General features: G+C 43.3%; 4 protein-coding genes and 1 pseudogene across 9 annotated transcripts; 2 read left to right on the top strand and 3 right to left on the bottom strand.

The window, feature by feature from the left end:
- Positions 1–4,323: 4,323 nt before the first annotated feature.
- Positions 4,324–30,548, top strand: PMS2 (PMS1 homolog 2, mismatch repair system component; the record flags this gene model as incomplete). 2 transcript variants are annotated; one of them, XM_079720071.1, is made up of 15 exons in its annotated part: positions 4,324–4,435; positions 6,460–6,594; positions 7,728–7,814; positions 7,998–8,100; positions 8,798–8,981; positions 12,228–12,395; positions 12,993–13,090; positions 14,467–14,566; positions 16,153–16,237; positions 17,846–18,001; positions 20,448–21,318; positions 24,591–24,758; positions 27,050–27,150; positions 27,717–27,886; positions 30,405–30,548. In XM_079720071.1, the coding sequence occupies 15 exons, from the start codon at positions 4,324–4,326 to the stop codon at positions 30,546–30,548; spliced, it is 2,682 nt and encodes an 893-aa protein (XP_079576197.1). The 2 variants fall into 2 exon arrangements, with proteins under 2 accessions (XP_079576197.1, XP_079576198.1); XM_079720072.1 differs by having other exon boundaries at positions 4,413–4,435; positions 6,455–6,594.
- Positions 30,549–33,890: 3,342 nt separating this feature from the next.
- On the top strand, positions 33,891–76,037 carry RSPH10B (radial spoke head 10 homolog B; the record flags this gene model as incomplete). Of its 4 annotated transcripts, none has more annotated exons than XM_079719406.1 (19): positions 33,891–34,147; positions 36,851–36,926; positions 39,798–39,866; positions 41,708–41,881; positions 43,485–43,570; positions 44,273–44,393; positions 57,093–57,269; positions 58,607–58,766; positions 58,992–59,113; positions 59,725–59,914; positions 61,223–61,337; positions 62,293–62,372; positions 62,472–62,620; positions 68,863–68,970; positions 69,916–70,059; positions 71,471–71,587; positions 72,974–73,067; positions 74,198–74,396; positions 75,832–76,037. In XM_079719406.1, the coding sequence occupies 19 exons, from the start codon at positions 33,891–33,893 to the stop codon at positions 76,004–76,006; spliced, it is 2,613 nt and encodes an 870-aa protein (XP_079575532.1). In that variant the 3' UTR covers positions 76,007–76,037. The 4 variants fall into 4 exon arrangements, with proteins under 4 accessions (XP_079575532.1, XP_079575531.1, XP_079575530.1 ...); XM_079719405.1 differs by having other exon boundaries at positions 71,462–71,587; positions 72,980–73,067; XM_079719404.1 differs by having other exon boundaries at positions 71,462–71,587.
- LOC307062557 (peroxiredoxin-1-like) lies at positions 46,512–55,676 on the bottom strand (annotated as a pseudogene). The gene is made up of 2 exons: positions 55,516–55,676; positions 46,512–47,125 (listed from the first exon to the last, which is right to left on the bottom strand). The product of its transcript is annotated as a peroxiredoxin-1-like (transcript).
- A 2,204-nt stretch (positions 76,038–78,241) lies between the features above and the next one.
- Positions 78,242–101,840, bottom strand: CCZ1 (CCZ1 homolog, vacuolar protein trafficking and biogenesis associated). The gene is made up of 15 exons (XM_079718784.1): positions 101,715–101,840; positions 100,632–100,729; positions 100,447–100,540; positions 100,092–100,169; positions 99,612–99,659; positions 98,956–99,039; positions 97,505–97,680; positions 93,735–93,816; positions 91,464–91,525; positions 91,052–91,163; positions 87,031–87,064; positions 86,268–86,385; positions 80,063–80,221; positions 79,651–79,778; positions 78,242–78,578 (listed from the first exon to the last, which is right to left on the bottom strand). Exons 1-15 carry the CDS (start codon positions 101,826–101,828, stop codon positions 78,523–78,525), a joined length of 1,443 nt encoding a protein of 480 aa, XP_079574910.1. The 5' UTR covers positions 101,829–101,840; the 3' UTR covers positions 78,242–78,522.
- Positions 101,841–114,169: 12,329 nt separating this feature from the next.
- On the bottom strand, positions 114,170–115,527 carry LOC307063085 (oncomodulin; the record flags this gene model as incomplete). Its single annotated transcript, XM_079719068.1, has 3 exons — positions 114,170–114,320; positions 114,768–114,900; positions 115,467–115,527. The coding sequence occupies 3 exons, from the start codon at positions 115,525–115,527 to the stop codon at positions 114,170–114,172; spliced, it is 345 nt and encodes a 114-aa protein (XP_079575194.1).
- Positions 115,528–120,698: the final 5,171 nt, after the last annotated feature.

Genomic DNA, 120,698 nt, shown 5'->3' with positions numbered 1-120,698 from the left:
TTTTTCCGTAACAGAACTTTTTGGCCAACCCAATATTTGCTGAGAAATAAATCTCAAATCTCTACAGACTGACTTATTTATTTATTTATTTAATTTATTTATTTTTGGCTGCGTTGGGTCTTCGTTGCTGCGCATGGGCTTTCTCTAGTTGCGGTGAGCGGGGGCTACTCCTTACCATGGTACATGGGCTTCTCACTGTGGTGGCTTCTCTTGTTGTGGAGCAAGGGCTCCAGGTGCACAGGCTTCAGTAGTTGTGGCACACAGGCTCAGCAGTTGTGGCACACAGGCCTAGCTGCTCTGTGGCATGTGGGATCTTCCTGGACCAGGGCTCGAACCCGTGTCCCCTGCATTGGCAGGCGGATTCTTAACCACTGCTCCACCAGGGAAGTCCCGACCAACTTACTTTACAAAGCAATAACAAGAAACCTCCCAGCAGTCACACTGTGCAACCTATTTTCAGATTCACAAGCTCTCACAAAAGATAATCCATTTGAGGGCTTCCCTGGTGGTGCAGTGGTTGAGAGTCCGCCTGCCAATGCAGGGGACACGGGTTCGTGCCCCGGTCCGGGAAGATCCCACATGCCGCGGAGTGTCTGGGCCCGTGAGCCATGGCCGCTGAGCCTGCGCGTCCGGAGCCTGTGCTCCGCAACGGGAGAGGCCACAACAGTGAGAGGCCCGTGTACCGCAAAAAAAAAAAAAAAAAAAAAAAAAAGATAATCCATTTGAGTCAAGAGAACAAAGAACAGGTTAGGCATGAGTAAGACGCTCATGACTAGACAAAAGGGTCAATAGGCAATGACCTTGAGTTTATTATAAACACACACCCGTGGCCTCCCCTGGTGGCGCAGTGGTTAAGAATCCGCCTGCCAATGCAGGGGACATGGGTTCGAGCCCTGGTCCGGGAAGATCCCACATGGCACGGAGCAACTAAGCCTGTGTGCCACAACTACTGAGCCTGCGCTCTAGAGCCTGCGAGCCACAACTACTGAGCCCGCGTGCCACAACTTCTGAAGCCTGCATGCTCTAGGGCCTGTGCTCTGCAAGAAGAGAAGCCACTGCAATGAGAAGCCTGCGCACCGCAACGAAGAGCAGCCCCCGCGTGCTGCAACTAGAGAAAGCTCGCGTGCAGCAACGAAGACCCAATGCAGCCAAAAATAAATTTATTTTAAAAAATAATAAAAAATAAACATGCACTCATGATACAATGTGAGTGTTGGAAGAGTGCCTGCTCACATTTGTATGTTGGTGAGTTTAAGGAACATTTTGTTTCTCCCCTTGTCACTCACAACACTGCCCTCTTCGCAGAGCCAATTCATCACCAGCTGTTGTCAATTTTCTGGAATCCAATGACTTGTAAGTGTGCCTCCATGGTCAATGCCTGAGTCCAAGACACCATTTTTCACCTGGCCTACTTCCACTGGTCACCTTGCATCCATTCTGGTCCACCCCTCCACCCCACCCATCCCTACGATGGCAGCCAGAAATCAAAACAACCTCTTAGGCTAAAAAGCCTAAGATAAACAGCTTGATAAATAGCTTGTATGAATGGTTCTCTGGTTACCTCCTCTCCCATCATTCTCCCCATTGCTCTGGGCTCTGGCCATGCTGTTCTTTGGACCCTAAAACACACAGGCCCCCACCTGCCACAGGGCTTTTCCTCATCAGGTTCCCTCTGTCTGCAACACCCCTCCCCCTTCTCTCGGCTGGTTAATGCCGATTTACCCTAGAGCTGGATCTCCACGATCTCAGCTCCCCTCACCTGCTGCTCTTGTTTAAGATCAAACAGCAGAGAAATGCAAGATGACTACCATCTGGGTGGGATAAAGAAGGATAGAGTTCAGTGTGCCAATTAAATAATGTGGTGCTGACTGGAAATAAGTGTGCAAAATGTGTGACTGGTAAGGCTGCCACCTGTGTGATATCCTGATGTTACTCAGTATCAGTCCTCCTAATACTTCCAATCTTTTAATCCAGACTGTATGTGTGCATTCTTTGTGTACAACTTTGCTCATTTCTACAACTGGCAGTCGGGTCCCTGCCCAACCAGGGGCGAAGCACCTACTGTATTCAAAACCCGTCAACACTCACTGAAGACTGAACCCAGTACTGCGTGTGTAATGTGGCCTGTGATAAAAGCCCAGCATAGCTCGATCTGAGGAACGCAAGATGCTCAAGTTCTGCTTTACCTACTGCACCTTCTAATGCTGGCCTGTTGTTTTCCTTGTTCAGGAGAGACTGTGACTTGGCATGTTGTGTTTATCCATTTGTGTTATTTTACATGGATTTAGAAGCGTTTTATTCTTTGTGTTGCTCTCATTTCTCCTGGTGATGCTAGATTTCTAATGATCTATCCACATTGTTATCATTTGCTAAGTTATCATCTTCTAAGTTGCAAGTTCACAGTTAAATGCCCAAAGGAAGTTAGGCAGCAGACTTAAAAAAAAAAAAAAAGAAAGAAAGAAAGAAAGAAAGGGGGACTTGGTCTCAAAAGAGATGTTATGCTCCCCACTCGGGGGTTTTCTTTTTGATTCCATGGGACTGTCCAGTTGAGGGGCACCAGACCATGCCTGCATGGGAATCTCCAGGTGAAGAGATACTGGACCATGCCTGCGTTTTTGCCTTAGCTCTACAGTGAGACAACAGTTGTTATTTGGTTTCAAACTAAACTAACCACCGCCCTTCCAATCGAGGCAGAAAGGTCTTAAGACAAAGGATGACAGTGAAAACACGCCACGAACGTTATCTATTCACTCATCTTGAGTCAGAATGGACAGAAAGTCTCTCCAGTTGGAAAATTAAAATGTGTATTTGCAATTAATAAAAAAAAGTCAAAGTTGAGCAGGTACTTCACAAAAGAGGTGAAATCAAAATGCCCGATAAACATGAAAAGGGGCTCGACCGATTTAGCGGTCTCGGAGATACGAACTAAATTACATTAGGATGCCACTGTACACCCACCAGCTTTGGGGAGGGTGCCAGCATCAGAAATTCGTATACACTGCGGGTGAAGAGCATAAACCGGGATGACCGCTTTGGAAAACAATCTAATCCAGTTGAAGACAGACCAGCCCACTGAGCCAGCGATCCCATCCCTTAGTATATGCCCTATGCCTGCTCGTGTACAAGAATATTCTGCAGAATAATTCATAACAGCCTAAAATGCAAAATCAGCCGACGCCCGTGAGCAGCGGGATGGATAAAGCCGTGGGGGCACAGTCAAGCCAAGGAGCAGCAGGCCGCAGAGGACGAACGCTTTGCTTTCTCATGGCAGCAAAGGGATTCTTCAAATCATATCTAGAAGAGGCAGCCAGACATTGCAGGGCACACGCTGCATGCTTCCACTTACACCAGGACTACATGGTTTAGGGATGCATACTCAGGTGACAAAATAAGAGAGAAAAGCAGGACGTAATGACCGCGGAAGTTGGGAACTTTGTGGGTAGTTTTAAGTGGGGCGCTGACAACGTGTTAACTTGAGTGGTGGTGACACTGGGATTCGCTTTATAATTCCTCAAAACGAGCATTTACGTGCTATTCGCTTTTCTGTGGGTAAAATTTCGTCATATAAAAGTTTAGTCATAAGCGAAAAAGATACCAGATGGATAGCTATTTTAATAGTTAAGAGTTTACGGTCGTTCGGAGGCCGGCGGGCGCGTGAGGCTAGAGTGGGGTAGGCGATTGGGTCTGGTCCCCACGGTTTGTTCGCGACAGTTAGGGTCCCAAGGTCCGGGCCTGGAAGGACCCCTGCCTCGAGTCCTCCAAGGGAGGACCAGGGCGGCAGCGCGTGCGCACTGAACAAGAGGGCAGCGGGGCGGGGCCGCGGTGGAGCCAGGGCGCCTGAGCACTGGACGGGCGGGCGGTGGGACTAGAGCCTTGGCGCCTGACACTGGGCTGATGCGGGGCCGGGGCAAGGGCCGCGCGCTCCTACCTGCACGTGGCTCGCTGCTGGCGCGGGGCTGCCGATCCTACCGTGCACGTTGGGGAGCCGGTACATGCAGGTGGGAAGCTCTACACGGAGAGATCCACTGCCCTCGTGATAGGGCTTTACCTGGTACATCGGCATCGTGGAACCCAAGGGAGGGAAGGTGGCGGGTGAGAGACACGAACGCTCAGAAACCGTCCAAGTCCACGACAGGTTGCTGCCACCTCTTTTCCGACCCGGAGGCTGGCGTCCGGGAAAGCTCAGTTCTTGTGCTCTAATTGGCCCCTGCTAATTCAACGTCATGGACTCGACCTTTGACACAACCAATCAGCGAGAAGGAGAGGTGGGAAGCGTTCGTAGCCTTATCCGGAAGTGGCGGGACACAGTGTCGGAAGCAGCCAATGGGCGGCAGGGTGGCGGGATTCCCTCTCCCCCCACCGTGGGAGCGGCGGCGCAAACTGTTCCGATTCCAGAGTCAGGCTCTGCATCCATGGAGCGAGCCGAGGGGCCGAGGTGAGCCGAGCTTGCAGCCACTACTCGCGGTCGCCCTAAGGCCCACAACGTTCCAGACCCCTGAGGGGAAAGTGACCGCGGCGCTGGGCGAGCCGGCCGCACGGAGGCCCCAGGCCAGGCTCCTCGGCGCTCCCCCAACCCGCCGCCCTGTGGGTGCACTTTGAGGTCGGGGTCTGCGGGGGATTCGGCCCGCTGCCGGGTCGCCGCCATGCATCTGTGGACCTGAAGCCGGAGCTTGAAATCCCAGTAGACGGAATTAATTTCCTTTTTACCTGGTTGCTCTCTCTTATTTGTTAAAATTGAGGGTTATTTTCGGGGAGGCTTTAAGGCACATGCTAAATTGAGGCGCACAGTTTTAAAAAACGCATTGCTTCTGTATCTCGAGTATGCGATTACCGGCAGCTACACCGAATTAGGGGTAGCGAATCTTCGGGTAGCACTGTTGCACTGTGTCAGATTCCTGAATCCAGATTTGCTGTCTGTGTTTAAATGTTTTATCTCCACTCCTCCAAATAAATATCAGGAATGGACCTGTAGCCTATGGTGTCTTGCCGTATCAACAATTTTTTTAGAGATACTTTATTCCATTTTAAGTGGTGTCATCTGCAGTTTTTCCATTTAAGACAAATTTGAGTGGAATTCTTTGCGAGGTCGAATAAGAGTAAAGATGTTTGTTCTTTTTTTTTTTTTTTTAACAAGGGTTTACCGAGGGTCTATTATGTGTTATATGTTGTGGGAAATACCCAAAGATTTCCCTCCCAGGGATGCTCCTGTGTTCAGTTACACCCAAGTTATCAATAAAACCTTTTACTAGAAATTGCTAAATTAGTGAACATGTAGACGAGAGGTAGTTTACCAGGCAGAGGAGTAGGAGGCTACACACCTGTATGGGCAAGATGCAGTGTCTAAAAGAGCTTGTGATATTCAGGAAACAGTTGTTCGCTGTGACCAGAATGTAGAGGAATTGGCAATGGGAGGACTGGAGAGAGAGACAAAATAAGGTAGATTGGGGTTCAATTGTGACTAGATTTGAAACTTAATATAGCAGACAGTGGGATGCTAGTAAGTTTTTTTCTTTTTTAAATAATTATTTTTTGGCTGTGTTGGGTCTTTGTTGCTGTGTGCGCGCTTCTCATTGCTGTGGCTTTTCTTGTTGCGGAGCAGGGGCTCTAGGCGTGGTGGCTTCAGTAGTTGAAGCACGTGGGCTCAGTAGTTGTGGCTCGTGGGCTCTAGAGCGCAGGCTCAGTAGTTGTGGCACACGGGCTTAGTTGCTCCACAGCATGTGGGATCTTCCCGGACCAGGGCTCAAACCCGTGTCTCCTGCATTGACAGGTGGATTCTTAACCACCACGCCACAAGGGAAGTCTGCTAGTAAGCTTTTAAAGCAGAAAAATTATTTGACCAGATTTGTGATTTCTAAAGTAACTCTGGTGGTAGCATGGAGGATTGATTGAAGTAGAGAGAAAATGGAGACAAACCAGTTGGAAAATTCTAAAGGTAGGTACAGCCAGAACTGTGAGGGCCTTTGCTAAGGCAGGAGCTGGCAGCCTGGGTTTGGAGTGGGGATTTGTAGGCAACAATAGGAATAGTTACCCAACTGGTACCTGATTTCTGAGATGGTTTTGATTTTGACATGAACACTGGATTTCCCCGCAAAATTTTGGCTTTTCAAATTGTGTGGGAAACATTGCTTTCAATTTTCAAGAAAGAAGATCCTATTGTTGCAAAAGATTATTCACCCATAGCTTTAGGGGGATGTGTCTCCTCCACGTAGATCCCAGTTTAATTGGATTTTAAATGTCTGTTTCATTTGAAGTATCTATTCAGAAGACTTTTTGACAGATGTTTAAGGATTTTAGACCAACATTTGTATTTGTGCATATAATAAATGGATATGTTAATATAATGAATGGATTAGACACATTAACTATTAACGGAGATGAATCGTTTCCCACAGTTAAAACCAGGATGAAAATGCATAATTGCCTCCTTGCTGTTTCTTGTAACCTGTTTCTTTAGTTCAGAACTTGCTAAGGCCATCAAACCTATCGATCGGAAGTCAGTCCATCAGATTTGTTCTGGGCAAGTGATTCTTAGTCTAAGCACTGCTGTGAAGGAGTTGGTAGAAAATAGTGTGGATGCCAGTGCCACTAACATTGGTAAGTTTGGGAGAGTTTTAAACCACAAGAAATAATCAGTTTATGCTGTTTTATTCAAGAAATGTTTGTTACTGTAATAAGACAATCAGGTATTGATATACAGAGAAATTATTATTTTTTAAACATAAATTTAGCACTTATTATGTGCCTAGTATTTAGCTAGGTAGTAATAATAATAATAGTGGTTAACTTTTTTGTGTTCTTACTATGTGCCAAGCAGGCATTGTGCTAAGAACTATACAGATGGGTTACCTCATTTAATCTGTAGAATAACTTTATGAGATTGGAATTATTATTATTGTTATAATTATTACCTCCATTTTACAAATGAGGACATTAAGGCACAAGGAATTTACTTTTTTTTTTTTTTTTTTTTTTTTTTTTTTGCTGTACGCAGGCCTGTCACTGCTGTGGCCTCTCCCGTTGCGGAGCACAGGCTCCGGACGCGCAGGCTCAGCGGCCATGGCTCACGGGCCCAGCCGCTCCGCGGCATGTGGGATCTTCCCGGACCGGGGCACGAAGCCGTGTCCCCTGCAAAGGCAGGCGGACTCTCAACCACTGCGCCACCAGGGAAACCCAATAGTTTTGTTTTTATTTTCTTTCTTTTTTCTTTCCTTCAAGAGGATAATTTTAACACAGTCATTAAAGAGAACAAGTTCTGGAATCAGACTTCCTAGGATCATTTTTTTTCTTCCCTAGGATCATATTTTACTAGCTTTATAACCTCAAAAAAAGAGTAGGGCTTCCTTGGTGGCACAGTGGTTGAGAGTCCGCCTGCCGATGCAGGGGACACGGCTTCGTGCCCCGGTCCGGGAAGATCCCATATGCCACGGAGCGGCTAGACCCGTGAGCCATGGCCGCTGAGCCTGCACGTCCGGAGCCTGTGCTCCGCAACGGGAGAGGCCACAGCAGTGAGAGGCCTGCGTACTGCAAAACAAACAAACAAAACTATTTTATCTGGGCTAGTAAATAGCCAAGGAGGACTTTAAAAAGTAAAATATACAAAATGACAGTAGTACATTTAAATAAATATAGTTAGGACTCAAAGTTGCATTTTGTAAGTTATAAATACTGTCACTCTAAAGCCTTTTTGCATGGATCAATTTGAGAAATCAATATTTTAAACTTTCTAGAGCTCAGGCTTAAAGACTATGGAGTGGAGCTCATTGAAGTTTCAGACAATGGATGCGGGGTAGAAGAAGAAAACTTTGAAGGCTTAAGTAAGTTGAATTTTGCTAATCCTATTTTAAAATATTTGGGCCAAATGTCTGAGAGTTTGGGGTAACACTGTCTTAGGAAACACAAAACAGCTTTTTAAAACCAGTCACTTGGGTGGGTATTGTGTGTGTTCATTGTTGTATCACTTGCGATCTCTTCGGCCTTACTCTCCACCTCTCTTTCAGCTCTGAAGCATCACACTTCTAAGATTCAGGAGTTTGCTGACCTCACTCAGGTTGAAACTTTTGGCTTTCGGGGGGAAGCTCTGAGCTCACTCTGTGCACTGAGGTGATGCAATAATTTTATCCACTAACTTGACCCCTTATAAAAATCTCTCTGAAAATTAAAAAGTATGATTAGAATCATTATTGTTTACACTTTTCCATCTGAATGTCTCAACTACTAACTTCTGCATTCTGTTTTATCTTACTACCAACCTAAGTGGTAATACTTCTGAAATGTAAGCAATGAATGAACGAAATGAAGCAAATAGTGTTGTAAAAAAATTGTTACCCTTATTAAAGCAGTAACTTCTCAATTTAAAAGTAACGTATAGATAATACACTATAGATGCCATATGCTATTGGTTTTAATTTATTTTGATGTTGAGGAAAAAATTTAGCTGAAGCACTTATTTGATTACACAACAGCTTCTAAGATTTTGTTAGAACAGTAGTAGCCAAACTGAGAAATAAATCTTTATTGGTGAATACGTAAGTTTTGAGATCTTTTGTTTTGCAGTTTAACCAAAATAAGTATCAAAGCTTTTATCAAAACAAACATTTATAGAACTCTCTCGCTATCTATTGGGCCAAACCTTGGATTTTATGATGACTCCTCGCGCATTTAAACTCTCTTGATGATCTCGGAGGGATCATCATCTTTTTAGGGGAGTTTAGAGAGAACAGAAGTGAGAAAATGAGCACATGATGACCGGCACCTGGGAGTCTCTAGCTGACTGTGCTCTGCTGGCTTTTTCGTACAGTGATGTAACCATTTCTACCTGCCACACATCTGCGAAGGTTGGGACTCGACTGGTGTTTGATCACAATGGAAAAATCCTCCAGAAAACCCCCTACCCACGACCCAGAGGGACGACAGTCAGTGTGCAGCAGTTATTTTATACGCTACCTGTGCGCCATAAGGAGTTTCAAAGAAATATTAAAAAGGTACGGTAGAGGGCTTCCCTGGTGGCGCAGTGATTGGGAGTCCGCCTGCTGATGCAGGGGACATGGGTTCATGCCCCGGTCCAGGAAGATCCCACATGCTGCAGAGCGGCTAGGCCCGTGAGCCATGGCCGCTGAGCCTGCACGTCCGGAGCCTGTGCTCCGCAACGGGAGAGGCCACAACAGTGAGAGGCCCGCGTACCACAAAAAAAAAAACAAACAACATATGGTAGGGCTTCCCTGGTGGTGCAGTGGTTGAGAATCCGCCTGCCAATGCAGGGCACAGGGGTTCGAGCCCTGGTCCGGGAAGATCCCACATGCTGTGGAGCAGCTAAGCCCATGCACCACAACTACTAGCGTGTGCTCTAGAGCCCGCGAGCCACAACTACTGAGCCCACGTGCCACAACTGCTGAAGCCCGCACACCTAGAGCCCATGCTCTGCAACAAGAGAAGCCACTGCAATGAGAAGCCCACGCACCGCAACAAAGAGTAGCCCCTGCTCGCCGCAACTAGAGAAAGCCTGCGCGCAGCAACAAAGACCCAGTGCAGACAAAAAATAGATAAATTAATTAGTAAATTAATTAAAAAAAGAAAGGTACGGTAAATTCAGAATCCAAGAGTCTAGAGAGTGTGATGCCCAAATGTAGTCCAAGATCACTCAGGGTGGTTTGCACTCCCGTTCATTCTCTTCCCTTAATTTTTGGAGAAGTGCTTAGCTTGCTTCTTCCCCTCAAAGACCTAACTTCTGAGTGATTTACCCTTTTCTTTTTTTTCTTTAATCTGTTTATTTTATTTATCTATTTATTTTTTTGGATGCGTTGGGTCTTTGTTGCTGCACATGGGCTTTCTCTAATTGCGGCAAGCGGGGGCTACTCTTCATTGCGGTGCGTGGACTTCTCATTGCAGTAGTTTCTCTTGTTGCGGAGCACGGTCTCTAGGTGCGAGGGCTTCAGTAGTTGTGGCACACTGGCTCTAGAGCGCAGGCTCAGTAGTTGTGGCGCACGGGCTTAGTTGTTCTGCGGCATGTGGGATCTTGCCGGACCAGGGCTCGAACCTGTGTCCCCTCCATTGGCAGGTGGATTGTTAACCACTGCACCACCAGGGAAGCCGCCCTTTTCTTTTCTTAAAAAGAATCATCAAATTGTGTTTATGAGGTCTTCTAATATGGGAAATGAGTCTTTTAAGACAAGCATTATTTTTTTATTCTATCTTTATTTTTTAATAAGGTCATTTTTCTTGGCTCCCTGAGAAGTGAATCATTACAAGTTTTATGAATTGGAATGAAAATGAAAAAGATAAATATTATATAATTGTGTTTAAAAAGCAGTTATAAATTGTCTACGTGTATATGTACATGTGTATATACGTAATCATATATATACACATATAATCGTGTGTGTGTGTGTGTGTGTGTGTGTGTGTGTGTGTGTATGATTACAGTTTTGTAAAAACAAAGCAACTGGCCAAAATATGCATAGAAAAAAGCCTGGGAGAGTAGACGCATGAATGCTACCAGTGGTTATTCTTGGATGTGCGATCACTTGTGCTTTTTGCCATCTTCCTTGTACTTTTCTGTTTTGTACCTATATTCGTTATAATCAAAAACGTTACTTAAACATATGCTGCTAAAAACTTTCTTTACCTTTAAAGCAATTTGCGCTAGTTATAACTTCATTAATTTTGGAAAAATACAGGAAACTTTAAAAATGTTTTTTAATTTAAATATTAAAAATTTTTTGTACAGAGAAAATTTTTATTATTATTATTTTGTATCTTATGGTAAAAAAAAATTGGTGTCTCAGAAAATATAGGCATAAAGAACTTGTGCTTGCCAGGGATGACCATTGTTAACAGTTTGGTGAGTCTTTCCAGACTCTTTTTAGTTTCATGTATTTATAAACCTTGGAAAAATTTTCAAGATAAATATTAAAAAAATGAAATCAAGTGACAGAGGATATTAAACATTTAAGTCACATGGAATTGTGTGCAGTAGAAAGTTGGTATTGTCTCTGCCTATCTCCCAGAGTTTGGTTTATATCCCTTAGACTTTATTTTTTTATTTTTTATTTTTAGTATTTATTTATTTGGCTGCTCTGGGTCTTTGTTGCAGCATACGGGATCTTTAGTTGCGGTGTGCAGGGTCTTTAGTTGCAGCATGCAAACTCTTAGTTGCGGCATGCATGTGGGATCTAGTTCCCTGACCAGGGATCGAACCCGGGCCCCCTGCATTGGGAGTGTGGAGTCTTAACCACTGGACCACCAGGGAAGTCCCTATATCCCTTAGACTTTAAATGCATACATGTATATACAATCTTTATACATATGTTTCTATTTTTTTTAAACAATTGGGATCATATATATACTGTTCTATACCTTGACTTTTTAATATAGTATATTGTAGATACCTTTTTTTGGTCGATTGGTAACTACCTTATTTTTTATCATGGCACCATTATGTGGATATACTGTAATTAATTAGCCCCTGGTTGATGGTTGCTTAGGTTGTTTATAATTTTTCACAATTACAGATTGTTTCAATGAACATTTTCATAATATATCTTTAAAAAAATTTTTTTAAATTTATTATTTTTATGCTTGGCTGTGTTGGGTCTTTATTGCTATGTGCAGGCTTTTCTCTAGTTGTGGTGAGCGGGGTCTACTACTCTTCGTTGCAGTGTGCGGGCTTCTTACTGCGGTGGCTTCTCCTGTTGCAGAGCTCAGGCTCTAGGCACACGGGCTCTAGGCACGTGGGCTCAGTAGTTGTGGCTCACGGGCTGTAGAGCACAGGCTCAGTAGTTGTGGCACATGGGGTTAGTTGCTCTGTGGCATGTGGGATCTTCCTGGACCACGTCTCAAACCCGTGTGCCCTGCATTGGCAGGCGGATTCTTAACGACTGTGCCACCAGGGAAGCCCTTTCATAATAGATCTTTGATTGTTTATGTGAGTCTTTCTACAAGGATAAATTTCCAGAGGAGGGATTTCAAGGTTAAAGGGAACATACTTCTCGATTTTTAGAGCAGAAGGCCTGGACATTTTGGAAATGAGGGAAGTGTGGTCAAGAACCTTATCCTCTGATTTCCCTTTGATACCACGTAGGGAGATTCAACTCATGGATCATTCTGTCAGGAATAATTTGCCTTATTTGTGAGATGATATGAGAACCTTGAATTGACTGTATAACTTGAATCATGCGCTTCTTGTAAGATTGAAGTAACATTGAGTCCTTGCGTTTGTGTTTTTTAAACAGGAGTTCTCCAAAATGGTCCAGGTCTTACACGCCTACTGTATCATTTCAGCGGGCATCCGTGTAAGTTGCACCAATCAGGTTGGACAGGGTAAGAGGCAGCCTGTGGTGTGCACCAGTGGAGGCTCCAGCATGAAGGAAAATATCGGATCTGTATTTGGGCAGAAACAGGTAGTGGTGGCCTGTTTTTTTGTTTTTTGTTTTTTTCTTGATTCAGGTGCTCAAATCTCTCACCTGGAGCTCTCCGGCAGTCTTTTCACTGATCTCATAGCCTCTAGACCGAAGCTCACTCTTACCCATCCACCACCACACAATGAAAATAATCATTCTAAAACAAAAAACTGGGTGGCCAGTTGTTTAAAAACACTTTATTGCTCTAGTGATTATGGCGGGTTTCTACTGTCCTTTCCAATAGCATAAAGAATAAATTCTAAGAATTGATTTTTTTAGACTATGTCCCTATCACAAAAATTAATGTTAGGAGCTGCAAGTTTTAAAATAATACCTTTACTCTCTCCTTGAAAAAAAAATATTGTGGGCAATGTATTGTTTATGGATAAGTAGGAGCACAAGTTTTTCATCTTGCTAATAAATCAAAATTATTCATTATAGAACTGCAAAATGCAACTATTGAGATTCTTTGTCCTCTTAATGTGGATAGCTTGGCTAGGAAGGAAAACACACAAAACCTTCGTTATATCTTCCTTTCTGAAGTCAGGCCGGTTCATGCTTTATTAGGAAATAACTGTAAACCTTGATTCCTTTCAGGTGCAAAGCCTCATCCCTTTTGTGCAGCTGCCCCCTAGTGACACTGTCCGTGAAGAATACGGGCTGAGCTCTTCCCAGGCTCTGCATAACCTGTTTTGGTAAGTTAATTGGTGCCAGGAAAATTACGATCAGACAATTTTTTTGAGTTTTTTTTTCCTTTGGTTTTGTTTTTAAAGATTGTGATTTTAAAGCTTATAGTTTCTTATGTCCATTATAAACTGTAGGCAGTATTATTGCTGAGAAAGGATTTATATGGAGGAGTCAGGTTCTTAATGTAAGCAATATTCTGGGTAACTGGTGCATTTTAGGGGGTTTCTTATTAAATTAGCATTTGTAGAAGAGGCTCTGTTTAGTGAACAATTAGAATAACTCTTAAATTATGTATAATGTTTCACTTTGTCAGGGCCTGGCATAGAGGGGTAGAGGCGCTTTTCTTTTAACTCGTGCCTTACCCAGAATCCAATCCAGCATCATTACTTTTAGTGTAAGAAAAATAGACATCTTTCCATAAGCAGAATTGGGCCCATATTGCTTACCCTGCCTCCACTTGCCTTTGGCTTATCCCTGAAATTAAATATGGGGATTCTTTTTTTTTTTTTTTTTTTGCGGCACGCGGGCCTCTCACTGTTGTGGCCTCTCCCGTTGCGGAGCACAGGCTCCGGACGCGCAGGCTTAGCGGCTATGGCTCACGGGCCCAGCTGCTCCGTAGCATGTGGGATCTCCCCGGACCGGGGCATGAACCCGCATCCCCTGCATCGGCAGGTGGACTCTCAACCACTGCACCACCAGGGAAGCCCAGGGATTCATTTTTTATGCTAAGGTATCATTCTTATGGAAACTCAAATATCCCTGGGGTAAATCTCAGGTGAAGCCCTTAACCAACGCCATAGGAAATAGAAGTTTGCTAACTGAGAACAGATTTTATGTTTTATATTTATTTTTTGGCCGCACCGTACGGATCTTAATTTCCCGACTAGGGATTGAACCTGCGCCTCCTGCACTGGAAGTGCGGAGTCTTAGCCACTGGACCTCCAGGGAAATCCCAAGAGAACAGATTTTGAAAAGGCGGGGAATGTGGGCAAAGAGACTGGATACAGGTCCTTGGGCTTCCTGGACAGCTTGGTGGGGACTGCACGAAGGTTCTAGAATGTGACTGTGGGGTGAGACCCACTCCTTGTGTGGAGGCCAAGGATTTAATAGGGAAAGTGAGAGCTGAAACGAATCAGTTTTGAACCCGCTGGGTTGCCCATGGAGGATTTGTCAACGATGGGAGCTTTGGAACATTCCAGAGGGTCTGTGTTCCTTAATGATTCAGCAGAATGGAGCACAGATACACGTTATCTGAAATGTTAATACTTGTCAGCTCGTCACCAGGGGTTATGTTTTTATTTTTCACTTTGAGATTGTGCCGTTTGATGTGTATCTGATCCTTTCTGCTCTGGAATCCTGCCCTAATGGCATTAACATTGAACAGTATCTCAGGTTTTATTTCTCACTGTGCTCACGGTGTGGGAAGAAGTTCAACGGACAGACAGTTTTTCTTTATCAATCGGCGGCCTTGTGACCCAGCAAAGGTATTTCAAAATATGGGGGGATTAGTTTTTTCTTTTAGCTTTTAGTTTTAATTTTATTTTTTATTAAATAACATTTTCTGACACAGGCAATTTACATGGAACTTGGGACTTTGACTCAGAAACATTACTTTATCTTTTTTTTCATTCTTCTAATCAATTTTATTCTAAAAACATGTTTTTATGCAAATATATTGATATTATTTATTTTAACAGACAATGCTATATTGTCATTTTAAAATATTTTTTAAAATAGCTTTAAAATGTCTCGCTGTTAATTTCTTTTAAAAAATTTTTTATTTTATATTGGGGTATAGTTGATTTACAGTGCTGTGTTAATTTTAGGTGTACAGCAAAGTGATTCAGTTATACATACACATGTGTCTATTCTTTTTCAAATTCTTTTCCAATTTTGGTTATTACAGAATATTGAGTACAGTTCCCTGTGCTCTACAGTAGAACCTTGTTGGTTATCTATAAATCATCTTATTTTAGGCATTTAAAAACACCTACCATACAGTGGTTTCAATTATATATATGTGCACGTGCATACATATGGACACATATTAATAACCAATATATTTATTATCGTAAAAATTATCACTATTAGAAGAAAGTAAACATTTTAAAACAGTCACCATTATCTAGACAATTTGGTATAGACTGACACACGTGCATATGCTTTTGTATTTTCTCTTCGTTCTGTCCATTTTCCAGGAGAATAAGGGCCCAGATTACTCCTGCCTCAAACTTAAACTGATCATCTTGATATGGTTATAGCACTTTTAGTGGTCAGTTTTGACTTTGCATCTTCAGCAACATTATACCTAGCAGTGAAAGCACCAAGTCTTAATCACTGGACCACCAGGGGATTCCCCAAAATTACTTCTATCAACCAGATATTGTTCAGCTTCTATTATTTTTCTTTTCTTTTTCTTTTTTTAAAAATATTTTTTAGCGTATAGAGCATAGAAGGTTTTATTTTATTTTTTCCTTTTCTCGGCTGCTCCATGCAGCATGCGGGATCTTAGTTCCCCACCCAGGGATCCAACCCATGCCCCCTGCATTGGGAGCACAGAGTTTCAACCACTGGACCACCAGGGAAGTCCCTCAGCTTCTAAATTTTTAACCTGTATTGTAATTGGTGTGATTTTATGGCTTATCCCTAATGCCATTTAATAATCTCATTATAAATTCATATAAATACATTTCTGTGTACATTTGAATGTGTTTTATGAACATTTAAACCGCACCTCATTTTATTGACATTTCTTTAAGAGCATCTTGAGTATGGAAAAAGATTCAGTTTTATGAATCTATGATTAAAGATACCCCTTTGAGAGGAAAGAGGAGACTTTTTTTGGGTGATGGATATCTTCATTATCTTGATTGTGGGGATGGGTTCATGGGTGTTTATATATGTCAGAATTTATGAAATTGTATACTTTAAGTGCAGTTTGTTTTAGGCCAATTATACCTCAAGAAAGCTGTTCAAAATGTATCCTTTTAACGGTTGGTTAGAGTAGCATGTTATTAGAAACTGGGGGAAGGAAACATTTATTCTTTTCTAATCTTTGTTTTTTGTATAGGTTTCCAGACTTGTGAATGAGGTCTATCACATGTATAACCGGCATCAGTATCCATTTGTTGTTCTTAACATTTCTGTTGATTTGGGTAAGTTCCACTGACATTTCAGTAAAATTGGTGACTTTTTTTTTTTTTTTTCAGGCTGCACATGGGCTTTCTCTCGTTGCGGCGAGCGAGGGCTGCTCTTCGTTGCGGTGCGCGGGCTTCTCATTGTGGTGGCTTCTCTTGTTGCGGAGCATGGGCTCTAGGCACACGGGCTTCAGTAGTTGTGGCTCGCAGGCTCTAGAGCGCAGGCTCAGTAGTTGTGGCGCACGGGCTTAGTTGCTCCATGGCATGTGGGATCTTCCCGGACCAGGGATCGAACCGTGTCCCCTGCATTGGCAGGTGGATTCTTGACCAATGTGCCACCAGGGAAGTCCCTGGTGACTTACTCCTAAAAGAATAAAATGAGATTATAAAGGTCTGATATGACCAGAAAGAGACTTTTATAGCAACAATTAATGGTGATATATATTTTTATAGACTTAAAAAAATTTTTTTAATAAAAAAAAATCTTTTTAGACTTTTATTTTTTATACAGACTTTCCTGCTTTCTACTTGAAACTACGTTAATTGTATTTTTCGGAAAATGTGACTTTCATGTCAGCCAAGGGAGAAAGTAGACTAAATGTTCTCCCTGATTTTGAAAATAATTCATTTCATGTAGATACTTTTCTTCTGATTGCTAATATTATGGTTTATTGTTATCCAATATTTTTTTAGGTGCTTAGACATATATATGTGCACACCTTAAAAATATATATATATAATGATATATATCCATATTTTTTGGAGTGAGAAAATAATTGTGGGTAATTTTGTGCTCTTTATCCTTAGATGTGAACATTTTCTCTTCCATGTCATTAAAGTTTATTCAGAAACATGATTTTAATAGCTGTATTGTATTTCAATGTGTGGATATACCTTTTTTTTTTTTTTTTTTTGCCATATGCGGGCCTCTCACTGTTGTGGCCTCTCCCGTTGCGGAGCACAGGCTCTGGACGCGCAGGCTCAGCAGCCATGGCTCACGGGCCTAGCCGCTCCGCGGCATGTGGGATCTTCCCGGACCGGGGCACGAACCCGTGTCCCCTGCATCAGCAGGCAGACTCTCAACCACTGCGCCACCAGGCAAGCCCCTGTGTGGATATATCTTGATTGTAAACTTTTATGTTTGTGCCTATTTTAGTTGTTTTCAGTTTTTAGAACTTTAAATACTGTTCTTATAGATAAATCATTACCTATATTTTTGATTATTTCTTTAAGATAAATTTCTAGAAGTAGAATCATTGGGTCAGTGAATGGGATCCTGTTATACCGATTTACACACCTACCAACAATGTACTAGGTATTATAATTTTTAACCAGATTCAATAGATGATAAAAATGACATTTTAGTTTGCAATTTTATCGTACCTTTTCATGGGTTTATTTGCTTTTTTTCTTTTGCAATTTACCTACTCAAATGCTTGCATATTTCATCTGTTTAAAAAATTATTCATCTTTTCCTTGTTTATTTGAAAGGGCTAGTTATATAGTATGAATATGAATCTGGACACGGCTTTTGGCAAGTGCAAGTGAATCAAATAGTCGATGGGGAAATCTCTCTTGTTAAATGTGAACTTAAACACAATTGGCATCTTTTCTATTTTGCTTTAGAATGTGTCGACATCAACGTTACTCCAGATAAAAGGCAAATTTTACTACAGGAGGAGAAGCTTTTGTTGGCAGTTTTAAAGACGTCTTTGATAGGAATGTTCGATAGTGATGTTAACAAACTCACCGTCAGTCAGCAGCCGCTGTTTGATGTCGAAGGTAAGAAAAACACAAGTGTATAAACAGCTTCTGAAACTTGTAGCTGTTGTGATACTTTCCTTATTCTTTCGGAGGTAAAGTTTTTTTTGGCATGAAACAAAATCTATCAGATTTTGATGGGTACCTACCACCTCCATCTCTGCACAGTGCACAAATAGACATGGAGATGGGGGGCAGGCTGGCCTAGAGGAGTATCTGCCCCAAGAAGTGGATCTGGCTGTCAGAGGGGGTAATGGCCAACTCAGAGAGGACGTGTCACCCTAGAAGGTATGTAGCTGCAGATTTAAGGTAATCTGAACTAAAACGGATGCAAGCCACCTCCGTTATCACCCAGGGATACATTCTTACCAAGACTCACCCATTCTCCTTTCAATAAACACGCCCCCATTGGAATTCCCTGGCAGTCCATTGGTTAGGACTCAGCACTTTCACTGCCAGGGCCTGGGTTCAATCCCTGGTTTGGGAACTGAGATTCTGCGAGGCAAGCGGCACGGCCAAAACCAAAAACCAAACAAACAAAAACACTCCCCGATCGTGGCAAGCCTTTTGTTAATTTCCAGAGTTCTGAAAAAGTTGATTCTGCCCATTTTTACCCGTTTTCTCCTATCTTTTATGGAGTAGGGAATTTGGGGGGGCCTTACTCTGCCGTTTTCCCTCACGTCCCCCCTGTGCATTCATCACTGAGTGGCATGTTGAGATGAGACTTGGCCCAAAGCTGGTTTGATCTCTGTAAAAATATGCACAATCATTGTTTTACTTCCTGGTCCTGAGTGAGCAGCCTTTCGTTTAAATAGTTGGTTTTATTCTTTTGCATCCAAACTAAGTGCATCCGGGGCACCTTGCGGGGAGGAGTCCACAGCTGAGCCCCAGCAGCCTTCCGTAGCAGAGGCAGGAGCTGGCGGCTACCCCTTCTGACAGCCAGATGCACTCCTTAGGGTGGATACCCTTCTCTAGGCCAACCTGCCCCCGAGCTCCACGTCTGTTTGTGCAGGGATGGAGGTGGCGGGTCCCAATCACTGTGTCCTCCGGCGGGGGGAAAAGACCAGAGAGCTGCTCAGGAAGCTGAAAATATGTTTGGTGGAAAGCTCAGGTGACAATGGGAGGAAGTCGTTCTGGGATGAGGCTTCGTAACCCGAGGGTACCAGGAGCCATAAGCCAGGGGTTAAGAGGAGGGGCGGGACCCAGAGTGGCTCTGCCCTCACATTCCCTAACACCCCTGGGGTTGGGGGGCCGAGAGGCTGACTTGGAAGACAGTGAGGTGCGCTCTCATCCAGTGCCACGGTCAGCAGTTGTGACAGTCGGAGAGTATGGTGGGGACACAAGCTCCTAAGGGTGGGGCGGAGCTGCTGGGTGGTGGGAGAGGCGCACAGGACCACTGCCTTGAGTGCGGCCGAACTACTGACCTCACATCTCTGCCGCCCACTCTGCGTGGGATAGTATGGCTGTGTGCATGCGTGTGTGCGCGTGCACGCGCATGGGCGGGGGGGATGGGGCGGAGGATGGTAGGGAGCATCACATCTTTGTGGAATGGGCCGGTGGTGGCATGTCTGAGCGCACGCGTGCGCGCACGCACACACACGCGCACGTGGTCAGAGAGGCCACCCCATACAGAGAAACTGCTCAACTTACCTCTGCATCTTGAGGCACAGTGAAATCGACGCCCTCTTCTTAGCCCTTTCATGGAAGTACAGCATCCACACAGAAGCAAACGTGTCGTGAGTGCATCAGCTGTGAGATCAGGAAATAGCACCCACAGAACCACCCTTGTACCCCTTTTCAGACACTAACCCCTAGTGGGAACTGTTTTCCTGACTTCTAACACCATGGATTCGTTTTATCTGTTTTTAATTTGAAGGCATCCAGTATTTACATTTTTCCATTGTTGGTTTCTCTCTCAGTATTTTGTATGTGAGATTCATCCAAGTCCTGTGTTACAATTCATTTATTCATTCTCGTTGCTGTACAGTATTCTGTTGTATTTAAATACCACGACTTATTTGTGGTCAACTGGGTTGTTTCCAGGATTGGGCTGTCATGAATATAGCTGTCACGAATATCCCCATCCATGGTTTAGGCCAGCACAGGTAGACATTTCTGGTAGGATAGCAGTGCGGGGTCACAGGTGTGCATGTTCAGATTAGATGTTCCCAGAGAGTTTTACAAAGCAGTTGTACCAATTTCAACACCACCAGCAGTATTTAAGCATCCCATTTGATCTTCAGCCTTGTAAACATTTTTTAAAAAAATTTTAACTGTTCTGATGATATAGTGGCATCACATTGTGGTTTTAATTCATGTCTCCTTTATGGTTCACGTAGAACTGTGTTCACACATTGGATCAGCCATTCGGAGCTCCTCTTTTGTGAAGTGCCTGTTCACGTAAAAGTAGCCCCTTATTCTATTTCCGCGCAGCCCCTGATGCCCTTCTCTGTTCACATCTGCTTAGGTCACTTAATAAAAAGGCATTCGGCAGAGGTGGAGAAGCCCGTGCCAGAAAAGCAGGATGATCCCGCCCCGTTAAGGACTCGCGGGGAAGAGAAAAGGGCAGTGACCATTTCCAGACTGAGAGAGGCCTTTTCCCTTCGTCACACAGTGGAGAACAAGTCTCGGGGCCCAAAGGCCACCGACCCAAGACGGATTTCTCCACGACAGAAAAGCAGCACCCCATTTCCTAGCGCTTCAGGGCCCCTCTGCTCCTGGAAGCACATCTCTGAACCTCAGGAGGAAGGGATGACTTCCACTCAGGGGCCCTGTGACCCGATGGGCAGAGTGGACACGGAGGAGGGCTGGGGGCACAGCAGCGTATCTGCCAGCTCTGAGGAGGGGTCCAGCACCCCAAAAACGGGCAGCCACCCCAGAAGTGACCGTGTGGCAAGCTCCCCCAAAGATGGGTTTTCGCAAGAAAATGTGGAGTCTTCGGAGAAGTTACCTGAAACTGACTATTGTCTTTCGGGCACGAATTGCCACTTAGACCACGAAGAAAGCGGCTCCCGACCTGGAGTTTTGCTGCAGCCTACTCATCTCTCATCCCCAAACGCAAAGCGTTTTAAAAAAGAAGGGGTTCCTTTAAATCCCGATGTCCCTCCAGAGTCCATGAAAACTCAGAATGCTTCAGCGTCCGAGGTGGATGTAGCTGTTGAAATTAACAAGAAAATAGTGCCCCTTGACTTTTCTATGAGCTCTTTAGCCAATCGAATAAAGCAGTTATGTCAGCAAGAACAGCAACGAGAAGGTGGACAAAATTATAGGAAGTTTCGGGCAAAGATTTGCCCTGGAGAAAATCAAGCAGCAGAAGATGAACTAAGAAAAGAGATAAGGTAACACTTTTTCCACTCGCCAACTTCTTTTCCTTGCCTCTCACATCCATCACATTAATTTTCTTTAAAGAACTCTTTCACCAGGCAGTTCTGCAGCCTGAAATCTTGCAAGAATTTTTTTCCTTAGATTTTCTCTGCACATCTTTTCCATCGGTCCAAATCAATCAAGGCCGCCTTGACCCCAATTTTATTCCTTTTCCTGGAGGTTTTCAGCCCATGGTGACTTCTCCCTGCATTGAATTCAGGGCAGCTTTGGGGAACATTGCTATTTCCCATCTTTCCATTTTAACATGTATGAGGAAAAATCACATTATCAAAGCTATGATTTCAAGAAGATTGCATCAGATAAGGCTAAGTAAAAAAGTCAATTTAAAGAAAAATCTTCACAATACAGATAATAGAAAACACTGGTCACCAGCACTTTCTTGACAGTAGTCATGTCCAACATTGTGACTCTTAAAAATGATGAATTCTTTTGAAATAGTTTTTATTTTTTAAATTTTGTCTTTGTTTTGTGTCACCAGTTACTGAAATGTACTGTGTTCTGTGCACAGTGCAACTCAGCAAGTATGTTGCATTTTTATAGCACTTTTAGCCTGGACCACACAGGCTTTGCCTAATTTCAGTTATAAATTCTTCACCGTGGGCTTCCCTGGTGGCACAGTGGTTGAGAGTCCGCCTGCCGATGCAGGGCACACGGGTTCGTGCCCCGGTCCAGGAAGATCCCACATGCTGCGGAGCGGCTGGGCCCATGAGCCATGGCCGCTGAGCCTGCGCATCCGGAGCCTGTGCTCCGCAACGGGAGAGGCCACAACAGTGAGAGGCCCGTGTACTGCAGAAAAAAAAAAAAATTCTTCACCAAGTGTTATATAATTTCTTTGTTATTCATAGTGCCTAGCTTACACGGAGAAGGGTTTCCAGGAACGTTCTTTTAAAAGGTGTGTAATTAATGGAAATGAACCTCTCTGGTTGTGAACTCAGAGGGAGCCAGTGAAGAGAGCCAGGTTCCTTAAATATTTTTAAATAGAGATTTTAATTAAGTTTGCAAACATGTATTGTTCACCTGTTACCATGGTTTTTTTTTTTTGGTTTTTTTTTTTGCGGTACGCGGGCCTCTCACTGTTGTGGCCTCTCCCGTTGCGGAGCACAGGCTCCGGACGTGCAGGCTCAGGGGCCATGGCTCACAGGCCCAGCCGCTCTACGGCATGTGGGATCTTCCCGGACCGGGGCACGAACCCGTGTCCCCTGCACCGGCAGGCGGACTCCCAACCACTGTGCCACCAGGGAAGCCCCTACCATGGTTTTTGAATGTTGGCATGCCTAAGAATCACTTGGAGAGCTTGTTAAACAAGCAGGACCTATGTATGGCCAGATTCCAGTGTTTCTGCTTTAGTAGATCTGGCGGATCTTGGGTGTGGAGCCCAGGAATCAGCATTTTTGACAAGTACCCCAGAAGGTCACATTGAGAAGTTCATCCACAAGGGTCTGGCATTGGCTTCTGGCTTTCAGGGCACGGCTGTTGGATTGGCTGTACTTCTGTTCTGAGCTATTGGTCTAATGAGGTTTACTTTTTCCTGAGAAGCACAGGAAAAAGTATTGAGCTAAAGATTAGGCAGCAGTGAAGATATTGAGGTGGTGTTTACCAGCTCCTGTTTCTGCATTTTGAATTATAACTAAATATACCAAGCTGTAAAACTTTGTTTCTTTAAGCCAGGTGCTAGGTTCTAGTTTATGGTGGGAGATACACCTCCTGAAGACACAGAAGACCCGGCTCTTCGGGCCGGCACAGGTTCTTCCCGTGGGCAATCTGCCTGGGGAACCGGAGCCGTCTCAGGCAGTTCCTGGAAGAGCAATCAGAGCCAGGGAGTTGGTATTTGTGCCAGTTACCTGTTTATTGCCTCTCAGTTCCAAATCCACTCTTTGCCCTGCTTTGCAGTCCTGAAGGCTGAACCATGTAAGCATTTCTCCTCGTGCACTGTTAGACTTGATCAGCAGGGGGCGCTGGAGGGACACCGCAAGACAGCAGGAGCAGCGGTTTCTCTTGCTCCTGTGATGCCCTTGTCTTTTCCTCCTACGAGGCAGCTACTGGCAGCAGGCAGGAGGCCCAGCACTCTGCTACTCCAACCAACTTATTTTCATTCATGAATGAAATGCAGCCACGCCTGTTCCAACAAAGTCTAAAGCTCAGCCTGGGGTGGGCAGGGGGCAGGGGGTGCTCCCCATTAGAAGGATTGATATCCAGTATTGACAAAAAGGTACTCATATACAGGTAGTCCTCCGTATCTGCCGGTCCTGCAACTGCAGATCGAAAAATTTTTTTAAATTCCAGAAAGTTCCAAAAAGCAAAACTTGTATTTGCTGCGTGCTGGCAACTATTTTACATAGCATTGACATTGTAGTAGGTATTATGAGTAATCTAGAGATGATTTAAAGTATATGGGAAGGATGTGCATAGGTTATATGCAAGTACTGTGCCATTTTATGTAAGGGATGTGAGCATCTGTGCATTTTTGTATCCTGGGGGTCCTGGAACCAATCACCTGCATATACCCAGGGACAACTGTACATATTGGTGGGAGTGTAAACTTTTATAGATCTCCTATCAAAGTAAAGCATGCATATATAATAACACATCTAGGGATTTATCATACAGATACATCCACAGTAGAGAAGATCTATGTACAGGGATGTTGCACCTTTGTTTGTGTTTCTTAAAATGGATACAACTGAAGTGTCCTTTAGTAGAAAATTTGTCAGACAAATGGGTACATCCGTATAATGAATTCCTACATGGACATTAAAAAGAATGAAGTAGGTCTCTATATATGGGTCTGAAAAAATATCTGAGATTCATTATTAAGTGATGAGAGTGAAACGGTTTGAAGAATTGATTCCATTTTTGTTTTTTTTTTAAACAGTGTATAGTCAAAGGTCTGGAAGGATATGGACCAAATCATTAATAGTAGTAACTAATGTCACCTGGAGAGTTGGAGGAATGAATAATGTTATTCTTAGAAAGTGGGATTTTTTAGGGACTTTGTCTATTTTATGTTTTTGTACTTTTTTATTAGTGTTTTATAAGCAGAGAAGGAATCGTTTAAAATGTCTTCTAAAATGGGAATTCCCTGGCAGTCCAGTGGTTAGGACTCCATGCTTTCATTGCTAAGGGTGCGGGTTCAATCCCTGGTTAGGGAACTAAGACCCCACAAGCCGTGCAGTGCAGACAAAAAAAGAAATTAAAATGTCTTCTAATTAACATTTTCTACATGCAGCAAAACGATGTTTACAGAAATGGAAATCATTGGTCAGTTTAACTTGGGATTTATCATCACCAAACTGAATGCAGATATCTTCATAGTGGACCAGCATGCCACGGATGAGAAATACAACTTCGAGATGCTTCAACAGCACACTGTTCTCCAGGGTCAAAGGCTTATAGCGTAAGTTCATTTCGGTGTTCAGAATTTTCAGTGTTTTTTCATCCCCCAAGTTTAAGATCTGTTAGCTATAAGTGTGTCTATCTCTGTCTAAACCTATCTATACCTATCTATCTATCTATCTGTATTTTTTGGCTGTACATATCCTTACAGCAGATTTTTATACTTTTTGCATAATAATAGTCATACCTGCCATTTATGGTGTGCTTATTTGGTGCCAGGCGCTGTTGAAGCAATTTATATTTAATCCTCACAAATGTTTGAAGTAGTTACTATGTATTACCACCAACATCTCACAGGTGATAAAACTGAGAGATGTTTAATAACTTGCCCAAGGTCACACAGCTAATGGATTCTTTAAGTATCAAAAGATACTTAAAGTTCTTTTAAGCTGTTCAAAAATGCTGATCACTAGTTGGCCAGAAAATCCTTTTGATGAAGAGCAATTTATAGTACAGAGTATATCTACTTAGAGTACATGGAATTCACGCGTTCAGAAGGTCAGCAGTGCCTGTGTGTCTGTCCTCAGCTATGGTAGAGCAATTCCAGTGATTAGTCACTGCAGAATTTGGTATTTATCTCTCTTTTGCCAAATTGAATGTTTTACACTGACCATTTTACAAGGCGGTGTGATGGTGTAGCATATAAACCAGAAGTCTTTTCTTAAGCGAAGTCATAAGGAGAGGTCTTGGATTTTCATTTGGGAAATTAAACTACATAATTAACTCAGATCCCAAAAACAGCAGATCCCAGCATGAAGAAGTTACCACTAAAACAGCCACTCAGCTGGAAAACATACCTCGTTTATTTGCTGAGTACTCTGTATCCTACAGAATGGCTTAATTATATTTGTTTTCAGTAGGAGTAAGTAGTAATAGTAAAGACATTGAATGAGCCACTGTATAGTACTGAGCTATTCCTGCCCCTGTTACAGAGGTCGTTTATTTTTTAGCCATTTGGTGTAAGTACGGTCTCGTTTGTGGCATTTCAAGTTGACCTGGATAATCACAGGCCACTGTGGGTCCCACGTGGATCACACTTCAGGATGAAAGGATAAAGGCCACAGCTGCATCCTTTCCTACCGGCCCTGCATAGTTTGGCCCTGGTGACCTCTTCAGCTGTTCCTAAGCCCTCTTCTCCTGTTCTCTATACTCTGGCCATCCTTCCTTCTCCCTTGACAGGCCTGATGAATTCCTACAGAGCCATTAAGCAGAATGAAGCAGATCTTTGTGTGTGGCTCTGGGAACATCCGTGGTCCATCCTAGGGCCTTTTTACAGACTGTTGTCTCTGCCTAGAATACTTTGCCCTGCACCCACCCCTCACCCCCATCACCTGATAACTGCCACTCAGCCCCAGATCTCAGCTCAAAGGTCACTTCCTCAGAGAAGCCTTTCCTGATTCCCTCTCTCTCCAGGCCAAGTCTCACATGCTCTGTGCTCCTATGGCCCTGGGTGTCTCTTCTTCCTGATTCTCAGTGTAGTTTGTAATTACAATTTGTTTGTTTGACTGTTTGATCAATGTCTTTTTTCCCCCACTAGACTATTTGTTTCATGAGAGCAGAGAATGGGTCTGTGTTTGCTCAGCTTTATATCTCCTGCCTTTAGCGGTGTCTGTCTTACTAAGCACTCAGTAAATCCAAGAGGAGAGATGGATGGATAAAGAATGCAGGAAGGGGGGACTTCCCTGGCAGTCTAGTGGTCAAGACTTCGCCTTCCAGTGCAGGGCGTATGGGCTTGATCCCTGGAGCTAAGATCCCACATGCCTTGGGGCCAAAAAACCAAAACATAAAACAAAAGCAATATTGTAACAAATTCAATAAAGACGTTAAAAATGGTCCACATCAAAAAAAAAATCTTTTAAAAAAAAGAATGCAAGCAGAAGGAGCAGGATAGCAAAACAGATGCTGTTTCTTCTGTTTTCAAACGTCTGTAGTGACCGAACCCAACTTTTCAAATTGTCTTTATTGTGAGGAGGAAAAATAGCATTTTTAGGTCATATCGTTATCTTGGAGAAGAGAATTTTAAAAAAGATAGTCATTGGGGTGGTATGGCAGATTGAGGAAAGGCAGACTACTTTTGGAGTTACTCTAACTTCTAAAAAGAACTTAAAAAAAAAGAAATTAAAAGGAAATGCTCAGAGTTTTGTGACAGGAGAGGCTCATAGCTGAAAGCATGTTATTCGTGTTGCTTTTTGAAATGAATTCAAAGAATCACAGAATTTTTGTTTTAGTTTCATTTCTGCTTTAGAGCCAAATGTTTGACTTCAAGGTCTAGTTTGGGTCTCTGTTTTTCAGACCTCAGACTCTCAACTTAACGGCTGTCAATGAAGCAGTTCTAATAGAAAATCTGGAAATATTCAGAAAGAATGGCTTTGAGTTTGTTATCGATGAAGACGGTAAGTTATTACTTAGGACTGTAGCACTGTGTCCTTTTAGAGCTGAGAACGATCTTTTTTTTTTTGATAAATTTATTTATCTTATTTATTTATTTTTGGCTGTGTTGGGTCTTCATTGCTGCATGCGGGCTTTCTCCAGTTGCGGCGAGCGGGGGCTACTCTTCGTTGCGGTGCGCGGGCTTCTCATTGCGGTGGCTTCTCTTGTTGCGGAACACGGGCTCCAGGTGTGCGGGCTTCAGTAGTTGTGACTCTCGGGCTCTAGAGTGCAGGCTCAGTAGTTGTGGTGCACGGGCTTAGCTGCTCCGCGGCACGTGGGATCTTCCCGGACCAGGGCTCGAACCCGTGTCCCCTTAATTGGAAGGCGGATTCTTAACCACTGCACCACCAGGGAAGCCCGAGAACGATCTTTGAGGTCATACACTTCAGCGTATTTTATAAGAGATGAACATGGTTTCCCCCAAAAGCGTTTTGCTTCTGCCCTCTCTTTCAGATGTTCCTTACAAATAGCACCCAAATGAAACGGATTTTTCAAATGACGGCTTTTTCTCCAAATTTTCTTCTTTTAGCGCCGGTCACTGAAAGAGCTAAATTGATTTCCTTGCCAACTAGTAAAAGCTGGACCTTTGGACCCCAGGACATAGATGAACTGATCTTCATGCTGAGCGACAGCCCCGGTGTCATGTGCCGGCCTTCCCGGGTCAGGCAGATGTTTGCCTCCAGGGCCTGTCGGAAGTCTGTAAGTAAAGAAATCTTCTTTGCAGGAGCCTGGTGGGTCTGCTCCAGCTCATGGGCCTTGGAAGTTCTCAGTTTAGCCCTGACTTGTCAGCCTTATTAAATGTGGGTGATGGTCGCTCTGGGCTGTGTACGTAGAGTCCCATTGTCCTCAGCCATTGTAACACATAAGCCCTTCACGTCTGCCTTAGGTCAGACCTCCGACCCATAATTACTGCTCTTTCTCAGCGTCCCTGAAGCAGTGTCCTCAGAGCTTTCATCGCTCCCACGCAGTTAGCTGGGTATCCACGTTGTTCGTCTATGGACCTTATGGGCATTAATGACGCTGGTGGGTAAAGATTAGGTGCTGCCAGCCCTCAAGGGCCCTGCACGAGATTATCCAGAACCCTGCAGTCAGCTCGCTTTTCACAGGAGCCCCAAGGGCAGACACTACGTAGTGTCTGGCTGCTGCTGCTCAGACTGGTTCTAGAAAACGATAGTAGTGATTGGTGATGAGCCTGATGTCAAAGCAGAGCACGTGTGTTTGCATCACCAGGCCCACCCCTTCATTCACTCAGCAGAGACCCCTTGAGCCCCCGCTGGGTGGCCGGCCCTGGTCCGGGTGCTGGGGGCACAGGTCGGCAGATGAGGTCCTTGCCCTCGTGGAGCTTATAGTTTAGTGGGGGAAATGGACATAACATTAATAACGGCAGCCTCAGATACAAGTTCGGTAAAGAAAACAGTATGGGGGTGGGGAGTGAGCACCAGGAAGCGAGGCGGGTGGTCGGGGTGAGGCTGACTGAGAAGGTGACCTCCCAGCTGACGCTTGGAAGGTGAGCTGGAGCCCCTTGGGAAAGAACTTTCCAGATAGAAGAAATAGCAAGTGCAAAGGTTCGGGGTGTTTGGCGAAGCCAGAGGCTGACCCCTTGTGACTGGGGTGGGGGACCAGGATGGGAGTGGGGCCCCGTCCGGGGACCCACTTAGGGTCCTTGGGATCCTGGTCCGAACCTGGGCGTCTGCGCTGCACGTGTCAGGAGTTGCTGGAGGGTGACCATGGGGAAGAGACCACAGAGGGGGTGTCACAACGGAAATGAGGGAGGTGGGACAAGGGCTGCAGCATTTTCACCTTTGGCGGCGGTGGGGTTCAGCATTCTCTGTTAGACACGTTGTATTTGAGATCCTATTAGACGTGAGAGGAGGTGTCTGAGAACAGTCACGTCAGTGAATGCAGAGCCAGGGGAAGTATCAGTGCTGGAGAGAAAGGTTTAGGTTTTCTAAGTTACGGCCATGGCATTGGATGAAATTCCTCCAGGCAAGAGTTTGATGAGAGAATAGGGCCCAGGACCTGACTTCAGCCACAGATGGTTCTTTGATAAAGGCCTAACCTTGATCTTCCCATCCTGGAGTCGGGGGTAGGCGTCAGAGCTGGGCCCGGCCTGTGCTGATGGCCAGGTGTTCACAATGCCGTGTCCTCGTGTGATGCAGAGATCTTTGGGGCCATGGGCTGCTCCTCCGTCCCCACGCTGGCGGGTCCCTGGTGCTGCAGCACTATCTCCGCGCAGCACACGGGCTGACGGGGGCGGGCTGTCCTGCTGCACCCGTGGGCCCCGTGTCCTACACTCGGCTCTAGCCACGCCTGCCACACCATCTCCCCGCCTCAAGTCCTCGCCCGCTGTCCCTCTGCCTGGATGCCCCGCTCCGCACGCCTTCTTTGCCCACCTGGCCCCCTCCCATCCTCAGGCCTCCCTGAGCACCCAACTGAAGTAGCCTCTCCTGGGTGCTCAGGCACAGCCCGAGGGCTACAGAGGACAGACAGGGTGAGCTGTTTCATTGCGAGGAGGCAGGGACATTTGAGCGGCAGCCTGCGGGAGAGGGAACATGAGAGATGCAGATATATGAGGGAAGCATATCCTGGGTAGAGGGCACAGCCAGTGACAAGGTCCTGAGGCAGGTACTCGCTTTGTGGGCTTGTACTAGAGGCAAGGGGGTGCCGGTGTGGCTGCAGTGGGGGCGGAAGGGCTGCTTGCTCGCAGGTGTGGGCACTAAGGCCAGTGAGGGCCAAGTCAGGTGATGCACTTGGGCTTTTATCCAGGTGGGGGGTGGGGCTTCGAAGAGGAGCCACGTGATCTGACGCGCCTTTAAAAGGAATCACTGGCCGCGAGTGGAAGACGAGTTGAAGCGAGGAGGAGGAAAGTGGGGAGGCCCGTCAGGAGGCCGCTGCAGTCGCCATTGTGGGAGATCGGGGCGGCTGGGATGTGGATGCTGGTGGAGCTGGTGAGACTGGTTGGTCCTGGATGGGAGTGGTCGGCGTCTCTCCTGAGGATATGCTGCCACGACAGAGACACGGAGGGGCTGGATTTCACAAAGAGGCCGAGGGCTGAGATACTAGAGGGTATGGTTCTTCGGGGAGGACCTTTCAGGGAATTGTTGCTTTTGTTGTAATCTTGTCCAGCCTCTTTGTAGAGAACAGGGCTTCTGAAGAGTTGCTTTTCTAACCAAAAACCAGTAAAACTTTAATGTAAGCCATCATGTCTCACATGCAGGTGATGATTGGAACTGCTCTTAACACAAGTGAGATGAAGAAACTCATCACCCACATGGGGGAGATGGACCATCCCTGGAACTGTCCCCACGGAAGGCCCACCATGAGACACATTGCCAATCTGGACATCATTTCTCAAAACTGACAACATTTCTCTTTTTTTTTTTTTTTTTTTTTTGCGGTACGCGGGCCTCTCACTGTTGTGGCCTCTCCCGTTGCGGAGCACAGGCTCCGGACGCATAGGCTCAGCGGCCATGGCTCACGGGCCCAGCCGCTCCACGGCATGTGGGATCCTCCCGGACCGGGGCACGAACCCGTGTCCCCTGCATCAGCAGGTGGACTCTCAACCACTGCGCCACCAGGGAAGCCCTAACATTCCTCATTTTAAAGAGCTATTGATCTTATTGCAGATTTTTCTGTTTTGCAAGGCAGAGTTTTAAGTAACCATTTTTGGGGTTTGTTTCTAAATGAACCTGCCATTTAAAAATGCATCAGGTCCATTTAGAAGTGATCTTGAGAACTTTTTCAATCCATATGGAGCATTGCTTGCAACATTTTTTGTTTCACATTTGAACAGACGTGTGTGTGTGTGTGTGTGTGTGTGTGTGTGGTGTGTAGCAGCAAGAGCATGTTTTACAAAAAGAGAGCACTTTGGAAGTCACCTAGACTTCTGCTCTGGCCCGACGTATTTTAGCCTGCCACTTTCAGCTCTTAATGATGATTAAGCCCATAATGGTTTAACTTCATAAATTGAAAATTATGGTCCTTTTGAGTTAGTCATTTTCAACCCTGATGCATATTAAATTTAGAAGATAATCCAAAAAAACCCAAGGGATACTCTCTGTCCAGCTGGAAGAAATCGACCAGGTAGGGTGAGGTCTCTTTTGTTTTTTTTTTTGTTTTTGGCTGCGCCGCACTGCTTGCGGGATCTCAGTTCCCTGATCAGAGATTGAACCCAGACCACGGCAGCAAAAGCCCGGAATCCTAACCAGTAGGCCACCAGGGCACTCCTGGGGGTCTCTATTTTTTAATGTTCCCCGCTGCAGCCAGGGTGGTAAAGAGCGTTGTAGGCAAGGGGAAATAAAAGGCTTTGATTTTTCTGTAACTTTGATGCTGTGATTTGGTTTTCTGGGAGTGTGAACTGCAAGATGGTCTAGTTACTGACTGGTACTGGAGGTGGAAGAATCCCTGTGTGTTGTCAAATGGTTTTTCATGGAGTCTCGTCCCGTTTGAACTCTGCCAGAAATGGAAGTAAAAATGCCCTCTGCAGGGTCCAGATGGCAGTTGGGGTACAGTGGCCAGTGTGGACCTCCCACCCACACCCTGCTCTTGACCTCTTTGCCCAGACAGTGGGCTTCCTTCCATTTACAAACTTAGAATTCCTTAGGTGTAAGGAGACAGTCAAGTAATGATCATTGCCACTTGTGCAAGCACTGCACTGGTGGACCTGTCCGAAAGATTTAATATTTGCAAGAACTCTGCATATTGGGGTTTGTGGGAGGCAGGCCTTCCCCAGAGACCACCTGTCCTCATCCCAGAACCCTTGAAAACCTGCTCTACGTGGCCAAGGGGCGCCGCAGGTGTAAGGGAAGGGTGGTGAGATGGGGCGAGTACCCTGGGTGGGCTGGGTGGGCCCCGTCTAGCTCGTGGCTTCTGAAAAGTGGAGAATTTTCCCAGCTGGGCCAGAGAGAGGAACGTTGCTGATTTCGAAGATGGAGGAAGGCGGCCTCTAGAAACTGGAAAAGGCAAGGACATAGATTCTCCCCTGGAGCCGCCAAAGGAACCAGTCCTGTTGGTTTCCTAACTTGCAGAACTGTGAGATGATAAACTTGTGTTGCTTTAAGCCACTATTTTGGGGGTAATTCATTTAGGGCCATAACGAAAAAGTAACACCTGAGTTATTCTAGTGTTACAGCGAAGATAAAGGCTGAGAGAGGCCTCGCGCGCGGTAATTAGTAGAGCTGGGAAAACCCTGGTCAGGTGCTTCCAGCTTCAGAGCTCTGCTTTAAGGGCTGAGCACGCGCGGCGGCCCCTTTAAGAGCGGGGCGGGGCCCGCGCTTCCCTGGAGACCAGCAGGACCAGGACGCCGCGCCGCCTCCGTCCGGGATTGGCGGAGCCCCACGGCGTCCCCAGCGAGGTGAGCTCCCCCGCGGGGTCCCGGGGTCCCAGGCCGGTGGCCGTGGTTGCGCTGCGACGGACATGAGGGCCAGGTCCGGCTCTACCTCGGCCTCCGAGGACCCGAGCAGGTGCGCGGTAGGCCGGGAGGGCCCTGGGAAGGGGTAAGGACCGAGCTGGAACCCCCAGCTCAGAGAATGCGCGCCCCTCCTGTGCGGTCTGAGGAAGGTCAACGGTCGATGATAGAGTCTAAAGGCAGGGAGAACAGAAGATATACAAAAGTTAATAGGAAACACGCCACGAGAAAGTAAGTTTGCTCTATTAGCAGCTCAGGCTTCAATGATGGAGGACCAGAAAGCCTATGGTGAAGGAGAGCTTAGAAGCGAGAGCAGCTTGCTTCGATGACAGTCGTGGAGTGGGGTGTGCGGGGCAGGGAAGTGTCATGGAGTCTTGAGGAAGAGGGAAGCCGGACCATGGTGAGAGCAGAGCCTAGAGGTGGGGTGAGCGGGAGGATGTCAGAGGATGCCATGCAGGTAGAGGAGGGCATGGGGCGTCCACTGCACCCCGCGGGCACGTGAAGAGGGACCTTGCCTTGCACCCCGGGACTCACCTGTGCGTCCTGCTTGATGCACCGGGATGTCTTCAGTGGGGCCAGTTTGGGAAGGCTACAGAAACTGGCTTTGGAGCCCTGTGCCTCAGCTCTAAGACCTTGGGCAAATAATTAGCACAAGATTTTTTGCTTGACCCTGGCAGTGCTGTCCTAGGGAGTAGGTAGCCGATGATTTCAAGTTCAAAAACAGGAAAGTGAAAAAATAATCACTTCATTATTGATTGTGCACACTGATCCGTAGGGATTTTGTGCATCATCTCATCCTTATAACCAGACAAGGTGCTGTTATTCCTGTTTGACAACTGAAGCAGAAGGACATCAAGTAACAGCTGGGAAGGGGCAATGCAGCTCATGAGCACTTTGCCATGCTGACATACGAAGAGATGGGCTTTTAAAGTATGAACTGGTGGCCTGTAAGATTTTAGAGGTTAAATCGGTATTATTCACACACAGGATTGCTCTTCTTACTGGAGCACTATTTGAAAAGAAGTGGTAGATGGTGGTTCCAATTTAAAAAATTTTAGGAAACAACCAATGCAATATTGAAATAGTATTATTTTTATAAACTGGTGAGACTCGATACTTGTAATTAATTTTTCAGGCTGTAGGAAGAGAATGATAATGACATTGGCGTTGTAAAGCGAGACATAATTTTTATTTTTCAGATAAAACTCATCAACGCCTTGGAAACAAACAGCTTTCAGCCAAAGGAGTCATTTGATACTTACCTATGTAAAGCAAACCTTAGGTCTTCTAAAGGCAATGGTGAAAGAAAAGAAAAGAGCAGATAAAAAAGAGGATAAGTTGACCTGCTCTCCCTCATCTCTCTCCGATTATACAGAGTTTTCCAAACAAGATGGCAACGCTGCTAGGCAAGATATGTCCCCAGGTGCTGTGCCACCGTTGGACATGCAGCTCAAAGAACCAGGACTCAAGAGAGAGTGCAAAAATGATGATCTGCTGAATGAAGATACCACCCTGTATGAAGAGCCCATTCTGACTAAGCTCATAGTAGAAAGGTGATTTTTTTTTCTTTTGAAAGGTGATTTTAATGAGCTGCATCGTCCATGCTCCCTTTTCTATGACTTTCATGCTCTCTGTTCTCTGTCTCTTGATAATCTCTTACTGTAGCTTTACTTCCGTCTCCCTAGATGACGGTAAACATCTATGTCTTTAGCACTGTTCTCTCTCTGAGAGTTTTAGGTTCAGATTTTTACCTCCCTAGTGGACATCGTCCACTGGACTTCAAACTTTCTGTGTCCCAACGCAAAGACTGCAGGACTTGAAGAACCATGATCTGGATTTGAGTCTTAGCTCTAGGACATCAGCCCCATCGCCGAACCTTTCTGAGCCTCAGGTTCTTAATGGGGGGAAATAAATGAGTATTCGCACCTTAGAAGGTTCCTCTAAACGTTGCTGTTTCTCTCCCAGCCTTTGGCTCCTCCCTTGGTCCCTGTTTCTATCAGGGCATCCAGGCTCCAAGTCGCAGAACTAATCTCTTCCCTCCCCCTGCCTTTTGTGTTTCTTTTTCCTCCACGCTTCTCTCATTCGTCCTTTTCGCTATGCACAGACTTGTCTTCATACCTCTTGCTTGGGCCATTGGATTCACATCCTAAAGAGTCCCTGCTTCTAGCCTCTCTCCCCAGGCCTCGTAGATATACCTTCCTAATGCTGACTTGGTTTACATCACTCCCTGTATTAATTATCTATGTAACAAGTCACCCCAAAACATGACAATTAAAGCAATAAATATCACGTAGTTTATGGGGCTCAGGAGTCTGGCAGCAGCTTTGCTGGATGCTGGATGGCATTGGGTTAGGATCTCGGGAGGTTCAGCGAGGATGTCAGCCCGGGTTTGTCTAAAAGCTTGGCCGGCTGGGCAGTCTTCCGCAGTGGCTCCCTGGGGTGGCCGTCAGTCTCAGTTCCTCATCACGTGGACTGTCTCCGCAAGGCTGCTTGAGTGTCCTGCCAGCATGGCAGCTGGCTTCCCTGGAGAGTGATCAAGAGAGAGCAAGCTTTGGGAGCCTCTGTCTTTTACAACCTAGTCTCGGACATCACCTTCTGTCATTTCCACAACAGCCTAGTGGTCACACAGGTTGCTTCCCTGGCTTGACTATTGTATACAGTGCTGCTATGAACATTGGGGTACATGTATCTTTTTGAATTAGAATTTCTGTCTTTTCTGGATATATGCCCAAGAGTGGGGTTGCTGGATCACATGGTAACTGTATTTTTAGTTTTTTTAAGGAACCTCCCTACCGTTTTCCATAGTGACTGCCATTAATTAGAATTTTAAAAAAATGATTGCTGAATTTTATCAAATACTTTTCTGGCATCTTGATATAAACATGGTTTTTCTTCTTTGATTTGCTGATATCATTAATTATATTTATAGGTTTTCTAATGTTTACTCTTCCTTGGATTCTTGGAATAAGCCCAGTGTGGTCATAGCTATCACAGGTCCATTTGTTTTCCACCTCACTTACCTCAGAGCCTAGAGGCGAGCTAGGTGACACATCACACATTATCCATTTGGTGCTGAACTAAAAATCTGGGTGCTGTTCTCGGTACCTCCCTTCCGCAAAGGCAGCACGTAAGCAAGCCTTGTTGGTTCTATGTCCAGAATATATCTTTAAAAATCTTAAATATTATCATAGTAAAATACACAGAGCATAAAATGTACTATTTTAACCATTTTAAGTATAAATCCAGAGGCATTAAATACACTCACCATGTCATGCAACAATCCCCACTACCCATTTTCAGAATGTTTTCATCACCCCAGACAGAAAACTGTCCAGAATATTCCATATGCCTCCATCTCTCTCCCCTCGCATTACTCCCTCCTGGCAGTTAGCTCCCCCCCACACACAGTCCGTTCTCCACGGCAGCTGGAGTGATCTTTTTAAGACGTAAATCTGGTCTTGTCCAACCCACCTCTTAAAACCCTCTCATGATTCCTCCTAGAGCTTTTCAGTTTTATAGCAAGTCTTTATCGCAGCCCAGCCTCTTCTTCCCCTGGTCTCCCTCCCATCCATTGCTCGCCCACTCAGTGTGGTCCAGCTGTGCAGCTGAACTTGAGCCGGCAGGCTCTTTCCTGCCTCAGGGCCTTTGCACTTGCTGTTTCCTCTTCCTGGGGATCCTCTTCTCCAGGTTTTTTGTTATAAGTAGCCATCTCCTTACTCCTGATCACATTCCCCGATCATTTCTTTCACAAAAACTGAACGCGATCTAGAATTATCTTGTTCATTTGTTTCCTTTTTACTGTCTGTCTCTCCTCTTTTTTTTTTTTTTTTTTTTTTTTTGCGGTACGCGGGCCTCTCACTGTTGTGGCCTCTCCCGTTGCGGAGCACAGGCTCCGGACGCTCAGGGTCAGCAGCCATGGCTCATGGGCCCAGCCGCTCCGCGGCATGCGGGATCTTCCCGGACCGGGGCACAAACCTGTGTCCCCTGCATCAACAGGCGGACTCTCAACCACTGTGCCACCAGGGAAGCCCTGTCTCTCCTCTTTGAACCATAAACTCCCGAGGGCAGGAACTTGTTCACAGTTGCAGCCCTGGTACTTAGAAGGGGGCAGGCACACAGTGGTCCTCGGCGGGGAATGCTTGTTGAGTGAATGTGAGATATTTGTGCTTTTTCATTGATGTTCATTACGTATTTTAACACACAGTCACTGAGGTGTGCTCACATGATTCATTGCCTTGAGCTTTATTTCATTGTAGCTATGAAGGGGGAAAAGTCCGTGGACTGTATGAGGGAGAAGGCTTTGCCATCTTTCAAGGAGGCTGTACCTACCACGTGAGTTATACCTTTTGGGACTGGGCAGGGCAGACAGTGCAGGGTGATAATTTTAGATTTTCATCTTCAGAAAGTCCACTGATTCCTCAAAAGAAATTGGAAGTACTTGATGGTGATTTTATTTTGAACCCTGAGTACATATTTTAAGGTAAAAACATGACTACTTTAGTACAAAGTAGTCATTTTAGATTTTTTCCTTTTGCCAAGTTTTATTTTGTACAAACAACATTAAGGTCACTAAAGTAAAAAACAAAGAGTAAAAATCCCAGTATCCTTTTGCCATAAATGTTTTCAATTTGATGTGTCTCTTTTTTTTTTTTTTTTCCGGGGGGCGGCTGCCACGTGGCTTGCAAGATCTTAGTTCCCCGACCAGGGATCGAACCCGCACCCCTTGCAGTGGAAGTGCGGAGTCTTAACCATTGGACTGCCAGGGAAGTTCCTCTTTTATTTCTTGAATGGATGGATCAGTGTTTTTACATGGGTGTATTAATTTTGTAGATAACACCTTGAATCTTTTTTCAGTTATGAATACATTGCTGTATTAATGTATGGTTTCCATAACTTAAAAGTTTGTTTGTGGTAACATGTACATTAAACTTACCATTTTTAAGTGTTAGTTTCAGTGGCATTAAGTACATTTGCATTGTTGAACAACCATCACCACCATCATCTCCAGAACTTTTTCATCATCCCAAACTGAAACCCTGTTCCCATTAAGCACTAAATTCCCATTCCCTCTTCCATAATTATTTAAAATATTGCATAGTGCTCTAATTTACCATTCAGAACTATGCCATAATTATTAGATACTTTTGGGGTGTTTTCATTTTTTGTCTTTATCAATGATGCTACAGTGGCAGTAGTCATTCATTCGTTCAGATTATCCAGGGAACGTGTGCTGATTATAGGAGAACAGATTTTTGTAGTTGAGGTCAAAAGGCACAGGTTTCAGTATCCTGATTTTTCCCATTAACATATAACATGTTCATTTTCCTGTGTTATGAAAACTCTTAAAAATGCCATTTATGGGAATTCCCTGGTGGTCCAGTGGTTAGGACTCTGCACTTTCACTGCTGAGGGCCCGGGTTCAGTCCCTGGTCAGGGAGCTAAGATACCACAAGCCATGCAGCTGGCCAAAAACAAAACAAAAGAAAACAAAACAAAAAAACCCCACACCATTTATTATGGCTGGATGATACTCATTAAAATGACTGTCCCGTCTGGCCTCTGCCAGTTCTGGCCTTTATAGTGTTTCTTTATCCTGATGAGAATCTTCCTTCACCGCTGTGGTGCTTCTACAAGGCACCAGTGTGTATACCATTCAAAGATACCTAGTGCTTGACCACACGGCATAAACCCCGCCCGGGCTGCTGAGGATGTGATCACAGCTCCTGCTAACCCTGGGTGTCCTCAGGTATGCAGTCACCTGGTAGCTCAAGCCCGGCCAGGCAGCCTTGCCCTTCCCACTAATGAGAGGCAAACACCCCTTTATTTCTGGAGGAGCCCCCTTCCTCGCTGCCAGCTACCTACTTTGTAAACTTTGCATATTTTCCTTAGACTCAGATTCTTCTGACTGAAAGTAATCATCAGTTGGATCTCCTTTAAATGGTGAAGGAGGCAGACCCAGTGGAACGACCCAGTAGCCCCACGACCCACAGGGGTCAGACCTGTGTTGGTCACATGTTTAGATCACAATTTCCTAAAGAGAAAACTTGAAAACAAACATTTCACGAAACACTTGCCCTTCCCATGTAGATGAAGCGTGATCCTTTCTGTTCTATCAATACTCTGTTAAATAAAACAAAACTCTGCTTCTTGCTACCACGATTGATTCCATAATCCAAACAAGAGCCTCAGCCTGCAGTTGGAAGATCTCTGGCTGCCCCCAGTTTCCCTGAGTGCCAGCCCTGCCTGATGTGTGGCCAGGTTCACCTGGATGGATGATATAACGGACCTTCTCGCTAGTGAAGTTAAGGCAGTTGTTCTTAAAGTGTGTTCCCAGGACCAGCAGCAGCACCTGGGAATTTGTACAGAGTACAAATTCTTGGGCCCCAGCCCAGAACTTGTGATGAATCATAATCTCCAGCATGCAGGGTGGGCCCAGTAATCTGTGCTTTCACCTCCCCCTACCCCGGTGGCTCTGATGCACAGTCGAGTCTAGAACCACTGCGTCAGGGCACTGTTTACATAGATTCTCGGTTCTCTCCAGTCATCAACCCCTGACCTCACCACCTCCTCTAAAGAAGTGATTCCCAGGAAGAACTGGGTGTAATGTTATATGCGTTTTCTCTGATTGCACTGCGACATTCAGGTGTGTGAAGTTTTTAACAACTAGTTCCTATACATTAACAATAGACACTCTAAATGAACCATATGGACAACTGTACATTATGTATACCTGTGTTTGTGTCAATACACACACACACTCACACGTACTGATAATTCCCAGTAAGGGAAAACAAAGTGTGACGTTGACAAATGTCATAATTTCTGATATCCAGATAATGGTTTTAATCTAGTCTAAATAATTTTCAAAAGACCCTTAAACTTTGAAATGCAAAGCCCAAAGCATATGAGTTCTTTTGAACTCTAGAGTTTTCCAACAGCTTAATTAGGTGAGGAAGGCTGAATTTACAGCTCAGTGTAACAACTGCGCAGCACTGCCTAGTGTCAGTTTCAGGGAACTGGGTTTTTTTGGACTCCTCCTCAGATCCTTTTTAGAACAGGATGGACGCCAGTGTGGTGCCAGCTCCCAGCTGAACACTGGACAAGCATATTTGTGGAAGATGTTTCCATTTTAAAAGCTGAATCCCTGGGTGGCAGTTGTGTAAATCAAGATTGGGCCTAACGCTTTGTTGCTCTGTTTCAAAGGGTACGTTTTCAGAAGGACTCATGCATGGACGGGGGACTTACGTCTGGGCTGATGGATTGAAATACGAGGTAAAGCGTATAGTGTGTTATAGTTCTAAATGAATTATGTGATTTAATGGTCAGGTTCCCACAATTAAACATACTAGTTTCATAAAAGTAACTCAGCACATGGGTTAAAAAATATCCATAGAACCAAAGAACAGAGGTGACAAGTTAGTTGGTACCGCAGGGGACCCTCTGTAAATTGTCACCAGTTTCCAGTTTCTTTTGTATATTCTAGAGGTATTCTTCAGTCTCTCCCATTTTTTTTGCAAACACAAATAGTTTTTTTTTTTTTTTAAGATTTAATTTTATTTATTTTTGGCTGCGTTGGGTCTTCGTTGCTGTGCGTGGGCTTTGTCTAGTTGCGGCGAGCGGGGGCTACTCTTTGTTGCGGTATGTGGGCCTGTAATTGCAGTGGCTCCTCTTGTTGTGGAGCGTGGGCTCTAGGCGTGCGGGCTTCAGTAGTTGCGGCACGTGGGCTCAGTAGTTGTAGCTCGTGGGCTCTAGAGTGCAGGCTGAGTAGTTGTGGCGCACGGGCTTAGTTGCTCCACGGCATGTGGGATCTTCCTGGACCAGGGCTCGAACCCGTGTTCTCTGCACTGGCAGGCGGATTCTTAACCCCTGTGTCACCAGGGAAGCCCCATAAATAGTTTGTTATACACTCTCTTCTGTACCTTTTTTCTCTAGAGACCAAACCATACCCACTCACTCAGATCTAGCTATCTCTACTGGCTGCTTGTGCTGCGTTTGGGCCTCACTTAACGGTCTTGCCAGGTCGGGGAATGTGTATTTTTAGACCGGTGCCTCTACAGTGCGTATGGGCCTGAAACGCTGCCCTGAAAATCACAGTTGCAGAGCTGCTAACGCGATGGTGTTCATAAGTCGTAATGAAAGTATTTAAAGCAGGGGATATAAGGCTCACATGCAAACAACAGCCAGGTGAGGGAAAGAGGCACGTTTGGGCCAGGTGGGCAGCTAAGTGGACTGGGCAGTGGGAGATGAGGCTGGGGAAGAGTGAGGGGAGGGTCCACCTTCATTGTCACGGAGGGGAGAGAACAGCCGAGGTCCAGGGAGGCCAGAGGATTGGGTCCCAACTGCCGTTTCAGGCCAGTCTTTCCCGGGAAACTCCCCCCTGCCCCCAAGCCCCGCCTCCTGGTCTGAACCTCTGGTTCATCAGCTCTGGAAGGTCAGGTGGGGCTCATTCTTGCAGACACAGACCCACCCCCATCACAGACACACAAACACTCAGTCAGGGGAGGGTTTATGTGCAGGATTCAGGCTCTCACAGAAGCATCCTCCGGGAGGTTGGCTGGCCCCTTGGGACCTCTGCTGGGACCTCGCCTCCAGGAATTCATGTTCCCGGAAAAGAACCCGATGACTCTGGGCTGAGGTGTCGGAGGACCGCATGCTGGCCGCTCATCTTGGGGCAGGTGGTTGGCTGGTGTGTCTGCAGTATATTAGGGTTTCCACCAGTGATCCCTGAGCCTGGCTAATCGTCAGCATCTCCTGGGGGTAACACTGGAACCCAGTGAATTAGCCGCCTTCGAGGCAGGTTCCAGAATCCAAAATTCTCAAGGCCAGGCTTGGAAGCCACCACTGTACCACGTCACCTGCTGGCTTCTTCGAGCTTAGTCTGCACACAGCTTTCCCGATAGCTCATTCCACCTGGGCTTCTGCCTGGTGGAGGGACCAGGTGTGGGAGGATGGGATGTGTAGAGATGGGAGGAGGGGGGTGGGAGCTGGAGGGGGTATTCAGCCGTTTCCAAGGGAGGAGAGACCGGTGTGGTATCCGCATCTCCAGCAGCCCACAAGATGAGGGATCTCTCCACTGCCTTCTTTCTGCCACACTGATGACCATTTTGCCCTAGGGGGACTTTGTGAAAAACATCCCCATGAACCATGGCATCTACACGTGGCTGGACGGCAGCACCTACGAAGGAGAAGTGGTCAATGGCATAAGACACGGATTCGGCCTGTTCAAGTGCAGCACGCAGCCCGTGTCCTACATCGGCCATTGGTGCCACGGCAAGAGACACGGCAAGGTGGGTGAGGCAGCCACGCGACCCCCGGCTATGAATAGGATGTGCAAACACAGAGAGCAGGAGGTGGGGGGCTGTGGAGGGTATATTCACTTTTTTTTTTATGAGGTGAAATTCATATCACGTGAAATTAATCATTTTACAGTGAACAATTCAGTGGCATTTGCTACATTCACAATATTGTGCCCCCACCACCTCTATCTAGTCCCAAAACATTTTCATCATCCCAAAATAAAACCCCATACCCATTAGGCAGTTACTCCCCACCTCCCCAGCCCTGGGCAACCACCGATCGGGTTTCTCACTCTATGGGTTTACCTATTCTGGATATTTTGTATAAATGGAATCATACAATATGTGACCTTTTGTGTCTGGCTTCTTTCACTACATATCATGTTTTTGAGGTTCATCCGTGTTGTAGGTAGTTCATTCCTTTTTTACAGCTGAGTAATATTCCACTGTATGGATGGACCACATTTTGTTTATCCATTCATCCAGTGATGGACATTTGGGCTGTTGCCATCTTTTGGCTACTGTGAATAGTACTGCTAAGACTATGAGTGCAAAGGTTTACTTGAGTACTTGTTTTTAGTTCTTTTGGTTATATACCTAGGGGTGGAATTGCTGGGTCCTACGGTAACTTGATGTTTAACATTTTGAAGGACCACCAAACTGTTTTCCATGGTGGCTAAACCAGTTTACACTCTCACCAGCAATGTTGGTTATAGGTACTTTGAAGCGAGGTTGCTGTTTTTGGTACTGTTGTCTCACTTTTATATAGGATGATAAAATACTGTAGCACTGTTTTTAGAAAATGTCAAAAGAAAAAGAAAGTCTATCTTCATAATTATCACCTTACTCAGATTTAGACTGTTCCCTTGTGTTCTACATTCTGTTTTTTTGTTTTTTAGCTCAAAGCAGATCAGTTCAGATATTTGGGGGAGTTGGGGATGGTGACTTCTAGATGGAGGCACCAGGATGGCTGCAAGAAGGAACAAGTTAGCATGATAATGAGGAAGAAGATGGAAAAATCACACACACACAGAAATAAACCAGTGAATAAACAAGCAATTTTAGGCCATTTAGTGTAGATCCAAATGCTTTGCACAGTGGCTACTCCCACTCCCTTAAAGGAATCATCAAAGAAAAATTACACCGTGTTCACTTATGCTCGGAGGCAGTAAAATAAGATGTCAAAATGGATAAAACAAACTGGTTTTGGTACATAAAAGAGAGTGACCTTCAGTTATAAGGAAGGTACTACTCTTCACGTTAGGTGACAACAAAAATAGGATTTCTTTAGGTACTTATTTGACAAATAATTACTGAATATACTAAATGTAATGGATGTAGTCATTTCATCCCATATGTGACACTTTGTTATTCGGGGGTAACTGATTTGTGATCTCATTCTCACTTGGTGGGCACTTTACAGTATTCTTCATCACAAACCAGAAACATAACACGGATTATATGTCTTACCTAAGGATGACATTTTCTGCAACATTTAGACTCCTTAAAATCATTCATTTTAATCTTTACCTTTAAAAAAGCATTTGTTTTATGAGGCTCGATGATTTTATAAAAATGATATTCTTTGTTCTAGGGCTCCATTTATTACAATCAAGAGGGCACCTCTTGGTACGAGGGAGACTGGGTGCACAACATCAAAAAGGGCTGGGGGATAAGGTGGTAGGTATCCCCCCACCATGTTTGGGGTGTTGGCGAAAAGCGTTTGTGGGCCCAGATAACTTTCACATAGGCTATTTAAAGATAAGGCGCAGAACTTACAGAGAACACGTTTTCTATATAAGCAGGGTGGAATATTTAAATTAACCCCAATATAATCTCAACAGGGATGAAGTATTCTTCGGAAAATTTAGAAAAACACCTTATTAAATATGATGGCTAATCATACTGTTTCACTTTATTATATGTAGAGACTGCCTCCCTTTGTTTTCTATATTAATCATGGGTATCCATTGTTAGTTTCATATTTTCTGAGGGATATTGACATATCAACTTGATTTTAGATTGAGCTGATGGAGCCAAGTATTTTAAGGATTCAAATATTTGGGGGCAAAATATTAACCAATCATAATACGATAGGGAGTTACTTAAAAAGATTAAAAACACTATTGTTACCCACTGTCACCTTATTAAGTAATCAGAAGTTTTTACAAAGTGATTTATTCTGCCCACCCCCCCGCCACCCACCCAGATGATTGTTTTTATGGACCACATGCCTATTCATTGAACTTAAATGCAGGGAAGATTGTATGGGCACAAGGATTGGATTTCTTCAAAGGTATTTAGGGAGAAAGTTTAAGAAAGTCTTAAAGGTAAATGTTGTACATGAGATAACTGATTGTTTTTAATTTTTGTTTGTCCTAGTTACAAATCTGGAAATGTATATGAAGGTCAGTGGGAGAACAGTATGCGTCATGGGGAAGGCAGGATGAGGTGGCTGACAGCTAATGAAGAGTACACCGGTCAGTGGGAAAAGGGGGTCCAGGTACTGTGCTAGCTGGTTTTAGCAGAATACACCCAGAGGTGGGTGCTCTGCTGATCCTCAGCCCATGAATTATTTGGTGTAGGGTATTGCATGGTAATCTGAAATTCAAGCTGTGTTAAATTTAGAAACTCACAAACTCACATTATGATTACTTGTCTAAATCAGCCTTTTTTAAAAAATATATATTTTGTTGACATATAGTTGATTTATACTGTTAATTTCTGCTCTACAGCAAAGTGATGCAGTTATACATGTATATATGTTCTTTTTCATATTCTTTTCCATATGGTTTCTCACAGGATATTGAATACAGTTCCCTGTGCTATACAGTAGGACCTTGTTGTTTATCCATTCTATATATAATAGTTCACATCTGCTCATCCCAAACTCCCAATCCATCCCTCTCCACCCTCACCTCCCCCTTGGCAGCCATAAGTCTGTTCTCTATGTCTGTGAGTCTGTTTTTGTTTTGTAGGTATGTTCATTTGTGTCGTATTTTAGATTCCACATATAAGTGATATCATATAGTATTTGTCTTTCTCTTTCTGACTTACTTCACTTAGTATGATAATCTCCAGATCTATCCATGTTGCTGCAAATGGCATTATTTCATTCTTTTTTATGGCTAAATTGACCTGCTTTTTTTTAAGTGCTGTTTTATTAGTATTTAGTTTTCTCTAGAGGTCTCACAAGCGAGGTTCTTCCATTGGCAAATTCATAAGTCACATGACTCTTGGGAGGACTGAGACTATTATTTACATTTTATTTATTTATTTATTTATTTGGACTTATTTGGCTAGACAAGATTTTATTGGGTACAAGGTGATCATTTTTGATAAAGAATTATAGTAGACATCTTAAATGAAGATAACAAGGCTCAAATTTGAAGTTTGGTCAGAAGACCAAAGCAGATCCAGACTTGCCAGCTGCCTTGGAATATGGGATTATTACCTGTTACCGTTTCTCTGCAGTGCTTCAAGATGCTACTTGTTACAGGGCTTATAAGAAGCAACTATCCCCTAAATAACTACCTGCCTCAGAGGGCTATTGTGGAGACTGAATAAATACGGAATAGTGCCTGGCATATAATAAGCTATTATTGAAGGCCCCGGGAATCCTATACCACTGCTCATAGTTCTTGCTTGTCTGAATACTGGAGGGGGTAGGTAGGCTGGGGTGGCCGTGTCTGGATGGTGTCTAGAAGGGCACCACATGATATACAGAAGGATTCTCAGTCCTGAATCTTCCCTAGCCTCAAGAGCTCAGGAGGAATCCACCTTTGCCCCACTGACAACCCTCCCTCAGGACAATGATGTGAGGACAAGAACTACCCTTAAATCAAGGATAGAAACCCAGGGAAGCCAAGAGGTGCTCAGCACTGTGCTTCTGACACAGACAGCTTACCCTATGAACACCAGCGCTGTGTGTCTCCCCCTCCCCCTTTTAGCTCCAAAGGTACTGAAGCCTCTTAACTCTGATCTTTTTACAGAACCAGTGCCAGGCATTTCTCAGAAGAGGCCAAGCTTCAGGTCTTCATACAGTCCTCCCAGTAGTGAAAAGTAAATGTCAGTAATCTCATTGGGCTCTTAACTTGCAAGCCAGCCTATAGCATAAATTGCAGTGCCTTGGCCAGTACTGTAGTAGGCCTTGCTCTTCTCCAGATATGGTAAAATGAAACACCTTGCTTCAAGGCCCATTCCCTGTATCTACTTGCATTTCCCCTCAATATAATTTCCTGATTCTGGGGCACTCTCACACCTCATTTTCCCCTAAAGAGAGAAAGCAAAAAAGTAAATTCCTCTTACACTCAAAGGCTAATGTCCCCCCAAAATGAAGAATCAACAAGGTCTCAGCTCAAGTTTAATAAAACTACAAAAGACCAAAAGTGATACCCTACTACTATACACATCAATTTGCCTGCCCCATAATACAGCTCAGGCCATTCCCTCCAGAGGAAGAAAGGTTGGCCTCCCCAATGCCTGCAGGAAAAGACCTGTCCTCTCCCACACCACATCTGGGCTGAGTGTAAAGTCTTGTGTTTTAAGCATGACAGTAGTACAAAAGAGCTTTTGTTCTCATGGCCACCTACTGCAGCCTGGCCCTAAAGTGGCCCAGTGCTCATTTCTGCTTAGAGAAGTATTCTTTGCTCTTCTGGACATCAGGCTCAATGGTATCACTGCCAGGCTTCCAGCCAGCTGGGCACACTTCCCCATGTTTGTCAGTAAACTGGAAGGCCTGAACTAGTCTCAGTGTCTCCTCCACAGAATGGCCAACAGGAAGGTCATTTATGGTGATCTGTCAAAGGATACCTTTATCATCAATAATAAAAAGGCCCCTGAATGAGATGCCTTCATCGGCCTTTAAGACCCCATCGTCCTGAGCAGTGGTGCGCTTGGGGTCTGATATCAAGGGAATGTTCATGGGTCCCAGTCCTCTTTGTTTCTTGGGTGTGTTGATCCATGCCACGTGACAGAAGTGAGAATCCACAGAAGCACCAATCACTTGGCATTTGAGTTTCTTAAATTCTTCTGCCCTATCACTGAAAGCAATGATCTCCGTGGGGCACACAAAGGTGAAGTCAAGAGGGTAAAAGAAGAACACAACATATTTTCCTTTGTAGTCAGATAGGCTGATATCTTTGAACTGACCATCTGGCATTACAGCAGTTGCTTTGAAGTGGGGGGGCATGGTGCCCAATTTTGGCTTTTCCTGAAGACGTATTGCAATCAGCACTTCTCACAAACCACGAAGGACAGTCAGGAAGCACACACACTATTTACATTTTAAAAGCTATGTATTGGGCTTCCCTGGTGGCGCAGTGGTTAGGAATCCACCTGCTGATGCAGGGGACACAGGTTCGAGCCCTGGTCCAGGAAGATCCCACGTGCCGCAGAGCAACTAAACCCGTGTGCCACAACTACAGAGCCTGCGAGCCACAACTACTGAAGCCCACGTGCCTAGAGCTGTGCTCTGCAACAAGAGAAGCCACCGCAATGAGAAGCCTGCACACCACAAGGAAGAGTAGCCCCTGCTCACTGCAACTAGAGAAAGCCCACGCACAGCAATGAAGACCCAATGCAGCCAAAAATAAATTTAAAAAAAAAAAAGCTATGTATTTCCTGCACAGAAAAGGAAAGCTTTCTATGGTTAATTTTATATAGTTTATATAGCTAGGATTTTCTGATGACATCTTATATATTAACCTACTAATTGGGGACCTTGCTAAGCTCACGTAATAGTTCTAGTCGCTTTTTTGTAGACTCTTTAGGACTTTTTAATCTAGATAACCATGCCTGCAAATACAGTCAACTTTATGTTTCTTTCTAATCTGTATGCCATTTTTTTTCTTGCTTTATTGCACTGGCTAAGACCTCCAGGATATTTTGTGATATTGACTAGGACTGGAGGGAGTGGACATCCTCACATTGTTCCTGATCTTAGTGTGAAAGAATTCAGTCTCTCATCAAGCATGATGTTAGCTGTAGGTTTTTTGTAGCTACCCTTTATCAGGTTGAGGAAGCACTTTTTTTTTAAAATTAATTTATTTATTTCTTTTTGGCTGTGTTGGGTCTTCGTTTCTGTGCGACGGCTTTCTATAGTTGCGACAAGTGGGGGCCACTCTTCATCGTGGTGCGTGGGCCTCTCACTATCGCGGCCTCTCTTGTTGCAGAGCACAAGCTCCAGACGCGCAGGCTCAGTAGTTGTAGCTCACGGGCCCAGTTGCTCCATGGCATGTGGGATCTTCCCAGACCAGGGCTTGAACCTGTGTCCCCTGCATTGGCAGGCAGATTCTCAACCACTGCGCCACGAGGGAAGCCCCGAGGAAGCACTTTGTAATTCTTAATTTGCTTAACAGTTTTCATCATGAATAGGTATTGAATTTTGTCTAGTGCTTTTTCTGCCTCCAGTCAGATGACCATGTGGTTTTTCTTCTCCAGTCTGTTGATTGATTGAGTTAGATTAATTGATTTTCAAATGTTGAGCCAATCTTGCATTCCTGGGACAAACCCAACTTGATCATGATGATATTATCCTTTTTATATCTTGCTGGGTTTAATTTCCTAATATTTTGTTGAGAATTTTTGTGTCCATGTTCACGAGGAATATTGATCTATAGTATTATTTCCTTATAACATCTTGTCATCTTGTAGTAATCAGGGTAATGTCAGCTTCATAAAATGAATTGGGAAGTGTTCTCTTCAATTTTTTGGAAGTTTGTAGCATTGGCATTATCTCTTCCTTAGCCATATAGTTGAATATGCCAGTGAAGCCTTCTGGGCCTGGAGTTGTCTGTGGGATGATTAAATTAACTACATATTAACTATAAAATCAATTTCTTTAGTAAATAATGTGCTATTCAGGTTATCTATATCTTCTTAAGTAAGCTGTGGAAGTTTGTGTTATACTGAAGGAGTTTGCTTGCTTCATAGAAATTGTTAATGTTATTGGCACAAGGTTGTTTATAACATTACCTTATTCTTTTAATATATATAGGATCTATAGTGATGGTCCCTCTTTCTTCTAATATTAGTAATTTGTGCTTTCTCCTTCGTCAGTCTTGCTAGAGATGTATCAATTTCATTAAAATTATCAAAGAGCCAGTTTTAGTTTTGTTTTCTTTGATGTTTTTCAAAATAACGGATATCTATTCTTGTTATTACCTTCCTTCTGCATGCTTTGGGTTTAATTTGCTCTTTTCCTAGAGTTGTATGGATGCTTTATTGATTTGAGACATTTCTTTTTTCCTAATATAAACATTTAATACTATAATTTTTCTTCTTAGCACTGCTTTATCTGTATCCCACTTATTTTGATATATCATGTTTTTTTAAGTTTTGTTCAGTTCAAAATATTTTCTGATTTCCCCATGACTTCCTCTTTGGCCTATAAATTATTTTGAAGTGTGTTGTTTAATTTTCAGATATTTGGGTATTTTCCCAGATACGTCTCTGTTGTTTTTTTTTTTTTTTTTTTTCAAAATATTGGGGGGACAAGTAACATATTGTTTGTCCCTCAGAAAGTCCATTTTATTTTATTTTATTTTTTTTTTTGCTTTTTTTTTTTTTTTTGCTTTATAACAAATTTAATCAGTTATACATATACATATGTTCCCATATCCCCTCCCTTTTGCGTCTCCCTCCCACCCTCCCTATCCCACCCCTCCAGGCGGTCACAAAGCACCGAGCTGATCTCCCTGTGCTCTGCGGCTGCTTCCCACTAGCTATCTACCTTACGTTTGGTAGTGTATATATGTCCATGCCACTCTTTCACTTTGTCACAGCTTACCCTTCCCCCTCCCCATATCCTCAAGTCCATTCTCTAGTAGGTCTGTGTCTTTATTCCTGTCTTACCCCTATGTTCTTCATGACATTTTTTTTTCTTAAATTCCATATATATGTGTCAGCATACAGTATTTGTCTTTCTCTTTCTGACTTACTTCACTCTGTATGACAGACTCTAGGTCTATCCACCTCATTACAAATAGCTCAATTTCATTTCTTTTTATGGCTGAGTAATATTCCATTGTATATATGTGCCACATCTTCTTTATCCATTCATCCGATGATGGACACTTAGGTTGTTTCCATCTCCGGGCTATTGTGAATAGAGCTGCAATGAACATTTTGGTACATGTCTCTTTTTGAATTATGGTTTTCTCAGGGTATATGCCCAGTAGTGGGATTGCTGGGTCATATGGTAGTTCTATTTGTAGTTTCTTAAGGAACCTCCATACCGTTCTCCACAGTGGCTGTACCAATTCACATTCCCACCAGCAGTGCAAGAGTGTTCCCTTTTTTCCACACCCTCTCCAGCATTTATTGTTTCTAGATTTTTTGATGATGGCCATTCTGACTGGTGTGAGATGATATCTCATTGTAGTTTTGATTTGCATTTCTCTAATGAGTAAAGATGTTGAGCAACCTTTCATGTGTTTGTTGGCAGTCTGTATATCTTCTGTGGAGAAATGTCTATTTAGGTCTTCTGCCCATTTTTGGATTGGGCTGTTTGTTTTTTTGTTATTGAGCTGCATGAGCTGCTTATAAATTTTGGAGATTAATCCTTTGTCAGTTGCTTCATTTACAAATATTTTCTCCCATTCTGAGGGTTGCCTTTTGGTCTTGTTTATGGTTTCCTTTGCTGTGCAAAAGCTTTTAAGTTTCATTAGGTCCCATGTGTTTATTTTTGTCTTTATTTCCATTTCTCTAGGAGGTGGGTCAAAAAGGATCTTGCCATAGAGTGTTCTGCCTATGTTTTCCTCTAAGAGTTTGATAGTGTCTGGCCTTACATTTAGGTCTTTAATCCATTTTGAGCTTATTTTTGTGTATGGTGTTAGGGAGTGATCTAATCTCATACTTTTACATGTCCCTATCCAGTTTTCCCAGCACCACTTATTGAAGAGACTGTCCTTTCTCCACTGTACATTCCTGCCTCCTTTATCAAAGATAAGGTGACCATATGTCCGTGGGTTTATCTCTGGGCTTTCTATCCTGTTCCATTGATCTATCTTTCTGTTTTTGTGCCAGTACCATACTGTCTTGATTACTGTAGCTTTGTAGTATAGTCTGAAGTCAGGGAGCCTGATTCCTCCAGCTCCATTTTTCGTTCTCAAGATTGCTTTGGCTATTCGGGGTCTTTTGTGTTTCCATACAAATTGTGAAATTTTTTGCTCTAGTTCTGTGAAAAATGCCAGTGGTACTTTGATAGGGATTGCATTGAATCTGTAGATTGCTTTGGGTAGTAGAGTCATTTTCACAATGTTGATTCTTCCAATCCAAGAACATGGTACATCTCTCCATCTATTTGTATCATCTTTAATTTCTTTCATCAGTGTCTTATAATTTTCTGCATACAGGTCTTTTGTCTCCTTAGGTAGGTTTATTCCTAGATATTTTATTCTTTTTGTTGCAATGGTAAATGGGAGTGTTTCCTTGATTTCACTTTCAGATTTTTCATCATTAGTATATAGGAATGCCAGAGATTTCTGTGCATTAATTTTGTATCCTGCTACTTTACCAAATTCATTGATTAGCTCTAGTAGTTTTCTGGTAGCATCTTTAGGATTCTCTATGTATAGTATCATGTCATCTGCAAACAGTGACAGCTTTACTTCTTCTTTTCCGATTTGGATTCCTTTTATTTCCTTTTCTTCTCTGATTGCTGTGGCTAAAACTTCCAAAACTATGTTGAATAAGAGTGGTGAGAGTGGGCAACCTTGTCTTGTTCCTGATCTTAGTGGAAATGGTTTCAGTTTTTCACCATTGAGGACGATGCTGGCTGTGGGTTTGTCATATATGGCCTTTATTATGTTGAGGAAAGTTCCCTCTATGCCTACTTTCTGCAGGGTTTTTATCATAAATGGGTGTTGAATTTTGTCGAAAGCTTTCTCTGCATCTATTGAGATGATCATATGGTTTTTCTCCTTCAATTTGTTAATATGGTGTATCACGTTGATTGATTTGCGTATATTGAAGAATCCTTGCATTCCTGGAATAAACCCCACTTGATCATGGTGTATGATCCTTTTAATGTGCTGTTGGATTCTGTTTGCTAGTATTTTGTTGAGGATTTTTGCATCTATGTTCATCAGTGATATTGGCCTGTAGTTTTCTTTCTTTGTGACATCCTTGTCTGGTTTTGGTATCAAGGTGATGGTGGCCTCGTAGAATGAGTTTGGGAGTGTTCCTACCTCTGCTATCTTTTGGAAGAGTTTGAGAAGGATAGGTGTTAGCTCTTCTCTAAATGCTTGATAGAATTCGCCTGTGAAGCCATCTGGTCCTGGGCTTTTGTTTGTTGGAAGATTTTTTATCACAGTTTCAATTTCAGTGCTTGTGATTGGTCTGTTCATATTTTCTATTTCTTCCTGATTCAGTCTTGGCAGGTTGTGCATTTCTAAGAATTTGTCCATTTCTTCCAGGTTGTCCATTTTATTGGCATAGAGTTGCTTATAGTAATCTCTCATGATCTTTTGTATTTCTGCAGTGTCAGTTGTTACTTCTCCTTTTTCATTTCTAATTCTATTGATTTGAGTCTTCTCCCTTTTTTTCTTGATGAGTCTGGCTAATGGTTTATCAATTTTGTTTATCTTCGCAAAGAACCAGCTTTTAGTTTTATTGATCTTTGCTATCGTTTCCTTCATTTCTTTTTCATTTATTTCTGATCTGATTTTTATGATTTCTTTCCTTCTGCTAACTTTGGGATGTTTTTGTTCTTCTCTCTCTAATTGCTTTAGGTGCAAGGTTAGGTTGTTTATTCGAGATGTTTCCTGTTTCTTAAGGTGGGATTGTATTGCTATAAACTTCCCTCTTAGAACTGCTTTTGCTGCATCCCATAGGTTTTGGGTCGTCGTGTCTCCATTGTCATTTGTTTCTAGGTATTTTTTAATTTCCTCTTTGATTTCTTCAGTGATCACTTCGTTATTAAGTAGTGTATTGTTTAGCCTCCATGTGTTTGTATTTTTTACAGCTCTTTTCCTGTAATTGATATCCAGTCTCATAGCATTGTGGTCGGAAAAGATACTTGATACAATTTCAATTTTCTTAAATTTACCAAGGCTTGATTTGTGACCCAAGATATGATCTATCCTGGAGAATGTTCCATGAGCGCTTGAGAAAAATGTGTATTCTGTTGTTTTTGGATGGAATGTCCTATAAATATCAATTAAGTCCATCTTGTTTAATGTATCATTTAAAGCTTGTGTTTCCTTATTTATTTTCATTTTGGATGGTCTGTCCATTGGTGAAAGTGGGGTGTTAAAGTCCCCTACTATGATTGTGTTACTGTCGATTTCTCCTTTTATGGCTGTTAGTATTTGCCTTATGTATTGAGGTGCTCCTATGTTTGGTGCATAAATATTTACAATTGTTATATCTTCTTCTTGGATCGACCCCTTGATCATTATGTAGTGTCCTTCTTTGTCTCTTCTAGTAGTCTTTATTTTCAAGTCTATTTTGTCTGATATGAGAATTGCTACTCCAGCTTTCTTTTGGTTTCCATTTGCATGGAATATCTTTTTCCATCCCCTTACTTTCAGTCTGTATGTGTCTCTAGGTCTGAAGTGGGTCTCTTGTAGACAGCATATATATGGGTCTTGTTTTTGTATCCATTCAGCCACTCTGTGTCTTTTGGTGGGAGCATTTAGTCCATTTACATTTAAGGTAATTATCGATATGTATGTTCCTATTCCCATTTTCTTAATTGTTTTGGGTTCGTTATTGTAGGTCTTTTCCTTCTGTTGTGTTTCTTGCTTAGAGAAGTTCCTTTAGCATTTGTTGTAAAGCTGGTTTGGTGGTGCTGAACTCTCTCAGCTTTTGCTTGTCTGTAAACGTTTTAATTTCTCCATCAAATCTGAATGAGATCCTTGCTGGGTAGAGTAGTCTTGGTTGCAGGTTTTTCTCCTTCATCACTTTAATTATGTCCTGCCACTCCCTTCTGGCTTGTAGAGTTTCTGCTGAGAGATCAGCTGTTATCCTGATGGGGATTCCCTTGTGTGTTACTTGTTGTTTTTGCCTTGCTGCTTTTAATATGATTTCTTTGTGTTTAATTTTTGACAGTTTGATTAATATGTGTCTTGGGGTATTTCTCCTTGGATTTATTCTGTATGGGACTCTCTGTGCCTCCTGGACTTGATTAACTATTTCCTTTCCCATATTAGGGAAGTTTTCAACTATAATCTCTTCAAATATTTTCTCAGTCCCTTTTTCTCTTCTTCTTCTGGAACCCCTATAATTCGAATGTTGGTGCGTTTAATATTGTCCCAGAGGTCTCTGAGACTGTCCTCTGTTCTTTTAATTCTTTTTTCTTTATTTTGCTCTGCAGCAGTTATTTCCACTAGTTTATCTTCCAGGTCACTTATCCGTTCTTCTGCCTCACTTATTCTGCTATTGATCCCATCTAGAGTATTTTTCATTTCATTTATTGTGTTTTTAATCGATGCTTGATTCATCTTTAGTTCTTCTAGGTCCTTGTTAACTGTTTCTTCCATTTTGTCTATTCTATTTCCAAGATTTTGGATCTGGGAAATAGAATCTTGGATCATCTTTACCATCATTATTCTGAATTCTTTTTCAGGTAGACTGCCTATTACCTCTTCATTTGTTAGGTCTGGTGGGTTTTTATCTTGCTCCTTCTCCTGCTGTGTGTTTTTCTGTCTTCTCATTTTGCTTATGTTACTGTGTTTGGGGTCTCCTTTTTGCAGGCTGCAGGTTCGTAGTTCCCGTTGTTTTTGGTGTCTGTCCCCAGTGGCTAAGGTTGGTTTAGTGGGTTGTGTAGGCTTCCTGGTCGAGGGGACTAGTGCCTGTGTTCTGGTGGATGAGGCTGGATCTTGTCTTTCTGGTGGGCAGGTCCACGTCTGGTGGTGTGTTTTGGGGTGTCTGTGGACTTTTTATGATTTTAGGCCACCTCTCTGCTAATGGGTGGCGTTGTGTTCCTGTCTTGCTAGTTGTTTGGCATAGGGTGTCCAGCACTGTAGCTTGCTGGTCGTTGAGTGAAGCTGGGTGCTGGTGTTGAGATGGAGATCTCTGGAAGATTTTCGCTGTTTGATATTATGTGGAGCTGGGAGGTCTCTTGTGGACCAGTGTCCTGAGGTTGGCTCTCCCACCTCAGAGGCACAGCACTGACTCCTGGCTCCTCAATTTGGGATGATTTGTTGTCTATTCATGTATTCCACAGATGCAGGGTACATCAAGTTGATTATGGAGCTTTAATCCGCTGCTTCTGAGGCTGCTGGGAGAGGTTTCCCTTTCTGTTCTTTGTTCTCACAGCTCCTGGGTCTCAGCTTTGGATTTGGCCCCGCCTCTGCGTGTAGGTCGCCGGAGGGCGTCTGTTCTTTGCTCAGACAGGAAAGGGTCAAAGGAGCAGCCTCTTCGGGGACTCTTGCTCACTCAGGCCGGGCGGGAGGGAGGGGCACGGAGTGCGGGGCGAGCCTTTTGGGAGGTCCTGGGTCTTCTGCCAGCGTTCGGTAGGTGTCCTGTAGGAGTTGTTCCACGTGTAGCTGTATTTCTGGTGTATCCGTGGGGAGGAAGGTAATCTCCGCGTCTTACTCTTCCGCCATCTTACCCGGAAGTAGGGGCTACTCCTGTTGTTTTTTTTGTGTGTTTAATTCCACTGTGGTCAGAGAACATACTGTCTATAATTGCATTTCTTTTCAGTATGTTGAGGTTTATTTTGGTCTATCTTGGTGAATGTTACATGTATTTCTGATTTTGTTGAGTGGAGTTTTCTGTAGATGTCAGTTAGATCAAGTTGGTTGACAGTGTTGTTCAGATCTTCTATATCATTACTCATTTTCTGTCAACTTTTTCTATCCATTTCTGAGAGAAGCGTGTTTAAGTATCCAAGTATAGTTGTGCATTTGTCTGTTCTCCTTTCAGATTTATCAGTTTTTGCTTCATGTATTTTGACAGTTTGTTGTTATGTGTATACACATTTAGGATTGTTATGTCTTCCTGGTGAGTTGACCCTTTTTATAATTTTATAATGTCATTCTTTAACCCTGGTGATTTTTATTTCTCTGAGCTCTACTTTTTCTGATATGAATATGGCCACTCCAACTTTGTTTTATTCTTTTTAATGTTGGTAAAATATACATATAACTTACCACCTTAACCATTTTTAAGTGTATATAGTTCAGTGTTAAGTACATTCACACTGTGTTCAGCCACACTGTGTTCAGCCATCACCACCATCCATCCACAGAATTCTTTTCACCTTGCAAAACTGAGACTCTGTACCTATTAAACAATAACTCCCCACTTCCCCCTCCCCCCAGCCCCTGGCACCCACCATTCTACTGTCTGTCTCTGTGAATGTGACTATTCTAGATACCTCATCTGAGTAAAATCATATAGTATTTGTCCTTTTGTGAATAGCCTATTTCACTTAGCATACTGTCTTCAGGGTTCATCCATGCTGTAAGCGTGTGTCAGAATTTCCTTCCTTTTTAAGGCTGAATCATATTCCGTTGTATGGATGGACCACATTTTGTTTATTCATTCCTCAACAGACACTTGGGTTGCTTCCACCTTTTGGCTGTTGCAAATGTTGCTATGAACATGAGTGTACACATTGTTTGTTCAATTCCCTGCTTTCATTTCTCTTCAGTATATACCCAGAATTTACAGAATGGTATATATATCCAGGCTGTGTAAGCTTGTATAACAATGAATAAAGTCAGATAGGATTTAAAAAAAAAAAAGAATGGTGTATATATAGAAACATTCCATTGTTGAAAAAATTGTGTATGTCTTTATATATGTATATAATATGTTGATTAAGTATGATTGTATGTGCCTGGGGAAAACAGAGATGAATTTCAAACCCAACTAGTAGTTACCTCTGGAATGTGGAATTGAGGAGGGAATATTTTTATCAGTCTGTATGTTAAAAATAATTAAAATTTAAAATAATATTAAGCCAGGCACTTTATATACACTATTTTCAATTATTACATCCAACCTGTGGTAGATGTTATTTCCCTTTATAGATGAGACCCAGAGGACTTAACTAATTAGCCTTATGTCAAAGGGCTGGTTTGTAAATAACTGAGCTGAGGCTGAACCCAAGTTTGTGAGACTCCATCATGCATGCTCCTTGCCCCTTCAAATGAGTCCCTGTATTTGATTCGTACCTAATTTTAAATGGATTTGGGTAAAAAGAGGAAACATTTTGAGCATTTCTTATGGAAATCTGCTTTCTTTTCAGAATGGTTTTGGCGCACACACATGGTTTCTAAAGAGAATCCCCTACTCCCAGTATCCTTTGAGAAATGAATATGTAGGAGAGTTTGTGAATGGATACCGTCATGGCCATGGAAAGTTCTACTATGCCAGTGGAGCCATGTATGAGGGAGAATGGGTTGCCAATAAAAAACATGGCATGGTGAGTACAGACCTGTGAAGATTACATTTTAAAGATTATGTAAAGGCATGTCATTCTCTGTCTAGTAAAGTGCATTATCCATTTTGCATAGGATTATCCTATGCAAAATGGATAATGCATCAAAAATACATCATAAATTTTAAAATAACTTCTAACATATCATCAATTTCCTTTGTATTTAGAGGTTATTTAATTAGTTTGGTGTGTGTGTGTATGTTAGGGTGGTTTTGGTTGCAAGTAACAGAAAATCTAGCTTAATCTTCCATAAATGATAAAGAATAATGTGGGTTTCAGTGTTGGTTTGGTTCAGCAGCTCCATGACGTCAGGGTTTCTCCTCCATCCATCCATGTCTCCTACCATGTCAGCTTCACAATTATGCTGCCCTCCCTTATGACTACAAGATGGCTGCTGTGGTTCCAGGCTTCACGTCTACATACCCCACTAAGTAGAAGGAGAGAAGAAACTCTTTTTGGAGAAGTTTTCCACAAACATCTTTAGCTTCACTGAGCTGAACTGGGGGTCATCTGCCCACCTTTGAGTCAGACCAACCACTGGCCTGGGTGTGATAAATACCAAGAGAGTCCCAGGCACCTCTGCTGGTCATCAGCATATTTAATAAGCCACATTCTGTGACCTAGGGGTGCTTAAAGTTGGGGAGAGGTTGTGGGGCAGATACAGTGAGGGGAGAGAAGGGGGATCGGGAAGAGGAGAGAGACAAGAGACTCCAGGAGCCTGACTGTATGTGGACTAAGTGCAGATCTTAACAAGCAAACAGAAGCCTCCAAACCCTTGAAAAAGATATTGATGTATGTTTACCAATGGTTTTTTCTATAATTTTAAAAAAAATATTTATTTACGGCTTCCCTGGTGGCGCAGTGGTTGAGAGTCCGCCTGCCGATGCAGGGGACACAGGTTCGTGCCCCGGTCCGGGAAGATCCCACATGCCGCAGAGCCTGCGCATCCGGAGCCTGTGCTCTGCAACGGGAGAGGCCACAACAGTGAGAGGCCTGTGTACCGCAAAAAAAACCACCCCCCCCAAAAAAATTATTTATTTATTTGGCTGCATTGGGTCTTCGTTGTGGCCTGCAGGCTCCAGGGCACGTGGGCTCAGTAGTTGGGACACACGGGCTCTCTAGTTGTGGCACGCAGGCTCTGGAGTGCTCGGGCTTAGTTGCCTCACAGCATGCGGGATCTTAGTTCCCTGACCAGGGATCGAACCCATGTCCCCTGCATTGGAAGGGGGATTCTTAACCACTGGACCACCAGGGAAGTCCCTACCAATGATTTTCTAAAAACGCTTTTCCTAAGCTGCAAAAAGTTACTTTTCTCTCTGCAGGGCCGATTAACTTTTAAGAATGGGCGTGTGTATGATGGCCCATTTTCCAATGACCACATAGCAGAGTTTCCAAATCTTGAAGGTGAACTGATCAGCTACCTGGACACGACTCCAGAATCTGCCCTCAGGAACCAGTATTGCAGATCCTCCATCAGTGCCGGTAGGGAGCGTCCACCTGTCAGCTAAAGGCAAATTAATGTGTAACATCGCATCAAAAATACACCTAATATATCAGAAAACACAAGTTTCCTGTGAGCAACTGCTTTCTTATAGGTTTTTGAATACTCTTGTGTCACACTTCTGCAGAAAATCATTTTGACATGACATTGAAATATTTTAACATTGTTTTTCACATTTATCCTGTATATTTGTCCTCATCTGCTAGAAATCATCAGAAAGCTTGATGGCAGTGAAAGTAATTCCATGTTAGGCTCGAGCATCGAGCTGGATCTCAGTTTGTTGCTGAAAATGTACCCGGAGAGAGACCAATCAGAAGAAAAGAAGCAGGTAAAAACCTTCTGTATTGTTAAAAATTTATATTATAGGCTAAAACATTAGCAGACTCTCCACAGTCCTGGGAAGATGCAGTTGATGACTGTTGTCATGTATTGAATGTCTTTTATTTAAAAAATTTTTTTAATTATTTATTTTTGGCCATGCTGTGTGGCTTGTGACATCTCAGTTTCCCGACTAGGGAACAAACCCAGGCCTGCGGCAGTGGAAGTGTGGAGTCCTAACCGCTGGACCGCCAGGGAATTTCCTGGTTTGCTAATACTTTGTTGAAGATTTTTGTGTCTGTGTCCATGAGGGATAGCGATCTATAGACAAGAGAATTTTATCGCTGTCATTGAGATAGGATGAAACAGGATAGGATTGGACAGAGCAGTATGAAAGTAATTCCACTGTCCAGATAACAGCATGTCTTTCTACTTTTACTCAGAAATTGCACTTTACTGGCCTGGGGATGGGTGGGGAGAATATAACATTTATTGAGCTCTTACAGTGGTAAGAGGTAAATGCTATTGCATGTGTTACCTCGTTTAATTTAGAAAACAGGTTTTCTTTTACGTTTGTTCTTATCAGGTAAGATGAAGATATGTATGGCTTTCCCTTTTCAGGTGGAACATGCTATCTTAAGAAATATTACAGAATTAAGAAGAATCTATAGCTTTTACAGCAGCCTAGGATGTGATCACTCTCTGGATAACACCTTTCTGATGACAAAGCTTCACTTCTGGAGGTTTCTAAAAGATTGCAAATTCCATCATCATAAAATAACCCTCGCCGATATGGACAGGGTTCTAAGTGGTGAGTATTCCAGATCCTTTGCATCTGGTTTAAAGAGTAGTATAACATCACAGCACCCTGACACCAGTTAGGAAATGTTAAGGGAGGGAGGAAGGCAGATGTTGGGAGAGGTGTTCCAGAAAAGCAACACATGGTCTTGTTCCCAAGGTGCTTAAAATGTGACTGAGGAGAGAACCTCGTGAAATAACAGCAACAGTCAAAGACCATCTCTAGCAGGGGCAGCAAAGTCAGCCCGTGGGCCAAATCCAGCCCAGCTGCGTGTTCTTGTAAATAAAGTTTTATTGGAACACAGCCATGCTCATTTGTTGTCATCTTGTCTGTGGCTTCTTTTGCCCTGCACCAGCAGAGCTGAGTGGCTGTGACAGAGCCTAAAATATTTACCGTCTGGCCCTTTACAGAGAAGCCTGCCTATCCCTGAGAAAACAACAATCTGCCCCCCCCCCCAAAAAAGCCCCAAAACCACCCAGTTGTCAGGTCACAAGCAGAGAGGATCAGGGAGGGCTTGGAATAGCCTAGAAAAGGCTTTAGAGGGCTTCCCTGATGGCGCAGAGGTTAAGAATTTGCCTGCCAATGCAGGGGACATGGGTTCGAGCCCTGGTTTGGGAAGATCCCATGTGCCGTGGAGCAACTAAGCACGTGCGCCACAACTACTGAGCCTGTGCTCTAGAGCCCGCGAGCCACAACTACTGAGCCCGTGCACCACAACCACTGAAGCCTGCACGCCTGGAGCCCGTGCTCTGCAACAAGAGAAGCCACCGCAATGAGAAGCCTGCGTGCAGCAACGAAGACCCAATGCAGCCAAAAGTAAATAAATTTAAAAAAAAAGGAAAGAAAAGGCTTTAGATAATCTTGGGCTTGGGCTTGATTTCAAGTTGAAAAGTCCCTGCAGTAAAATTAACAACTTTGAAGGCTTTATTCCTTTCAGCTGAATTGTGGCAGGCAGGCAGGCAGGCTCGAAGGCCTCAGATCACCTTCTTGATGTTAGAACTAACGCCTATTTACTTCAAATTTCAGTGTCTGAAACACACTTCAAACCCACTTAGAATTAGCAGCGTTAATCAGACTGTGGCTCAGACCACTTTGAAAAACACCAGGACAAGTTATCTTGTAAGTTTCTTGTAAAGTGACCAGATGGAGCTCTTTCGTGTGGACCTTAATTTTTAGGTGGACGCTTATATGCTGTTCAGGGTAGTCTCTAGGAAAAAAATGTACTCCATTGTATTCAATTCTCTGAGTTGTGTACCAGGAGCAAGTAAGGTAGAAGGTTCTAGAGACCACCAGGCATCCTCCCCAATTTTCTTGTTTTAGCCAATAAGGACATACCAGTTGAAGAAATTCATTCTCCATTTACAACAATACTTTTGAGAACATTTTTGAATTATCTCCTGCAGTTGGCTTACCACATCCATCACAAAGAATACCAGTAAGTACTACTTCTGGACCCCATGATAGGATGAGGGCTGAGCTCACTGTTAGGATTGTTATGATACTGTTCTTTTTTCTTTGATATTATTTTTCATACTCTTGAAATGAAGGATCAGAAACAAAAGTTTTCCACAAATGTTAACCACAAAACCGCAAGAAACAAAATTAAATTTTGAAAACCCTTCCGACATGGGTCATGTTTCAATTCTGCACATAGCCCTCAAGTTTTTATTCAGAAATAGTCACCACCAGCTCTTCCTTAGACCAGAATTTCCTGTCTTTCTCAGAGCAAAATTGGTATTGTATCTTTTAAAAAAAATTTTTGAAATAATTGTTGATTTACAGAGTGTTGCCAACACAATTCTTGTAACACAGAGAATTCCTATATACCCTTCATCCAGCTTCCCCTAATTATTACATCTTACAGAACCATAGTACTCTTATCAAAATTAAGGAGTTAACATTGCTACAACACCATTAACTAAATTATAGGTTTTTTTAGGACTTCCTGAGTTTTTTCCCTTTTCTGTTTCAAGACCAAATCCAGGATCCCACCTTGTATTTATCACATCTCCTTAGTCCCCTACAGCTGTGATAGTTTGTCTTTTATGACCATGACACTTCGGAAGAATATTGGTCAGTTATTTTGTAAAATGCCCCTCGATTTCAGTTTGCTGATTTTTTTCATCATCACACTGAGGTTATGAGTTTGGGGGAAGAATACCATCCTACCAGGTAAATGATGTCGATCTGTCTCATTACTGGGGATGTTAACCTTGATCACATGGTTAAGTGCTGTCAGCCAGGTTTCTCTACTGCAGACTTAGTATTTTCCCCTTGCTATACTCTACTTGTTAGAAGCCACTGACTAAGCCCACCGCATACTCAAGGGGAGGGGAATTAAGTTCCACCTCCTGGAAGGAGCAGTGATTATGGTATCTTCTTAATCACAGAGACAGAAGCCCATCACTCTTTCTGTGTTTTACAAAACTGATGAATGAGAACATTCGCCCAAATGCCTGCCGTGTAAAAGGTAAATACAAAACCAATAGGATTATATTTATCATACTTTTTTCCAAAATAGAGTTTTGTAATCATCTTTTGAATGTTTATTTTTCCATTACATCTTTAGGCAATTTATTCTGCGAGGCCCACCGGACACTCTATTCAATGAATTATGTGGAGAAGTGCTGGGAGATCTACACAGTTTACTGCAGACCAAATGCAGTCCCTCCCCATGAGCTCACAATGGACATGAGACACTTCCTCTGGATGTTGAAGGTAACCACTCATGGCTGATACTGGCTTTATATTTATAGGTACTTTGATTTTAACTTAAGAAAGGCAAAATATTCTAGCTATGATGTGCAAGGAACAAGGTGAAGGTCTGAGATAAATTTTCGTAGCCATCAGCAGAGGAGAGTAACTCTAATGGCCTGTGATAGTGGAAGGAAGAGAAACAGAAGGAGCTTCTGCCCAATGGGCTTCCCTGTGAGGGGGGAGGGGTATGGTCGGCGGGGCCTCCAGAATCTTTACTGATGCAGACGTTTCCATTTAAAGGAAGATGGGGGGATGGATGTCACTTAAAAAAAAAACTACTGTTCCTCAAAAAAGTGATTTAAGAAAGTTATTAGTTTGGAAAATAGTGAGAATATCTAATTTATACAATATTCTCATATTCTTGGTAGTTTTTCTCTCATGATATTTTTAATTTATACTTGTGGGTAGATAAAGGATAAAACTAAAAGGATTGACTACTAATAGGGGATAGAGTGATGTAAAAAATTTAAGTGTCACATGTATACAAAAAACTGGTTTTACAAATTTAAATGTCATATATACGAAAAACTAGTATTGATAGGAAATAATTTTTTTGAAGTATGTGGTTTTTTGGGATGGAATATTATACAGCTGTTTATTCACTTTCCCTCTTCTCCGTGGTCCCTTATTATTGATGAAATGAGGCCATTTGTCCCTGTAGATTGACTGGTCAGACTTCAGTTTTGGTTGGCTGCATCCTCAGAGAGTTGATGACAGATGTTCCTTTTCCCCTTTATTTCCATCAAAGTGGTCACTAAAATTAGAAGCTTGATTAGATTCAGGTTTTTTTTTTTAAAAAAGCTTTTTAATTTTTATTTATTTATTATTTTTGGCTGTGTTGTGCCTTCACTGCTGCACGCAGGCTTTCTCTAGTTGTGGCGAGTGGGGGCTACTCTTCGTGGTGGTGCACGGGCTTCTCATTGTGGTGGCTTCTCTTGTGGAGCACAGGCTCTAGGCACGTGGGCTCAGTAATTGTGGTGCACGGGCTTAGTTGCTCCGCGGCATGTGGGATCTTCCCGGACCAGGGCTCAAACCTGTGTCCCCTGCATTGGCAGGTGGATTCTTAACCACTGCATCACCAGGGAAGTCCCTCAGGTTTTGTTTTTTTCCTGACAAAGCTGCAGGTGCTTCTGGCTACTTCCTGTTGTGTCACGTCAGGGATGCTCCCTTTTAGTGATGCTGAGATCAACCAGTGGGTCATATGGTGTCAGCAGAATCCTTCCATTTCAACGTTCCCCATAAACGTTTCCCTAGTGGTTCGAGTAGCCCTGACAGTCATTGCTAACATCCGTTATTTCCTTAAGGGTCCCACAATAGTAATTTTCTATCATTCCATCTGCATTTCTTAGCTGTGAATCCGATATAAAGAAGAACTTTACCTCATCAGCTATTTGATGACTCTGAAATACACAGGAAAGGAAGGATAAATGCTCAATTTTTCCCTTTATTAATTTTCAGAATGAGTTGATATCCTGGCAGTTCTTCAACAGTGACTAATGAGCTTTTGAAAATATCATTATAACTCTTGGACTTACACATATTTTTTTTTTTTTTTTTTTTTCTTTTTTTTTTTTTTTTTTTTGCGTTACATGGGCCTCTCACTGTTGTGGCCTCTCCCGTTGCGGAGCACAGGCTCCGGACGCGCAGGCTCAATGGCCATGGCTCACGGGCCCAGCCGCTCCGCGGCATGTGGGATCTTCCCAGACCGGGGCATGAACCCGTGTCCCCTGCATCGGCAGGCGGACTCTCAACCACTGCGCCACCAGGGAAGCCCGGACTTACACATATTTGATGTGTTTCAATCCACTGCAGTCTTCCCTCCATCCCCCACGGTCAAATTGTCCCATATTTGGCCAGTAAGAATCTCTCCAACTTGCTACCTGCTACCTTGAATCCATGGATTAATATTGTTCATCAGTATTGTTAAAATTTCCACTATTACTTGTTTAATCATTGCTTCAGAACCATTTTTTCACTCTGGGACTCTAGCTAAAATAGTTTATAATACTATATCCTCTATCTCTTTTCTCTGTTTTCTCTTTGTGTAGCTTCTTTCAGCATAGTTATTTTGAGATTCATCCATGTTGTTGCATGTATAAATAGTTCGTTCTTTGTTATTGCTGAATAGCATTCCATTCGATGGATATACCGTGATGATTTGTTTATGCATCCATCTATCAGTGGACATTTGGGTTGTTTATAGTTTGTGGCTGTAGAATAAATATAGTATGAACAACTGTGTACAAGTTTTGATTTCTATGGGATAAATGCCTCATGTGACAATTATTGAGTTATATAGTGAGTATTTGTCTAATTTTTTTAAAAAGACTGCCAAACTATTTTTCAGAGTGGCTGGATCATTTTATAGTCCCACCAGCAATATTTGCCATTATCTGTCTTTCAATTGGTGTATTTAGAGCATGTACATTTAATATAATTGGTTTGTTAGGTGTAAGTTTGCCATTTAATTTTTTGATTTTTGTTTGTTCTGGTTTTGTTTTCTTTTTCCTGCCTTCCCGTAGGTTACTTAAACATTTTTTAGAATTTCATTTTGATCTAATAGTGTTTTTTTGAGTATCTATCTATAAATATATTAGACTTATCACAGTCTAATGGTGTCATCATTTGACCAATTCGAGTGAAGTACAGAAACCTTTACTTCCCTTTACATCTTTTTACCCCCTACCATTTATAATATAATTGATATTTCCCCCACCTACCTTTAGAACCACATCAGATAGTAGTATAATTTTTGCTTTAACTGCCAAATATAATTTATAAAACTCAAGAGGAAAAGGAAAGTATATTGTACTGATCCATATTTTTGCTTACAATATTTGTTCTTCCTTCCTGAAATTCCTGGATTCCTTATCATTTCCTTTCTATTTAGAGAATTTTCTCCAGCCATCCTTTTCAGGTAGGTCTGCTAGCAACAAATTCTTAGTTTGCCTTCATCTGAGAATGTCTTAATTCCCCTTCAGTCCTGAAGGATATTTTCTCTGGCTAGAGGATTCTGAGTTGATAGTCCTCTTTCAGCACTTGAAAAATGCTGTGCCACTTCCTTCTGGCTCCCGTGCTTTCTGATGAGAAATCTGCTGTCATGTGAATTTTTTCCATTATAGGAAGGTGTCGTTTCACTATCACTTTCAAGATTTTTCTCTTTGTCTTTAGTTTTCAGAAGTTTGACTTGTGTCTTGATGTGAATTTCTTTGGGTTTATCTTATGTGGGATTCACTAAAATTCTTAGATCTGTAGGTCTGTGTTTCTACCAAGTTTAAGAAGTTTTCAGCCGTTATTTATTCATGTACTTTTTCAACCCACCTTTCTTTCTCCTTTCCTTCTGTGACTCCGATAACATGAATGTTAGATCTTTTATTATAGGCCCATGGGTCCCTGTGTCTATTTTTTTCTTTCAGTCTATTTTCTCTCTGTTGTTCAGGTTGGATAATTTCTATTATTCCATTTTCAGGTTCACTGATTCTTTCTCCTATCCCTTTCTTTATGCTGTTGAGCCCATCTATTGAGTTTTTAATTTAATTATTTTAGTTTTCGGTTCTAAAATTTCCATTTAGTGCTTTATTTCTTCCATTCATTTGCTGAGACTTTCTTTTTCCCCCCATTTGTTTCAAGCCTGTTTGTAATGGCTCATTTAAGCATTTTAATTAAAATCTTTGTCACTTAATTCTGTATTCTCTGTCATCTTGGTGTTGGCATATGTTGCCTGTCTTTGTTCATTAAGTTTGATATCTTCCTGGTTCTGGCACCATGAGTCAGTGATTTCCCACTGAAACCCAGACATTTGAGTATGTTATGTTATGAGACTGATTTATTTAAAACCTTCTGTTTTTGCTGGTTTCTGATGAAGTCCAATTATCTGGGGTTTTTTTTCTCACTTGTGCCTTTGGTGTCAAGTCTAAGAATCCACTGTCAATCCAAGATCATGAAGACTAACCTCTATGTTGTCTTCTGAGTTTTATCTCTTACTTTTAGGTCATTTTGAATTAATTTTTCTACAATATATGGTCTGAGGTAGGGGGTCCAACAATTCTTTTGTGTGTGGATACCCAGTTGTCCCAGCACCATTTGTTGAAAAGACTGTTTTTCCCTCTATTGATTGGTCTTGGCATTCTAGTCAAAAATCAGTTGGCCATAAATGTATGGCTTTATTTCTGGATTTTCAATTGTATTTCATTTATCTGTATGTTTATCCTCTTACCAGTACCACACTGTCTTGATTACTGTTGCTTCTCAATCATTTTGATGTAATTTCTTTTCCTCGCTGAGATACTTTACGATCTACTTTTATCCTTGTTCCGAAATTTCACAGTGATGCAGCTTTGGTATTTTCTTTTTACATTTATTTTGTGAGCTTTAACATTGGAAATCTGTGCCTTTCAGTCCTGCAAAATGCTCTGGAATTACTTGCTCAGATTTCCTGCCTTCCATTTTCTCCATCCTTTTTGTGGAACATGGGTGTCAAACCTCCTGGACTAATTTAATTTTATTTTAGTCTTTTCTCTCTGACCATCCATATCTTTGTCATTTTTTGTTCTTTAGGAGAGATTTCCTGCATTATCTTTCCTCTTCTATTTGAGTTTCTGCTATTAAATTTCTAATCCTTTGTCCCTTTTTTAAGCATTTTGTTTTTAAAACATGGATGCAAACTCTCTTATTCCACTGAAGAAATGAATTGGGGGTGGGGGAGCTAAATGGAATTTTTTTTTCCTCAGCTTTTTACATTGATTGCCTCTGTTCCTTCCAAGTCCCGATCTCCCTTCCCCACCTCTGTTGGTTTTGTTCTCTAGCTTTTATATTAAGGCTTTCCCCATAGCATGTGTGGTGAACCTTGGCTATCCACTCATAGATAGGACTGTGGCACTCTAAGGCTGACTGGGGGCTTCCCTGGTGGCACAGTGGTTAAGAATCTACCTGCCAATGCAGGGGACACGGGTTCGAACCCTGGTCCGGGAAGATCCCACATGCCGCAGAGGAAACTAAGCTCATGCGCCACAGCTACTGAGCCTGTGCTCTAGAGCCCACGAGCCACAACTACTGAGCCCATGTGCCACAACTACTGAAGCCCGCGTGCCTAGAGCCCGTGCTCCACAACGAGAAGCCACCGCAGTGAGAGGCCCACACACAGCAACAAAGAGTAGCCCCCATTCGCCGCAGCCAGAGAAAAGCCCAAGCAAAGCAACAAGGACCCAACGCAGCCAAAAATAAATAAATAAATAAATAAAATTAAGGCTGATTGGAAGCTCTTGTGGATGAGCGGCACTTGTCAAAGATGAGGTTTCACTGTGGAGTAACCAAGCCAGGAAACTGCCCCACCTCTCCCCTTTCTCCTCCCCAGCCTACAGTTTTGTCTTTTGTTTTTTTGGCTATGCCGTGCGGCATGTGGGATCTTAGTTCCCTGACCAGGGAGCGAACCCAAACCCCTTGTATTGGAAGTGTGGAGTCTTAACCACTGGACTGCCAGGGAAGACCCTCCACCAGCCTATGGCTGACAGAGCTTTTCTCTTGGATGTTCGATTTTCCAGGGTAGGATTTCTCCTAACTCCTGCCTGGGGGATATGAACCTGTTTTTCATAGTTCTTAGAGTGGAGGGAAGGGTCAGTGTGAAGGGAGGACCCTACCAACATGCACTTTCCGCTAATTCTTGTTTTCAGCAGGACTGTGACTTTAGGGGAGCCAAATGCACTGTGGTTCAGTATCTCCAGCGAGTCAACCTTCTGTTTTGTCTAGGTGCGGGAAGGGTCTTCACCTAGACTTTCTGCGAGTCTTCCTGTGTTCAGCCTTACCCATAGCACGGCTTTCAGAGCTGACTCCTTCCTGAGTTCCAACTGGACTCGACTTGCCTCCCTGAGCTCTCAGCTTCTTGTTCCGCTAAGCCCATTGGTCCAGCGCTTTCCCACCAGCAGAGCTGTGTGGATATCTCACATCTGGGTCATCCACTCTCCCGTTCTCTGTCCTGTGTTTATGCCTCTAAAAAAATCTTTACTGTTGTCTTAGAGGGATTAGGGAAGGAGTGGAGAGGTAAATACCAATGTTAATCCAGAATGCTTTTCAAAATTACCAGTTTTTAAGATACTTATTTCTAGACCATCTCCTTAAAGTGCTATATTGGTATAAACTAACTTTAAAAATATATAGCTATTTGTAATTATTGGCCATTATGATTTGATTGGTTGTTTCTTTTACAGAGCTTTAAAATGATAAATAAAGAATTAACAGCAAGCAAATTTGTGGAGGTCATAGCAGAGGATAATCCTTTCATGCATGATGGAATTGACAGCAACTTTAAACTTGAGGTTTGTAAACAGGTGTCACGAACGGTACAGATCCAACTGAGGCTGTTTGCTCTACCTTGGACACTAAGATTGGATTGGCCACCTCTCTGGGTCCACGTCTGACACTGAGTCACACCTGCCGCTTAGCTGTTCCCTGAATACACCCACCACACCCCTACCTCAGGACATTTGTACTTGCTAACCTCCGCCCCCGCCACCTGTTTTTGTCTTATATAACATATCTTGCCTGTAGTTCTGAAGGCTAACAGTCAGAAATCAAGGTGTTGCTGGAATTGGATCCTCCTGAGGGCTGTGGGGAAGGATCTGCTCCAGGCCTCTCTCCTTGGCTTGTAGAGGTCGTCTGTTCCGTGTCTCTTCACATTGTCTTCTATGTTTGTCTGTGGGTCCAAATTTCCCTCTTCTTATAAGGACAGCCTCCACATTGAACTAGGGCCCACCCCAATGGCCTCACTTTAGCTCGATTATCTGTAAATCTGAGCATACTGGGGGACAGGACTCCAACGCTTTTTTGGGAGGCACAGTTCAAACCCTAACAGTCTTCCCTTTGCAACCCCCCTCCCCATTCATATCCTCCTTATGTACAAAGTACGTTCACCCTATCCCAGCATCTCCAGAGGGCTTAGCCATTCCAGCACCAACTCTTACAGATGCCACTTCTCTAGTTGTCCAAGAAAAAAAGAAATACTTCTGAAAGTGACTGTCCTCAATTAGCTAATATAAAATGTTTCCGGCAGATAGAAAAATGACTTACAAACTAAGGAGAGAATATACATCCTCACATATCTTTTAAACGCTGTAGTTTTTATTGCAAACTGGTGTGCGCCCAGGATGCCTGAGTGTTGAACAAGGTGGTACTTTCCGGAGAACAAACACCCAGAAGAACTGCTGGTCCACCTCGAGGTGTGTCAGGATGAATAAGACCCTTTATATTTTCTTGTATTTCAGCTGGTTTTCCTGGAATTCTTTGAAGCTCTGTTAAGCTTCGCACTCATCTCTGTTACTAACCAATCGACTAAATTCTATTTAAATTTTCCAAATGATGACTTGTCTGGAAACGAAGCTGGAAGCACTTATACAATGATAAATCAGGTAACAAATAATATCTTAGAATTTACAGAGTAAGGAATGGGTTTTATTCTGGAATGGTTAAACCATCATCAAGACTATCTTGGGCTTTTGTAACTCTTCAGGAAATAGTTTAAATAATTTAAGACTTCTTTTCACATTCTGAGTGTATTGTCTTTTTTCTACATTAGGGAAAATGTATTTTCTGGTCATGACCTATGATAGTGGAGATACGTAATGAGTGTCAGAGCGCCTACCGACACCCTCAGGGGTGTGGGGCTCCCCTGGCTGGACCACGAGGCCTACGGCATCTGAGGTGGTTTTTATGAAACGTTTCATCCCATGATCTAGTGTTTACAAGAGTGGATCGCCCGTCACAGAGCACAGATGCCAAGGAACAGCTCCCGAGCATGTGCAGGATGCTGGGCGCGTCCCAGAGGATGGGACCTGCTCATGGGGCTGGACACTGGGCTTCACGCCAAAGCCTTGGGGGAGCAGGGACAGCGTAGGCCGTTGACCGAAAGATCTAGCTGCTGGGTCAGATGGAGTGGGGGTTTCAGGGTAGTGGGCTGGAAAGGTTTCTGATCGTTGAGTCCTTCATTCGGAGCCACAAGGGAGAGTGCTGGGGGCCAGCGGAAACCCCAGCTGGGAAACTCGCCAGAGCTGCTCACTCAGGGAGACTTCTCACTGTTGGTCATCTAAGGAGCGCCTCTGACCACGAGTCCCAGGATGTACCTTGGACCCTCGTGCAGGTTCAACTTCAGTAGCACACAGTCCACCTGATCAGCAGATAACGCCCCCTCCAGGTCATCCAAGAGCCTGGCCACCGGCTGGGGCTGGGTCATGTCCACCTTAAACTCATCCATGCCTGCATGGATGGCAGCACATGGACTCCAGTAACCACACACGGACACGCTGGCCTCGGGGACAGCCTCAGGAACCATCCGATCAAGTTCACGTCTGGTTTCCAATCTGGCACCACACATCCATCAAGATAAACAAGTCCTATTATAACCATGCAATGAGGAATGAGCCAGCAGTGAAATAACTCATGACACATGCCAAGAGCATGGGTGCATTAATTATGCTGGGTGAAAGAAGCCAGACAGAAAAGGATACATACCACTGTGATTCCAATGACATAAAATTCTAGAAATGCCAAGTGATCTGTAGTGACAGAAAACAGATAAGTAAGTAGTTGCCCGAGGATGAGGGAAGAGGGCTTCCTGGGGCACAGGAAACCTGGGGTGATGGATACGTCCACTCTCTTGAGGTGATGGTTTCACAGGTGTAGACACGTCGAAACTCACCGTCATAGTGCGCATTATGTGCAGGTCATTGTAAATCAATTACACCACGTTAAAATCATGTGCACGTGTGTCTCCACGGAAAACAGAAATCCTCTTATGTGTTTGTCATTGGTCAGAACACCCAGGACAGGAGTCCAAGTGCGCTAAGAAGCCAGGAATCTGAGGTGCAGTATGGCAGCGCTAAGTCATCTTCAAGCAAGTTAGGAGTCTTGCTTGACATGAGCAAGATAAGGAAATCAGAGGTCTGTATTCACAGCTAACCATGAAAACAGTGCCGCGGCCATGGTTATCTACCGCTGTTGCACACCTGCTATGTGGTGAGGGCTCTTCTGGTGCCAGGGTTCTGGTGGAAACAGAAAGCCCGTCCTCTTGTGGGCGTCACATTCGGGGCAGAGAGGGACGTGGTGACACGTGCAGAACAGGAAGAGTGAACACCCTCGGGGTGCTTACCAGGTGCTACGCACTTCCCAGGGGTCCACTCATTTAATGCCCACACGACCTGTAGGTGCTTCATCGGCTCCAAGGGGGAACTGAGGCACAGAGAGGTCGAGTAACTTGCCCACCGTCACAGAACTGGTAAGCAGTGGAGCTGGGGGTTTGCACACAGGCAGTTCGACTCCAGGATTTACACCTGTTACTGCAGTGCTATATTTCTTTACACTTGGGAGGGATCAGTGATGCGGTGGAAAGCGAGGCAGGTGCTGGCGACTGAGACAGGGTGGGGTGGGAAGTGAAGGTCTTCGGATGAAGCCACACTTGAGCGCAGCTGGGGGGAGACTGTCCTGTGCGGGGGCCTTGAGGCGGGAGCACCTCTGGGATGTTGGAAGGGGTGTAGCAGCAGGTGTAGCCACGTTGGGGTGGCCCAGGAAGATGCACTGAGTGAGGCAGTGCCCGGCCAGGATAGGGCCCTGAGCAAGGGGGGTCAGTAGGCTCACGATGGCTTTGCTGTTGACAAACCCGTAAGGAAGCTCTTGGAATTATCTGCATGTATTTTGAAGGCTGTGCAGTTTGAGAGGGAAGGAGAAGGCAAAGATGATTCTAAGGTTTTTTTTGGCCTGAACGACTGGAAGAACAGAGCTGCCATTTATCATGAAGGGGAGGACTGGGGTTCGAGGGGGAGATGAGTTTTGGGGGTGAAATTAAAGGGCTGGGTTTGGGCATGTCAGACTTAAGGTGCCTGATGAGACATCCACGTGGTGACAGCAAGTGGCAGCTGGAGACAAAGTCTGGAGTTCAAGGATGGGATCTACTGGAGATAAAAATGTAGGCATAAACAGCATGTATTGATATATGGTTTATATATATATATATATATAGTAATTAAAGCCACTAAGAGATGGATTAATACTTTCCCAACAGACCCAGGGAGTATTTTCTAGTCGTTGGTTTCCTGGGGGAAGCCTTCCAGCAGATACAATAGCTCTGTTATTCATTTCCTTAATAGGACATACATACAGATTAAAAAGTCAAATTTTAGGCAGATTAAAAATAGTCAAATTAGCATAAAGATAATGGCCTCATTAAGACTTTTCTAATTATTTATAATGTAGAAAATTAGTTTTAGTCCATAATGATGCAGAAGTTATATTTTGCTTTATGATTTCTTTTTTTTTTTTTAAAAGAAAAAGCCCAAGATCAAGAAGTCTCTAAGTGACGGAAAAACTTCCAAAATGAATTTTAAATCTCCAGGAAAGGAGCTAACCTGTCTTTTATCTCAAAATGGTGAGTATTTTAATAATAGAACTTTGATATTAGCAAACTGTTGCTTATAAATGATTTAACATAAAAATGTACAACCATCTTTTAAAATATAATTAGGCTGGGACAGCTGCTCCCAACTCTGCCCCCTCGCTTGACAGAGTTCCCTTTCAAGGTATTGATCTTTTTCCCCTTTTCTTTCCCCAGTTTTACTGAGATATAATTGACATACAGTGCTGTATAAGTTTAAAGGTGTACAACATAATGACTTGACTTACATGTATCGTGACATGATGACCACAATACGTTTAGTTAACATCTATCACTCATAAATACAAAAATTCTTCTTGTGATGAGAACACTTAGGGTTTATTCTCTTAACAACTTCCACAGATATCATTCAGCAGTGTTAGCTACAGTCATCGTGTTGTACGTTACATCCCTGGTACTTATGTACCTTATAACTGGAAGGTTGTACCTTTGACCACCTTCCTCCAGTGTCCCCCATCTCCCTCCTCTGGTAACCACATATCTCTTTTTATATGTTTGTATTGTTTTAAATAGATTCTACTTATAAGTGAGATCATACAGTATTTGTATGTCTCTGTCTGACTTACTTCACTTAGCGTAATGCCCTCAAGGTCCATCCATGTTGTTGTAAATGGCAGGCTCTCCTCCTTTTTATGGCTGAGTACTGTTCCACTGTGTATATATACCTCTTCTTTATCCATTCATCTGTTGAGGGACACTTAGGCCATCTCCTGTCTTGGCTGTTGTAAAGGTGCCACTGTGAATGTGATGGTGCAGCTATCTCTTCGACATAGGTTAAGAAATTTTCTAAGATTTTAATTTTAGAAAACCAAAATATTTAAGCTATTTAGGAAAAAAATAACAGGTACCAGGAGACTTGAAGGAAGCGTTGACAATCATGGCTGTGGTCAGCTGACGCCAGCCTTGTTCCAGGTGGTCCCTGAAGCATTTTGCAGTTACCTCAATCCTCACAAGCCCACGAGAAGCACAGTGTCACCCACCTTATGGGGGGATGAGGACACTCAGCCCAGCACAGGAAGTGACAGAACTGGGGAACAGGAACACAGACCCCAGAGTTATTGCAAGACTGTATTAATGCTCATTTTAATCAAACATTCTTCCAGAGAAAAAAGAAAAATCCAAGGATGAACAAAAGGAAAAATTCAATACATGGATCAGTAACATGTACATCTTTTTTGTGAACACTCTCTTCCAAGCACATAAACATGAAGAAACCCTTAAGGAGAAAGTAAAGGAAAACAGGCTACATAATGAAGCAATGGCCCTTCAGAGGAAGGTGGAGAATGAGGAGCTGGAGGCAAGGTAACTCAGTGAAACCCCTTGGCTCCCTCCCTCCCTCCCTCCCGCCCGGCTCTCGGGCATCTTTCTTTCCTGTCTTCTGTAGCCACCATAAGCTTCAGGACCAAACACTTTCATTAAAAGTCTACCACCTCTGGGCTTCCCTGGTGGCACAGTGGTTAAGAATCCACCTGCCAATGTAGGAGGACACGGGTTCAAGCCCTGGTCCGGGAAGATCCCACATGCCACGGAGCAACTAAGCCCGTGTGCCACAACTACTGAGCCCGTGAGCCACAACTACTGAAGCCCACACGCCTAGAGCCCGTGCTCCGCAACAAGAGAAGCCACTAAAATGAGAGGCCTGCGCACCACAATGAAGAGTAGCCCCTGCTTGCTGCAACTAGAGAAAGCCTGCATGCAGCAACGAATACCCAATGCAGCCAAAAAAAAAATGAATAAAATAATCTAAAAATATATATTAAAAAAAAACGTCTCCGCCTTCCGAGGGGCAGCACGTCCTCATGTGCAGGTGGGAACCCGTAGCCACCAGTTCTGTCCTGGTTGTCTAAGGCATCCCCAGGCATCCATGAGGAGGCAGCGTGACATAGATCCAGACTGCCCGGGTTCACATCCCAGCCCCATCACTTATATCACCTGGGTGACCTTGGTGAGGTCTGTCCCTGTGTGCCTGTTTCTGCATCTTTAAGGTGGAGGTGATACCTTGTAGGACTGTTGTGAGGACTGAGTGAGCTAGTGTTTGTGAAGCATCGAGAACAATGCTTGGTGCGTGGTGAGCACCTAGCAAAGGCCGCACACTTACCTTTCTAGAACCACTGTCCAGGCTTAGTTCCATGCAAACAGGTCAGTCCCAAGTGCAAATGTCTGACCTCTGTAAAGGGCATCTCAAGCCCATTCGTCTGTGGAAGAGAGCATTAGACTTAAGGAAAATGGCTACAACAGTATTTTATTTTTTTACAACAGTATTTTAAAAGGCTACTTACTAGCTAAGTTGCTTCAGAGACAAGTGCGTCACAGGTCATCTTAGATGTGTGAAAATTTGTCTTAAACTATCTAGCTATTGCACCACTTTTTTTTTTTTTTTTCCAGTACGTGGGCCTCTCACTGTCGTGGCCCCCCCGCCGCGGAGCACAGGCTCCGGACGCGCAGGCCCAGCGGCCACGGCCCACGGGCCCAGCCGCTCCGCAGCACGTGGGATCCTCTCAGACCGGGGCACGAACCCGCGTCCCCTGCATCGGCAGGCGGACTCTCAACCACTGCGCCACCAGGGAAGCCCTATTGCACCACTTTTTATTTCAGGAAAAGTGATGACAGTTTAGTTCTGTTCACAAAAACTATTGAGATCCACGTATGGACTACTTTACACCACATACAACATAAAAACCGGTTTTGAAATTTCAAAGACCAAAAAAGATACCTTCTTGTGTTTGCTTCTTATTAGGCTGAACAGCTTGAGAGAGGAAGAGACCAAAAGGCAAGACTATGAGGTCGCCATCACTGTGATCAAGGAACCAGTGGATGCCACATCCTTGAATTTCACGCTGAGCCTCCTGAAAGACGACACAGTGGTGTCCCAGTCCACCAAATCCATTGCAAATAAGAAAAAGAAAAAGTAGACATCACTGGGTTTGTAAATGAGCCACGAGAACAAGCAGGTGTGAAGGGAATTTAGAACCAAAGCCTGTAACAAATTTCCTACCCAATAAAATTACTTGTGTTTTACTTCTTGTCTAAGTGTTTCTTGAAATACCACTACCTGGGCCCACTGGGTTTTGGGTTTCTAATATGGTTGGATCACTGAAATGCCTGGTTTTTTTTGTTTGTTTGTTTTGTTTTTTGGCGGTACGTGGGCCTCTCACTGTTGTGGCCTCTCCTGTTGCGGAGCATAGGCTCCGGACGCACAGGCTCAGCAGCCATGGCTCACGGGCCCAGCCGCTCTGCGGCATGTGGGATCCTCCCCAGACTGGGGCACAAACCCGTGTCCCCCACGTCGGCAGGCAGACTCTCAACCACTGCGCCACCAGGAAAGCCCTGAAATGCCTGCGTTTTGATAACTGAGCTGAATGAAAATACACAGATGTGGGTATTAAATGTGTATTGTTTTCTTTTTTTAAATCCAAGTATAAAACTGGTGATTAAATTTAGAATCTGATAAAACCAGTGGGGAGTGAAGTTGTTTAAACGTTTCTTTAGGCCTCCCTCCCCTGAGCCTGGCACACCTCCTTTGCCCCTTGTAACCGCCCTGTGCCCACATCCTACCTGTCCTTCACATGCTGCCTCTTACATGGCCTCTTCCCTGGTCCTTTCCCATCCATTCCCACAGCATCGCAAACAGCACTGCATGGACAAAAGGCCGAACAATGTAGGATAAAGAGCCAGGTGTGCAGTCAGCAGTTAAGTGAATACTTTAAGTCTGTTAGGAAAATGTTACAGCTAATAGTTGTGTTAAATATAAGAGTAACCACCAAAAGCATAAAAATACAATCTGAAGTTTCCAAACTAGCAAAAAGGAAGGAAACTATCATCTGACATAAAGCTGGGAAAAAGAATAAAAAAAAGAATGGAAACAGAAAACGCAAAAGATGGCAGGGAAAGAAAAAATCTACCCGTCATCACCAAGCAAACAGGTTAACTCACCTCTTCCTCCCCTTCAAAATCCCAGAAATAATTAGATTGGGTTTAAAAGAAATAGAAATTCACTTCAATGTTATTCTTCACAAGGTAAACATCTTAAAACCAGATAGAAAGGGTGAAAATAAAGATATAGAAAAAGATGTACCAGGACAATCTAATCAAGATGACCGGAATAACAAGCAATATTAAGAACAGACAAAACAGAATTTAAAGCAAACATCTGCATGATACAGATAAAGATAACAATAAAAGGACCAACAACCAAAGAGATGCATTACTCACATACATCGTACATACTAGCCTTGCAAGAGCAGAGAGAATTACAGGGAAGACTACAACCATGAGGGAAGAAATAGATCAGGAAGACACACACTTAAGTAAGGATACAGATAATTTTACCAACCAAACTACAAAGTTGGAACTAACACAGAGTTAGCAACCAGGATGCAACAGAGAATAAACACTGACAAAAACAGTGACTACGTTTTAGGTTGAAAACTGCAACAACTTCAAATAATACATCAGAGACCATGATCTATTTTTGCTGCAATTACTAAGTCAGCAATAAACACACAGTAAAGAAAGCCTAAGATCACTGGAAACTAAAACATACCATTTAAAGTTAACTCACGGGGTAAGAGGAAATCATAAGGGAGATTGTGAATTAGCGGGTGACAATGAAAATAACTGCAAATAGATGAGAAGTCATTTCCCTGCTCCACCCTAACTCACAGGCTGGGTGCAGGGGGGCTGTGGAGAGCTCCTATTAGGGCCAGGTTGGTACTGGTTTTTCCAGACCGTGCCCGGCTAGTTTTCAACCAAACTCTGGGATGTCCAGACCACCAAAAGTTAAATCAAATCCTGCCAGGCTTAATCTCAGTTGTGAGCATGCAGGTGAGGTTGTGCCTACCTGGGAGTTCTATGTGGCTTTATGTTTGGAGCACACTGGGGCACTTGCAAAGAACATCAGTTCTTTGTCTGATGTTTATTTGTGGTCTAAAAATCACATTATTGCTCAAGATAAAAACCAAGTCCAGCAATTACTTTGGGCAAATGCCTCATAGTTTACCACTTCAGGCCTAGGGACCGGGGAAGGAATCCCAACTCTGAGCACCTTTAGCTGCTAGAATATTCCTGAGGATGAACCAGGGACCCATGGCTGGTGTGGTCTACAAACAAGCAACCAGAGAGACTCAATGCAAGACCAGAATTTTAAAAACTTTAACAATTTATTAGTCTTGTTTTCCAGTAAAATAGTCACATAATGTCAAAAGAATGGAATGAGAGATGTAGCTGACTACCTTTAATTCCACATAAATATTTAAAATCTAAAAACCTCAGGGGATCATCAGGCTGAGTAGAAATTTGATTCTTCAAAGCAAGTATTGCTTTACTATTGTCATTAATCCAGTCAATAATATGACCAATAACCTGCAATGGTAAACAAAATGCTTGCTGAGCTGTTTTTTTAAAAGATGTTTCGGTGAGCCCTTGTCAGTCAATCCAAGAAGAATATGTTATTGAACTGCGTCGCACAAAGCTTCTTGACCTCTTCTGCAAAAAGAACAGAAAACGGTGAGTAAGGTATAGAAATTCTCACTTAAAAGGTTATATAATATATATGAGTACCTTAAATTCCCTGGAGTAAAGTTGGTCATAAATAAAGGTCTGCATTAATTTTGACCTTAAATCTCAGAAGCCTTGATAAGAAATGTTAAGTCGAGAGAAAGAAAAAAAGACCTGATGTACAGGAGACTTTAACACTATGTAACATTGCTTCTTTGGGCCCGAGACAGCTCAAACCCAAAGTGTCTAAGACACCCGTGGGTTGGGGGGTGAGGAGCACAACTTCTAAAATCTTGAGGGATCTGATTCAAAAACACAGAAACTCTAGCTGCAACCCTGAATTGTGGATCGGGAGCTCCAACAGTGGTGTCATTATCTGGACTTTACTCAATTCCCGTTTTAAATGAGGCGTGTAGGGGCTTCCCTGGTGCAGTGGTTAAGAATCCGCCTGCCAATGCAGGGGACACAGGTTCCAGCCCTGGTCTGGGAAGATCCCACATGCCGCAGAGCAACTAAGCCCGTGCGCCACAACTACTGAGCCTGTGCTCTAGAGCCCGCGAGCTGCAACTACTGAGCCCACACGCCTAGAGCCTGTGCTCCGCAACAAGAGTAGCCACTCCAATGAAAAGCCTGGGCACGGCAACAAAGAGTAGCCCCCACTCGCCACAACTAGAGAAAGCCTGCGTGCAGCAACGAAGACCCAACGCAGCCAAAAATAAATAAATAAATAAATGAGGCATGTATTCCCTGAGGTTGTTTCTAATGCATAGACTATTAATACAAGTATTGGTATCAAGAGAAAAATGTAATACACCCCAGAAGATGTCTGCAGAAGGAACCTCACACCTGACTGTCCCTACAGTTGACACTTGGGGTGCACTGCCCCACTGTCCCACTCCCGCATAGGCCAAATGATGATTTCTTTTAAGCAACAGGGGCGTCTGCTTAAAATCTCAACAGTCATGATTTGTTCTATTTAGCATGTCCTTAGTACACTGAAAAGATAGTTTTTAAATATCAGTAGCATTAAAATTCTGCTCAAATACCAAACCCTATTTACCATTTACTTCAATGAGGTTTGCATTTTTTTGATTCAAAATAACATACAGCTCCCGCTGGTCAGACTTTTTCCCAACAACCCAATAATCACTCATTGCTTTCACGATGATTTCTTCATCTTCATCCACCCTGGAAGAAAAGAGTTTCAAAACACAATTGTTTATTTTATATATATAGCTGGATTGTGAAAAACATTCTAAAACAAGAAACAGGAAACTTGAGCCATGTGAAAAGTTCAGGGAGTCCCCTGTGAGTGACCAGCCCCTTCTGGGCTTAATGATGTTTGGAACTGGTGCCCAGGGAGGTGGTCAAGACCTCTGAAGGGACCTGGGGTCACTCGGTTTTTGAAGATGATTCCTTTAATGTCTCTTATTAGAAAGTGGACACCTAACTGGTGAGGTGGTTAGAATTACCTTGTAAAATCACTGTTGATGTCACCCAGAATCTTCATTAAATCTGGATGAACAGACGTAAGTGACACACTGGGTGTTTTCCTCATGTGAATTGTACTTTTTTCTGCTAAATTCATATGGTTGAAGTAGATAAACTTGAACTGGGGTTCTTTTTCAGACCTGTGAAAACATGTTATGGAGGTGGTAACTTTCTGAAAGAACAATTACCCAAACGTACAACTACACTGTAAAAACTCTAAATGTGGAATGGCTAAGGTGGTATTTTCAACGGCTGGGCCTTCAAATCAAGAACCTCAGTTAAGACGTAACATTCAGCAGTAACTTATCTGATATCCTTGAGGTATTCAAAATGACTGAATTTCCCAGCGAGCTCAAGTATGTACTTTTAAAACCACAAATATTTTAACCATATGTGATTTTTTTTTCAAGTACAGTGTTTTATAAATGGCAGTCACTCAGTTATTTGTTCACTTAAAAAACAAAAAACAAAGTAAATCAATGCAGGTCACTTACCCTTCCAGTGAAGGGATCAGCAAACTATGGCTCTGGGACCAAACCAGGCCCTGTTTTTCTAAATAAAGTTTTACTGGGACACCCATATGCCTATGTATTGTCTACAGCTGCTCTCACGCTTAAAGGATAGTTGAGTACTTGGAACATACACAGCCCACAAAACCTAAAGTACTTACTGTTTGGCCCTTTGCAGAAAAAGGTTGCTGACCCCCGTACATCTCATTTATCCCACAGCTGCATGTATGTAAACTGCCACAGAATGGAAGCTTAGCACTGTAAATAACAAAGCTTTCATCATCCTACTCAGAGATCATTCTAAAACGTATGAACCTCCTCTGAAGTATTTAATTGGGATTTACCCTTTTATTATTCTGGATGACTGGGCAATGCTACTTCGCTGTCTCCCGGGTCAGAGTCTGAGACCCCTCGGGGAGCCACCCTGACAGCTGGGCCACTCGGCTCTCAGGGGCCTCCCCTCCCTCACCTCTCACTGTGCCTTAAATTCACAATCGGGGGTCTGTGTGAGGCCTGGGCAGCCCTGCCACTGGGGGCCAGAAGCCTTCTCTGCTTACTACAGGGGGAGCAGCCACGCACTGGAGAGCTGAGGGTGCCGGAAATCCGACCTCCGGGGAAGTGGGTTACTACTGTAATACTCTACCTCTAGGCAGAGAAAGAATGTGGATGTTTTAGTTCCCAGGAAAATGAAAACAGAATTCTTATAAAACCAGAATTTGTTTTTAGTAGGCCCCTAATCTAAGAAAAGCAAGTATAACTACAAGAAAAATTGTCTGGAAAGATGAAAATTTTAAAAGAAATTTGGAAAGAGTTGTAAATTTAGTTGTTTGGACAGACTAACTTCTATGACCTTCGATCAGGCTTAAAGTTCTGGTTGTTTGTCTCACACTCTGCGTGGCGTTCCTCTTGCTCTCATTTATAACACGTACAACACTCTTCTAAGAAGATCGGAATTCTTCCTTTTGTAATCCCACATGGACATTCACGTGAGAGACGTTATTTAGGTAGTTAGGATGGGGGCAAATGTGGCCTCTTTCCACTCCACCCACCATGAAGGATGATGTAAAAACGAAAACAGAAAAAACCAGTTACTTGCAATGTACTGTTAATAAAAGAAAACAAGATCTGCTCACATTAAAAATAGCAGGGCTTCCCTGGTGGCACAGTGGTTAAGAATCCGCCTGCACGGGTTCGAGCCCTGGTCCGGGAAGATCCCACATGCCGCAAAGCAACTAAGCCTGTGCACCACAACTGCTGAGCCTGCGCCCAGAGCCCGTGAGCCACAACTACTGAGCCCACGTGCCACAACTACTGAAGCGCACGCGCCTAGAGCCCATGCTCCTTAATAAGAGAAGCCCGCGCATCACAACGAAGACCCCATGCAGCCAAAAATAAAATAAATTTATATAAAGAAAAAGAGGTCACAGGGATATCTCCCATGAGTAAAGAGCATCAATTTTACTGAGATGCCAGAGACTTAAATGTTTAAGGACCAGTTATGTGAAAACCTTTCCACACTTCCAAAGCCTACCTGGAAAGGTTACTGTGAGCTGTGAACCAGGGGAGGAAATGACCAGATGTTCAGTGCACACCTAACTGCTCGCAGAGTTTCGCCTGTGGACTTGGGCAGCTGGCTGGGAGCAGGGACCAGCTGTGGTTTTCATTTGTTCTGGGCTGTGTTCCAGAGAGCTGAAGGTTGCCAGATAGATGATTTCTAGATGAATATGGCTACTGGCCACTCCTCACTAATCAGACCAAACTTAAGGCAAAGAAGACTTCCTCCACCGTGCTGCACCATTAAACACCACTGACCACAGCCGGGGCCAATTCCTCCCATCTCGCCTTCATCCTGCTCCTCCCCATGTCCAATCCTGGGTCTGATCATAACCAACCCTTACTGCTAATGGTTACACTCCTCACTTGTGGGAGGAATCCCAGCGCAGTCAGCCTCCTAGGCAACTGGGCTACTTTACACATTGATTCAAGAAGACTGATAAAAAAGGATTATAAAAAAAAATTGCTGGGCTTCCCTGGTGGCGCAGTGGTTGAGAGTCCGCCTGCCGATGCAGGGGACACAGGTTCGTGCCCCGGTCTGGGAAGATCCCACATGCCGCGGAGCAGCTGGTTCCGTGAGCCATGGCCGCTGAGCCTGTGCGTTCAGAGCCTGTGCTCCGCAACGGGAGAGGCCACAGCAGTGGGAGGCCCGCAAACCACCCCCCAAAAAAAAAAATTGCTCACAGGAAAGAGGCTCCTTTTCTAATAACTTTCTACATCCTCCTCCTCCTTCCTGCCTTTTCAAATTTAATATTAGAATTGGCCAGTGAACAGGGGTGTGTGAAAGACACAAAAACTGAAGTCTCAGATTCAGAAACCATCGATTTGGGGGAAAATTTTAAGTTACAGCCCTCCTGCAAGCCCTAAAAAATTCTAGGTGAATTAGAAATTTAACACAGAAAATAAAGCCAGGAATGTACCGGAAATAAAAATGGGACATTTTTACAATATTGGGGTGGAAGGCCCCAAGTGTGCCACTAAAGACAAATCCAAAGGCAATGATTAATAAAACTGACTAAATATAAAGGAGAGAGGATGCAACATGACTAAAGGGTATTACATTAGGAGTACTGATGTAAAAGAAAAAAGACAAAGCACTTCAATGGAAAGAGCCAGAGGACGGGGACAATTTGTGGAGGAGACAGAAATGCCCATAAACAGATGAGGAGACGCCCAACCTCAGTGTCACTGTTGAAATGCGAGAGAGCAGGGAGAACGGGAGCTGGTGGCACGGGCGGGAAGGGAAGGTGGCTCCACCCTTGCAGGAGCCGAGCCACATGGTAAATGTGCATTTCCTTTGCCCCAGAGCTCAATCCTAGGGATTTCTCTTGAGGAGATAATTGGGTGTTTAAGTACCAGACTGTTCAATACAGAACTGTTTGTAATACTAATAGCCATAACCAGCCCTAACCATTAAATGGGAGAACGAGTAAGCAAACAGAACACATCTTTCCTATTAAATACTATGAAGCCATTAAAGAGAATGAGGTAGGTCTGTATTTATTGGTTTAAACCGATGCTCATACCATATATATATATATATATATATATATATATATATATATATATATATATTTATTTATTTATTTAAAGCTAAAGATTTACAGCATGATGTATTTTCAAAAGTCCATGTGTAAAAAACACCATGTGTGTATGTCACTGTGTTTACATGCGTGTACAAGTCCAGAAAGACAGAAGCCAAATAAGATTTCCAATATTTCTATTTTGGAATCATTTAAAAATTAAGGACATAAATTACTCTCAAAAAAAGAAAAATAAATAAAAATAATAGAATTTTAAGTTCTGGAGAAGAAAAAAAACTGAGGTGGCCCACAAAGGAATAGAAACCGATTGCCAAACAAACCTACTTCACACCACTCTTTAAAGGGCTGACCCCAATTTCATAAGGAACGTTAAGAGCTGCAGTTTATAAATCTGGACTCAACGCTAAACACTAGTGCACAGCCCCGTGGGCACTTTCTAGCGGGGGCTGCAGCCGAAAGAACAGAGGCCCCTGAGCTGGTCTCTGGGATCAGGACAGCTGGCTAACATAGCCCCCTCTGCCCCCCAACAATGCCCCTGACATGCTGCTGGCTGGGGTCTCTCCTCCCTCAGGGCTGCCTCTAATTTCTCTGGGATATGACTTATGGAGGTCCCAGGACTGGCACATAAAGTGGCTTGATTTGGGTCAGAAGGATTTCTGGAAGAAAACTACATTACCTTTTGTACTCAAAAGCTTTTATCTTTAGTCAGTTGATGGTTACGGTTTGGCAATCAAAGCTCCTTACATATAACATCTCAGATGCATCGAGAACCATCTTCAGGTCACGGTTTCAAAGATAAGAACTACGTTCCTAGAAGCTCTGTTACTGGGCACACCCCTAAACTGTGTGGCACTTATTGTACCATCACGTCTGCCAGGTACCCTATCCTCGAGGGGCTAATGGTACTGTGCAGTGATTCTCCTAACAGTCAAGAAATTATCCTTTAGACAGGAATTGACAGATTTGTGCCTAAACATACATGGCAAAATGCCGACGGAAGAATCCAAGTGGGGGTATATGTGTATCCACTGTACAACTTTTTCAACCTTCCTATGTTTGAAAATTTTCATAATAAAATATCAGAGAGAAAACTGCTGTCTAATGATAGGATAATTAATATCCAAGGCCATCTCCTTTCTTCTGTACAATCCCAAAGAGGGTTAACCTGATTTGTAAAATAAAAAGTACTCGAGACAGCAAGTTTACCTCTGGATATTTGTCAGTGAGTTACTTGATATTCATCATATCTGCCGAAAGCACGGGCAGAGCAGTTAAAATGTCCAGTCATCTCCCAAGGGTTTGGGGATGGAGGTAACTACACTTGATCATTCTCCACTCATAACTTGCATGATCCCACACAGATTTAAGGCACATGCTTCCTTCAAAATTGAAAATCTGGCAGGTTCATGGTCAAAAAATTAGATTAAACAGCACTGTCAAGATGTAAGTTGGTCAGGCACTTTCATTCCTTGGCTGTATCTTTTCTAAAACTACGTAAGCTGTCAGCAGTAAAAATCCACTTGCAGATACAAAACCTACCCGTGCTTTCAGCTGGAGCCCATGTGGGACCTCTCTGTGGGCTGGTGCTTATGTAAGACCGCATACATACAACATAAGCTCACTACAAGCACAAGGTTATATATAAATTCGCAGCATTTTCGTAACTTCTCTAACACATGCGAAGCCCATATAAAGAAGCCTTTTAAGAGGCATGGACATATATACACTACCAAACGTAAGGTAGATAGATAGTGGGAAGCAGCCGCAGAGCACAGGGAGATCAGCTCGGTGCTTTGTGACCGCCTGGAGGGGTGGGATGGGGAGGGTGGGAGGGAGGGAGATGCATGAGGGAGGGGATGTGGGAACAGATGTATATGTATGACTGATTCACTTTGTTATAAAGCAGAAACTAATAAAAAAAGAAAAAAAAAAAAAAAAAAAAAGAAGCCTTTTATTCCTTAAAGTACTTTCCATCTACGCACTTTACAGTCATTTGACTTTGCACTGAGAAAAGAGTAGAAAGAGGTTCAGTGACTTTTCAGGGTGTTTTTAGAACCAAGGTGAGTTTAACCTCGAGTCTCCTGATACTCAGCCTAGAGCCTTTCAAGACGCCAGACTCAGCACCAACGCCTACTGGCTTACGTCACAGGCAACCTCACCAGGAACACTTCTGCACGAGAGGCAAAGTGCTTTCCGTCTATGCAAAGCAAAACCCTGCTGATTACCTCTGCCAGTGTGGATTTCACAGCCCGGGCGGGTCATGTGGGATGTGAAGTGAACTCACAAGGCCAAGACCACAGGCAGAGCTAGCACACCTAACCCCACACGTTCATACCACCATTGGGGAGAGCTGAGGGGATGCATTAAGAGAAGACCCAGCCCCGACCGTCACTGTGGGGCAGAAAAACTCAGGAACAGCTCCCTAGGAAGCTTTGCAGACAGGACCAAACAACACATTTGTTCTCTGGACTCAGAGATTATACGAACCTTAACACCATCCATGTTCTAAGCAAAAAACCACCCTTATTCTTCCAAAGCCAGTTAAATGCTTGAAAGCAAACACAAAGCAAAGTACAAACCCAGATATTCTTTTGTTGATGTTAAACTGCTCACAAATGTCAGATGCCAGCACTGTAAGCTGGGGCCCAACAATGCTGTCCAGTCTTCGGCAAAAGTCCAACGTAGGCTGGATAGAAGCTAACAAGTAATTCAAGAAACACCAGTGAGTGTGAGGACACTGTGTTAAAAAGGTCAATTTTCATTTTACCATCTTAACAACAATATTCAAATGAAAACTGTACTGATCTGGGAAATAATTAAATGATCAGATCCCCCTCCCCTCCCAAATAGAAGAGAAACAGAGGAGCCAGAATCAGTCATATTTAAGATGAAAAAGAGGCAAAGAACTATCTCACTGTGAATGTTGACTGAAGCACTCCCTGCGGGGTAGTAAACTGACGGCCTACCCCCAGTAGACCTAGGAAGGTCAAATATTTATTTAACAAACACTACACAGCACTCACAGGCCAGGCACTGTTGGCGCTTTACAAATATTCCCTCATTTAATCCTAAAGCCCCCTTTGAGATGGGTACTCCCATAATCGTTTCACGGGCAAGAAGGCACAGAAAGGTGCCCAGGTCCTACTGCTGAGAAGCAGGAAAGCTGGGACTTTAACGATATTAGAAATAGCTGGTTAAGATGGCAGAGGCCCCAGATGGAGGCTTAATACAGCCTCCCTGTTGCTACGACAACTTGTTTATCATTTAGGAACAGACCACAGCAAAGTGTAAAGAGAAAAGCCTTAGCTAATCAGGTGAAACCAGATACAGGTGTGTACCTACCGTCAATCATAAAGCACACAGCTGCACTCATGGCCTGCGGGGGGAGGGGAGAAAAGAAACCAAAGATTAGATAATGGTACAAAAATGAAGACTTAAATAATCAAATGCAGTGGTCTTGTTTAAAACTTTATCTAAATATATCAACTTTATAAAGACTTTTCTAGTCAACTGGAGAAATCTGGATAGGGTCTGGATAATAGATGGTATTAAGGAAGTTATTAACGTTATTTTGGTCCAGGGTGATAATGGCAGGGTGGTGATGTTAAAACAGAGGTCCTTATTAGTTAGAGACGCAAAATGGACTATTTATAAGGGAAATGAGGAGATGATTTAAAATGCTCTAACAAAAAACCAGAACATGGGGCTTCCCTAGTGGTGCAGTGGTTAAGAATCCACCTGCCAATGCAGGGGACACGGGTTCCAGCCCTAGTCCGGGAAGATCCCACATGTTGCAGAGCAACTAAGCCCGTGCACCACAACTACTGAGCTTGCACTCTACAGCCCACGAGCCACAACTACTGAGCCCGTGTTCCACAACTACCACCCTCGCACCTAGAGCCCGTGTTCCACAACAAGCAAAGCCACCTCAATGAGAAGCTCGCACATCGCAATGAAGAGTAGCCCCTGCTCACCGCAACTAGAGAAAGCCTGAGCGCAGCAACGAAGACCCAACGAAAAGAAAGAAAGAAAGGAAAGGAAGAAAGGAAGAAATGAATAAATGAATGAATAAATAAATAAATAAATAAAATTTATTTAAAAACCCCAAAACACCAGGACATGTAGAGAAGAGAGATGATACATTAGCATATTATTAATTAAGCCGTGTGATAGGTACCTGGTATTCATTATTCTAATCTATTTTTGTGAATGTTTGATGATCTCCATTAACACAGGTTAAAAAAAACAGCAAATTAATGTCACCTCGTCTCACTTTTTATTACAGCAAATACTGCAGTTATGACATGAGTAAGTAACAGGAACCTACAGCAAGCCACATCATAAATAAATAGCCCCAAATATTTAAATTTATCAAAGCAATGTATAGTGTTAGAAACAAGGTCAAACAGAACATATAGGCTTAGGATGAAAATGCAAAAGACTTCCTTCTCTGAGGCCTGTTCCCCCGGCAACCACTGTTAACGTTCTAGATAACATGGTTAACACCACTGTCGCCTTCCAGCATCATGATGGATGAGGCCCCTCTCCAGCTGCTCCCCCCACCCCCAGAGCTTACAGCCCCTCTAGTTCCTCCACTGGAGGGTCACCTTACAGCCTCAAATGGCTCACTTCTCACGCCACCAGTCACAGGCACAAGCTCCTGAACTGCCACTTCTGAATGAGTATATTAACATTGCCCCTGTCCCTGCACCTCTCCCCACTTCTGCCTCTCAACCTCTATCAGCTGTTAACTTTATTTTTAAGTGGCCAAAATTAATAACATTTATGCTATTTTGTAACCGAATCATAATTATTATTTGCCCAGAAACAGGCTGCAAACTGGGTGACTTACAGGCCAGTTCCATCCAATATAGGTGTTTCTTTGTGTTTAAAGTAATTCTGACTTAGATGCCAACTGGTTTTCTACCAAAATTCCAATTTCCAGCCTCTCCTAAAGCGTCAAGAGATCTGGGACCACTGGCTCTTCACTCTGGTCACTACCTGGCAGACCTGTGCAACGGCTGGTCTCCTTGCGGCACGAACTCTGTGTGTCACAGGGTCCTGAAGCCTGATCCAGCTTGCTTCCCTTATGTCTGCCTCAGGCATTTGCACAACTGATCCCTTACAGGTTGATTTTTTTTTAAAGTGCCTTTTAAAGTCTCTATTAAAAAAGTTGAAGAATTTCAAATATATTAAAAATGTACACAGAATGGTATATGTGAACCCCACTGACCATCGCTTTCTCAATAACTGTCAACTCATGGACAATCCTGCCCCATCCACCTCCCCAATCCACATATTAATGCTCTCTCCCCAGTGAAACACCATCATTGGAGAAAAATATAAAAAACAATCACTTAAATTTCCAGAGGGAAATTGTCCTAACAGCAGACAGCAAATGGAGGAATGGTTATAAAAGACAATCTACTACATCTTAGTATTACAGTCTCTCAGCTTTATAGCTGTAAACACACGTATTAAAAAGAAGAAAGATCTCAAATCAATAATGTAAAGTTCCATCTTAAGACCTTGGAAAAAAGAGGAGCAAACTAAACCCAAAGCAAGCAGAAGGAAGGAAATAACAATAATTAGAGCAGAAATATAGAGAACAGAAAAACAGAAGAGGAAAAAACGAAGTCAAAAGATGATTTTCTGAAAAGATCAACAAAACTGAAAAATCTTTAGCTAACCTGTCTAGACCAAGGAAAAAAGACAGAAGACTCAAATTACTAAAATCAGGAATGAAAGGAGACAGCATTACTGACTTTATAAAGGAAAAGAAAGATTATAAGGCTATAATATTATGAAAAATTGTACACCAACTTGAATAACTTAAAATGGACAAATCCCTGGAAAGATACAGACCACTGAAACTAACTCAAAGAGAAGTAGAAAATCAGAAAAGATCTATAATAAGCAAAGAGACGAATTAACAATTTAAACACTACCCACAAAGAAAAGCCCAGATGTAGGTGGCTTCACTGTGACCAAACATTTGAAGAAGAATTCACAGCAATCCTTCACAAAGTCTTCCAAAAAACAGGGTGTTAGGGGGCTTCTCTGGTGGCGCAGTGGTTGAGAATCTGCCTGCCAATGCAGGGGACACGGGATCGAGCCCTGGTCTGGGAGGATCCCACATGCTGCGGAGCAACTAGGCCCATGAGCCGCAACTACTGAGCCTGCGCGTCTGGAACCTGTGCTCCGCAACAAGGGAGGCCGCAATAGTGAGGCCCGCGCACCATGATGAAGAGTGGCCCCCGCTTGCCGCAACTAGAGAAAGCCCTCGCACAGAAACGAAGACCCAACACAGCCAAAAATAAATAAATTAAATAATTAATTAAAAAACAAAACAAAACAAAAAAACTGATTAGACCCTTTGTAAGTTTATAAAAAACAAAACAGGGTGTTAACCCTGATACCAAAACCAGACAAAGACTTCAAAAGGACCCCTGAACTAGCAGTTGGTGTGAGAAGTGAAGGTGAACTGAACTAGCAGTTTGTGTGAGAAGTGAAGGTGATCTTGGGCACCCTTGAACTTTGCTACCATAAGCCATTGAAATGTACACTTTAAATGGATGAACACACGCTGTGTGAATTGTATCTCAGTAAAACTGTTTTAAAGAAAGACACAGGGACTTCCCTGGTGGTGCAGTGGTTAAGAATCCGCCTGCCAATGCAGGGGACACGGGTTCCAGCCCTCGTCCGGGAAGATCCCACATGCTACTGAGCAACTAAGCCCATGCGCCACAACTACTGAGCCCGTGTGCCACAACTACTGAAGCCTGTGCCCATGCTCCACAACGAGAAGCCACCGCAATGAGAAGCCCGCGCACTGCAACGAAGAGTAGCCCCCACTCGCTGCAACTGGAGAAAGCTCGCGCGCAGCAACAAAGACCCAACACAGCCAAAAATAAGTAAATAAATAAATTTATAAAAAAACCCAACCTAACATAAATATACATCCTTACAAGATAATATCCTGACAGAAACTCATACTATCCTTATGGAATAAGCAAGTCCACAACTTTAAAATCAGAGCGAAGGCAGAATCCACTGGAGTGTGGGCAGGCATCGAACAATAGGCAACACCGGCCTTGACGGCCTCTGATCTGTCCGTGTGCAGGACTTGAAACATTTGAGTCACAGCCTCAGACAGTGACTCTTGCTAATCACAGAACTACAATTTAATGGGGACTGAAAGTAACCCTCTTACTCCAGAAAGCACCCATTTTGAGTTTTACAGTAATCAGAACTTGTGACACCTGTTCCAAGAAACACGTGAGGTCTGCGCACCGACTAGTGTACCTGTGCAAGATTTACTTTAGTATCAATCTGTAACCCTGGAGAGAAAGGCCACTGTTACCTTATAAACAATTAAATGCAGAGCTTCATATGTGTCATCTGTATTTACAAAAATTTTGGGGAATCTGCATTTTGCTTCTGGATCATTAAGATTCAAGGGTCCAGTGAGAAATCTGAAAAGGAAGCACAGAGATGACTTCATTCAATTAGGCAGATTATAAACAGGAATATATAAACAGTGCATTCCTATAAGGGTGTTAATATACGGCCTTTTTGGGAAGCTAGACATTACTTAGAAAACACCAGATCAGAATATAAAAAAGTATTCGTTTTAATTCATTGGAAACAAAAGAATTTCCTTTGTTGATTATTGTCAATGAAGTAGCACAAAGGTAATTCAGTGTTCATGTATTTATCTTTACCAAAAAAGATAATAAAATCCAATACTGTCTATCAAAGGACAGAAGTCCTACCTTCCATAGTGTTGAAGATTTCCGGGCATTTCTGCCCTTATTGGAGAATCCCTTCCCGCCAACTGTAAACAAATTTAATGTTGACAAGTGACTTATTAGATTTCCTATATTCAAAGCTTTGAAAAACAGCATTTATATTTACTAGTTGGCTCCATGCCATTTTTCTATATCAATTTTCCACATTCCTCCCCACCAAAAAAAAAGGAGGGGGGATTACAGAGGTACAGAAAGAACTCACTGGTTTTAAACACAACTATCATAACTTCACTGTGCCCTAAATTCCACATACTGATTTAGTTCCTTTTACAGCAATAAATGAAATCTCCCATGTGGTTAATATGTGCTAGGCGATGACATAAATTACATAATTTTATCTCATATCACCCCTATGGGGAATGCCGTCTTCCTATTTTCTAGAAACGGAAACAAGTTTGAAGAAGTTCACCAACACACCCAGCCCCTGAGTGGAGGGGCCTGTGTGACCTGAAAGTCCCTGCCTTCAGCCATGACATGGTGCCTCCTCATAGATCTATATTTGTAACCCATTCCTGGTTTCTTCTGCTGAAGATACACTACTTCAATACACATCGGAAATGAAAAAAAATTCCAAATCTAATAGTCACATTAGCTAAAACTTATTATTCTTCTAAAACTTTTTGATGTTCTTCTAGTCTATATAAAATTCTAGCATGTAACTGAAAATGAAAGATTGAAAACCAGTAAATCCAATAGTGAGAATGCACAGCTCTCACACGTGCAGCCTGTACTGAGAGAAGTCCTCACACATCTATGTCCTCACTGCCACTTCGTACATTCCTATTTTATAAGCCCGGCTCTTTAGACATATAATAAAGCACCAATAGAGTGTTCTGCTGTTGCAACAGCACTGTCCACCATGGGAAAGCCTCCTGAAGGATCCTTCTGAGGGTGTGGTTGGAAGCAGGTGCTTTAGCATTAGTCAGACCCCGAGATCAAGTCCTGGCTCCGTCACTTACTAGCTGGGTGACACGGGGTTAAATCATGTAAGACCCCCAAGCCTGGGTCTCCTCTCTGTAAGATGGAGATAAGGTACCCGGCTTTCAGGACGGCTGTCAGGATGTCATGAGATAATGCAAGTGTGCTGGGCACTTACACCGTGTCTGGCGTATGGTACACACTCCACAAACATTAGCCACTGTGTTCAAACTACCCAGAAAGGAGCGAAGTGCAGGATCAGGTCCTTCTCCAAACCTTGAGATTTCTTATCAAAGAGACTTTTTTCCTGTTGTTTCAAGTCATGGCCTTAAAAAACAGAGCGAGGGAGAGGGTGCGTGTATGCGTTCCTGGGTCAAAATGATAATGTTATGGTTTATGAACACTGTTCACTTCCAACCTAACTAAAGCTAAAAAAAGATACTTTGCAGAAAACACTGCAGTAGTATTTACAGTCTCTGCAGAAAACTGAGAAATTGTCAGAATGGAAAAGCCAGGCGGGAAGTATAAAATCAACTCAAAATCAGATCTCATGTTTGTACATGAAAAGACCACAGAATTAACCACTGTTTTGTCCAGGATCCCTGGCATTTTCAGAGTTCCCAGAACCCGACCTAAAAATCCAGTATTTCCTCTACTCAATGAATTGCTCCCCTTAAAAACACAGCTTTGCAATTGCATTTGAACGTAACAAAATGAAGAAAAGCTGACATACATGGTTTTCTGTGCTAAGTGACACACGCTAAATATATACAGTTGGCCTTCCGTATCTGAGGTTTCCACATCTGCAGATTCCACATTTGTGGATTCAACCAACCGCATGTTGAAAATATTTGGGGCAAAAATTTCTTTTGAAAGTTCCAAAAAGCAAAACTTGAATTTTCCGCACACTGGCAACTATTTACATAGCATTTGCATTGTATTAGGGTTTTTTTTTCAATTTTATTAGGTATTATAATAACCTAGAGACAGTTCAAAGTGTAAGGGAGGATGTGCGTAGGTTACATGCAAATACTATGCCATTTTATATAAGGGACTTGAGCATACGTGTGTGGATTTGGGTATCTTGGGGGTCCTGGGAGCAATCCCCCATGGATACCGACGGACAGCTACATGACTAAACATCACACTAATAATGTAAAATACAGATCAGAACTGCCCCACCCACCAAGTTACTCCACCCCCAAATCTGTGAGAGTGTGTGTGTGTGTGTGTGTGTGTGTGTGTGTGTGTGTGTGTATGTCTATATATCTATTTATCCATCTATCTATTTATCTAGAGATTAGTACCCCATCATACCTCAGGTTCGATATGCCTTGGAAATAGAGATGTGGTGAGGTATTTGTATAAAATTCTCATGTCATCTTGTTCTAATCCACTCCTGAAACATCAGAAAAGCACTGTGTTAAAAGTCTGGAATTGGTCTTCTGTCTTTCCATTGCTCTGTGATAAAAGTTCATCTCTCTCTTTTTTTTTTTTTTTTTTGCATGATATCAAGAAGCCCTTTCCTTGATGGAAAGTTCAAGAATGGAATGAATTAAACTTGAGTCCAGCACTAGAACTCTACCCTGACCTGCTAAAGGCTACTACTACATAGTCCTGCATTTTATATGGCATTTGAAGTAAAAAGTCACAGCAGATTTGATTTGCCTACCACATGGGATTATCCAGGGAGCATTAGCAGCTGCGACACTCCCCTTCAGGTAGCAGGTTTCTGTCCACTTTCTGGGTTACACGGTAAGGCCACTTTCTTTCACCCCGCATCCTGAACATACTGCTATGCTGTAGATGGGGAACTTAAAATGCTATGTCTCAGAAATGTATTTGGATTTTAATTCTCTCGATTCAGTGTAGGCAAAAAGTGGGAAGAGAAAGAAACAAACTTTTGGGCAAACCATCCAATCTGAAATGAGGGAAGAATAAGTGGCACCTGGAAAAGTACTGAGAAGCTAGCAGGGGTTGTTGGACTCTACCTGAAACCGGTTTTTCAGATAAGGATATAAACAGACAATGACTCTGTATCTGGGGTTTTTTTTCTATTCAAGATAATTGAAAAAATCCTTGAGTAAGTCTAACTTGATATAAACCAAGCCTCTGCACCACGTTCCAGGGGCTCTGTCTTCTTTCCCAGTGGAATCGCAGGTTATGTTAGAAGTCCGGCCGGCTCGGCACAGAAACGCGGCCCACTTCCCTGGACTCCTCCCATTTGTCTTATCTCCGCCTCCTCCTACACCACCTCTCCTCTCCCATTTTCAGAATGTCTGTCCACAGCTAAAACTCTAAAGGGGCCAAACACCCTGAAGCAGGTTTGGAGCTTCCTGCCAAGCAGAACGAAGTCCCGGGTCCAAAGGTGAGGCCAAAACAGCAACAGCTGAGAACTGTCAGCACTTGGCCTGTGACAACACCAATTCTGAAAGTAACCTGCAGCCGACCAGGCAGATGGACCCTTTCAAATCAAACACACAGAAGGTCCCCCACTCTTTTCTTTTGCGGAAATAACTGAGGAAAGAAAGAGAAAGACACAAAACAGGCTCTGGATGTTACTTTCCATTCAAGACATAAATCCTGGTGGAGAGAGCTTGCTAATGGTAAGCAGCAGACAGTATATAAAGAATCATGCTCTGGGCAATTTCTTCCAGAGCTGCGCTTCCGGAAACGGTAGCTACTGGGTACATCTGGCTACTGAACACCTGAAATGTGGCTGGTGGAAATGAGTGTAAAATACACGCTGGACTTTTAGGACTGAGCACAAAAAGAATAGCTCGTTAATAATTTTTTATATTGTTTACATGTTGAAAAAATATTTGAGATATATTGGGCTAAAAAAATATATTGTTAAAATTGATTTCTCCAGTTTCTTTTTATTTTATTGTGGCTACTAGAAAACTTAAAATGATATTTGTGGCCTGCATTATATGCTTATTGGACAGTGCTGCTCCAGACCAGAGGACACTGAGCAGAAAACACCCTATAAAAGGAAACAGAAGACACTTCTTAACTACTTACTATGTGTGCTGTGCTTAGGGCTTTGCATTTATTATTGCACTTAAGATTTAATGCTAGGCATTAAGTAATTTGATGCTGGTTTTCTGGGTAGAAAATTTAAAAAGAAAATAAGTCGCAGCCAGCTGTTCAGAGCATGAAGCAGCAAGTAGGCGCTTCTCACTCTGCCTATGGGGAGGCCTGCCCGGGCTGTGGAACGTCTACGAGCTCCGACTGTAGCAACCCTCTTCCCAGTACCTGCCACCCCCATCCCGACTCCTGCTCCCCAACAAAAGTAAATGAAGTAATACTGTGTTATAATCATGCCAGATGTCACCGCTGGAGAAAAGCTGTTACAACTGCATGCCAATCTTCAATAATCTCAAAATAAAAAGTAAAAACAAACAAACAACCCCCCCCCCAAAAAAACAAGAGTTCCTTTCTTAGCACAAGTAACCAAATAAAAGCAAACAAAACCCTGTACTGACAGGTCCACATGATTCAGGACTCTGTCAATGGCTCACATCAAAAAGGAAACAGCCTACTGGTGCTCAGAAGTACAGATGTTCTCAAAGTTTCTCAAATAGTCATTTGATATGAATGATTTAAAAAAAAGAAAAATTATTCTTCTGATCAGCTGATTCATTTGTGTGCATGAGATGCTACTACTTTCTCAAGACTGATTTTTCTTTCTGTTTTATATATGACTCTGTGCCTTGTTTTTACTTAAATGCTAAATGGACTTCACCTGTTTTGCTCTAAGACCTCCACACCTGCTCTGAGTGTAGCCTCAACTCCAGCACTGTGAGCTGCGCACAGCCGTGGTCCAGGATCTGTGCACTTCTCCAGAGCCTGCCAACTCTGTTTCTGGTGGCGATGCCAAGTTATTCGAGAATCTTTTTCAGCGGGAGCGTTACCGAGAATGAAGTGGCCATCATTCGACAGACTCCTTCAAGGTAGGATCAGTTTAGTCTATAATACAGACTACGTCACTGTCAAGTGTTGAATGTAAAATAATCTAGCCAAGATCAAAGAGTCTGGTCAACTTTGATTAACTTAAGAAATAGCTAAGGCATTTATTCATAAAAGCATTCACCCCTTGGGCTTCCCTGGTGGCACAGTGGTTGAAAGTCTGCCTGCCAATGCAGGGGACACGGGTTGGTGCCCTGGTCCAGGAAGATCCCACATGCTGCAGAGCAACTAAGCCTGTGCGCCACAACTACTGAGCCTGTGTGCTGCAACTACTGAAGCCCACAACCTAAAGCCCGTGCTTCACAACAAGAGAAGTCACTGCAGTGAGGAGCCCGCACTCACTGCAACTAGAGAAAGCCTGCATGCAGCAATGAAGACCCAACACAGCCAAAAATAAAAATAAATTTATTTTTTTAAAGTATGAAAATTATGCTTTCCACATTTACCATACTGTTTCTTTGAAGATGTTTTTGGAAAAATACCAAAATAAAAATAGGATTCTTGGGACTTCCCTGGTGGCGCAGTGGTTAAGAATCCGCCTGCCAATGCAGGGGACACGGATTCGAGCCCTGGTCCGGGAAGATCCCACACCCGGCGGAGCAACTTAGCTCGTGTGCCACAACTACTGAGCCTGCGCTCTAGAGTCCGCGAGCCACAACTACTTAGCCCATGTGCCTAGAACCCATTATCCGCAACAAGAGAAGCCACCGCAATGAGAAGCCCGCGCACTGAAATGAGTAGCCCCCACTCCGCAATGAGTAGCCCCGCTCGCCGCAACAAGAGAAAGCCTGCGCACAGCAACAAAGACCCAATGCAGCCAAATATAAATTAATTAATTTTTTTAAAAAAAGGATTCTTCAGCCTAACATTTTCTGTCTTCCGTGGAACCAGTTTTAAACTCCCCTGCTTGGTAATTTTAAACAAAATTACCCTAATTTTGGTTTAAACAATCACTGCCTTATTTTAACAATATCTAAAAAGACGCATCCTACCCCTCCACCCCCCACCAGCTATTACTTCCAGTTTGACAACATGATATCAACAGAGTCATTGCTATTTTTTATGATCCTAAAAGACTTTCTTCTTCTACACACCAAGCCGTAGGGTATACCTACCAGATGAGTTGATCGTTATAGAGAAAGGCAGTGTATTTGACTATACTCAGGCTTTCTTCCATTCTATTAATAAAGGACTGGATTTTCAAATAAGTCATTTTATCCAATGGGAAGAAGCTGATCCCGCCAAAAATGTCAAGTAGATCGCATGACTGCAAATGCAACGTTTGCAAATACTGTAGGAAAAAAATAAGGCATAAAATTACTAATAGGGCTTCCCTGGTGGCGCAGTGGTTGGGAGTCCGCCTGCTGATGCAGGGGACACGGGTTCGTGCCCCGGTCCGGGAAGATCCCACATGCCGTGGAGCGGCTGGGCCCGTGAGCCATGGCCGCTGAGCCTGCGCGTCTGGAGCCTGTGCTCCGCAACGGGAGAGGCCACAACAGTGAGAGGCCCGCGTACCGCAAAAAAAAAAAAAAAGTTACTAATAGTATACTGAAGATAGTACTCTGACAACTGAAAACAATTAGTCTTAATTTATGGTACAATACATGCTAGCAAACAGCACACTGCCAAGACCAACACGGGGGTGAGCCACAGGGAACTGGATTGGAAATCAGTACCAATTTCAAAAAATTAAGTTCAAACATAAGTAGTGTTCATTCAGCACTGTGCTATCTCTCTTTGAAGCGTTTAAGTCTTCATATCAGTGCTCCTCAGATTAGATTGACCTCCACACATGATATCATGGGCCATCTTATACTAAAATCACGCTGGAAGGGCATACAGTCAGTGTTGATGGACAGGAGAGAAATTAAGACAAGAAGAGGAAGAGGGGACAGTCAGAGTGAATAATTATGGTCATTAAAGTGAAGAAACAAGAAAGAAAAGTACTTCATAAAAACAAAATAATTCAAAAATAGACATCAAAGGTAGTGTAGGGAGAAAGATAAATTGAGAGTCATTTCTCTAAGATAAACTGGATTTGACCAGGGGAAGGTCAAATATGCAAAATTTACATTGAAGGAGAATGGCAACTGTGTAGACACGTTCACATGAGCTGGGAAAGAAAAATCACACTAATTACCACTAAGGGAAGAAAGCCTGTGTCACAGCCACAGACTTCACCTTGAGTCAATACAGATTACTCCTGTTTAGTGAACATAATCGATCTGTAAGAATGTGAGATTTTGCTAATTAACCGATCCACCACACAGAAGTTTGCTTTTGAGTTAGCCCACAGGGACAGACACAAGTGGGACAAGGATGAAGCCGAAAGACATCTCCAAGATGCTTTAAGGAGCTGTGTACAAATGTCAAGAAGCTCTAATTCAAAAGTGCAAATCTAATGAGTCTCCTCACTGGTCTGATCTTGTCACACTATGCCTGAGGCTCTTTGCCATTTCCAACTTCTAGATTTTTTTTGTATGTGAGAAACAAACCTGTCTGTGTCTCTCTCTAACAGTCTGTTTGGACAACTACCAAGATTACAAATAAAATTCAAAATACTTACCCGATGGAAGAATTTCTCTAATCTTTCTTTTAAGAGTTTGACACCTCCATCTTCCATGGCTCTCAGAAATGTACCATTAAAAAGCTAATGGTGTAAAAGATTAAAAAAAAACAGTCAATTTCTTATGTCCTTCAATTTCCCAATATAACAAGTTCTTCTTTTCCTTTTACATTAATTCCGCTAATTTCATCCCCCAGTTCCTTTTGAATATAGAAAATATTTACATGAGAAAGCCTGAGTTATAAGTCACAAAATACCAAAACACTGTTAAGTGATACTGTAAATTTTATAAAATCACCTGTTTTGGACATTTTTTTTTTTAACCTGAACTCAAACCTAAGTTTCAGTTTACATAAATAATATTGCCAGATCCTTCAATCATGCAAATACCTGGACTATGTACTTTCCTCAAGAACTCTACTGTTCACTAATGCAGATATACTCCTAGCACAAGTCTGGGAAGAGAGAAGGGCTCAGTACTGAGTAAGTGCACACATAAACCTCAATACTGTTTCAAAGGCCCCATTATTTCCTCCCCCTAAAATGGACACATAGTCACCTTGCAGTCATGTAAAGAGTTAAGAATTATTTTAAGCATCCCATGTAAATTGGGGTAACTGGCTAGACTCTCAATTCAGAAAGCACGTCACGCTTACCTTGTACATGTTGTAGCACTGTTGGAGCACCGAACTATAAACCTTGTCCTACAGACAACACAAAGACATGGCACAGATCTTAATTTAAGGGAAAGCAAAAGAAGTCTATTGCATAGCAAAGGTACAGCGACTCTTGGCAAAGCAATACAATGCTCATAAACTTGGTCCTATAGTAGTTGTGTGCTGAAAATAACAGGTATTTAAATTCAATTACGGACCAGTAAGCCTAATTTTTAGGAGGGCTTTAAACACAGATGATCAGTAGAAGGCATTCGTAAGAGACGGTACATATACATTTTTATAAGATTGTGCTAATGGAAATGATAAGCATAAAACTTTGCTGTGTGTACCCTGAGAAACTTCTGCAGAAGTGACAAAGCTTAAATCTGAAAAAATACTAACACTAAATACTAATACTAAAAAATACAAGATACTAACAAATTTTTTTCTAAAAATATGAAATAAAAAATGACACATTACCAGCAACTCCTCCTCTTGGTATTCGACAACTGGTTTTCCGTCCTTACTTTGCTTTTCAATTATGGGATTCCTAACAACCTACAAATTTTGATCAACTGAAATTACACAATGTATCAAATATATGTTTTAAAATTTCCCCTAAATTAAAAAACTTGGACATGTCCCAACTCAAAACTTCTTAAAAGAGCCCCAGTAACAAATACACCAAACAGGAGTCTGATTTTTAAACTGCCACCAACCCTATTGTAACTCTCCTCAGATGCAATGACTGGAGGACTTTCCTGAATTCCTAACAGTAAAGATCACCCATCACTTTATAATACAATTCAAAAAGGTGTACTGTGTATGTAAATACCATGACCATCCAGAAATTTTCTTCTGGTTCGTTGAAGAACTGTCTGTTCTTCTGTGTATGTAAAGATTTTGCAGGTTTTGATGGACTAAAGGTCCTAAAAAGGTTAAAAGAATGTTAGGGACAATTCTCTAGCATAAGTTTTAAGAATTCACTGAACTCTGCAAAAGCACATTGAAAAGTATTACCTTGTAAACTGTACAATAGCTTCACATAATCCGACATTTCTAATTTTTTCATTCTTTTCTACTTCATTTGGATAGTAAAACAAAATTTTATTTTCCTCCTGAAGTATGAAGAAACAGAATCACAACATTGACATAAGCATTTTTTTCCATCTTAGCTGTTGAAAGTGCTACATTTACTGTCAACCTCTCATGCCATACACGTTAGCTGGCAAAACAAAACAAAGGACGCTTTTTTAGAAAAACAAAAATTATCTTCCCCTCACGGTGTAAACAACGCCCACCTGCCTGAAGGTAATTGTGATAGTCAGTAAATCATATGCCATCTGAAATAGCATTAGACAACTATTCTGAAAACTCAGTCTTTGGATTTCTTTCCTCATGCTAATTTGTAATACACCAACGCTTGTTAAGAAATAAGCGTGTGTGCAGGTGCACAGACTTACACCTCCCCACAAATTAAACCCAGCAGGTTCACAGGCATTTGGACTGACAGCCTTTAAAAGGACCGTGATTTCCTGCCAACACAACCTACCGCCGGACATCCGTTGAGGAAATCACCGTCCCCACCTTAAAAAATAATCATTTAAAAAAAACCACCCGCCCCCATCCGATTTAATTTATTAATTTGGAAAAAAAAAAAACCTTTCCAAAGATCCCCCAAACCTGCATTTAAAGGACTACAGTCTCCCACTCTTGTTCCACGCTTCTAGGCGGGGACTTCTAGCAACAAAGACGTAAACTCAACTTTAATCACCCAGGATTGATGTAGAGAAGGGAGACTCCACCTGTGTGGAGTGATTAGCCTGACGAACCTTCACTCAATACACAGGCTTTGATCCAGGACCTAGAACAGACCCTGCCCGCGTTGTCTGGCCCCCGCCGTAGCCCCTGGCCCGGGCACACACCTGGCACAAAGCAGCCCGGTAAATGCCGCTCGACGAGGGCAGGGTGACAGGTGCTGCCTGGCTCCGGGAGGGCCGGGGCCGCCTCCCGGGCGCACCCCGCGGCTGCTCGGGCCCGACGGCCGCCCCACGCCCTCCTCGGCCGCTTACGGACGCCCGCGCGCGGCCCCGCTCCGCTTACCTCTCCCTCGCGCGGCCCGAAGCGCGGGTTGTAGATGAAGAAGCTCAGTAGCGCCGGCGGGAACTGCTTCTCCTGGGCCGCCCCAGCTCCTGCCCCGGCCGCCGCTGCCGCCATCCCGGCCCGGCCCCCCAGCCTCGGGAGCCTCCCTCTGCCCGCCCAAATACAGCTGCCGCGAGACCGCACTTCCGCCTCGCTCCCCGTCGTCCCGGAAGTGGCCGCTGCCGGCCCGGAAGAAGAATTCGCAGCCCACCTTCCCTTTCTGGCGCGCCTGTGCGGGTTCGTTTACGTTTGTGTCCTGGGTAGGTGTTTCTTATAACTGTAAGAGTTAAGTTGAGGGTGAAATCGTTTTTTTTAGTTTGTTCGCAGATTTCTGGCCTGGCTGAAGGCGAGGGTTGCGTGTTTAAAGAAAAATGAAACGGACATAGTTTTCTGTAGAAGGTAGTGTGAAGGTGCAAAGGAAGCCCCTGCGTTAGGGGCGGTCGTGCATTCAGCCAAGCAACTTGCGCATTTTCATCATCTACAGGGTCCCTCTGGCATTTGTGGGCTTTTTTTTTCCCCTCTTTGAGAGACCTCAGGTGACCGCTGGATCAAACCAAACCGTCCGGACTGCGCCGTACGCGGATTCCTCTGGCTTCAGGGAGAAAGTTTGCTGCACGTGGCGAGGCGCGGTGTGTGGCCTAAGCGGGACAGAGCGTGGCATCTCCCCATAGTGCCCAGTCCTAGACCTTGGAGCGCAGGGCATCGCCCTTTTCAGCTTTGGGGGCCTGTGAATTGTGGCAGTTGGAACGGCTCGTTATGTCTGGCACTTGGAGTTCAGGCCCTTGCAGCAGACCGCTTGACCAAACTCAAGATTTTAGTTTAGGTTATCCCTCACAGATTAGGTTTGGAAACAGGACTTCTTATCCAGCCTGGCAGAATAGACCTTCACGTTTAGGGAGGCGGTGTTGCAATTTGGACATGAGACAGATCTGGGTACTTATTCTAGCTCTGTCACTCCCTAGGCGTGCATCCTTGGACTGATTACGTAACCTTTTTCAAGTCTCTGTGTCTTATATGTAAAATAACTAATAGTAAATGCTTTTCTAGTAGGAATTTCACTTTAAGAATTAAATGGGTGGGGCTTCCCTGGTGGCGCAGTGGTTAAGAATCTGCCTGCCAATGCAGGGCGCACGGGTTTGAGCCCTGGTCCGGGAAGATCCCACATGCCACGGAGCAACTAAGCCTGTGCGCCACAACTACTGAGCCTGCTCTCTATAGCCTGCATTCCACAACTACTGAAGCCCAGGTGCCACAGCTACTGAAGCTCACATGCTTAGAGCCTGTGCCCTGCAACAAGAGAAACCACCACAATGAGAAGCCCGCACACCTCAACGAAGAGCAGACCCCACTCTGCAGCTAGTGAAAGCCCGCGTGCAGCAAGAAGACCCAATGCAGCCAAAAATAAATAAGTTAAAAAAAAAATTGGTGGGAATTCCCTGGTAGTCCAGTGGTTAGGACTTGGCACTCTCACTGCCTGGCCTGTGTTCAGTCCCTGGTTGGGTAATAAGATCCTGCAAGCCGTACTGTGCCAGGCAAGAAAAAAAAATAATTAAATGGGACTATGATTGTATGTGTAGTAGTTCCCAGCCCTTAATCATTATTCAACAAACGATTACTGTCCTAACTTGCTTTAGTGTATGACATGCTCCTGTTAGAAAGACTTGTTTTGACATTAATAATTTTCAAAGAACTTTAGGGTAACAAAATCCCCTCTCCCCTTTTTATCCCCCCCAAAGTCTGTCAGAACTTCTAGTATATTAAATAGACACAGAGCTACCCTGGTTGAATGTGAGAGGATTGAGACCTCAGAGTACGTCCCTCTGGCCTTTTCCAGGAGCTACCTGCCCCTCAATCTCTGTCTCCCTGGGGGACCCTAAAGCACCTGCACGGGACCCTGGGGCTCCAGGGACCATAATTTGAAAACTCCAGGTTAAAGAATTCTTTCCTCTGTCTCAGAACAAATGCTGTTGGAAGAGTAGTAGAAAGAGTCCAGGGCTTAGGTTGGAACACCTGAATTTTAGTTCTGGTTTTGTCACTTACCAGTTGTATGACCTTTGACTACTCACTTAACTTCTTTGACCTCAGTTTCCTCCTCTGAAAAATGAGGATTAATACCTGCCTCAAAGGGTTATTGCAAATATTATATTAGATGATACAAATGAAGTGCAAAGTACTATATACATGTGGTAAGATAACATTTTATAGCATTATAGCATTCTCCCCAGCATGCCTCTCCTTCCTTGATTACTTTGTCTCCTGTGCCCCGTTCAGTCAGTTGCATTGATTGCCACAGGAGAGAGATGATAAAAAAAAAAAAAACAGAATCAAAATGCTTTTAAGTTTCAAAAGCCAAGGAAGCAAGAAAGCTTAGGTAGTGATGCATCCCCCTCTCTCACAGTCCTAGGGTGTTGCCTGGGTGTGAGGTGGGAGGAGTAATGATGATAGATACTTAGATGTGTTTGGAGATCTCAGAGGAGAGAGGATGTGGATGTGTACATTGTTCCCTGTGGAGCTGGGGAGGTGGCAAGCCTTGCAGAGTTTCCCTCAGTGTCAAGCATGATGCAACAACAGTAGGGTAGCCATAGCCACGTGAGTGTCTAGGCGGTAAGTGCTACTTTGATGCAGGAAGCAACCAAATGTTTTACTTGTGCACAGAAGTAATTCAGAGAAAGCCAGACCTGAGATGCCATAAGATGAGGACAAAGAGAAGCTATCTGTGGCCTAGGTGGACCCACCACCGAAGCCCACAAGACTAGAGAGGAATGAGGATGACTCAGTGGTCACTAGTATGGACTCAGCACCAGATACTCCTTTCCCATGAAGGGCTTTGGAGTACCCACTTCCTCTCTCCAACCAGGGAAAGAAGGGTGCGGAGGAGGCTGATTGCCTTATGTCATCCTGAATTATGATTCTGTCACCCAGCATGATGGGGATTCAAAACTAAGTCCAGTTATAGAAATAGAAAATTATATCCTTTGCACAGAGAATTTGTGAACTCAGAAGGGGAGACCAAGTTGGAGATGTAGGAGGCTCCTGAGCATCCTTTGTCCCACAAATGCACTGAACGTACAGCTACACAGAGTCGCTTCATCTGAGAGAAATCCAGAAACTAGCTGAATGACTCCCACACGGAAGGTGAATGAGAAAATACCCACATCAAAATGGGCAGCAAAGTCTAAGACACACTCTTGCCATATAAGCCCCACCTCCTGCACAGCTCCATATGATTGGGAGGAAATCCCCAACTTCTAGCTTTTCCTTGAGGAGTGACGGGTTTGGACTGCACATCCAGCACCTCAACTTTTAAGAGTCTCACTGAGGGCCAGTCCCCCAAAACACTTGACTCTGAAATCCAGTGGGATTTGCATCCACCAGACCCACAGGACTATAGCAAGCAAAGGAGCAGTTCTTACTGGGCACACGAGCACGTGCAATGGCTGTTTGCCCAAGGCTCAATGCAGAGGGAGCAGACAAAAATGCCTATCGTTCTGTCTTTCCCTGGAAGGGATTTGACTGCATACTTTCCAAGCTGCTGCCTAAGGGTCTGCTTCTAATTTAGCACTCACGTAAAGGCTGACTGTGATCCTCCTGACGCCCCAAATAGCTGATGGGTGCTTTCCCTGACTTTCCCACTGGTTCACTCCAACAGTGAAACCAAGTCACCGTTTCTTCCTGGAGGACCTTGTCCATACATCTAGTGCCCCAACATTTACAGCTGCCACCCAAGTGTGGGCTCCCAAGTTACCTGGCTTTGATAGCCAACCAGGCTTACATTCACAAGTCCCACAGCACCACATCAAACAAAAAACAGTTTTTAAACAGATTCAAGAGCACCTCCCAGTGGCTGTACTCCTGGGCTCAGTGCAGAGGGAGTAGGCTCCTCTGGACGAATTTCACTGTCCTGTATCCTGATAGAATATCAATAAGGAAATATTGGACTTAAACTACATGTTAGACGAGATGGCTCTAGCAGACATACACAGAACATTCCAACCAACAGCAGCAGAATAACCATTCTTAAGCACACATGAAACATTTTCCAGGACGGATCATATATTGCACCACAAAATACGTTTTAATAAATTTAAGATTGAAATCCTATCAAGCATTTTTCCCAATGACAAATGGTATGAAACTAGAAGTCAGTTACAAGAAGAAAACTGGAAAATTCATAAATATGTGGAGATTAAACAACATGCTTTTGAAGAACCAATAGGTCAAAGAAGAAATCCAAAAGGGAAATTAAAAAATCTTGAGAGGGCTTCCCTGGTGGCGCAGTGGTTGAGAGTCCGCCTGCCGATGCAGGGGACGCGGGTTTGTGCCCCGGTCTGGGAGGATCCCACATGCCGCGGAGCGGCTGGGCCCGTGAGCCATGGCCGCTGAGCCTGCGCGTCCGGAGCCTATGCTCCGCAATGGGAGAGGCCACAACAGTGAGAGGCCCACATACCGCAAATAAATAAATAAAATAAAAATGAAAAGTCAGCCTACGGAATGGAGGAAAATATGTGCAAACCACACATCTGATAAGGGGTTAATATCCAAAATATCAAGGAATTAATACAACTCAATAGAAAAAAAATAACACAAAAAATGGGCAAAGGGTCTGAATAGACATCTCTCCAAAGAAGACATCCAAATGGCCAACAGGTACATGAAAAGTTACTCAACATCACTAATCAGGGGAATACAAATCAAAACTACAATAAGACATCACCTAACACCAGTCAGGTTTATTTTTAAAAAGGCAAGAGATAGTAAATGCTGGCCAGGATGTAGAGAAAAAGGAACTCTGGTGCACTATGAGTGGGAATGTAAATTGGTGCAGCCACTATGGAAAACAGTATGGAGATACCTCAAAAAGTTAAAAATAGAACTACCGTGTGATTCAGCCATTCCTCTTGTGAGTATATATCTAAAGGAAATGAAATCATTATCTAGAAGAGATGTCTGTACTCCCATGTGCATTGCAGCATGATTCACAATATCCAAGGTATGGAAACAACCTAAGTGTCCATTGATGGATGAATGAATAAACAAAATGTGGCATGTATGTGCACAAGAGAATATTATTCAGCCATGAGAAAAAAGGAAATCCTGCCATTTGTGACAACATGGATGAGGCTGGAGGGCATTATGCTAAGTGAAATAAGCCAGATGGAGAAAGACAAATAGTGTGTGGCATCACTTATATGTGGAAACTTTTAAAAAATAAATGGAACTCAAAGAAACACAGAATAGAATAACAATGGTTGCCAGGGACTGGGTGGTGGTGGTGAGGGAAATAGGGAGAGGCTGGTAAAAGGGTACAAACTTTCAGTTAATAAGATAAATAAGGTCTAAGGATCTAATGTAAACATGGTGACTATAGCTAATAACACTGTGTTGTATAATTGAAATTTGCTAAGAAAGTAGAATTAAGTGTTTTCATAAAAAAAAGTAAATATAAGAGGCAATGGATGTGTTTCTTAACTTGATGGTGGGAATCCGTTCACAATCCATGCGTATATAAAATCACCACGTTCTACACTTTAAATATATCACAATTTTAAATGTCAACTATACCTCAGTAAAGCTGAAAAAAAGAAAAAGAATTTGTGGACTCAATATTCCAGGGGAATAAGATATAGGCACAGTTCCAGGTAAGAAGACACAGTTCCAGGGAGGGAGGTTCTAGACATGTTCTTACATATGTATGTCTCCCCACTAACAAGAAAAGTGAGCTTGTCAATGGTAGGACCCAATTGGAGTCATCCTCTTGTTCCTATTGTGCAGTGCAATGCCTGCCTTAAAGGACACAGTGTAAGTGTATTGATGGATCAGTTATGGAGGTAGGAACAGGGAGGATGGAGAAACGGACTTTCCCCCTTCATAGTTCTGTCTGCTGCATGCTGTGCAGACAGAGCTCGGGTACAGACTGATCAGACATTCTACTGAGTTCTCTCCTCCCTACGCTCATCTCAGTACTGAGCCCCAAGAGGAAACTGCTGGCTAGAGGTCTGGGTGTGATATACACCTCCAAGGCCACCTGTACAAAGAGCCACTTCCTCTCTGCTGGCAGAAATAACAGACCCATGAGTCAAGTAATCGATCTTTTCTCTGTTGACTTAGAGCCCAGAGACTGTGTCATTCAGAGGTGACCTTCATCCTGAGGGTACATCTCTCTCCTGCAGTTAAAATTGTCCTCTATCTCCGTCTCCTCCTGTGATCACCCGTAAAGGATCTTCCAAAATGTGTGATTCTTTTTATTAAAAAATGAATCCCTGGGCTTCCCTGGTGGCGCAGTGGTTGAGAGTCCGCCTGCCGATGCAGGGGATGCGGGTTCATGCCCCGGTCCGGGGAGATCCCACATGCTGCGGAGCAGCTGGGCCCGTGAGCCATGGCCGCTGAGCCTGCGCGTCCGGAGCCTGTGCTCCACAACGGGAGAGGCCACAACAGTGAGAGGCCCGCGTACCGCAAAAAAAAAAAAGAAAAAAAGAAAAACCTGAAGGAAATTTGGTAAATCAGTGTTCAGTTGGAGAATGAGAACCATCTAGAAAATATATATATGTGTATTACATATAACGTAACTTTTTAGATATGAATTACAGGTATTATGCAATTATGTAGTCACGTAATATATACAGTGATATATATAAATGTATGTATTACAGGTACTATGAGCTTGTGAGGTCTGGTTCAATAGTCTCTATAAGGCTGTTGCCTTCATTTGATGCTGAAGCTTGAAATCTGCAGAGCAGACAGGAAGGGAAGATGGATGCAAAGAGGGGGAGAATGAGGACAAACTGGAACCCCTAGGGACAGACTGGAACCATGTCAGTCTCTCACTGCTCCCAACTCTGATGTCCTTCAGGAAAGGCTGGTGTCCTTTGTCACAGAAGGAAGCGCACCTGGAGCTGGGAGCAGAAGGAGGGCCCCGCAGCAAAGAGGGGAGCCAGCAGGTAAGCTACCCCCGCACCGACCTCTGGAGCATCAGTACCATGGCTGCTTCACTCCCATCCTCCTAATCCCAGGCAAGATGTCTCCTGCGGCCCACCCTAACCAGATACCTACAGCCTAAGCAAGATGACATATTACAAAGCAACCAGATAGTTCCTGCCAAGGTTTGATACAGTGAGGCAGTAGGTACACAGGTGTTTGCTGCATATCTGTGTAGTCTCAGATGTATGTTTGAAATACCTTACAATTTAAGGTGTGAATCCATCTACATTCATTGTAGAACCCATAAGAAAATGATGTCAAAATCCACCCTCTTCCAAAAAAAGTCGACTTTTTGGAACCAGTTAAAACATTATGTAAATGAATAGCCTTTCCAGTGAATAAATTAACAGGCCAGATGGAAACGATCCCGGTGATTCCAATTTCATCTGTCTTCTTAAGTGTTTGCAAAGTAATACCATACCTTAACATTAGCAGAAGAGATATAAGATAGGTTTTTGCTTGAAATCGGATTCCCGAGTACTCATTACACAAAATTAAACTGCAGTCGTTACATGGAATTAACTATGTAGCTTGTAAACCTGAACAACTAGACAAATATTTCACATCTTCACCATTTTGCTACACTTTGTTTTGGAGCTGGAAAGAACTGCGAAAACCTGTTTACGTATTTCATAGTGTGTAGAGGCTGAAGCAAAATACTAAATAACGTTTCAAATATTTTAATAATTTTCATTAGTCTCAACAATTAAGCACATTCACGAAGCTGACTTTGCGATCATGTTCCGTTAAATTATAACTACCAAACTATAAACTAAAATTATAGTTAAGTAAAAATAGTCCAAATTAAAGCCACTGTTGCCACCCTATTTTATTAGCAATTAGGGAAAATAAGAGACACCAGGTTTTTCAGCTCTGTGACCTGCTAGGCAATCTAGGCCCTCATTTCAAAGTCAAAATAACATCATTCTACTGCTGAGAACATGCTTTCTTGAGGTGGATTGATTGGGTGAATTCTACCTGTCTGTTTTTTGTTTTCTCTAGTTACTATGCTCCCCCACTGAAAAAGCCTTCATGCTCATCTCGTTGTTCTGTAATCCTACCAGCTGGAGATAACTACTGTTAACATTTTGCTATATGTCCTTTCACTTTTTTTTTTCCATGAGGCACATATTGAATAGGACCCATCTAAAAATTAGTTGTTTGTACTATATTTACATGATGACTAAAACTAAGGAAATTTTTGAAAACGTTTTTTGTTTTCAAATTATACTTAACACTAAAATTTGGAAATGCTAATGTTTCTACAAAATTTCAACTTAGAAAAATAACCCCCCAAATGAAAAGTGCTAATTCACAGATATGTTCAAATGCCCAGAGCTGTTATTACCTGCATTCAGAGTAGAATACTCACCCCCTGCCCCAAACACCCCAGATGCAAACAACATAATTAAAAATTGGTATGAATCAAGACCACACAAGATTTTTGTTTCATTTAAGCATACCAGCTGACATTTTTTGGGTGTTAAATATAGAGAGATGGCTCCTTTTGATTGCTGTTTATTATCTATTGATAGAGACTGAAATTAAATTCCTAAGACTGGGTTAGAAGAATGAAAAAGTGATGTAATTGAAATGGGCAAAAATAATTTGAATTGTACTTTTGAAACAGTAGAATGAACACAATTCATGAATAACCGACCATCATTCTATGTATGAAAAATTTGTGGCGATTCATCCTTTTTGGCGATTCATCCATCCTCTGAGCAACTTCCCCAAGACATTCAGAACATCAGTAACATCCAATGACACAGTGTCCCCTGGGTGCTCCAAATAACCCCTCCAGTGATTATTCCCATACAGGTCCCCTCCTGAGTGACAGGAAAAAATAACAGAAATCCACGATCTTTACTAGATGCTTTGAGGCTGCCTTTGCTGCTCCAGTGGATGATGGATTGCTTAGTCAATTAAAAGCTCATAACCATTATTTAAAAGCATCATCATTCACATTGTTTCTCCGAGGCATATGGTAGCCAGAGCCCCGTGGAAAGAGGGCTACAGGATCATGCTGAGTTATTTAAAGTGTCCCCCTTCAGAACTGTTGGAATGAAGAGCCCTTAGCTGGGAAGGGCCAACGGAGTGAATGAAATATCAGGAGGATCAGAGTATCCACATTGTGCCGCGGTGAAGGCAACATGTGGATTGTTTTAGGAATCAGGTCTCTTAGGTCATCAGTACTGGCCCGGAAAGCCCTCTGCTGGTACGTGGGAGACATTGTCACATACCCAGGGAAGCTAGAGGTGGGGAGGAACTAACCCAATTCCTGCCAGGATGGCCGGGGAATGAGGAGAGCATGAAGGCGCAGGTGTGTACCGGGAGAGGGGAAAAGAGAGCCGTGACATGACACAGCTCCATTCTTTGGCTCTCCCCAAAGAGTGCTTCATTTTCAGGCTAGATTTCCCCAGTTTGACTCATCTGAAAACGACCTTTAGGGGTTTTGTCCCTCCAACGTGACTTAATATTCTTCAAATCTTCAAATCGGTACACTTTCAAATGTCTAATAGCCTCATTCTAAAGCGGTGATACTGAAATCAGGTTTGTGCTACTTTTATTTTCCTGATTCCTATTAAAATAAATACACGGTTATTAAATTTAACAATATTGACCCCTGTCCCCCTAAAATCATCTTGAGGCCCCCTTATGGTACATGTCCCACACTTTGAAAAGCTGCTCTGCCACAACCCTCCAAAAAACAGGAGTTCAGAGTTGCTAAGCTACTTAGCAGGATGGCAGCAAACCCAGGAGAGGCCCCCAGGGTGTTGTTAACTTCTGTGTCGGGGTAAAAAGTGCGAGCTTTAGGCGGGCCTCTCACTGTTGTGGCCTCTCCCCTTGCGGAGCACAGGCTCCGGAGCACAGGCTCAGTGGCCATGGCTCACGGGCCCAGCCGCTCTGCGGCATGTGGGATCTTCCCAGACCGGGGCACGAACCCGTGTCCCCTGCATCGGCAGGCGGACCCTCAACCACTGCGCCACCAGGGAAGCCCAAAAGTGCGAGCTTTTAAACGAGCTCCCGGGAAGATGCCTTGCTTCCTCCCAGGAGTCCTCAACCCGGGGGTCAGCCCAAGAGAACAGCTTGAACTTGCCACCTGGAAATCAGCCTAATGAGAATTTCCTGGCTTGAGATTGCCCCACCCTAATGAAAGTCCTGTAATGGGACCCTGAGGCTCGCCTCAAGTGTTCGGGCAATTCTGGGTGTAATTGGCTCAGGTGGTATCAAATAAGAGCCAGGAAAGTAGTGGCTGAGAAAGTGGAGAGGGGGAGGGAGAACTGGGGGAGTGGGGGAGGGGAAGGGGGAGGGGAAGGGGGAGGGGGGAGGGGAAGGGGGAGGGGAAGGGAGGGGGAGGGGGGAGACAGGAGAACGGGTCAGAGCCGGCAAGTGTCTGATAGCTTGTTTTTCTAAGAAAAAGGAAAAAAAAAGGCTCGAAAATATGTCTGCCTGTCTCAATCAGCATAGCAAGTCTCCTTAGCTTTAGGGCCACGGTAGCCTCGCACTTCTTCCTGTCTTGTACTGTTTACTTTAACTTAAATCTCGCTTATGGCAATCTAACACCCAGTAGCAGAAAACACATAAGCAAGCATGACTTTCTGCTGGCTAAAACCTCTTCATAGGCATTTCAGACTCAGATAAATCGCTGAGAAAACCCTAGCCTGACGCCCGGTAAGACCAGAATTCTTCCTAAAAGCCTTCGGTCTCCAAATTACTTTCATCCCTCTACCTCTCGGAGGAAAAAAACCACACCCACACATCAGCAGATGATGAGAAAGGTGTCTTTATTGGATGATTTTTTTAAAAGGCATTTTTTGTCTTCTGAGGATCTTACAGGAGTCATCAGGGCATACTCACCACCAAAAAGTCACGGATGACTGTCTTATGACCTAACTAAAACAATGGGCAAATTGCAGAAGCATTTTGGGGGAAATAAATAAATTAGGGGGAGGATGCGGGGTGTCCCAGTTCCTGGGGCTTTGGAGGCCTTCCAGCTGATTCTATCTCCATAGTCTGGGCCCTTTAAGAATGTACCATTTCCTGGAATTCTAGAACAGAAGAGGTGAGAACAGGGTCAGCGAGGATGGCTTGGTACTTTACAGACGTGCTATGGCCAGTGAGAGTTCTGAAGAGGAAAGGGAACGAAGCTGATTGTCAGATGATGGGCATGGCCCCCTCCAAGGGCACAAAAGGAAGAAAAGGTGTCACTGCCCACTGGTCCTGACAGTCTGCAGCATTCCATCTTCCTGCCTAATCTAACAAACATCTTTAGTTTTTTGATAAGAGCCCCTTGTGTTAGAATTTGCCAACCCAGTTTATTTCTCTCTGACAATGAGTGAATTCAGTATAGTGGCCCATAACAATCTGTGCTCACTCAACCTTTTGTCTGGTCAATTCAGGACAGAAATGGGAGGTTTTCTTTTTCTATTAAGTAGCTATGTATTGCATATTTAGGAAACATTTAATAGAGCGGGACTTTGAACTAACTTTTCTTTACTGAACCCTAACCTTACCCCCCAAATTTATATTACTAAAAGATAATAATAATAATAATAAGGTGTGGATGCTACAGACTAAAATTGAAAACTGGGGATTTGCTTTATATTTATCGGTAAGCTTTGCTTATTTGGAAGTCTTTCATGGTTAGGTTTAAATAAATCAACTTTCCCTTACCTAAGTTATTTTTCTGACCTATCTATACAAGGTACGTTAAGTCTCATGTAGTAAGTTATAGTGGTATCATTTTGAATAGATTTTTTAAATGAGGATCTAAAGTAGCAGTTTTACATTTTAATTAGTACCACCATAAGAACCACACATAAGTTCTCCTGAGTTGACATGCACAAAGTAGGTGAAAATCATGTAAGCAACCTGACAAAATCAGATAAACATAGTCCTACAGCCATGCAATTATGCTAAAATTTGAATATAAGGCTCTGCATACAGAAGACTGCATAAATGATGATTGATTTATTTGTTCTCTAATATTTCGGGCTACTGTCCAATAAAACGTATTTGTTTAACCCCTTGAAAGCTGAGGCTTTCCTACTCAAGTCAGTAGACTCTTTAGCATGAGACATACTTGAGAATGTCAGTCCTTCCCTTATTCAGAGAGACTCACATCCCACTGGTGGAGATTTCTTACATTATTTTCAAGGTGCATTAGGGTGTCTTGCACATAATTGGCCAGGAAAGTAGCTAGTACCCTGGTCAGGTGAAGAGTATTTTCTGGTTCATAGACAGTGACCAGTGGGACCAGCTTCTATGGTACATCCCCAGGAATCATGCCAGAGTCTTGACATACATCATTTGCATCCTCACTTTAGTTCTATTTTGCAGATGAGAAGACTGAGGCTCAGCAAGGTTAAGAAAGGGGGATTTTAACCCATATCCGTCTGATCTCATGGCCTAAGCTCCCTGCCCCAGATGCTGCCTCAGCTAAAGTCTCTTATGTTGTGTACAGGTGTGAACATACCATCAGCCCCAATTTTCCCGTCTCCATCATTATCTGCAGCCGCCATCAAGGACTTGGTTTCTGACTCGGTCAGTTCTCTAGCACCACTCTCAAACTTCTGGAGGAAAAACCTACAGGATAATAAAGATTGAGGGGACTGTTTTGAAAACCCACACACATTTCTATGCTTACCCCTTTCTCTTGAAGCAAACTGTCTGTTCCAACAGTTGCAATAATCAGTCAAGATCTTAGCAGGCAAAGGCTTCCTTCATTGTAGAGACTAACGGTGGGCATTTTGTTTTAAAACATCTTTCCAGAATTTTGTTATAAGTCTGTTTGCCCAAGAAAACCTCTAAGACTAATGAATTTTTGCACCCACAGTCTTTGGTGCCCATGTTTAGTGTTTTGCGTGGGTAGATATGTGGCCCACCGACTCATGTTCTTCCCTTTCATGAGAATCTGCTGAGTGTCCAGCATCAAGGCTGGACACTGAAGGATACTTAGGGGGCTGGCCCCCACTACACCCCAGCCCCAGCTAGCATTGTTGGGATGCCAGACGGGCTTAGGACAAAGCTTACTTCAGCTCTTCTTCATCCAGGTACCCACTCTGGTCGTTGTCTATGAAACGAAAAACATCCTTCACCTGACTGGCTGACATCTTGGCGAGGCCCGATGTCTGGAAGAATTTTTGGGGTTCAAAAGTATCCGGGTCTGAAGAACAGAGAATGGGTTATTCTGATGCTCACTGGATTGCATTCTGTCTTTGGGCCAAAGTGCTGAAAACATAGGTTATTAAAAATACTACTTTTCATAATAGCATTGAGCTACAGGGACCGAGATTTTGAGGCAGCCAAGACTGGATGGCTTTGTGCTCTCATCTCCTTTCCCCCTTCCCAGCTTTCCCTCTCCACTTGACTTTGTCCGTCTCCCCTTCTCTCGCCTCCTCTCCTCTGTGCCTCCCCCTGCTCTTTTTACTGGCTGTGTATCCAAGATGCCAGCACCACTGGTCTAGTTGGTGGGAGAAATGCAATCATGGGATTCAAACAGGCTACATGGCATCCACTGATTCCTCTTTTTCACATTTAGTAAGTTTCTTTCACCTTACAGAAATGTGATCATATGTTCAGATCTCATATTTTTATCATTGTAGTTATCTAGTTAATAAGTTTTTCTCTGATCCCATGAATTTTCAGCAAAGTTCACATTTTAATTTTTGTAGCTTTTCGGGAGGTAGAGGTCCGTGAGAGAAACCCACCCCTGCCTTGTTTCCGCTTTACCTTGGCACTCCTGCAGGGCTGCTGCAATGTCATCAGCACTAAGGACATCTGTGATGCTCATTTTCCACCTGTTCACACAGAATAAACAAGATGTGGTGAATGGCAAGCAGAAACATGCACGTCTGGGGGGACTACACCCCCCACACACCCCCAGGCCCACAGAAAATGCAAATTTGTTGAAAATTTTTTAAATGTGGTAAGCATAGTATTGTATTAAGAGCTGGGACAGAATATCCAAATAAAAAACCAAATATCGAGAAGATCCCAGTCCCCTGTGTCTCAGTGCCCTCTCCTGAATGGAGTTAAAGATGAACTTTAAAAATACAACCTAAAGAACAATTCGATTCTGTTTTCTTGTAAAAATTATAATTACATCATCGACCACTTACATAGGCATCTACAAACCATTCAGAAGTAAACCGTGTTACAAATACAATAGCATTTTAACACACCAGCCAGAGAAATGCAGTGTTGCAAATTCCATTTAGGGAAAGATAGAGCTTGGGCTGCTTGCAGACCTTCTATGGAAGGGTTGCTATCTGTCCTGAAGGATGGGAATCAGAGACATCAAAAAACGCATCTACCAGAGATCAAAATCCATCCATGTGTCAATTCCATGGGAAAAGAGAATCTGAGCACAGCATGCACCAACCTAATATAAATGCGTGTAAGAAAGAAGAGTCTGGGGTCTGGTAGGCCCACCAGCTACTCACCGTTTTAGATTTTCCTCTAAGAAGAATCAGGGAAAAGAGTTGAAAGAGCCAAAAAAAAAAAAAAAAAAAAAAAACAGATGCGGTTTTGCTACCTTACTGACCTACCTTATATAGGATTGAAAAAGCGATAGTAAGAACCTCTCAGATTTCCTTTTCAAGGATCAGGTGGACGTAGCTCAGATGTCTTGCTTTACTAATTAAACCTCTTTTTTTTTTTTTCTATTTATATCTCAAGGGAATGTGGGTGGGAACAAACAATTTTCAAAAAGAAACCTCAACAAGGCTTAACAAAGTTTTCGATTCTGCAAACCAACCCTGCCAGCAAAGTGTAAAGGCACCAGAGGCCTGGTAAAGAGGAGACAGTGGTTGAAGTGAGGTAAACACATCTGGGGGTGCTCTGTAAACTGAAAAGTGCCCCCCAGATGTTAGAAGCTGCTGCCAGAGGCAGGCCTGTGGTCAGCCTCTGAAACTGTGGACACGTGAGACCGACCTCAGTCTAAGCCTGACAGACTCGAAGTCAGTGTCACATGGATACGAAGGACTTGTCCAGCCCAGGGGATGGTACTGGTTAGATGACTTTCCAAAAAAGTCTTGACTTTGGTTTATCTCAGCTATATCTTTTTTTTTTTTTTTTTTTTTTTTTGCAGTACGCAGGCCTCTCACTGTTGTGGCCTCTCCCGTTGTGGAGCACAGGCTCTGGACGCGCAGGCTCAGCGGCCATGGCTCACAGGCCCAGCCGCTCCACGGCATGTGGGATCTTACCGGACCAGGGCACGAACCTATGTCCCCTGCATCAGCAGGCGGACTCTCAATCACTGCGCCACCAGGGAAGCCCTCAGCTATATCTTTTTTTATTATTATTAAAGTATAGTTGATTTACAATGTGTTAATTTCTGCTGAACAGCAAAGTGATTCAGTTATACACATACATACATTCTTTTTTAAAATATTCTTTTCCATTATGGTTTATCATAGGATACTGAATCTAGTTCTCTGTGCCATACAGTAGGACCTTGTCAGTTATCCATTCTACGTATAAAAGCTTACATCTGCTCATTCCAACCTCCCACTCCATCCCTCCCCCAACCTCCTCCCCCTTGGCAACCATAAGTCTGTTCTCTATGTCTGTGATCCTGTTTCTGTTCTGTAGATAGGTTCATTTGTGTCATATTTTAGATTCCACATATAAGTGATATCATATGGTATTTGTCTTTCTCTTTCTGACTTCACTTAGTATGATAATCTCTAGTTGCATCCACATTGCTCTCAGCTACATCTTAAATTGCACACACTAAAAAGGCAAAAAGGAGGAAAACAACCAACCATTCCCAACCCCATAGGTAAAATTTGCAGAAGATATATGAGGCCAGGACTTGGGACCTCATGATTTGTTTTTGTTTGTTTGTTTGTTTTTACTTTCAGCAAACATTTATAGAGTCTCTATGTGGCCATCACTGTGCTAGACTCTTTTTTTAAAATTGTGGTAAAAAAACACATAACATAAAATTTACCATCTTACCCATTTTTAAGTGTACACACCATATAGTAGCGTTAACTACATGTACATGGTTGGACAACAAATCTCTAGAACCTTTTCGTCTGACAAAACCGACCTCTTTACCCATTGAACAAGAAATCCCCATTTCCCCTCCCTGAGCCCCTGGCGACCACCATGCTACTTTCTGTGTCTAAGAGTTAGACTACTTTAGATGCCCCTTAGAAGTGGAATCGTGCAGTATTTGTCTTTCTGTGACTGGTTTCTTTCACTTAGCAAAATGCCCTCAAGCTTCATCCATGTGGTAGCATATGACAGGATTTCCTTCTTTTTTTAAGGCTGAATTCAAGTTTTTTAAAAGTCAAAACTGATCCCATGTTGCAAACAGAATTATTCAGTGATTTTTTAGAGAAGGGCCTCAGATTCTTCCCCGGGGGTACAACCTGGATAGTCATCTTCAGTTTGATCCCAGATATATTTCCCTACCCCCATCCCTGCTCTGTACTTTTGCTAGTGTCATCAATGAAAAGTTTCTCTCAGGAACATCTACAGCATTATTTTTGCATTTTATAAGGTTTTTATTTTTTTATTGAAATATAGTTGACTTACAATGTTGTGTTAGTTTCACGTATGTAGCAAAGTGATTCGGTTTTTTATATATATATATATATATATATTCATATATATATATATACTTTTTCAGATTCTTTTCCTTGTTGGTTATCAATTTCATGTATATTATTGTGTATCTGTTAATCCCAAACGCCTAATTTATCCCTCCCCTGCTTTCCCCTTTGGTAACCATCAGTTTGTTTTCTATGTCCCTACAGCATTTCTTAAATTACCAAACCTCAGGTCAGCACCATTTCTGTCTTGCCCACATGATGTTGCCCCAATGCCTAGTACATGCCAGACCTCGTTAGGTACTCGGAAATTATTTGATGAATAGATATATAAAAACAGCAAAAAAGAACTTAAAAACAAGATTACCAGCCAGCATCCACTTGCCCAACCTTTAAAAAAACAGTTTCTGAAAATAAGTCTCAAGAAATTAGGTTGCTGACATTAAGTTGCCATAGAAACTGGCTGAGTCCTTTCTGTGGAAAGGTTTACAACTGTCCACAGAGATAAAGACATTTTTAAAAATCTGCTCATTTAAATGAAAACAGTATATGGGTTAAACCAAGACACTTTAGATTTTCATGCTGTTTTTCTGATAGAAACTAAAGATAACAGAGACCCAGTAAACATGATGTCTGAATCAACAGTGTAACTAGGATTCTGACTTGAATTCCACCATGTGCAATCTGGGGGTCAAAATGTTGACTCATACAGAAGGACAAACGGTCTGTGATTTCACTAATATGAGGTCCCTGGAGGAGTCAAAATCATGGAGACAGAAAGTAGAAGGTGGGGGCGGGGTGGGGGGCGAGTTAGTGTTTAATGAGGACAGAGATTCCGTTTTGGGAGGATGAAAACGTTCTGGAGATGGATGGTGGGGACAGTTGCACAGCAGTGTGAGTGTACTTAAAGCCACAGAGCTATACACTTAAAATGGTTATAATGGTAATGTTTGTTATGAGTATTTTACTGCAGTAAAAAATGTTGATTCAGTAATCTTCCTTATTTTGGCCACCAACTCACAGCTGCTCCGGGGAAAGAGTAGAAGGAAGCTTTAGAAGTAGAAGACCTTAATTTGAGCCCGGATCTGTCCTTTATTAGTTGTGTAACTCTGGGTCCCAATTTCCTCTTGTGGGAAATAGGGGTAATTCAAGTGTCTGCTCCGTCAAGTTCCCTGGGTTCTTTTGAGGATCAAGGGACCAAGTGCAGGTCTGCAAGTGTCCAGAGAGGTCTCAGAGTCCCCTGTTGAATCCCACCCCTGTCCTGGGATTGCAAGAGTATTTCATTTGTGTATGCATTCCACTCGGTTGGTAGGGACTTCCCAGAGTGGAAGGAATGGATGCCTGGGTCGACTAGCAATGTCTGCAGTGGGGAAGCCTGGCAGCAGGAAGCAGGGAACTTGGCGATTCTGGCCAGGCTGTGTATTTGGACTTTGCTACTGCCAAGGGCCCTGGACTCTGAGATCACACTTCTGTCTCGGATATTTGATGCTGTCCCCAGTCACCTGTTTCAGTCCAAATCCCTGGTGTGCCTCTTAATCTTGCAGACTTCCTCTACTCTGAGCCCACACACCTGCTGATTGTGTAGCTCTGTGATGTTGTCTTTCCAGCCACACTGGCCTGACCCATCTCCTGACCCACTGGCCTGTCCGAGATGTCATCACTGCCTATGCCCAACCCCAGCTGCCTTGCTGGTGACTAATTTCCTAGAAGTGTCTGAGGCTTTTTCAGTGTTTATGACGCTGTAGATAAAAGCACAGCTGACCTACTTCCATACTCTCTCAATGGATGTCACATTCTAACGTTTCTCAACTTCATCTTCTCTCCATGCCCCACTGTCACCATCCTAGTCCAAGCCACCATCATCTCTCTGGGGAATAATTGCAGTGAACTCCTAACTGGCCAAGCCTCATCCACTTGGGTTCCCCTTCCAACCTAACTGGGTGGACCTTTCTAAAAACCCACCTGTGTTAAGTTTCCTAGGGCTGCTGTAACAGACTGAGTGACAAAATCTGTTGTCTCAAGTTCTGGAGGCCAGAAGCCCAAATCAAGGTGACAGCAGAGCCATGCTCCCTCTGAAAGTCTCTATGGGAGGATCCATCCCTGCCTCTTCCAGCTTCTGGCTTTGCTGGCAGTCCTCAGCATTCCTTGGCTTGTAGCTGCATCACTACAATCTCTGCCTCTATCATCACATGGCCATCTTCTCCATTTGTGTCCTCTTCTTAGAGGGACACCAGTCATAATGGATTGTGTTCACCCTACTTTAGTATGACCTCATCTTAACTAATTACATCTGCAATGACCTTATTTCTAAATAAGGTCACATTTTGAGGGATGGGGATTAGGACTTCAGCATATCTTTTGGGGGGGCACACGATTCAACCTATAACTTCAAGCATATGGC

This window comes from Hyperoodon ampullatus (assembly GCF_949752795.1).
Source record: "Hyperoodon ampullatus genome assembly, chromosome: 14".
Taxonomy (NCBI): Eukaryota; Metazoa; Chordata; class Mammalia; order Artiodactyla; family Ziphiidae; genus Hyperoodon; species Hyperoodon ampullatus.
The sequence above is the reverse complement of the archived record's forward strand: the minus strand, read 5'-3'. Positions and strand labels throughout refer to the sequence as shown.

Excerpts from the sequence above, each read along its gene's own strand:
- CCZ1 (XM_079718784.1), bottom strand. The coding sequence starts at position 101,828 with ATGGCGGCAGCGGCGGCCGGGGCAGGAGCTGGGGCGGCCCAGGAGAAG. Across the intron at positions 87,065-91,051 it reads TGCATTTAATTGTTTATAAG|GCCATGAGTGCAGCTGTGTG; the intron begins GTAACAGTGGCC and ends CTCCCCCCGCAG. Across the intron at positions 80,222-86,267 it reads ATCAACAAAAGAATATCTGG|GTCTGAAAAAGAACCCCAGT; the intron begins GTTTGTACTTTG and ends ATGTTTTCACAG.